Source organism: Leptidea sinapis, chromosome 16 (assembly GCF_905404315.1).
Source record: "Leptidea sinapis chromosome 16, ilLepSina1.1, whole genome shotgun sequence".
Classification (NCBI taxonomy): domain Eukaryota; kingdom Metazoa; phylum Arthropoda; class Insecta; order Lepidoptera; family Pieridae; genus Leptidea; species Leptidea sinapis.
The window spans coordinates 9553917-9698095 of NC_066280.1; the positions used below are offsets into that span (position 1 = coordinate 9553917).

Below are 144179 nucleotides of genomic sequence, written 5' to 3' on the forward strand. Positions count from 1 at the left end.
TGTTTAAAAATTATTTTTATTTTTTTTAGTTAACAAGTTACACGTATTTGCCTAAGTCGTGATAGTAACATAAAATTATCGATTGTATTATATAACTCTATATTTATTTAAGTTAAATATCACGCCATCATAAGTGTTTCCATTTAATTAACGTATATGTTAATCATGGTTTACTTAAACTAGCGTTATTTTGTAATTATTAATACATGTTTGTTGTATGGGAACCAATAAATAAATAAATTATGATTATATTTGTAAGAAAGCATCAAAGATCACTGGGTTCATTGCGTAGCTCCAAAGAATTTCAGAATTCGACCACTAAATTATTGTTGTTTAACGCTCTTACGAGGTTCAGTTGCCTGGTATCGTCATTATAATGCACACTCTATGAGAATTGTAAGTATATAAAAGCGCTGCACCATGGACGTTTTGGCGATACGTTATGTGATATAAAATCTACTACTATAGCTCCTATCCCAAACTCCGCCACTATAACTTATTAACTCTGTCGGATTGTAGAAAACTGTAAGACATATATTTTTACATAGACTTTTCAATAAGGCCTTAGATGCGTTTGATAACTTTATAAAATTGTATATAAGTAGCCGTCAAATGTTAATCACGTTTGGAGTGGGGTACTCTCGACACAAAATATCTTGAAATATGGAAAGTAATTCATTTTGCAATCATTACTAATAATGGGTACAATGGTTCCATTAGTAAAGCCAAAACTGGTAACTAAAATATAACTGTCCGTCGCAAGATTATAGGAACTTATATTGCAATATTACAACTTTTCAAATAGACCCTTGGTACAAACGGAGTGGCGAATTGATAGCGTTATCAGTGACCTAACGGTAAACGTCAAACGCGATGAGGCCGGTTGACCTACTATTGCACACGATTTTCAAAACTATATTCTGTATTGCTTTTCATCTTCTGGGAAAATGCTATAGATTTAGTTAAGCGATTTATTAAAAGCGTTCGACTAAATAGATCATAATACTCTTAAACTTTTTTTTTATGGAAAGGGAGGACAAACGAGCGTACGGGTCACCTGGTGTTAAGTGATCACCGCCGCCCATTTTCACTTGCAATACCAGAGGAAACACGGCCTTTAAGGAAGGTGTACGCGCTTAATCTTTCTGCATGAGCATTAGCTGTGAGAGGATCAAAAGCCCTTGAACCGCTTTAATAGCACATTTTAAATAAAAGAAGAAGAAAATCATCAAATACCCATCAGCAAGCTACGAAACGTGGGAATATGTTGAGGTTAAATTCTAGGGGTTTTCCTTTTATTAAACGGTTAATATTTTTGTTTCCATCAATTCATTAATGTCGATAATAATCGGCTCAAATATACTGATATTAACTACATGTAGGCGTAATTAAGTAGCTACCCGTAATTTCGTGGTGTTGTTAGTAATTAAGTTGGTGTTGTTACTAGCTAACTTAACAATTACTTTGTGTATCAGTTTAATAAAAAGGCTAATAAGGCAAATTCTAATGATTTTTTCAGTGTTGGATGTTTAAATGTCTGTGTTCCACACATTCGAAAATATACGAGTCAGACCGCATGAATCAGTATTCTCAAAGCTGACTGAGGTTGTCGATAGCGACCGTATCTCATGATAAGGTTCTCGCGAACTGATACCTCTTATCTGCGCGACGCGGTCATTCGCAATGGACTGTCACCGCACCTGTCGCCGCCGCAAATAAGACTCTATGCCACTCGCAATACAAACCAATATGTGCCGGCACCCGACACGATAGTCGCGTTCCCATATTATTTGTGTTTCGAAAACGACACATCAGTATTTTATATATTCGCCATTAACTGTGATGTCTGTGTTAAAAATTTAGGACAATTGGAATATAGGGGATGTTTACGGTGGTGTATAAGTGAATGTGTGAGCTATAGAAATGTGCGTGGTCGCATGGGCGCTAGCGTACATAGCACTGGCAGCAGTCGCAGTGCGCGCGCAGTCTGTCACCGTAGTGCAGCTGCAGTGAGTGGCATGCATGCTTATAATATATATACCAGAATATACATCCAATCATGTACTTTATATATCACGCTCACACAAGAACAATTTTTTGATATTTTTTCTACAATATTGAATCTTTCAATCTCACGCATGTCTAAGTTATGATTTACTTGGTTTCAAATAAAAAATGATCATCTTTTGTGTTTGGGCTATTGCTAATAAGACTACACTCCATCCATCCTATAGGAAAAGGCATACTTAGAGATTTTCCATTTTCGGGTAGATCCTAGATAGGTTAGGACAGGTGAATACCTTTTAAATAAATAACTCATATGACTCACTATAGAAATATTTTGTTATAGATTACAATACAACGAGTTACACCTTGTGCGGCTTAATAACAGCGTGGAGTACATCCTGGAGTTCGAAGCGGTAAGCCACAAGCTTCCAACAACGTCAGCCTTAACACATCTATCAACAACAATTAGATTGAATAACCCTGTGGTACCGGGCCCGGGCTATTGATGATAGCTGACAGTGACCGCACCAGCTGTCAGTGTCAATTGTAGCTTAATGCCTCTGTCAAACTAGTCACTAGCACTGACGCTGTCATGTGTAGGTGAATAATTTTATAAATCAACTGCAGATATGTACGCTAGAGCATAGCGTCGGGGGAATGGATAATTACGCCTAAAGCTATCGACGATCAGTCAAGCTTTAAGCACAACACATCCAGCAACGAACTCGTGTGAAACAACGAATGAAGCAATATTGTTTCTTTTTAGGCACAGCTTTGAACACGGACGAATATAGAAGTGCTGCTGAGTAGCTATTAGAATGAACTCTAAAACAATAAATAGTTGAAGTTTTTGGGCATTATACTCACATCGAAATATTGATAATTAATTTTAACTAGATTAAACACCGAATAAAATGATGATAAAACGAATTCAATCGATTATACAACAAAAAAGTTATAAGTATTTTAAAATTTCTGGTTAGACCTACTATATGTCTAAAAATGATAAAAAATCAAATCATTCCTCTTTATTATGTATACTTACCAGGATGCTAACTGGGCACTGTCGCCTAAACAAGAACCTCAGTGTGGTCGGAATCAAAAACGATAAAACATGCAGATCTTCCCTTGATGCTGATGAAGCCTCTTCATCTACTCTGCGATTGCGGCCCACTAATGCATAACCGTAACCATCCTTGGCGACTACACCTACAGCTCCTAGATGCTGTTTGTAATATTCGCGTCAAGAAGATACTGCGGTTCGTAAAGGCGGCAGGGCTTGACGACGAGCTATAAGTGTGGGCAAACGCAATAGTTAAATTTTGGACGCGGTGTTACTAGGAATCATTAGGGCTAATAGTAATAATCTGTACCTGTTCGAAAGATTATAAAATACGCATAAAATACACGCAGCAACCTCACGTGGGGCGGGAGATCCCCAGCCTGGTGTGGGTACAGAGCGACGGAGGCGACATTGCACACCCCGTGCTTATCACCACGCGGCAGAGAGCGGGTACGTATACCACACTGTAGTGTATACACTGTAGTGTATATAGTGATACACAAGTGTGTACACTTAGCCCCGATTTCACCAACACAAACAGAACGGAACTAAGTGAGCCTGAACGCGTTTAAATGCTGCTTGAGCAATATTGGACGTTTAACTTATTTGATCGCGTTCCAGAGCTGTCACCGTCATTATCGCATTGACATTTAATAATTTTGATTTTGTTCATAGTCAACCACCACCAATAATAGTCACCAGAGGGAGGCTACTTTGCATAGGATGCGGGCTAGATTATGGGTACCACAACGGCGCCTATTTCTGCCGTGAAGCAGTAATGTGTACTGTGTATTGGTCTGAAGGACGCCGTAGCTAGTGAAATGACTCGGAAAATGAGACTTAATATCTTATGTCTCAAGATGACGAGCGCAGTTGTAGCACTCGAAATTTTTGTGGTTTTTCAAGAATCCTGAACGGCACTGCATTGTAATGGGCAGGGCCTATCAATTACCATTAGCTGAACGTCCTGCTGGTCTCGTTCCTTATTTTCATAAAAAAACTTATCAATGACAATTTTAACAGGTATTTGATACATTCTATTATTTATCATAAATAAACTCAGTTTATGTCAACTCATTCAAAGGTATTGGTGAAATCGCTATGTGCTTAATCGAGATCAAGACTGGCACTTGCACTCGTTTACGTAAAACTGAGTTTTATTAAACTCAGTTTGAAGTGTCATTGGTGAAATCGGGGCTTAAAGCGCTTGATAGTTCAATTTTTATAAGGAAATTATTAACTAAGATTCCTTTAAATATTTCCACCGGTGGTTAAGGACTTTCCGAAAACAATAACCTTTTATATCAGAAGGGAAGATGCTCACTTTCAGTAGAGACCAGAATATAATACTATTCCAGATAAGAATTGATTAAACGGCCGTCCCAATAAACTATCTACAGATAGAGATAAATTATTACCGTCTACTGTCAGTAATTAGCTGTCAATAAGCTGAAGTTGTCCCAATTTACCCGATAAGTCATTCTTATCGCCTTATATTGGGACGCGTGAATTGCAATTTCCATACAAACTTCTATCGCTGGTAAGCTATAATACGTCGTCCCATTGACAGACAGCGTGTACGGATAAGGTGAATTACCGTCGGTAAGTTTAATGGGACAGAAAAGCCAAAGATAGTTACAATTTTTATCTCAAGTAAGTGATAGACTGAATATTGGGAACGGCCGTAAGTAAAACATCCACGTATACATAGCGGTTAAGGCCACGGATAGAGTTTCTGTCACAAGCACATTATTAATTTTAAAATGGGGTGGAGCCTATGAGTCTTACGTTATTCAGCCAATGATATTTAAAAGTATAGATAAGTTACGTAGACAACATTCGGTGTTTGAAAATGATACACTAATGCACACATGAATAATTTAACATTTCAATAGCACACGATTACACGTCAAAGAAGGATAGTAAATGCAATTATCGCAAGCGAAAAAGAGATATCTCTAATTTGCTAATAGCTCCGTATTTGTATAGAAGAAATACATTTACTTCATCAGGTATGATGAAGTTAGTAAATACAATTATCGCAAGCGAAAAAGAGATAACTCTAATTTGCTAATTGCTTCGTATTTGTATAGAAAAATACATTTACTTCATCAGATATGATTTTTTACCGTACCCTGTGATTTATGCCTAAATTACGATTCATTCATGAGTTCATGTAGTAAAAGCTATAAAGTATTAAAACTGCATTGAACTTAGGTAGATAATGCTAAGCAATACACTTTTCGAACATTGGACTTTCTAGCAAGATTGACCTAGTCATAAGGCTGCTAAGAACTTCCCAAGTTTGGCTGGAGTTCAACGTTGCGGACTTCATTGAAGCTGAAGACTTGCTCCCATCTAGCCCAGATCTGATCCACTTTTGAGTCGAGGGAATCGTTGAATATACATACCTATAAGAATATGTCTACTAGTATTTCCTAACAAGCCTGTTGAATTCATCACCAGCTCTTTATCAGAGAGTTATGTCCCAAATTATATTTTATAAGACATGGTCTACCTGGGACTTTTTTCATTTCCCATCACACCTTTGATCAATTAATGATCCCTGCAGGCGCAGAGACTTGGCAGCTGCCGTACGAGGTGGAAGGCCGCAAGCTCTTCCAGCTGGAGCGTACGCTCTGCCCTGACGACACGGCTCCAAGGGGCGCCGATACTGACTCTCTCTGCGGTAACTATACCATACGCTACTGTGGGTGCACCGACGTGGCAACTGTGCAGTTAACATTAGTAAGATAGATAAATTGCGGAAGTAGGAGGGCCGATTCCCTACAATTTCGCTTGTTTTAAAAATTCAGTGTCTTTTCAGTACAAAAGAGTATTAAATAAGAGGCCCTAAACGCAGCAACATCTTACTTTACTTCAAATCCTTCTTTCATCAGTGGCAGGAATCAGGTGAAACAGCGCTTTGGCACACTCCCCGTGTAAGCGACGTCTCTACGCAACGCCAAGTGATCCAGCCGTTCAGAGAGCACTGGGTCCACAATTCGAGCTGTTCTGCGTTGCACGTGGTCAAATGGATCGAGATGATACTGGGGTGCGCCTGACCGGAGCTGACATCAATACTCCATGTGTGGCCAGACCTGCGCTAGAATGTGGGCCGGCTTGAAGTATTGCCGGGCTCTATAAATGACGCCCAGCTTCTTCGAAGCCAATTTGGCTTTGCCCTCCAGATGACCACGGAATTGGATTCATTATAGCTTTTCATCTTACAGAGATAAAATATGAATCGCATGACTTGACTCGTCTCCTAAATGTAATTACAATATCTTGCAGAGGGACAGGAGTTGGACCAGTCTGGGCAACGGCACGCGTTCTCACTGCACTTGTCGACGTCATGCGCGACAGACTTGACGGTAAGCGTGCGTGGCACGCTGCCGACTGTATGGCGCCTCGAGCGGGAGCAGCCCACCACGCTCTCAGCTACTCAGGTATTACACAGATGTATACCTGATAAATGTATACAGATGGTCATTGGAGCAGTAAAGTCCTCGAATTCCGACCACCAGTGTTGGTAGGCCCCTCTCAAGATGGACCGACGAATCTGGTCAAGATCGCCGGAATACGTTGGATGAGGGCAGCGCAGGACCGATCGTCGTGGAAATCTTTGGGGGAGGCCTTTGTCCAGCAGTGCACGTCTTCCGTCTTATGGTGATGATACCTGATAAACTGTAACATTTTATTAATAAACAATTCCTAACTTTGTTGACAGTGGGCCCCGCGCGTCCTATATTACAAAATGGCTGAGGAAGAACTACAAATGCGGCTCGTTGTAACCTCGCAGTCCGAGCTGTGCGCCACGCTCTCAGTGCATAACTACTCGGTAACGTAGTATTCATAACATAACATATACACTACGTACTGGTAACAATACAGTATGGCAGAAAAAAGCTACGCATGTGGCTCGTTAAGACCTCGCATTTCAAGCTTTGTGTCATCTCTTAATAAGTACACTAACGGAGCACACCACACACACACGACGTAATACGCATAAGTATGATAACATTATATTTACTTGGTATATTTATTTTCAGTGTCCAATTCCTCAAACTCTTGATGAAATCGAGTCAGTTGGGCTGCGGCTGACTATGATGAAGTCCGGTGCGTTGCAGCTCTCGGTAAGGAATGTAGCAGTTTTACTCCTGGCGCCCACCCCTCATACCTCTCTTTTTAGCGGCTGTAATAGAAAGAGGTGTAATAGACGATATAAATAATAAAATTACTTGGCAGTGAAGTAATTCTTATTTTGAGAGGGGCGTCGTCAGAGCCCTTGTAACAAACTAAAACCGGGGTACCTCAGGGCAGTGTACTTGGATCATTATTATTTCTACTATATATCAACGACTTACGCGTTTACCACTAAAATAACCCATTTGCCGTATCACCGCTCTTCGACAAGACTTCCCTTAAAGCCTCGCCTAGTATCGGAATACTGGGTCTCAAAAACTCGAGCGATTGCCAATTCCGTGGCCATCTGGAGGGCAAAGCCAAATTGGCTTCGAAGCAGCTGGGCGTCATTAATAGAGCACGATAATACTTCAAACCGGCCCACATTCTAGCGCCCTGCGTGGTCAGTGGTACGAGTACCAAGCCATTCGGCATTATACCTGTTCAAATCACCCAAGACTACGATTTCAGCGAGAGGAGTTCTGTGCAAACACGTCGTAAATTGTCGCTTGAACGCAGCCTATGAGATGATTCGTTTCTGCGTTACCTCTATGGGACCTGTACATACGCATAGATGCGGACGCGGTCGAGACTAACCTATGCAAAACATAGCGGCACTAGGCCGCTACTTCTCGCCGGTATTCTATGCGATCCTATTGAACAAATATTAGAGAAAAATTATTTTTAATTTTGATAACGAACAACACAATTAATACCTACGATGTCGGCAGCGGGAGCAGTATCCCTCAGGGTTCTACGTAGTATTGACGGTGTGGCAGTCGGACGACGCGTGCGGTGCTGGTGAATCCATTGGCGGTGACGACGTCGACTGGCTGTGGCCCGCGGCGCTCTGGGGGGAGGTGCCCTCGTCTCGCAGCGTGCCCGACAGGCGCAAGGAGTTCACCGTCACCCTCAAAGTAATTTTATCATGCCGTTATTTGGAATGCTCTACAGTCATTACTTATTTACAACTTATTTACAAAAATAAACATAAATATAAAAAACTGCTGATATATCTTGACGTCATAGAGCCATATCTAGAACTAGTTTTTAATAGCTGTATTGAAGATGGCGTGTTTCCTGACCTTCCGGAATATAGTAAAATTACACCAATATTTTAATCGGGACTCACTTCTGAAGTTCTGACCCGAATAAATATCGTCCTGTTTCGGTGTTGCCGACCCTTAGTAAAATTTTTGAAAAAAATATTTTAAGCTTGCTCACTTTATCACTAATAAGTTACTTCATATAAACAATTTGGCTTTACTAGGGGACGGATGCAGGTGTTGAACTCATCAGGAATATTTTTGAGGCCTGGGAGGAATCAACGAATCACAGAATGCACTTGGTATCTGGTTTGGTTCTATGATTTATCTGAGGCTTTTGATTGTGTTCAACATTCAACGCTAGTCAGGAAGCTATGTCACTATGGTATAAGTTTATCTGCACTCGATCTTCTGATCTCATATTTAAATAATAGGATTATGAGGGTTGATGTGAATGGCAGGAGATGTCCTGTGAATCTTCTCGGTATGGGGGTACCACAAGGGTCTATTCTTCGACCCTTCCTCTTTCTAATTTATATAAATGATCTACCTAACCTTGCAGAAAAAAAAAATAAAAAAATAATCGCTCATATTCAAAGTAACAAGAATCCAAGTTTGAAGTAAACAATGCTCTATCTGACATCGTGTACTGGTTTAGCGTCAATAACTTATTATTAAATAGTCATAAAACTAAATATATTAAATTAACCGCGCTGCGACTAGTATACTTTAGTTATTTTCGTAGTATTACATCCTATGGTATATTGTTATGGGCCAGTGCAGCAAATATTAATTCCATCTTTGTGCTGCAGAAGAGGTCTATTCGCGCTATTTATAACCTAGGCCCTAAAGAATCATTTAGAGAAAAATTAAAACAAATAAACATTTTGAATGTTGCTTCTCAATATATTCTTGATAATGTTCCGTATGTTCATAAGCACATTGAGGAATTTGTTAGAAACTGTGACAATCATAATGTTAACACGAGGAACAAACAAAAACTTATTATGCCTACTACTTGGCTAAGTCGAATTAGTAAGTGTTTTGTGGGTCGATGTATATGCTTTTACAACAAGATCCCTGAAAATGTTCAAAACAAAAGTATTATGATATTCAAAAGAATTGTTAAAAAACGTTTGTGTGGTAAAGGTTACTATAACATAAATGACTTTCTTAATGATTCCATAGATTGGTAATGGAGCGACCACCCTCAGGCTATTGTATAATAACTTTAGTTGTACAATATTACTTTGTAAACATATTTTTTGATGAAAAAAAGCCCGCTGAGTTTGTTGCGCCCATTCTTCTCAGGTCTGAGGCATTCTCTTTGGAATGGGGGGTAGTTTTAGACTTTCAATAAGTGATGTCACGTCTTATTTTGAATAAAAATATTTGAATTAAAAATTTGAATATTATCCTTTATTGCTTGCTTTTTCCGTGAGAATCTAAAAATTTTTTAGGGTTTGTTCTCGGTTGTATCTATCATGACTGATGAATGTGGTGGTGGTTGTAATACGGGCATGGATGCCCGTCATCTATTCCTATCCATCGCGTTCTTCACCAAAACTTTTAGGAAGAATTTCTTTGATCTAAGGAAATGAATGAAGTAATTTTTAATTTGATTTATAATCCAGTAAAGTGGCGTCGGTTTTTCGGCCGATAAGTGTGTTAGAGATGCACCTACCACGGCAAATTATTTAAAGACATGAACATGGGCGTAGCGAGGTACGGTCAGTGGGGGGGCGTTGCCCGAACCTAGAAAATGCAGGAATGTTCACAAACTAAGTAAAGGAATATTACGTTGGTACTCGTAGCCTATTAATAAACAAAAAAAGTGTGTGGCCTAACAAAGCAATCATTAAAATGATTTATTCCTCGTGCTGTTCTATGTTTTTAGATTGAACAATTTGTAAAATCTTGCAAGGATTGCTTTGACAATTAATTATTACATAACGAATACTATTATATTATTAGGATAGGCAAAGGTGCCTATCCTAATAATGGACGAAGAATCCAAAAAAATAACGAATGACGCAAACGTTAGAAGTTTTAGGAACCAACTTCAACCTGTTTTGAACATTTGTGTTACAGTGATGCGCGCGCATCTTAAAATTTCACTCTCATAATTTTTTCATAACGCGCCTAAAGAAGTATAATTTCAACAAGGTGGATTATATCTTAGAAGATTGTACTATGAATGTTTGAATGGGCGTAGCTAGGTTGACCCTGCATCCTAGCTACGCCCTTGGACATGAATATACATAGTTTGACTTAGTTCAAAATTGCAGCCTGCGCTGAGCCGGAGCCAGTACGTGGTGGCTGGTGTAGTCACGCTGGCAATCTTCGCTGGCTTCTACGTGCTGTTCGGAGTTCTGGTGTTGGCGCAACGGTGGCCGGCGTTTGCACGTTACGTGGCTCCCCAGGCCGTGCTGGCGGTACCTGGAATCGCCTCTGGTGCGTACACCATGAAGATGGCTCCCTTAAATTTCAATTGGGACACTGGCTCCACCTATATCCCCTCGCTATCAATCCCTTGATGTGCGTAAGGAGTTTCATTAATTGCACGAATGACTGTTCAAAGTACTGCCAAGAACCCAGAACGATATATGTAAATTTATAAATTATGTACATATTATGATCATGTCAATGCCAGGGAAATTTGAAAGGTCACTCGAACGGTTAGCTCAGTGAATGGCGCACGAAACGTGAGAGGTCGCGAAACAAGGAAATGATAGCTACTAATTCTAGGTAGGCTCCATAAAATCATTATAGTTTAAAGGGCAAATGTATTTTTTTTATATATAAGATGGGGCAAACAATTAAGATACTCACGTGATGGGAACTGCAGAGGCAACCGCCCATGGACATCCGCAAAACCAGGGGTCAAGAGATGCTTTGCCGGCCTTTGAGGTTTCGGTTTGGGAAAGGTGCACCCGGTTATAGTTACACAAAGTGGCTGTTCGAGACAAGAAGTTTATTATTCTAGTAAATTCCCAGACATTACGTGCAAAGTACCATCCGCATCACGTAGACGTCTGGCATTCCACACCCGCGCGTTTTGTTCGAAATTTCTTGCCTCGCACAGCCACTTTGTGGAATCAACTACCGGCAGCGGTCTTCCCGAACAGATACGACTTAGGGACCTTCAAGAAAAAAAGCATACTCCCACCTTAAAGACCGGCAACGCATTTCCGCACATCTGTTGTTGCGGATGTCGATGGGTGGTTGCCTCACCTCTCCCCATCCCGTGAGCCCCCTCTCATATAAAAAAAGACATTTTATGCAAGTAAATTTCAAAATGGCTCCTGTAAATCTTACTACCGCTCTGCAGACTTTCTAAACGTTGAGACAGCCTGGCACTAGACTATGATTGTCTTTACCAATAACTTGTGTAATGGAATGGTAATATTTAATAATGACCTAATTAAAACTGAGCGAGCTTCTTGCGCCGCTTTTTGTCTGTCATGCCGCAGTTTGTTGCAGAAGTGTTGGTCGGAAACCTAAAGATTTCTTAATTAATCAATAAAAAAATATTACTTGACTTTTATTAACATTTAGAGAGTCCATCTTTAAATAGACAAATTAATTTTACGCATTCCCCTCACAATAACCATTCTCATGTTTTATCCTGTAAGTGGTTTTATTCTGGAGTGATCCTTACAGTTAACTCTACAGCCGTAACGACGGGCGAGGTGGAATCCCCTGGGCTCGCGACCACACGGCACAGGAGAGGATCTAGTAAGTCGTCTCTGTATACATTGCTATCTTATAATATATCAATTATTATTTCTCGAATTATGTACTCTCCATTCCTTCTTTAACTTTCTCCCTGCTGTAATGGTGGTGGCTCTTTAATTCCACTCCTTCTGTAGGGCTGTCGTACAATTTATCTAGTAATATACTTTTAAACGAAAGAAAAATATGCTTCTTGGAAACTGGCCCGATATTGATATGAAATTTATTTACTAATATTGACTTAAACTTTTACACATAAAAAGAATAAACAGGCAAGCAGGCGAGAGTAATATTGAAGGCTCAAGGCTCCGAGACGTATCGGTTCGTGAGTAATTAACCGGAAAATGATTTCACGAAGTTGCTGAATGCAAACTTGTAAAAATTGTTGCTCAGAGCGCTTTCGCATTACGTCCGGTCCGAACCCGATCCGTGTCCTTGAAAACATGGTCCGGTGTAATCGTAGAACTATTTCTAACGGTTGACGGAAGCCGGATCTGGTGCGTAAACTACCATAGACTACCACGGGTACGGATCGGATTCGGATCGGACGTAGTGCGAAAGCGTTCTTAAACAGAATGACAGAATGGTTGTTAAACACGATCTGATACCAAATATTCGCTTGCTTCCGTGGATTTCGCAACATTGGCGAAGTGTTAACCGTGTACGCTGGCGACGAGCTAGTCCAGTACCTTCAATTGTCAATCAATTTCCAATTCCGATGAATCGACCACCTAACCTGTGGCGGTAAATAAAATATCTGATGATTTACTCAGAACTTCAATTTCATAACAAATTACATGTGAATTGAATGTACATCCCCCTCATACTCATATAATACTATTGACATTTGATGCGAGCATTACAACTTTAACATTCGTATCATCAATAAATTATCAATCACGCCGTTTTACAGACTTATTGTAAGTACAACCACTAATTTCAGCCGACACCTACGATAGGAGTGACGACAGCGACACCGACATCGACGACGAAGATCAAACTGACCTGAGCGTGAGCGAGGCGGGGCAGCAGCGCAGCCTGCCAGCCCAGGGGCAGAACCAGGTGCAGGTACTCATTGTTCTGTCAATACCATATTAGACCCGAACATTTTAGGGACTGATTTTTTTATATAAGAGGGGGCAAACGGGCAAGCGGCTCACGGAATAGGGAGAGATGAGGCAACTTCCCATGTATATCCGCAACAACAGGTGTCAAGAAATGCGTTGCCGGCCTTTAAGGGAGTATGCTTTTTTCTTGTAAGTCGTATCTGTTCGGGAAAACCGCCGTCTGTAATCGATTACACAAATTGCCTGTGCGATGCAAGAAATTTTTTGCAAAACGCGCGGTTGTGGAATGACAGACTTCAACGTGACGCAGGTGGTACTTTGCACGTAATGTCCGTTGGTGGAATTCGGCAGCTCATCTGAGCACTCCCCATGATAAACGCGGTAGACGATGCAGAGAGAACCCACATATTTACGCAATGCCAAAGAATCAAGCCGATCGGAGATGACTTGATCGTCGATGATTCGAGCCGCTCTTCGTTGTATGCGGTCAAATGGAAGAAGCTGGTACTGGGGAGCACCCGCCCAGAGGTGAGAACAGAACTCCATGTGAGGCCGAATTTGCGCCTTATAAAGTTGCAGACGGTGGCTTATAGTGAAGTACTGTCTCGCCTTACTGAGTACACCAAGCTTTTAAGAGGCCAGTTTGGCCTTGTCTTCCAAGTGACCACGGAACTGAACGTCGCTCGTTATTAAGTTATATTATGTTTATGTTTAGTTATAACTTGTGTTCCACATTGTGCGTCAGGGACCGTTTGGGCTACCATCCCGCCTGCGCCTGGCGGCGTTATCACGGCTGCGCGCGCGCACACTGCGGGCCCGTTCCGACCGCTATCTGTACATGCTCTACATCGTGGCGGTCTTCTACGCGCTGCCCGTCATACAGTTCGTGATCGCGTTCCAAGTGGTGAGCTCGGGTCTTGGTAACGAGACTTTTTACTTATATTAATATCGCAAATGCTTTCGTTGCTACACAGATTTTCTTACGCCAATTCTGCTTAGGTCTGATGTGTAGTTTTTCAAATGGGTGGAAGATTTTGACTTCCCATATAGCCCACTTTCAACAAGTAATACCACTGACCTGTATTAATACCACTAAACTGGCGGCTGTCAAACTGCTTTTGTGCCTGTTTGATATTCGCCATTTCGGCGCTGTTGGCCATGTAGCGAGAGTCTGCGGTACTGAAACTACTGAGTTCAACCTCAGCAAACATGGAAACATGGTGGGAAACTATTTACAAAAAATATTGTGTACTTTATTACGTTGATTCTAGAAGTATTAATAATACGGAAAACGAACAAAATTGATTCAAAATGCAAAATTACTTCAGAATATTGTACGTTCCTTCGCAGCCATTTTTATTATACGACAAAATTAGTTCTGTGGACGCTCGCTAGTGGCTCTTTAAATAGGCACAACATTATGCTGTCAAACACAATATGGAACAGCCTGTGTAGTGGTATTTATACAGGTCAGTGAGTAATACACAATAGGCATATCTTACATTAATTATGAATGAAACAATGAAAAGGCAATAAGCACCTACCTACAATAAATTATTTCAATAGGTTGAGAAGCATACGCGGCCATCCTTGTCGGACTGCCTGTTGACATTGCATTATGTGCCATTAAATGCTAGGTCACCGAAGACGGCCCTTTTGGAAACTTCAATAATCGAAAGACATATACCTACCCGTCTACCAAATCAGCAGATCTTATGAAGGGAAAAAACTTCTTTAGGCGCTGAGCACTTTGAAGACGCTGAAGTTCTGGTTGCTGTGCTTTCCGCCGATAAGATAATGAAAAGATAATGCCGGTTTTCGGTTACTTTAATTAGAACAAAATCAGAGTACAATCAAGAAAGACACTGTCGACCATCCCACATATGATCAGAGCTGGAAATAAATTATTCCACCTTACTATGTGTCCATTCCGGTATTAGAAGTGCGTAGAGTACCGTAGTAGTAGTGTACGACTGATGGAAATTAGCCATAGCCCATACAATCTCAAAAAAGGAGACAGCTCTGATCTGGCTAACTACAGGCCGTCATCACCTCAGCGATAACAAGTTGACCTAAATCTAAAGCACGAGCCTTTGATTTTGAATGAATCAAATAAGCATCTACTGACCTTTGGAGTCATCCGAAGAGGTTTAGTCTTTCTCCATATCCCAACTCGAAAGTTCCATTAAGCTCATCATGTGTGGTTTTTACGGAACATACTTCCCTATTGGTACGATCAAACTTAAGAACAGACTTCCAGGACGATATGACACGGGACGACGGAATGAATAAAGTCAATAAGCGGACAACATTGCAGTAGTTATGTGATGTTCCAAGAGAGCGTGGGTGGCGGTTACCCTCGCATGTCAGCGCTGCTATTCCATCTCATGTAATGTGGTTCTGGTTGGACAGGTCATGAACGTGTCGGGTTCCCTAGACATCTGCTATTACAACTTCCTGTGCGCACACCCCGCGGGCGCCGTCAGCGACTTCAACCACGTGTTCTCCAACCTTGGCTACCTGATGCTGGGTGCGCTCTTCTTGCTGCAGGTGAGGCGCCGACGCGCCCGGAGACAAAAGTTGCCACGGGATGAGGTGAATACCTTGCTTTCAGCTACTAGACTTAAGTGTACGTAGACTCTCTTCATTTAGATGTTTAGGAGCTGTCAAAGTGAGTAATAATTAGAAAAGGTAAGTAAATAGAATCACATTTATAGAAAGACGACTAGAGGATTACGAGTAAGAAAATATCTATGTACTTACATACTACTATTACTAACGACAGTCCAACATGGATGAGTCAGAGATCAAGGGACCGCAATATCTTTTCTGCTTATAGAGGTTTCTTACTAGATCCAGTTTCTAGCGTCTAGGATTTAAATAAATAATTGCAAATATGCAGTGAATATATTATATAATGTGTGTTAATTATTTAATAATGTGTCAAAATTGTTTAAAAAAATATTATGTTTATCATAATTATTTTGACATAAACTTTTCCCTGAAAAACCAACATAGCTTCTACAGGTCAGTGCTCGAGTGGCTTTACACGACACTTTTTGCATATTTCTGACAAGTTTAGTTTGCTGCCAGATATTTAACTTCTGTCTTCCAGTGGCTTACCATCTTTTGTAATAGGTTTGATGTTGGTTTTCCGTTTCACACACGTTTTTGAGACACTTAGCTACAGGTTTGCGTTTTTGTACCAGCAAATGACAATGGAGAGAATGTTTCTGCAAAAGTTCTCTCAAGGTACTGTCAACTTTCCCCGCTGGACCACATTGACAAATGCATCAGCGGATAGGTTGTGCTGATGCAGTTGTTATGCCTTGGGCAACAGACTATCTACGACCACAGTCCACAGCTGTCCTTGATGAGTACAACTGGTGGTTGGTCTGGCTGTTCCTACTTAGATCTGCTGGCACGATATGTATGGTGGCTATAGGGATAAATATAACCTTTTATATGCTACATGGGCCATGGCTCAGGAACGTATCCCTACGCTAAACTAATGTATATACCCTTAATGTCCAGACATTCGATGTCGACCTCGAGGTCAACATCGATGTAAGGCATTGAAAAGAGAATTGAGAATCCAAAAACATCAAAGTATGACCTAAGTATTAGATCGAAGAACTAAATAATTTTATGCCGACTGTCCCTGTATCGATTTTCGGGGATGGTTTACTTTAAGTTAAGAACTGACAGAAACCAACATACAGCTCTTATGAATTTCCGACAGGAGTACGGCATCCCCGCGCACTACGGGCTGCTGTCTGCGCTGGGTGCTGGTATGATGGTGGTAGCCCTGTTGTCGGCCAGTTACCACGTGTGCCCCAACAGACTCAACTTCCAGTTTGGTGATTAACTATATTGGACTAGTGTTTTATTTAACTTGTAGGTATATACCACTTGGGAAAGTACGTACAAATGAGTGGCTGTAAAGTTGTATGAAAATCCGTTCTTAACGTGCTTTAACGGACGGAAAAGTTAGGTATATCAAGGTATAATGAAGGTATAATGCTTAAAGGTTGCGTTTTTGCGATACTGGTCAGTTACAGTTATGATTCCATCATTATTCGAGGTTTATCATTATTATTGGAATCAGTAACCTTAATAATTGAGTTCATTTAAAGTTTTTTTTATGGCAATAAGGGACGAGACAAACAGGACGTTCAGCTGATGATAATTGATACGCCCTGTCCATTACTATGCAGAGCCGCTCAGGATTCTTGAAAAACACAAAAATTCTGATTGGCTATACAATAGCGCTCGTCACCTCAAGATGTAAGAAGTTAAGTGTGATTTGCCCAGTAATTGAACTAGCTACGACCCCCTTCATACCGAACACAATAATGTTTACACATTATTGCTTCACGGCAGAAATAGGCGCCGTTGTGGTACCCATAATCTAGCCGGCATCCTGTGCAAAAGTAATCGTACTGGTAAATGCCCTAAGTCACCTATTACAACACCCTCGAGTCTGGGATTTCCCTGTTCTTTTGATGCCCTGGGGAAGCACAGGGCAAAAGTTGGTGATTCCTGTAATGTTCATCGTTTGCTCACGAGTGAAACAACTAATCTTTACTATGTAGCACTACACCCGGACACGTCCACACGCAACCAATAGCCGATTAGAATTGGCCTTCCGCTGTACTGTACATTCCTTTTCCTTATATAGCACTCAACGTCACATGTGTTAATGTCACTGTCGATTTCTTGACAGTGACAATGATAGTTAACACATACTCTGTTAAGACTAGATGCCAGTACACTACAATTCCTAACGAGGATGCAATTTGTACGCACTAGATGAAGTTGTGGCCCTCAGTACATCCGAGTAGTGAAATCGCACTTTACCCCCAAGTGCTTTATACTACACCTATTTCTATTACTTAACAAATAAACTGCTAGTATCAATTATGTGAAAATAACATGAATGTCAAAGGTTTTTTCCACCGCTTCGGAAAAGTTGTACATCGGAACTCATTGTCGCACTTTTTAATCTTCATTTATAGTTTCACATTTTACATTATATTTTATACAATGTATGTAAAGTGATGCACCAAAATTACTTAAAAGTTTTACACGTGTGTATTGTATTGACAAATTGAACATGATTTGAACGCAGAAAGCTATTTGGAGTATTTCGACGCAACAGACTTTATAAAGATTCAGGCTGATAAATTTGTAATTGTAATTTACCAGAATCATATTTCATCAAAACATTTAATACACTAAACAACAAACAAACAACTTTTGCGCAATTTGTATGATTGCTATTTGCCATTTATTTGCTAAAATTAAATAAAGATGACAATTTTCTTTGATTAACGTGAGTGTAACACATTTAAATAAAACACTTTTAAAGGATTAAAAACAGTTACAATAAACAGTTAATATAAAGATGTGCGTTGTATTTTATTTCTTATTTCAAAAATAAAATAACCATTATAGGTGACCATAACCATACTAGCTTGGTTTATTATATTTTCTCCAGTCCCGATCCCAATGCACAGAAACATAGACCATCATTTGGACAAAGATTACATTGAAATTCAAATTCAAATATTTTTATTCAAAATAGGATGTGAAATCACTTATTGAAAGTCAAAAAAACTACCACCCATTCCAAAGTGAATGCCTCAGGCCTGAGAAGAATGGGCGCAACAAACTCAGCGGGCTTTTTTTTTTCATCAAAAATATGTTTTACAATTAAAGTAACATTTACAAAGTAACATTGTACAATTAAACTTATTATTTAATAGCCTGAGGGCGGTCGCTCCATTCCCAATCTGTGGTATCATTAAGAAAGTCATTTATGTTATAGTAACCTTTACCACACAAACGTTTTTTAACAATTCTATTGAATAACGTAACACCTTTGTTTTGAACATTTTCTGGGATCTTGTTGTAAAAGCATATACATCGCCCCACAAAAGACTTACTAACTCGACTTAGCCGAGTAGTAGGCATCATCAGTTTATGTCTGTTCCTGATGTTAACATTATGGTTATGACAGTTTCTCTCAAATTCACTTATGTGCCTATGAACATACATAACATTATCAAGAATATATTGAGAAGCAACAGTCAAGATGTTAATTTCTTTGAATTTTGCTCTCAATGATTCCCTAGGACCTAGGTTATAAATAGAGCGAATAGCCCTCTTCTGCAGCACAAATATTGTATTAATATCGGCAGCGTTGCCCCATAGCAATATACCATAGGACATAATACTATGGAAATAACTAAAGTATACTAGTCGCGCCGTATCTATGTCAGTTAATTGTCTAATTTTTTTAACCGCGTATGCTGCAGAACTAAGTCTGTTCGCCAATCCTTCAATATGGGGGCCCCATTGTAATTTGGAATCTAGAGTTATGCCAAGAAATATAGCAGATTCCACCGGTTCTATCACCTCTCCATTTAACAAAACATTTGCATTTACATTTTTGACATTTGGTACGGTAAATTTAATGAATTTAGTTTTCTTGCTATTTAACAATAGGTTATTAGCGCTAAACCATTACACGATGTCAGATAAAATATCGTTCACTTCGTCATTCATAGCTTGGTTTCTTTTCACTTTGAAAATCAGTGAAGTGTCGTCCGCAAACAATACTACCTTATGTTTTTTCTCTATAAGATTAGGAAGATCATTTATATAGATAAGGAAGAGGAACGGTCCAAGAATAGACCCTTGTGGTACCCCCATACTGAGAGGAGTCCCAGGAGATCTCCTGCCTTTCACGTCGACCCCCTGAATTCTATTGTTTAGATATGAAGTCAGAAGATCGAGCGCAGTTCCTTTTATGCCATAGTGGTATAGCTTCCTGACCAGCGTTGAATGTTGAACACAATCAAAAGCCTTAGATAAATCACAGAAGATGCCAAGTGCATTCTGCGATTCCTCCCAGGCATAAAAATTATTCTTGATCAGCTCAACACCTGCATCCGTTGTTGAACGTCCCCTAGTAAAGCCAAATTGTTTCAAATGAAGTAACTTATGAGAGTTAAAGTAAGTAAGCATTTGGCTTAAAATTATTTTTTCAAAAATTTTACTAAGGGTCGGCAAAACCGACACAGGACGATAGTTGTTCGGGTCAGAAGAGCATTCCGACTTAAATATTGGTGTAATTTTACTATGTTTCAGAAGGTCAGGAAACACACATTGTAATTATGACTAACATAGATATGTTAACGTTACATGTTCAGTACTGATGTAATATGCTCCTATAATAACACGTCATCTATTATATTTTACAGACACGGCTTTCATGTACGTTCTGGCGGTGCTCAGTATGGTGAAGATCTACCAGGCGCGCCACCCCGACGTGAATGCGCGTGCGCACGCCACATACGGCGTGCTCGCCGTCATAATAGCGCTAGGTGCGTGCTTAAACACAATCCACTTCACTCACAAATGTTGATTGATCGGTCCGCTGAGAATATTTCTTCTTTACTCCGAAAAGGCTTTACTGACTTACCAAATTTTATATATATAATTCAGTAGGTCTGAGAATCGGCTACTATCTATTTTTCTTCCCCCTATATGTGACCCCAAAATTTATTTTATATTTTATTGGACGTAATTTTTTGTTTTTATGATACAACATTAAAAAATACATACAACCCTTAATTTTCAACCCTTTACGATCAATCCCTATTTTTGTATCGCGATTTTAATATAATTCTGTTCCATCCACAAATCCGCTATTGGGTTGCAAGATGGCAATGGATCAATAGTTACAATAATTGTAGTACGATAATTTGGTAGGTCTGAGAATCGGTTGCATCTACTTTTTACACCTCAAATTTTTTTTTTATTACTTTATATGTCAATACAACATTTGCTGGGTCAGCTAGTTACTTATATTAATTCAAAATGTAAAAAAAAATCAAAGTATTGTACGGTCCTTCGCAGCCATTTGTATAATACGTCGAAATTAGTTCTCTGGACGCTCGCTAGTGGCGCTTCAAATAAGCACAAATATTTGCTGTCAAACATTTGAAACAGCCTGTCCAGTGGTACCTATTTATACAGGTCAGTGATGTTAATATACAAACATGAAAATATATGTGTCGGAGAAGCATTGTTCTCGTTGACACCCCCATTAGTGGTTGCGGACTTAGTGGGCGTCATCAGGGTAAAATGCAAGCACAAAGCACAAATTTCCTATTTCCATGGAAACAACAATCAACCCGACTCATAGCTTCCTCCGACATATATTTTTTAAACTGACAGCAGATTACCATAGTTAGTGAGTCCGATGACGAATCCATTAGTGACACACTGGAACCTGAGGCGCAGTCAGTAAAACCCACTCGACTCACCTCGTTGTGTGGCTGATAATATGCTCCAATACTTTTTGGAGTTTTATCATCATCATCATCAGAATCCTGAATTCAAAATCAATCCTTAAGTTACATAATATGGGTTTAACTTAACAAGATAGTGCTGCGACGGGGCTAAGAGAGTGAGGAGGAATTTAAGATGATTTGGGTGTATGTTCCGTGCCGGTACGACTAGGCACCATCGAGCCCAATGGCCTTCTATAACGTGATGTGTAATTCTGAGCGTCCAGCCGAAGTCGTGGAGTAATTCGATGGTTGTTCGGTGCAGTGGTCTGGGGCGTTCTGGGTGGCGGCCCGGTGTTCTGGGGCGTGTTCACGGTGCTGCACATCTTCACCTTCTTGCTGCTGTCGTTGAGGATCTACTACCTGGGGCAGTTCAGATTGGGTGAGTGGATTTATCTTTTCTAATAAAAGGCATTTATTTTCTCAATATTGATTCCTTTAGAATTCTTTTTGATGTCATTTCTGATATACTAGACACTACTACCGCTTCGAAAACAAATGGCGCTCTGAGAGAGATGAAGCGGCGCAAGAAACTGTCCCAGCATTTTTTTTATCAAATATACAATATTGTCATTGCTATTACTATAAAATAATCATAATCTAGTCCCAGGCTGTCGGATCACTTAGATATTCAGCTGTGGAGTAGTACAGTAGTAGCGACAGAGCCATTTTTTAATAAAACATTTAAATTTATTTATAGATAATGTATGTGGCTGGGACTTTATTATAAAAGTTTATACATTTACCCTTAAAGCTATTATGTATCTTATGAAGCCTATTAGAATTAGCTATAAGCAATCCCTTATTTATTGTGTTATAATAATGAAAATCACTATTAAGAGCGAAAAGGTGACGAAAACGGTGAACGTATAAAAAAAAATTCATAAAATATGTACTGACAATGAACAGTCATAATATTTATTTTTTTAAATTTTTCTTTGAGAGACTGTCTATAACCAAGCTCTCTTTTGCAGAGCAAACACTCTTTTAATGTAAGCAACATGACCCCACAGTTAAATATTTTAAGAAGCAATCGATTACATTATTGTCTATGGTCGGTCCATCAGCGTGGATTTAAATGCGACCTCATTCTGTGGCGAAGCGTGGCGTAAGTCGAAAATAGATGGTGCAGTCACGGCTGAGTAAAAAAAAAGAAGGACTCCGCGCCGTGATATTAGCAAGTGAAGCACCGTTATGCTAATGTGTGTGCGGTTACGGGGGTACTAGTTACACAATTTTTCTCCCTTAAATAATAATATATATTGACAAATACTTAACTATATAGTATCGTTTTTACACTTTTTCACAACGCACGACGGCATTTTTATTGAGACGCAAACTGATCTGTCACAGACAATGATAATTCTCATAATGGCCACCTATCGGCCTGTAGTGGTGTAAGTGTGTGCGTGGGGCTATGTATTTAGACATTAATTTACACATTAATCGGCTTGTTTTGGTGCTACACTGTTATGTAAAGTGACACGGAGTCCTTATTTTTTTACTTGTCCGTGGGTGCAGTGTACAGTATCACCGTCTGTGAACTGATGGATGTCGCCATAATCGTTTCAGTGTTGCTAATTAATTCCAATGTGCACTAAAGTCGGGAAACTCGACACATTTTTATTTAGATAATAATAATAAATAAAACACACGGAACACTCGAAAGTAGTAGACACTGACAGTCGAATGACATTTCAACATGGCGACCGTAGTTCCTATTTTTGCCACTTCACAGATAAGTTGGTATTTCTATACGCTTGTGGTATTACAGAGAAACAAGTACTGGCGGCGGCGGCCAGTGAGCTGCGCCGCAGTCCACGCCCGCTGTATGGCGCACGCCTGCTGTTACTGCTAATCGCTAACGCGCTCAACTGGCTGCTCGCCATATACGGGTGAGATCCGTCATTATAATACACCGTGTCTGTTAGCCCCGCGTTTTGCCCTGTGCTTCCCCGGGATATAAAAAGAATAGGCGACGAAAGAGGCGACTAAGGGCATTTGCCAACGGGAGGCTTCCTTATACAGAATGCCGGCTAGATTCTGGGTACCATAACGGCGCCTTTTTCTGTCGTGAAGCAGTAATGTGTAAGCATTATTATGCTTTGGCCTGAAGGGCGCCGACAAGAGTGACAAGCGCAATTGCATTGCCACTCAGATTTTTTGGGTTTGTCAAGAATCCTGAACGGCAATACATTATAATGGGCAGCAATATCAATTACCTACCATCAGCTGAACGTCCTGCTCGTCTTGTCTCTTATTATCATAAAAAAACGCAACAGGGCAACACTCTATCATATATAATTCTGTATTCGTGTCGTCATCGCGCGGGGCCATAGCTTGACAGGCACATTAAAATGTATTGATTGTCGCACGGCAGGCTGATCAAGCAAGACAGCGACTTCGCATCCCACATCCTGCAGGTGCTGCTGGGCAACACGCTCATGTACATGGTGTTCTACCTCGCCATGAAGCTGGTACACGGTGAACGCTTGCGCTGGTACGCCTGGAGCATGCTGGCGGGCGCCTCTGCCGCCTGGGCACCGGCTCTCTACTTCTTCGTCTCCGGCAGCACCGATTGGTCCTCGGCGCCCGCCGTATCCCGCCACAGCAACCACGAGTGCAAGGTATGGTGACAACTGAGCTATTAAGCTAAGTACTCACAGTCACTCATGGCTTGAGTGTCCCTGAAGCACATAGCCGAGCTATTTAAACGTGCCTACTCAACTCTGTTTTTGGAGTATCCTCCTTATGTATTTGGAATTATAGACCCGTCTTGGCAATTTCGAGAAGAAGAAGAGAAGAATAAATTATAAAAACAGTATCTAAACTCAATCTATCTTATTAACAAACACAGTGTAAAGTTACTCCAAGTTTAAAATTACTTCTCCCTGTCATTTAATTCTGTAGTGACAAAGGTAAGATAAAAGATAAGACAAAAAGTTTTAAACTTGGACTAACAATAGTTCGAGTTTATTAATAACAGGCTATGTTGAATTCTCAAATCGTCACATATTATACTTATTTTCATCATTTTAATTCTTTATCACTATCTTATAATTCTAAATAAATATTTTACCACACTAAAAGGTCAAGAGATTACCTATACTATAATGTTTTTTGTATACATTTGTCCGGCTAATACCTACGGCTTTTAAAATACTGTCGTTATCGTATAGGTATAGAAACATTGAAAAGTCGGTTAGAAAAACCCTAGAAGAATTTTGATTTATATAAATATGTCGTTGACAGTTTTGACAGCGATTTCATGCATTCTATTGTCTATGATATTATGGGCTTTTGACCCCTTTGCCTCCCAGATGGATGAACAGAACCAAAAAAAATGTTTATGATATTTAAAGTCGGTTTTGCCTTGAAGTCGTTTTATATTTAACCCAGGCCAAAACTAAATTTATTAACTCGGAAAGACTTTTAAAAAAGTAACATTCGCGATGTGATTCTGTCAATTGTCATCTTTTGCAGCTGTTTAATAAGTGTCTGCCGTCTCCTATTATTTGTATCTGTGTCAGGTGTTGCAGTTCTACGACTCGCATGATCTGTGGCACATGCTGTCTGCAGTTGCTCTCTATCTCTCCTTCAACACGATGCTTACGTGGGACGATGGTCTGTCAGCTGTCAAGAGAACGGAGATTGCAGTGTTTTGACCCCACGTTTGTATCAATAAATAGTTATAATTCTTACGGACTCAGCTATTGATTTGTTGTTGACTATCTTCTCTTTTATCAGGTGTAATCAAAATATTTTATAATTATATATTGTGTTCACCTCATCTCGCTAGCCCTCGTAAAAATTTGGATTAAGAGGCAAGAGAACAGGTGCCAACTGCCAGATAGAAGCACTCTCCAGCCTAGCGTAACTCCCTAAGAAAAAAGGGATTCACTCGATTGAATGAAGCGTGCGGTAATTGATAGATTGACAGATAACGGCTATAATCGTGTAAAACACGGGACAGCCGAAATCCACAACGTTTTAATAAACTGTTCGCTTTCAAACTTAGCCGGATTATACTTGCTCATACTGTAATTACTACTATTTCAAACTTATGTCAAATCACTGCACGTTACATACTAAACTAATTTTCAATTTTTACCTAGGCAGCCTCTTATTACGTATTATTTACATCCTCTTTGACACTCAACAACAACTCTTGGAAACAACAACGCTCAGTCACGTTTAAATATTTTAGGGTATTATGGTATTATAGGATCAACGTTCGCGCAAATCAGATATCTACGCTGTGGTTATTTTGTGTCTAGAGTACCTAGATAATTTATAAAGATGATAAAATAAAATCCATAACATCATACTTTTTTATTTATTTTTACCTACGTAAAATTACTCGTTATATAAATAAAATATGTAAAGTATTAATAATTACATACTGATTCAAAGAATAATGTAGAGCTATCGTTACTTTACACTACATAGAAAAATTGATGTATCATCAGCCGGAGGACGTCCACTGCTGGACAAAGGCCTCCCCCAAAGATCTCCAAGACGATTAGTCCTGCGCTGCCTTCATCCAACGTATTCCGGCGATCGACTAGATCATCGGTCCTCCTTGTGGGGGGCCTACAAACACTACGTCTTCTGGTACGTAGTCGTCATTTGAGGACTTTACTGTCCCACCAGCCATCTGTCCGTCGAACTATGTGCCATTTTGTGCCTACTTGATACACATTTATTTAAATTTGTACATTAGTGTGTAGTAAAACAAAATAGTATATAAGGTGTAAAATATTGTAAATAAATCAGATTGGAATTTGGTATTCGTGTTTCATTACCCCTTACTAAATCCAGTAAGCCAACTCTGGTCAGTCTCGTGAGTCTTCGAGACTGGCAGTGTGTGTTGAGCTAGTAATTCCTGGCAACTATCGGTGTGTAACCTTAGGTCGCACGGTGTAGAAGTGCTTAACTTATCTGCATGTCTTTTATAGACTTTTTCTCACCTGGCATAATATAAGGAGATTGAAACTTGAACATTATCCGCCTCTAACGAGTGGTGTATCCTCTAACTTGAGATTTAAAGAAGCCAGCCTTGTTATTTCAGACGAAGGTGGATCTTTGTCTCTGTTTGAGCTGTAGCTGTAGAGCGTATTAAACATACCCATATACATTACAAAATTAAGCATAATGAATTCAACCTACGTACAATATGGTTCCCACACACGCATATAAAACATGCGTTCACTTTTCCCACCAATAAAAAACTGAACAGATCATAGAGAGGACAATTAATTATGCACGTCATTATATTTTGAATTTTTTAATGTGTAAAGTAACTTAGCAATAAATAAAAAATACTAAAAAAATATGTGCATACATCAAATGTATGTATGATTCCTGTGGATCAAATGATAAATAGAATTTGTGCTGCTACCGGAATATTAAAATGAAAATAAAAATACGTTTTTTTAATTTATAATAAATTTAATAAGGGACAAGGCCAGCAGGACGTTCAGCTGATGACGTTCAATTGATAAGCCCTGCCCATAACAATGCAGTGCCGCTAAGGATTCTTGAAAAACCCAAAAATTCTGAGAGGCACTACAACTGTGGTACTTATTGTCTAGCCGGTATCCTATGCAAAGGAGCACCCCACTGGTAATTTGGTTAATACCTAAAGGTAATGTCATCTTTGCCATTACAGCCGAGTATTTTTCTACTAGAACCCAAAATTATCAAGTACGTCAGTTTATTCACTTAAGCATCTCACCTATAATATATAATTACTCAAATATTTCCTTAGGGTGAGTATTAATATATATTAGGGGTTTAAATATAAAATTTCCGGATTGTATAGAAAATTTTATATTGTGAGCTAATATATACTTCTTTAATAATTGAAGTTACGTAATAAGATACATAATAGCTTTAAGGGTAAATGTATAGGTACACTTCTACAATAAAGTCCCAGCCACTGTTCAGGCATTATCTATAAATAAATTTAAATGTTTTATAAAAAAATGGCTCTGTCGTAAATCCTATTACTCCACTGCTGAATATCTAAATGATCAGACAGCCTGGGACTAGATTGTGATTATTTTATAGCGATAGAAATGACTGTACAATATTGTATATTTTTATTGAAAAGAGCGCAAAAATAAATAATGCTGGGAGAGTTTCTTGCGCCGCTTCTTCTCTCTCAGAGCGCCATTTGTTTCCGAAGCGGTAATAGTATCCAGTAGTATAAGAAATGACATCAAAAAGAATTCTAAAGGAATCAATTTTGAGAAAATAAATGCCTTTTATGCCTTTTTACGGTCCCTTGTCATCTATACATTCTGCAATTTCACTGTAAGGTCATTTGTGCATTTGCGCTTGTACTCTGGATTCAAGATCAAACTCTGTGAAGGTATTTGGTATTGCTTTGTGAGAATAAAAGCTTTGAAGTAGGAATAGAGGCCTTAACCAAATCGGGAAAAAATGATAGTCGGTTGAGCCAGGTCAGGGCCAGGTCTCCCGGCCACGGAGGATGTTGGTGGGTTTGCAAATAAAGATAATGTAACATTAAAACGGTTTGTCGAACTATATAAGGTATTACGTTTTCATGTATCAATACCCAAGCCCTAGAAGGTTTGATTAATTTTTTTGATTTTGATTCATCATTATTTACCTTAATGGCTAGTTCATGTCTTTGTCGCGAAGCCCCTTCACGAACTGATGTAGATGTTATGTTTTTGTCACTCCCGGTGGTAAATAAATATATTTCTTTTGTTATATTATGTTTATGTACACTTCCTATATGTCTTGTAATATGTCCTAGTACTTAGCTGATGTCAATTAAATTTCCAAATTCCGATGTTATGGCTGAACACACATAAAGCGAGGTTCCAAAAGAAATAAAACCTAATGTCAAATCACGATAGTTGTCAAACCGTGATAAAATGAAAGTGATTAATGACGTCACGTCACTACTCAATACTCATTCATTGTTCACTATTCATTTCACTTTATTTTTATTTCGCAACACCTTTAAAAGAATAATTCTTACTATAAATTGTTAACATATTTGTGTTTATCATTTATAAAGCAATGGACAATCAATATTATTATAAGTTAATGGCCAGTTATCTATCAAAACGTAACTGCGATGAATCGTTCATGAGATATTTTTTCGGTAAGAATGCAACAAAGAAGACGCCTGAAGAGATGGAACGAGCAGATGAAAGAAAGCGACGTCTTCAAAGAGAACGATCACGTAGATACCGGGCCTTGAAAAACGCTCGACGTCAAAACGAAAACAGTCGGGACAGCGCTGAGAACGAATCGATTCGCAGCAAGTCCCGCGGCGTCAGCGTGGATGAGGAACTAAGTGACACGGACGAGCCCCCGACACTGTGCGACCTAAACTACGAAGACAAGTGGCGGGAGCCCGCGTCTTCTGATTGCGCCTCCGACGACAACTCGGCGCATTCGCCCGCCGATCACAACGACACGACCCGCCCGCTTGCAGCCGGTAATATGACGCTCGACTTGAAGGAGTTCCTCAGCTCCCCCAACACCGAGCTCGACTACCCCACTGTCCACAGCCTCATGTTCCACTGGCTGCAGACGTAGCCCACTTGGGAGCTAATGGCGGCATTCTGATCACCACACTCCAGTGATCAGATCAAAACTGTACTGATTTTTGATAAATTCATTCCATATGTTAGCCTTATTGGGAATTTAGGAAAAACCATCTGAATATTTTCTTTACAATGTATGACATATCATAATGATAGGGATGCTTGGTTTCAATAGAGTGCACCCTTTGGAAACCGTCCTGCCATAGTTTAGGTATGAGATGATCATACTAATTAATCAAGTTGATTTCAATACAAGGTTTATATAGCATTATAAAATATATTATGTCACTCTACTGTTCTCATCAATAATTATTATTATTGAAATAAATTATATTGTTGTTGTCTGACAACACGGGTATGTTTATAATGGGTTTGTTGTTCTTGCAATAAAATTGCTGTTTTGTAACATGTACTAGTTAGAATATTGTACATGAACACGAGATAGATATGTGCTTGTGAGCCAGTCAGCTGGGGTCTCCTTGAAGAGCTGCACAAGTAGATGATTTCACTAGACAATAAGATGTTGTTAAGTTGCCATATCCTAATATTTAGATACTCATCTACTATACATTATTATATATGCTATATAGAAATTATAAAGTATGTATACCTATAGTTTGTGATACAATGAATTTACATTTTGCATAGATTAATACTAACATTAGTTATAATGTAGAATAAGATAACGGGCTTGTGTGTTGAGTGCCTGTGTCGGGAGCACAAACAAGTGAACATTCCATAACCAAACTCATAATTGAAATATTTGTGACTACTTTTACTTTATGATAGTTATGTCCATGAGATTTACGCATTCCATGATAATTAATGTGCTGATAATACAGTATTAAATTGTTTAAAAGTATCAAAATACTCATATTAGGCTCTCTGATTTATTTTTGTGTCATTATTATCGTAGGCTATTTAAGTTTTACTCAATTTTAGTGTCTTATGATTTTATTATACAACTAAGTTATGATTGCTGCTTATATTTAGTTATGTTGTGTGCTTACTTAAAGTTATTAGTTATGGAATAAGGATGAATGGCAAAACTGCACCTACAAATTATATAATTTGATATTACCTAATTTAAGAGTACTGCAATCCAGTGAGGATCCCTTCTTACAAAGTTCATAAAGAGATTAGAAGAGGTACAGGCCAAATTTTTATATCATCTCCCATATTCAAGTAATCTTTGTTGTTGACTTTAAGTAATATCTTTATCATCTCATTGCCCCAATATCAAATAGGTACAGACTTCGAAGCATAACAGTATCATCACTCATCACTATCTTTCCTGCAGTTTTCCCACTAATTATTCTGGGCCGAGTTATCAATTATGAACCTGTATGAAAGAACAATCACATTTCCTAATTAAACTTGATCTTTGTCATTTTGTTATTCTTTGATTGTGATAATTTGATTTATAACTGGTATTACTAGGCTCTTTCTGTTATTTTGACCATGACTTATTTTTTTTAAATCAATAGTATATTTGAATTTATTTATATTCAAATAACATATTTGAGAAATCTGTTATAAGATGTTGATATAATTTAGTGAATTTTAAACTCAGAAGACAAGATCCTTCAGTTGTGTTCATGCCATCTCCATATACTAGATAATATTATAATAACTTACAATCCTTGTTAAGATTTTGCTCGCTTGGATAAGGTGAGTGCGGATTATGGTATGTTGAGAAACATATCATAGACACGCATACTTGTAGAATTATTTTGTGACATCACTCATTATGTGAATTCTATCGAAAAACTCTGCCATATTGACTCGATTTATCCAGGATACTGCTGCAGCCTATTAAAAATACTGTTGAGAGTGTTGTGTTATTATGTTCAAATGAAAAATTATTATAGCCTTAATTGTACTTTAGTTTAGATAGGTACTATAAGGTAGTGCCATATTAAAGAGCTTCCTATGTATTTTTCATATTTGTTTTATTTAGACAATATTTTTAAAAATAATTAACTATCAATATATAAAAAATATAAGATATTCTAAATTATTAAAAAGGCATAAAAGGCATTTATTTTCTCAAAATTGAATCCTTTATAATTCTTTTTGATGTCATTTCTATTAACTAATAGATACTACTACCGCTATGGAAACAAATGGCGCTCTGAGAGAGAAGAAGCGGCGCAAGAAACTCCCAGCATTCTTTTTTTCGCGCTCTTTTCAATAAAAATATACAATATTGTTCTATCGCTATAAAGAAATCATAATCTAGTCCCAGGCTGTCCGATCATTTAGATATTCAGCAGTGGTGTAATAGGATTTACGACAGAGCCATTTTTTTATAAAACATTTAAATTTATTTATAGATAATGCCTGAACAGTGGCTGGCACTTCATCATAGAAGTGTATACATTTACCCTTAAAGCTATTATGTATCTTATGAAGCTATCTTATAATAGTTTTTAAATTGAAGAGGACAAACGAGAGTATGGGTCACCTGATGTTAAGTGCCACTAACATTTTCTTACAACACCAGAAGAATTATAGGATGGTTTCTGAGCTTTTCGAGAGGTATATTATTTTTATCTAATTTAAAGATTAAACATGAGCTCGAGTTGGAAACTAGCACAAAAATATGGAATTACAGCTAATAAAAATTATATATATACAGATATAGCCTGATGGCTGAGACACAGATTTAATCTATTATCAGTATGACAGTGCTGTACATCCACAATCCACAGTGTGGTTCTTCTTCTGCACGTGGGCGGTTTTCGCAACTCGACATCAAATGTGCCTATTTTGCGAGAACCAAGCGACCTCCAAGAAGTCGCCCAATTTCTTAACGTTTCCGAAGGACGCCTAGTGAGCCTAGGTGCTTCGTCCTGTAGTTTGCCACCTCTCTGTTTCTGTTTCTCTCTCGCTGTTTCTTCTGCCCTCAGGCAGCCTCTGGCTTCCCACCCTCCTCGGAGCCCGCAATAGGGAGTGCCCATTCGGTACACTAAGACTACCACAAAGGATTTCGGTTCGGTGAGTTGTTGGTTTAGGTGCGACATCAAGAGCTGGGTTCCCAACACCCCCAGTTTGTCCACGCAATCCTTACTCCGTCTGCACGACCGCCGCCGCACGCCAGGTATCTGCCTACCGAGGCAGGCTACCAAAGACCATTTCCCCACGCTGGTTAGGGGCCACCGTTTCGCTTGGAAGTCCAGACCAGAGGGCGTGCTGCTCATCTACAGCTCATACCTCCAGGATTTCTTCATCCCAGCTTACGGCGATCGGCTGCGTAGGCCAAAATTTTAATGAGAAGCCCAAATTGGTACGAATTCCCGATAGTATGCGACAATGCGGAGTCTAGTAGCTGTAGGTAAAAAATATATTGAGTACGGGCCTCGCGTTCGGTTGCAATTCAAAACCGAATGTTCGTCAATCGTCTATTCAGCGTGCGGGACATAGTACCTACTAAAATGTATGAATGGTCAATGGAGTGTACGCGCGGTATGATATTTACTCATAGAAATTTATCTTAATGTGGGCCATGGTTTCACAGGTGAGCTGAGACGTAATTTAACTCGTAGCACTTAAAATAATTATTATGTGCTTACTCTTATGGATGACACACGATTAAAATATTGGAAATAAATACCTACTGCTTTCCCTCACTAAAAATCTATGGTTCATATTAAAAACAATATTCATTTTCTTAACATTCCCTTTATTAACAAAAATATTAAAATAATAATTTTAGCCTTTGTGTTATATGTATGTTTTGATCAAACGTTAGACACAATCATAAATAACTGCAATAATTAGTACACAAATTTTGGTTTTATTCCGATTATACTGTAATGCCTCCACTCCACTATCGGCGATACTCGTTACTTGTATGATGGTCTGTCATCGTGTAAGCATCCACACGATCATCCGTAATCATATATAGAGCGGCAGTCCTTCAAGATGGACATAATGTTTGGGATTCTATTTATTTTCTGGGTGGTTCTGATAAAGTTCTATGAATTTTAATGTTTCTTCATGTGACCACAAAGTAGTCATTGTATCTATCATGGAAATAAAAAGAAAGCAAAACTACGCCGAGACGACGACGCGAAGTACGTAAGGCTTCGCTCACTGTCCAGTGAATGAATGATCGGCGATCGTGTGGGCACGCGCACGCAACTAGTCGCGAATTTCCTTTCAAAAACCGACAAGTCATCGATCGCCGCGATCACTACGAGTTACGACTATTATAGACGATAATCGGCGGCTAGAAGCGAATAAGCCCTCCACACGATCGTGCTCGTATGTAATCGCCGTTTGTGAAGAGGCGACATAAAAAATAAATACGTAAAATAAAATACTGCATTGTTAAAGAAGTAAACATAAATAAATAACAACAAAAGCCAGAATTTCACAGCCTCAATGAAATATACGCCTATGTTATCTTAACATACAACAACAATAATTTTAATAATATGTACATACATTAAAGCATTAATTATTGTACTCTCTCTGTGTCAAGTAACTGTCTCTAATAATTAATGATTTCAATTGGCTCCTCACGGCCGCTAGGTGGATTATGGAGTGGTGCGCAGCAGATGGTCTCTCATGCGGAAACCTAGTGGTGCTTGCTACTTTTTCCACATAAGCAATGGAGGCGGGCTCTAATATATGCGCGTGCGTGCTGTTCTGAGCCGGTGAGCCGCAGAGCGCAGTCGGTCCGAGCCTCGCTCGCCTTGGACATGCTGCGTGGGCGCCGCTGCCCGCGCAATCGCCGCGACATTTGTCTGTTAAGTGTGACGGTCGAAAGCAATGAAATCCTGCACTATGTACAAAATCACCTATGTGGCCAGGAAGAAAAAGGTAACATTATCATGCAAATTATAACCATCCACACCACCACTTGATCCCACTTATTTAAACCAGTAGTGAATTCTTAACAGATTCTGAGAGAGGGAACCGTATATTATCCGACAGCTGTGCACATGTTCCCAAGTAATCATCTGCATTTAATGAGTATATCATGGCTCCTCTAAGATTGTGTTTTTTTATATATTGTGCCTTCTCCATTACACTTTTGGGGGTGTCATATGAAACCCACTCTGTGCTGTAGTGTAAGTATGGCACCTTAGCATATAAATCCTCATTTACTGTAACTTTATTTGACTTGACAAATTTACAAATATCTGGATAGTTGACAAATCCTAAATTGCCAAGTTGACCAAATCCAGAAACAGGGCTTTCAATATTAGCATTCTGTGAGTTGACCAAAGTGAAGGAGTGTCCATATGTGGGTATGCCGACCACCAGTTTGCTTTCATCTAATCCCTTGTTTAGATACATCTGGACTGTGTAGTTGATGTTGAGGGTGGCCATGTAGAAGCGCTCAGACTGTCTGGCATACAGGGGTGCATTGAGCCCGGTGAATGGTGTGAACTTAGTATAGTAGTGGAAGTCATATGTCATTATGTTGGCATAGTCAACATACAGATTGATTTGATCAACATCATAAGCCACATCAACTACAACCTGTTGAGCAGCCACTGCTACTGTCAGTAAATAGTTTTTCCTTTCTCTCAAATATTCCATTCTTATTTCCCTCAACAACTGAGAAAAATGTTGTCTCTCCCTCTTAGCTAGGTCTCCACCAATATTGTGGATCACAGGGAATTCCCAATCAAGATCAATTCCATCTAATTCATAATTATGTAAAATATACTTAATACACCTGATGAATGTTTTTCTTGATGCATGGTCAACTACCATCTCTGAGAAACCGTTGTTATTGCCCGCCCCACCCACGGATAATAAAACTTTCAGTTCTGGATTCTGTGATTTTAGATTAACAATTTCTCTGATAGTTTTAATCATGTTATCATCTAGAATTATTTTTTTGTCTTTAATAGGAGCAAAAGCAACATTTATGTGAGTACACAAATGTGGATGAAGACTATTGGGTAGCAAAGCGCTTGAATTGTCTCTGTCTGGGATATTGTAGTAACAGGACACAACCCGGGCATTGGCATTGTTACTTTGGATATTTTCAACATAAATTAATCTGCTTTCTGGTAACTCATTAGCACTCATAAATAATGCTACAGTGCCCACAATGAACAAACCGACACATATTATTAAAGCAGCTTTGAAACTACGGCCTTCACTCGGACTAATCTTACTTGTTTCTTTTTGCGCGACCTCCAAGATTTGTGCGTTACAATACATAATACTCGGTCAGATATTGTCTTTACCTGAATTAGAGAATATATTTACTATCTGAATAGAATATCCAACATTGATGTCTTCAAATTTATTAACTTTTGACAATACAACGAAGAAACAATTTCATAGACGTAATAATTAATGATAAATACTAAATACTATTAAATGAATAGTATTTAGTACAAAAAATAATGCTTCAAAGAACAAAAAACGTAATCAATACTAATTACTGTCTTAAGAATATACTACTCAATACTCTCTAGCTGGAGATGCCTGATTGCTGAATTGTGCTGAACTGAATAGTTGAATCACACAACACTTTTACTCTTTTAGAGTTTAAACACAGCCTAGCGAAACTATAAAGAAAAAAGCGAATCACTCGATTGCGATTGTATGAAACGTGTAGGTAGTCATTGATAGCTTGACAGATGAGGATGACGGCTATAATCTTATAAAAAACGGAGATAGCCCAAATCCACTACGTTGTAAGCAACTGTTCGCTTTCAAACTTAGCTGGATAATACTTCGTTGCCAATCGCCTGTTATTACCTAGGTACGTACTACTATTTGAATCTTATGTCACATCACTGCGCGTTTCATATTAAACTAAAACTATTTTATATATCAATTTTTACTTATAATATAGGTAGTCCCGCCTCTTATAAATACTACGCTATTTACATCCTCTTTGTATTTAATACAAATTACAAAGAGAATTTAACCACTAGGTTCAAGAGACGCAAGTGCCATAGAAAATGATGAGAAATGTCGCTAACTTAAGAAACGCGTAATTAATCAGTCTACTAGCTGACCCGGCAAACGTTGTTTTGCCATATAAATTATTTTTAGAGTTAGACCGTTTCTTGGACATTGCTTTATTTTTCTAAAATAAACGTAGCCTAAGTTACTCCTTATTACATCAGCTACCTGCCAATAAAAGTCGCCGGATTAGCCGGAACAAACAAACAGACAGACAAAAATTGTAAAAAATGTTATTTTGGTGTATGTACCGTATATATATTCATAATATACATTTAGTAAAAAACGGTTAATTCAATATTACAAACAGACACTCCAATTTTATTTAAATGTATAGATAATTCACACAATATTTTTATAAATTATAGCCTATATGTTATTCTGGTGTGTAAGCTATATTATTGCAAAGTTTCATCAAAATCCATTCAGTAGTGTTTGCGTTAAAGAAGTTCAAACATACATCCAGACATACAAACTTTCACATTTATAATATTATTAATAGGATTGTCTTGATACCAACACAATTACCTAATGGCGTAATAGCAGAGCTGCCATTGTAGTCAACCAAAATAAGGATTGGAATCAATCCACAATTTTTATCTATAATTAACTATAATAGACAAATATGTATATTCTTATATCGACAGTTTCATTATAAATGTGGTCTAATTTTAAGGTTTAGGGTTCCCTTTGTTAATTTTAAGATGGCCCTAAGCCAAGTTTAACTGGGTTATACTAAGGATAAGTTTTAGTTATCCCAAAGATAAAAACAATTTAAATTACTAATATTTGTTTAATAGTTTTCTTTTGCGTGGTGTAGTAGTGTTTTTTTTGGCAGTCCATGGTTTTCGTTTTTATGAAGTCGTAGGCGTGGGTCCTGAATCTGTAATTTGATCAAAAACATATTATTTTTCATACAGCTCATTCGCAGAATGAGCAAGAAACTCTAAGGTTGTTTCTTTTCAAAAGAGATAAGGTATTACAAGTTCTTATTTTTAATGCAATTTACAAATCATACAAAAAATATTCAAACGTCAAAAACTAAATGGCTAGTAAGCCAAACTCATGTAAACACGAGTAAGTAAAAAAAATGTAAATTAATAATTATAAACACAATAGTTATTGAATAGAGTAGTGAGTAGATGCATCAATCCACACATACCGTAAATAAATAAAGGCATTATGCGAGCCTTTTATTAAATAAAATATATATAATACCTTTAATTTTAAAATAATTAAATAAAAAGAAACATGAAGCAGGCCTCTCGGTAACAAGATCCACCACAACGAGCGTTCACGAGCATTACACATGGACCAGCCATATTTTAGGGAAGGAAATGACCCACCCACGTCACCGCCACAAGCAGTGGTATTTAAGCGAGCATGCTGATGTCTGTCATGAAAAATTTACCGAACAAATAAACAATGTTCGTCTATTACACAACGTAACGTTACCATTATTACCGTAGTAAGTATTGGGAATCAGTCACCCCATGTAAACTGTATATCTATATATACATGAAAAAGAATTGAAAGTATTCAAATTTCATCATTTTTAATCCTTTTCAATCAATATTTTTAACCAGGGCTAAGACATCGAGTTCAATAAAAATATTAGTTGGACACTTAGTCTACTTTTATTGTTTCCCATTTTCATTCCAATTTTCCAAGCATAAATTAAAATTGATAAAGCGATTTTTATACCCTTAATATTATTCCAAACATTTTTAGTTAAATGTCTATAATGTGAAAAAAAGTTTAAATTTTACCGTGGTTTCATAAAACCACACAATCTTTTTTTTGTTTTGGTTATCATCTTTATATTACATTCATTTATGTCTTCAGCTGCACTTTATAATCCAAATATTATAAATATCAATTAACAGTATTTCGGTGGTATATTTATTTCTTGAAAAATAAAATATTTGTTACACGTACAGAACTTCTCTTTGGCGGCAGGTGTCATGTTAATAGGTCCGTGTAGTAGATAAGAATTCTTTATTATTTTTATCTGTTCTCTATCTATTTTTCGTTATGATCATCGAAAGAAGCAAGCTACGAAATCGATTATTACATTTACGTCTTGCTACTAATCAACTTGTAAACAAACATCTCGAATTACGGTAAAGTTAATACGGAATTTATGACTTTAATCTAGCAGCGAGAGCCTACATAGTCAAGTAAATTGTACTATATTCTACAAAAACATTGAGACTTGTTTTTTTACCTATGAAAGGCGAAATTCAGCTGAATCATCCTTAAGCAGCAATTTTTTTCAAATCTCACTGTTCCACATAGCATGAGGGTATGCTTTAAGTAGATAGCTTGCTAGCTAACTAATAACATGACTAGTACACAATTATTTTCACTTTTAATACATATATTTCTCAAAAACTCTACAATATTTCAATCAAAACATAAATTTACATTAGATCTATCTAAATTACTTGAATATCTTAAGAATAATAATATGACATTATATTTTAATCTAATATTCATTTGCTTTTCGATTTATGATGTTTATGTATTGATTTTGTATTTACTACTTCCTCAGAGTGTACAATCAACTTTGTATTTTTGATTGTGTGAATTATAAGCTGACGTTGATAAATGATCATATTATATTAAGAGTAGAAAAGATGACATTAAAAATATCGATAGTCGATAATTATCGACCTAATAGCCTGAAGTGGCACGTCACCACATAAGGGAGCCTTATTTTGTTATTGAAATAATACTTACACATTTTTTTATCGTTACACAAGAATCCAAATCCATAGCCATAATTAAGTGTGAGTACATTGGTACAAATATATTGAAAATAGAGGTTATCAGTCAACCTCAATCTTTTTTCGACGTTTTTACAGCTGTCACTGCTAAACATAAGTGACATGACAATCTTGAATCTACCCCAGCCCGAGTAAGAAATTGTAAATAATTTCAATTTTCAATATTGCCTTTAGAGTTTAGACTTTAGAGCACAGAATTATTGACAGAGTTGAGAGTACATTTACATTTTACAACAAGTTTTAGAGTTTAGACCTCTTCTCACTTTTGAGTTATGACCTCGGCAATTTTAGCAACTCGCTATTAGTGAGAAATCAATTAGAAGAATGTCTGTCTATATTTTTTTAAATAAATGGTTGATATAATTTTATTTATATAAAACATTGTATGGATGGAAATAACAATTATTATCGGAGTCAGTCTGAGTGTTGATAGTGATAAACATAATATTAATACATAATAGAGCAAAAATATATGCTTTGATTACCTAGATCAAACACTACACATTTTACGACGATAGGTATGACTGATGTTTGATACCTATTTACTAGCATGTGTAAAGTTTCATTTTAAATTATATGCAACATGTGCTGGAATATTATTGAAACCTCTTAGTACTTAGTAACTATTGCCAAGATATTAAATTTTGGTATGGATGATGCGAACATGAATCATTATGAAAAACAGCTGTATTGTGTGTTTAAAACATTTGATATAGATAATGAAGAAGCCTTAGACAAGCGAGCTGTACTTGAGCTTTGTGACGCGTTGCAGCTAGAAGAGCAGGGATCCGCGCTCGTGGATTCGCTCTTCGAGCAGCGCTCCAGCCGAGTTACGTTTACTCAGTTCCGCAACGGGCTCCTGTCGGTGATCGGCGGTGAGGGGCAGTCTACGGCGCCAGCACCTCGGTCACCCACATCGCCGAACAATTGCTGTTCCTCTCCCATACACTCCGCAGCTGATGGAGTCCTGAGCCGCACGACGCTACAAAGCGACGATGATTCTTCTTCTGGTCGTGAATGTGTTCCGAGAGTCACATTCGGTTCTAAAAAGTATGGAAGAAGATCTCGTCCGTCAAAAATTAGTTGTGAAGATTCCCCTCGTCATCGGGTGGCATCAGAATCACGCTTGCACAATGCAAGAAATAAGCAACACTTTAAATATAAAAGGAGCTCGTCAGCAATGGAGACTCGCTCAGATAGTCTGCAAGACAATCTACAAGGTTCTCACCTAGAGCACAACCAGAATGTTGACAGAATACAAGCCCTGGCATTGTGTAGAGGTCTTAACATGCATGGTGTTGACCAAAACTTTGTAGATAGAGTGTTTGAAGATTCTAAATCTGAACAAATTACTGTTGGTATGTTTTTTGACCGGTTGAATGCCTCTTTACAAAGTTCAATTGATTCAACATTAGATATGAGTGTGTCATCTTCAGAAGAATGTCTTGATATGGAATATACTATGAGTGATGTTATTGTACAGGCCTGGGAAAGAGTGGGTGTTCCAAAACCCCAGCGGCTATTAAATGATTTAGGTTTCTCTGCTGTGGGAATACAGCTGCAGGATCTAGAGCGTTGCCTTGATGATGAACTGCAAGCATTAAATTCCTCTTCCATAATATCTGATCCTCAATCGTTGCTACTTCTAGCATCCCACACAGTAGCTCAACTACGCTTAGAGAAAATAAAGATTAAACTAGAGATAGCACTTGGTGAACGTGACAAACTACGGCTAGACCTAAAGGAAGCTAATAAAAGGTCACGAATGTTAGCTCAAGATGTTGATGAGAATCATGCCAAGATAGAAGCAGAGCTGAAGGCAAGTCTGCAACAATTGGAAGCTCGTCATGCAGATATTGTAAAGGCAGTCACAGCTGAAGCTTCAGTAGAGAGAGAACATGCCACTTCTCTAAGACAGAAGCTAGAAGCGGAAATTGCTTGCAGGACTGACCTTGAAAATAGATTGAAAACAGAATTAACGACATTCAGTGAAAGACAGCAAGAACTAGAGGTCTGTATTTGCATTAATTATTGAAGGTAGTTTGTAAGTATAATCACATAAATTATAGTAGATTATGCACCTAGGAATAGAGGACTGATTTATCTCTAATAAGTCCTATTGGGTCATAAGTGAAACAAATATCTGACTTCCAAAGTTTACCGAGGTAGTGGAGTTGTTGAGTGAAGCAAAGGATACAAGCCACTCACAACTAAGACAGAGGTGAATACTCTTCTTTTCACACCTTCTGCAAGGCAAAAACAACTCAGTTCATGCAAATGTTCAAAGATAAGTGTTTATAATGTAAACCATTATTAGTTAAAGGTACTGATTGGAACAATATATAAAATATAATGCCCATAACTTCAAATTGCTTTTTGGAAAGGCCTCGTCTAATTCCCTCCAGTAGTTTCAGTTCAGAGCAAACATGTCCCAAGTACACCATACTTTATTCTCTCATCATTTTGATGTCTGTCCTCTGAAACATTTGCCTTTTGCTTTATCTCTTGATTATTGTATAGTAAAGTAAATCTTGATCATACCATTGAATGGTATATGGATAGCTCCATGACCGGGGTCCATATTGGTGCTGGCTATGTTGGGCACCCAAATATAATGAAGCCTTAGCCATAAACCATATGTACTTGACTGGTGCCTAAAAATGAATCTAGACAGAGCTACAATTCTAGGAACATCTATATGTTACTAACATCTTTCACAATAACCTCACAGTTAGTAAAAGGAAACTGGACTCTGGCAACCTGCAAGTGAAGGATGATGTCTGCTGTGGTGCTCTTATCTGTTAGATTCTTAATTTGTCCCTTAAGAATATTATCAGTATAAGGAAATCTTGAAGTTGTTTGACTTCCAAAAATGCAAAGACATTGAATAATTATATTTCCTAGGGAATAATACAATATTATCTATGTATGTTTCTAAAGATTGGTTTATTTCGATACTGTGACATTTTTTCACACAATAATTAGACATTGTCAAGCAAGGGGTGTGAAAAATATTTTATATATCACCGAGGAATAGATATCATAATTAATTGTAGCACTCATTTGAGAGAGTTTTTAATTCATGTCAAGATGTAGATTTTAATATAATATAGGTATTACATGTTTTGATTCATGTTTTCAATTTTTTTCTACTTTTAGTATTATATATACTGCCAGCTAAATTTTGAGACAACCGTTATCAAAGTTTAAATTGAAATAAATGAAATACCTTTTCATTATCACACAAATATCTTAAAAAAATGCACTCAATTGCATTTATGGGATTCTCTTCTGGGATCTTTGTTCGGGATTTAGCTCTTGATTAACATTACTTACTAGTTGGACAATAAAATACTTAGTCCTTAATTGGATAGATAGAATTTTTAAAATTACTATAACTATCTGGTTCCTAATGTTGCTTCATTTTAACAAATTAAATTAAAATATAGAGAAATCAGAAAATTTGTTTACAATAGACAACCCTTTATATCAACTGTTGGCCGTATGTATCATGTTTAGACATGATTACACTTTTGTATGTGATACCTGATGCTATTGATAAATTGTAATAATTGTTAGGAAAGAGTAAAGGAAGCAGACTGCCGTGTGTCACAAACAGAAAAAGAGTGCTCCCGAATTGTAAGAGAGACACAATTGGCAGCAGAACAAAGTTCAATGCTCTTGGAGGATGAGAGAGGCCGCAGTGCAGAACTGAATAGTCGGCTGCAGGAGCTGATCATGGAAAACCAAAAGCTTAGAGATAGGAATGATGAGCTTTGTGCAGAGCTGGAGTCGGCAGCCAAGAGTACAGTGGGCCCTGTGTACAGTGAGGCGGCCTGCTGGCGAGAGGAGACTGCAGTGGCACCCTCCCCGACACATTCAACACCCCTGTCCCAGGTAACATTACCGTATATTTTACTAAGAAGTTTTCTTTAATCTGTTTACATATAAAAAAGTCATAAGGACTTAAGCGGACCATCAATATTAATAATCAAAATTCAAATATTTATAATAGGGGATATATGAAAATTGAACACATCATTTTTGGTTTTATCGCTTCATTTAATAATATAATAAATAAGGAAATAGCTGCATAGTTTGATGTTAGTACACCACAACATTTTTCATTTCATTTTCATCTAATCGGTAAAATAAAATAGCTTGAAAAAGCACGCGTTGGAGCTAGTCTTACCTTGTGGAACCAACACAGAATTGAAGGGGTCTTCCGTTCTGGACATTTTGAATTTGATATAAGAGCTGAAGACCCTCGTGTAGTCCAGATTTGGACTACTTGGTCTACAAATTATAGCCAGTTTAGGAACGACTGTTCTTAACGACACGCAAATCTCGAGTCGCTTAAGAAATCTCAGATTCTAGAACAAGCGGTGACAAAAATTCTCACCAAAGCTGTGTGTAGGTAGTTTCGTGGCCAGACTAATGAAATGAAATGATTTATTTGTATGAATCGTGGTATCATAGTTGTTAACAATTAATTTGTGTACAGCACAATTCGCCAATATATCGGCATACAAATATTTGATTGTCAATATTGGAATTTTTGTATTTATACGTCACTAATAAACATGACATAGTTTTAATTATAATATAATATTAAATAAACATTAGTTTGTAGGTACCTCTCTAAAAATTACATTTAAATACTATTATTTTTGGCTAAAGAATTCTTTTAAACTATAAAAGCATTTATCTATTAGCCATAATTTTAATTTTTTATGCATTAATGTTTTAGGCATCTCTCTAATATTCTTTGGAAGGTGGTTAAGACCCTAACACACATAACATTTGCGTTATTTTGATGAAGCGCTGTTCTACAGTATGGCATCAGAAGGCGAGTTGGATCTCTTAATCCTAATATGGAATAGTCCTTTGCTGGTTTAAAAAGTTCACCATGTTTTTTAATGAACATACAAATTTCTAATATATATAGACCAGTAAGCGTTAACAGACGGTGCTTTTTGAATAATGGTCTACATGATTCTAGAGGACTGACATTGCATAAAGCTCTTATACATTTTTTTGTGCCAGAAAAACATTTGAAATATTAGTGGTTTCCCCATAGTATTAACCCGTACCGTAAAACTGACGCAATATAACCGTGGTATGCAGTAAGTGCAGCATTAAAGGATACAGTTTGTCTGAGCCTTCTTAAAGCGAAGACGACATAGAATAATATTTATTAATTATTGATACTTGAAGTATCAACAATAATATATAAATAAATATAAATTTAATTATGATTACATTACATCATGAATATCTCTTGACTCTCTGGACTCTTGACGACAACGGAAAAACACCGCCGACCATCCCGCGGTGTCAGAGCTCTATGCCTGAAGTACAGTTCAGACAGAAAACTGTTAGGCGAGCTCTGTTTTCGTTGGACGTCAGGAAGTCGAGCGGGCCGGATGACATTTCTCCAATCGTGCTTAGAACGTGTGCCCCTGAGTTGACGCCGGTGCTAACGCGTTTATTCCGGCACTCTTATTCTAAAGGCGTAGTCCCTGACTCATGGAAGTCAGCCCTTGTCCATCCGATCCAAAAAAAGGAGACAGTTCGGATCCGGCAAACTACAGGCCTATTGCTATTACCTCCCTGCTCTCCAAAATCATGGAGAGCATAATTAGCCGTCAGCTCTTGGTATATCTAGAGGGTCACCAGTTGATCAACGACCGACAATACGGGTTTCGCCATGGTCGGTCGGCAGGTGATCTTCTGGTATACCTAACACATAGATGGGCAGCGGCTATTGAAAGCAAGGGGGAAGGACTGGCAGTTAGCCTGGATATAGCGAAGGCCTTTGATCGTGTATGGCACAAGGCGCTCCTCTCCAAACTTCCATCATTTGGGCTTCCCGAGAGCTTGTGCAAGTGGACCTCCAGCTTCCTCACTGGGCGCAGCATACAGGTCGTTGTCGACGGATATTGCTCGAACCCGAAGCCCGTGAATGCTGGAGTGCCCCAAGGCTGTGTGCTGTCTCCCACGCTGTTTCTTCTGCATATCAATGATATGTTGGACACCTCCAACATTCATTGCTATGCAGACGATAGCACTGGTGATGCCGTATACACTGGCCATGCAGGTCTCTCTCGGGAAATCGTCGACCAATGCCGGGAGAAACTTGTGTCTTCTATCGAGTCCTCTCTTGAGAAGGTCGCGGAATGGGGAAAATTGAACTTTGTCCAATTTAACCCCCAGAAGACTCAAGTTTGCGCGTTTACCACAAAAAAACCCCATTTGTCGTATCACCGCTCTTCGAGAACACTTCTCTTAAAGCCGCGCCTAGTATCGGAATACTGGGTCTCGAAATCTCGAGCGGTTGCCAATTTCGTGGTCATCTGGAAGGCAAAGCCAAATTGGCTTCAAAGAAACTGGGCGTCATTAATAGAGCACGGCAATACTTCAAGCCGGCCCACATACTAGCGCTCTACAAAGCGCAGGTCCGGCCACGCATGGAGTATTGCTGTCATCTCTGGTCTGGCGCACCCCAGTATCAGCTCGATCCATTTGACCGCGTGCAACGCAGAGCAGCTCGAATTCTTGGGGACCCAGTGCTCTGTGAACGGCTGGATCACTTGGCGTTGCGTAGAGACGTCGCTTCTTTGTGTGTCTTCTACCGCATTTATCACGGGGAGTGTCCGAAGAGCTGTTTAACCTGATTCCTGCCGCCGAATTCCACCTTCGCACAACACGCCACAGGTTAGGATATCATCCTCACCATCTGGATGTGTGGCGGTCCTCCACAGTGCGGTTTTCTAGGAGCTTTCTTCCACGTACTACAAAGCTGTGGAATGAGCTTCCTTGTGCGGTGTTTCCGCGACGATACGACATGGGTACCTTCAAAAAAAGCGCGTACACCTTCCTTAAAGGCCGGCAACGCTCCTGTGATTCCTCTGGTGTTGCAAGAGATTGTGGGCGGCGGTGATCACTTAACAACAGGTGACCCGTACGCTCGTTTGTCCTCCTATTCCATAAAAAAAAAAACATGAATATATCTATTTCGTTTCTTGTTATAAATATTAAAGTGATAAACTACGATCACTGAAACTTCATTTCAGAGAGGAAGTTTCATGTCAGACGATGAAAGTAAATGTAAACACGATGCAGAACGAATTTTGCAAGTGATTGCCGAGAAGTTGAGGTCGCTGCCGGTCGCTGCCGAGGACGTTTCGAGATGCGCGAGGTGCGACGCCGTGTGTGAGCTGCAGGTGATGGTGGGGCGAGAGTTACCCGCCGACCTGGTGCGGTCGTGGGACACGGACCTCTCCACTGCCAATGCGATCGATTCGGAGAAAGAGAATCTCAAGAGCCTTGTGAAGTAAGTTTTTGTAGTTATCTTAGGCGAGGAGGTCGGGTCTCCAGGGTGGCGGTTTGCTATGCAAACAGACATTGCATCTTACAAAACAGATCTTTTAACCACTTCTTCAGCGCTCTTTCCGACTGAACCAACCGTTCGAGTGACGAATCGTTCATAAATTTTGTTTTTAAATTTCGATCGAAGTTATGTCTATGCAAAGGTGCTGACGCTATTCCGCCGTAGGTACTGTCTTTTGTATTAATACTTACTCATTAAACCTAGCTTTAAAGTATTAATACGTGCACCTTATATTATGATTTGAAAAAGTAGTATTTTTATTACTTTCCGATTTGCAAAATGATTTCATGAGATCAATGACCTTGCAGACCTTTGACTGCGGGGAATCCGACGAGACCCACATTTTAACCCTAATCTGTAAGCATGATACCTATGTGTGGACGTTCAATGGCTGATTAGATGATTCATTTACGTATCCTTGGAAGGCTCCTTTGCTCAGGATGCCGGCTAGTTATGGGTACCACAACGGCGCCTATTTCTGCCGTAATGCAGTAATGTGTAATCACTACTGTGTTTTGGTCTGAAGGGCGCCGTAGCTAGTGAAATTACTGCAAATGAGACTTAACATCTTATGTTTCAAGGTGACGAGCGCAATTGTAGTGCCGCTCAGAGTTATTCAATTTTCAAGAATCCTGAGCGTTGTAAAAACTGCACTGAAAACGACCGGAGCTTTCCGTTTATGAAACTCAAGTACGCTCATTGCAGGGAGTTGGAGCTGAGCCTGGAGCAGCTGCGGGAGGAGTACGAGCGGTGCGAGGAGTACTGGGCGGGCAAGGTGCGAGCCGACCGCGAGAGGTACGAGGCCGAGCAGCGTGCTGATGACGAGCGCCTCGCTCAGCTGGCTGACAAGATCGCCAGCTACGAGCGACAGTTTGCGCCGGCGCCGCCTGAATCCTCCGCATTGCCCGCGTTACCAGAAAGCGCGCTCGAGGAGCAGTACCTGCAGCTGGAGACGGAATCCCGGGCACAGCGAGCCGCCGCCGAGCACCAGCTACGCTGCAAGGTAAAATGTGCACCCTCTTTTTTAAAATAAAAATAATAGTTAAAAAAAACTAAAAAGCACGCTTTATATAAAATTCAACTAAAAAATAGAATATAAATTTAAATTGAAAATAGTGTAAAAAATATATATTTTATTGTAAAAAAAGCGTAGGGTGTAGATGAATTATTATTTTAATAATATCTTAAAAAGTACCCCACGCTTTTTTTTTGTTGAATTTTATATAAAGCGTGCTTTTTAGTTTTTTTTTTTAACTATTATTTATTTTTCATTTTTAGTCAATTTAGGGTAATGTCATAGGTCCTCGATAAATCTACAAAGTTTGAACGAAATCTAGCCGTTTAAAGTGTGAAGTAGGTTACAAACATACAAACATACAGGTGAAGCTAATATAAAGCGTATAATAAGGGACGAGACGAGCCGGACGTTGAGCTGATGGTAATTAATAAGCGCTGCAGATGCAGTGCCGCTCAAGATGCTTTAAGTCAAACAGCCATCAGCCACTCTGGACTTCGAGTCTCTCTCTATCTCTAGTTATTGCAACAGGATTAGTAATACTAATTAGTAACGTCATTCTGACCTGACAGACGTTGTTCTGTACGACTATATAATAAATAAAATAATGTTTTTATATGAATTTGTCAATAATATATCATAACATCAAAAATTACTTCGTAAAATATGCACCCCGCTGTCGTAATGAAATTTTTTCACAGCAGAACTATCAAACCGTGCGTCAATAAATTCTCTCATAGAAATTATGTATGGACACATCAAAGGAAAAACAAATTTGTTGTTTTTATTTAATTTAGCAGCATTTTCCTATTTATTCACCTTTTAAACCTTCTCTGGACCTCCACAAATAATTCAAGACCCAAATTTGCCAAATCAGTCCAGCCGTTCTCGAGTTTTAGCGAGACTAACGAACAGCAATTCATTTTTATATATATAGATTATAAGTATCAGTAATACAAAGTATTTCGATTATAGCAATTATTCATAATAGCCCACCGCTGATAAGTTGTTTGTTGTGCAATATTGAGGGAAATAAATAATTCTTGAAAATTTAAAGTTTTTGTTATGTTTTAAATAAAATTGTATTTCGTTAAAAATATAGATTGATATGCGAAGAAATATCGTGTTTAATTATTAATTTCCATGAATGGAAACGGTCGCGCCGTAAGAAAGAAGTGATCAGCCTGAGGCAGAGATCTATAGACCGTACGTAGACTTTACTTACGTGAAACATATTTTTTTTATTTTACAACTTTAGAAAACTTACAGCTAGGTACATATAAAAAATTAATCTATTATAAAACAGAAAGCTATTTTCATGTTTTCACAAATAATAACTATTTATTGTTTATAGTCGTTTACCTAAATTTAATATAATATTATATAACCTACTTTTACTTTATATAAGTTAAGTTTTTATTCACCTGACGTTTAAATTGAAATGGTGTTGTCTTGAATAAGTCAAGGTCGTATTCACTATTAATTTTATTATAAAGTTTGCATGCTCTTATAAGAAAACTGTTCTGTCTATAATTACATTTTGCTGAATGTATTTCAAGTATGTTGCCTCGCCTTTAGGAGCTGACAGTGGTTCGTAAGCCAATCTGCTCTAGCAGTTCTGCACATTTAACTCTACCGTTTGCTACATTTAGAATATAAGTAATGTCTACAACACGTCGTCTTCTTGGAGAGGCAATAAATGAATTTTTTTTACAGCGTGACATGTAATTATGGTAATAGTAAGTTGTAAGTAACGTATGAATCTTTTCTGTATTGCTTCAATGCGGTTAATGTACACATTATAAACAAATTATAGTATAGTATTAAAAGAGGTAGATATGTCACTAGCGCGCCGAAAATCAATCGCCTAAATTGAGTCAATTGGTTCCTTTGGTACGACCAAAGGAACCAATTGACTCAACTTGACGTCGCTCTCTCGGTACGAAAACGGTACACACGCGTTTGTTGTTGACAGAATTAGTTACAATTTGATATAGGTAAAACATTAAAATGCTGTCTTGTGTTATGGGAAGATGCACTAATTACGAAAGTCAAAAAAAAAATCATAGAAATACATACCACAGTTAAGAAATCATGATTTTTAACATTTTATTTGATTTCATTAATTATCTAACAAAATAAATACGTCGCCATGACAACGCTGATCGCCACCAAGCCCATCATAGATTAACGTACAGAAGTGACGAAATATTGATGCTGTCTGTTGCGGGATGATCGAGGTAGAATATTTTAGGAAATGATGTAAAAAAGTCGTTGTTGCAGTGAATGTAATACGAAATGTAATAATATTTAATAAACAAGTGCGTATATAGGTAGCTGAACTATCAAACTACTAAAACAAGTGTTAGGGTAGGTAGCGGACGTAGACAGTGAGTGTTATTTGTTTACGTAGGAGTTTTTTCAGTAACACTGTCCCTTTCAGTATATCCCTTGCCAACTGCAGAAGAATCAATGGATCAATTTCTTCTTCTCCCATTACCTTATTGTAATAAGCCCTCAACAAAAATACTTCCAAACAAATAAATTCATAAATAATATAAGATACAAAAAATGATTCTTAATTATTGTAATCTTAAAACTTTTTGGGAGCCGTCGTTAGTAAAATTGTAAAAAGGGACCCTTACTGTAGATACCTTTTGGTTTTGTTTTGGTGTCTGTATGTTTCTTATTATTTTATGTATAAATAATTGATATCATCAGTGTGGCCATATATTATTATCAATATTAAAATATTTTTAAAAAAATCAATGACACATTATCTACCTAATTTCAATACATGTTTACTAATTTATAGCTTTTACTACATGAACTAATAAATTAATCGTAATTTAGGCATAAATCACGGTGTACGGTAAAAAATCATATCTGAGGAATTAACTGTATTTTTCTATGCAAATACGAAGCAATTAGTAAAATAGATTTATCTCTTTTTCGCTTGCGATAATTGTATTTACTATCCTTCTTTGTCGTGTAATCGTAATGTAGTGTGCTATTGCAATGTTAAATTATTCATGTGTGCGTTAGTGTATCATTTTCAAACACCGAATGTTGTCTACGTAACCTATCTATACTTTTAAATATGATTGTTATAAACTGGATTCAATACTTGAGATGCATATTCTAGATGGCTACGAACGTAAACTCAGTATAATATTTTCATCAGTTTAATTGATGTTAGTTCAGAACACATCCTTATGATAAACCCTAATGTCTTATTAGCCTTAATATTTATATTGTTTATGTGTAGATCAAATACAAGCTTTGAATCAAAGATAACTCCGAGATCTTTAATGGACGATACTCTTGTTATTGATGTTCCAGATATTGAGTAATTTTCATTTATGACATTCTGTTTTCTAGTATATGTGCAAATAAAGAATTTTGAAATATTGAGATCTAATTTGTGTTCTAAATGTTTGCAATAACTAACAAATTTATCTAGATCAGTTTGTAAAAGTTCAGCGTCTCTAACACAATTAACCGGGCAAAGAATTTTCATATCGTCGGCGTATAGTATTATTTTGGAATGTTTAAAAGTAGAGGATATGTCAATTACGAAAATATTAAATAAGAGGGGGCCTAGAATGGATCCTTGTGGGACTCCTGAAGGAATACACATACGTAGCAGATTTAAAACCATTTAGAGCAACAACTTGACATCTATTGGCGATGTAAGCTGAAAACCATCGACATAAGTTGCCTCGAATCCCTATTTGTAGTAATTTGTCAAGAAGAATAGAATGGTCAATTCTATCAAATGCTTTCTTAAAGTCAGTGTATATGACATCTACTTGGGAAGGCTCCGACACATACTTTGACAGTGTTTCAGTGCAAAGAAGCAAATTAGATGTGGTTGATCTTCCTTGAAGAAAGCCATGTTGATTTTCACTAAATATGTGTTTTAGGGCAAATTGAACTTGCTTGTGCACTATTTTTTCTAGAACTTTGGCAAAACACATAGTTTAGATTGGTCTATTGTTTTCCACTCGGTCTTTAGGGCCACTTTTATAAATTGGTGTGATAAAGGCTTTCTTCCAGATATCAGCTAAAATGCATTAATTTATGGAACGTCTATAAAGAAGTGTCAAGGGAGCAACATAGCTAAGTATTAGCTTTGCATAATCTTATGTATTATTTTTATTGTCATTTGAAAACTGAGCTTAAGTTAAGACAGTGGAATACAAAAGTTAAGGTCGCGTTTTATCACAAGCACTAAAGTGTTTTATTAAAATAAGGGACGAGACGAGCAGCACATTCAGCTGATGGTAATTGATACGCCCTCCCATTACAACGCAGTGCCGCTCTGGATTCTTGAAAAATCCATAAATGCTGAGCGGCACTACAAATTGCGCTAAACTCACCTTGAGACATAAGATGTTAAGTCTCATTTACCCAGGAATTTCAATAGTTACGGCGCCTTTTAGACCAAAACTATAATGCTTACACATTACTGCTTCATGGCAGAAATAGGCGCCGTTGTGGTACCCATAATTTAGCCGGCATCCTGTGCAAAGGAGCCTCCCATTCGTAAACTTCGTCAGTTACAAGCGTTATGTCGCGCCCGAGCCGCCCGCGCTTCTCCACAGCTAGCTCGGAGAAATTTTTCGTTATTTTCTTGAAAACGGTGCATTACCTTGTAATAAGAGTGGTATCATTATAATCGTGTACTAAAAAAGCTCTATCAACTACAATATTTTTTACCTCATAATTCGCGCTACGGGATATTAAGTTTTAACCCTAGCTCGAAAACCAGTGCCTGCAGATGGAAGTCGAGGCATGCACCTAGTGTGCTACTGCCGACTACCAGCTGCACCGCGAGGTATTCGGATGTGAGGTGCTCATCAACTTCTGCTCACTTTCGAATCCTGTAGGAGAGTATTTGTTACCGGCGATCACCGGATCATCGACAGGAGGCCTCAGAAGAGTTCGGGGGTCAACCAACTTGCTCGCGCATTTATACATAACATAAATTTGTAAATTTAATATATCCATCTCAAAAGTCTTAACATCTTCTATTACACTTTCAGAATGAAGAGATAGAAAATCTGAAGAAAATTATACAAGAAGCAGAACAACGACTTATTGACCTGGAACAACAACATAAACAGCAGCAACAACAACAGCAACAGCATCAACAGCAGCAGCAACAACATCAACAGAAGCAACATCGAACAACCCCGCGACATTTCACCATCGTGGATGAACTGCAGCACGTGCACATGGTGCGTATGGTTTTTTACCAATTACAAGAGTGCCGGTCTGTCTTTTGGTGGAGAGGGTCGCGTGAGAGCACCTCATTAGAGAGCATTACTTAGTTTATCACTTTACACAGGATCATCTTTCACAACTTTTCGGTATTTATCCATATCTTATAATGACAAGGTCCACTAATGTTAATATACAGTTATGTGGGTGACAGGATACTTGTTTTTGAGCCGCACAGCGTTCACACGATACTATCAGCGAATAGGGTAGTTAACCAAGTTTCCTTTGCAAGTAATGCTGTAGCCGGCTCAGTTATTGACTTGACACATGATAACGCAGTGGTGGGAATTAATTATGTATCAAAAAGACATCAAAAGTAAATGGTAAAATAAAAAAACACAGAAACTCCACAACATCAAAGATATTAAAAAAGAAGAAAAGTCTAAACAAGAGATATAATAATAAGAATAAATAAGATAACTTAGACAAACTAAAAATTTGTACAGAAGAATTAAAAAATAACAGAATAAAATATGAAAATGACATACAACATATCGAGTCTGAACTAGCCCGTGTTGAAGGGAGTTTGAGGTCAATTACTAGTCTTTATGACAAATCTCAAGAGACGTACTAGAGAGTACTCTGCGAATATGGATGAGCTACTTAAATTATCTCAAAGTAACCAGGAACGATTCGATTCCTTGATGACCAATTATTTGTGTGGCTGCCAAAATTCTGCGAATTTAAAACCAGATAGACCAGCTCTCCCCCTTAAGCGCTGAAATTAACATCGAATCCAACACTACAACTATGCGTAAAAAAAAACAATTATAAAACTGTAATATTTTGTGATGAAATAGGGAAAAATTTAGGCAAACTAGAACACATAGTAATAAATAATTGCTTCCCAAACACCAGTTTTCATGATATTATTCTAAGAATATTAAGTTCAAATTTAACACATGTAACAAACTTAATAATATGGTTTGGAAATTGAGGAGACATGAACAAACGTGACCTTATCAAATATGTTGAGACATTATGTTCACTAAATATTAATAAAATTGTAATGTTTACATTCCCGTACAGCAAAAGCTTGCCACAAGCTGAAAACGAACTTGATATAATTTAAATTTAACATTACATACTATTCTAAATAATAATAAACTAATTCACCTGATCGACACCAACAATTATGTTAAAAGTAATTTATATTTGACAAAAGGTAGTTACGACCTCTCAGACTTTTATAAACGACAAGTAGCTGTGTCACTGTCTTATTACTTTTTTTTTTATGGAATAGGAGGACAAACGAGCGGACGGGTCACCTGGTGTTAAGTGATCACCGCCGCCCACATTCTCTTGCAACACCAGAGGAATCACAAGAGCGTTGCCGGCCTTTCAGGAAGGTGTACGCGCTTTTTTTGAAGGTACCCATGTCGTATCGTCCCGGAAACACCGCACAAGGAAGCTCATTCCACAGCTTAGTAGTACGAGGGAGAAAGCTTCTTGAAAACCGCACTGTGGAGAACCGCCACACATCCAGATGGTGGGGATGATATCCTAACTTGTGGCGTGTCGTGCGATGGTGAAATTCGGCGGCAGGAATCAGGTTAAACAGCTCTTCGGAACACTCCCCGTGATAAATGCGGTAGAAGACACACAATGAAGCGACGTCTCTACGCAACGCCAAGTGATCCAGCCGTTCACAGAGCACTGAGTCCCCGACAATTCGAGCTGCTCTACGTTGCACGCGGTCAAATGGATCGAGCAGATACTGGGGTGCACCAGACCAGAGATGACAGCAATACTCCATGTGTGGCCGGACCTGCGCTTTGTAGAGCGCTAGAATGTGGGCCGGCTTGAAGTATTGCCGTGCTCTATTGAAGACTTCTTCGAAGCCAATTTGGCTTTGCCTTCCAGATGGCCACGGAATTGGCAATCGCTCGAGATTTCGAGACCCAGTATTCCGATACTAGGCGCGGCTTTAAGAGAAGTGTTCTCGAAGAGCGGTGATACGACAAATGGGGTTTTTTAGTGGTAAACGCGCAAACTTGAGTCTTCTGGGGGTTAAATTGGACAAGGTTCAATTTACCCCATTCCGCGACCTTCTCGAGAGAGGACTCGATAGAAGACACAAGTTTCTCCCGGGACTGGTCGACGATTTCCCGAGAGAGACCTGCATGGCCCGTGTATACGGCATCACCAGTGCTGTCATCTGCATAGCAATGCATGTTGGAGGTGTCCAACATATCATTGATATGCAGAAGAAACAGCGTGGGAGATAGCACACAGCCTTGGGGCACTCCAGCATTCACGGGCTTCGGGTTCGAGCAATATCCGTCGACAACGACCTGTATGCTACGCCCAGTGAGGAAGCTGGAGGTCCACTTGCACAAGCTCTCGGGAAGATGATGGAAGTTTTGAGAGGAGCGCCTTGTGCCATACACGATCAAAGGCCTTCGCTATATCCAGGCTAACTGCCAGGCCTTCCCCCTTGCTTTCAATAGCCGCCGCCCATCTATGTGTTAGGTATACCAGAAGATCTTACTTACTTTATTATAACTTTAGTATAACAGCCAGGAATTTGGCTAAGCAGAAAATGCACACTATTTTTATGAAGATATTCCGTGACAATCTCACATTGAAAGTTTTTCCAAGTAATTTCAATTAGTTTAAAAAACAACAGAAGATGTCTCTAGCATTAATAAGCTACAAAATAAATTATTTAAGACAACGTAATAATCCTCTAGCAACATCAAAACAAATAACAATTTATGTAATATTAGAAATAGCAAAGAAAGAGGAATAATAACTTTAGTACATCAAAACATCCAGTGTTTAAGAGGCAAAGATTTAGAAGTAGAATTATTTTTGAACAGCAATGATATTGATATTTTATGTATTACTGAACATTGGCTAAGAGATTATGAGCAACTGTTTAATTTTAGCAATCACATAGTTGGAAGCTCGTTTATTAGAACTTTATTCATGGTGGTTCTTTGATTATAGTCAAGAAACAATTTCAGTGCAAAAATCGGAAAGACATCAAAGCATTATCTGTTGAGCGTGTAGTGGAAATATCTGCAATATAGATAAAAAAAATGTATGTGTATATAGACCGCCGCTGGCAAATTTTGGAATATTTGAAAAAACTATGGAAGATGTGTTATCGAAACTATCTCAATCGAAAAAGAAATTAGTTGTATGTGGCGACTTTAATGTTAATATTATAAATAACTGCTGCTGAAGTGTGCGATTGATGAATCTGTTCAAATCATTTAATCTCTCTCATTTGTTTGCGGAGCCTACTAGAATATCTGCGACTAGCGCCACGTGTATTGACAATATATTCACTGACATTATTCCAATAAGCAAATATATTATTAGTAAATTATACTCGGACCATTTTGGTCAACTAATAAAAATTAAAGACATTATATTTATTTTGAAAAAACAAGTTAAATGCACTCCTGTAACAAATTATCTTTTAAATCAATTGAAAAATTGCCTCAGTTCCAATTCTCTATTTTCGAATATGAATTATTAGACCATCCGCCGCACAGCCCCGACCTAAGCCCTAATGATTTCTATACTTTCCCTAAAATAAAGAATAAATTGCGTGGTCAGAGATTTTCATCACCTGAAGAAGCTGTGGACGCCTACAAAACGGCCATTTTGGAGACCCCAACTTCTGAATGGAATAGTTGCTTCAATGATTGGTTCCATCGTATGGAAAAATGTGTCAAATTTCGCGGAGAGAACTTCGAAAAGCAATAAATACATTTTTAAATAGTAATGTTGTGTCACTTCCTTAATTCCCGATACTTTTAGTGCAGCCCTCGTATCATATATACACAGCACTAATGTTGCACAATACGTCAGATGTATAGCATTTCGGTGACGTGAACTCACAGGATTCACCCATTCAAAATGTGTCTTAGATATAGATATAGATCTAAGATACATTATTTATTCATCGTACCAGGGAGGCTCCTTTGCACAGGAAGCCGGCTAGATGATGGGTACCACAATGGCGTCCACAAAAAATCGTGTGCGCCATACATGAGCATGTCGGGAAATAAGGGAAAATCGCTAACAAAAAGTCTCAAACGCGGCTAAAGAAGTTTTAACTTCAATAATTAGCTGTGATGTGATGGTAGGAAAGGTAATAATTGTGTGTGTGACAGATGGCGGGAGGCACTGCGGGCGCGGCTCGGTGCGCATGCGCGTGCGGAGGAGGCGGCGCGGGAGGGGGCGGGCTGCGGGCGCGGGCCGTGCGCGCCGAGCGGGCCGCCGCGCGGCTGCACGCGCGTCTGGCCGCCGCCGACCTGCTGGTGAAGGACCTGTACATAGAGAACTGCCGCCTGGCGCACATGCCGCACGCGCCTTGACCGACCAGGTACATATAATATATGATATACGGCGCGGGCCGCCGCGCGGCTGCACGCGCGTCTGGCCGCCGCCGACCTGCTGGTGAAGGACCTGTACATAGAGAACTGCCGCCTGGCGCACATGCCGCACGCGCCTTGACCGACCAGGTACATATAATATATGATATACGGCGCGGGCCGCCGCGCGGCTGCACGCGCGTCTGGCCGCCGCCGACCTGCTGGTGAAGGACCTGTACATAGAGAACTGCCGCCTGGCGCACATGCCGCACGCGCCTTGACCGACCAGGTACATATAATATATGATATACGGCGCGGGCCGCCGCGCGGCTGCACGCGCGTCTGGCCGCCGCCGACCTGCTGGTGAAGGACCTGTACATAGAGAACTGCCGCCTGGCGCACATGCCGCACGCGCCTTGACCGACCAGGTACATATAATATATGATATACGGCGCGGGCCGCCGCGCGGCTGCACGCGCGTCTGGCCGCCGCCGACCTGCTGGTGAAGGACCTGTACATAGAGAACTGCCGCCTGGCGCACATGCCGCACGCGCCTTGACCGACCAGGTACATATAATATATGATATACGGCGCGGGCCGCCGCGCGGCTGCACGCGCGTCTGGCCGCCGCCGACCTGCTGGTGAAGGACCTGTACATAGAGAACTGCCGCCTGGCGCACATGCCGCACGCGCCTTGACCGACCAGGTACATATAATATATGATATACGGCGCGGGCCGCCGCGCGGCTGCACGCGCGTCTGGCCGCCGCCGACCTGCTGGTGAAGGACCTGTACATAGAGAACTGCCGCCTGGCGCACATGCCGCACGCGCCTTGACCGACCAGGTACATATAATATATGATATACGGCGCGGGCCGCCGCGCGGCTGCACGCGCGTCTGGCCGCCGCCGACCTGCTGGTGAAGGACCTGTACATAGAGAACTGCCGCCTGGCGCACATGCCGCACGCGCCTTGACCGACCAGGTACATATAATATATGATATATGATATACGGCGCGGGCCGCCGCGCGGCTGCACGCGCGTCTGGCCGCCGCCGACCTGCTGGTGAAGGACCTGTACATAGAGAACTGCCGCCTGGCGCACATGCCGCACGCGCCTTGACCGACCAGGTACATATAATATATGATATACGGCGCGGGCCGCCGCGCGGCTGCACGCGCGTCTGGCCGCCGCCGACCTGCTGGTGAAGAACCTGTACATAGAGAACTGCCGCCTGGCGCACATGCCGCACGCGCCTTGACCGACCAGGTACATATAATATATGATATATGATATACGGCGCGGGCCGCCGCGCGGCTGCACGCGCGTCTGGCCGCCGCCGACCTGCTGGTGAAGGACCTGTACATAGAGAACTGCCGCCTGGCGCACATGCCGCACGCGCCTTGACCGACCAGGTACATATAATATATGATATACGGCGCGGGCCGCCGCGCGGCTGCACGCGCGTCTGGCCGCCGCCGACCTGCTGGTGAAGGACCTGTACATAGAGAACTGCCGCCTGGCGCACATGCCGCACGCGCCTTGACCGACCAGGTACATATAATATATGATATACGGCGCGGGCCGCCGCGCGGCTGCACGCGCGTCTGGCCGCCGCCGACCTGCTGGTGAAGGACCTGTACATAGAGAACTGCCGCCTGGCGCACATGCCGCACGCGCCTTGACCGACCAGGTACATATAATATATGATATATGATATACGGCGCGGGCCGCCGCGCGGCTGCACGCGCGTCTGGCCGCCGCCGACCTGCTGGTGAAGGACCTGTACATAGAGAACTGCCGCCTGGCGCACATGCCGCACGCGCCTTGACCGACCAGGTACATATAATATATGATATACGGCGCGGGCCGCCGAGCGGCTGCACGCGCGTCTGGCCGCCGCCGACCTGCTGGTGAAGGACCTGTACATAGAGAACTGCCGCCTGGCGCACATACCGCACGCGCCTTGACCGACCAGTTACATATAATATATGATATACATTATATGTATCGTCAGCAAATAGTATAATATCATGTTTATTTTGAATAAAATATGGTCAATCATTGACGTAAAGCAGGAACAAAAAAGGACCCAAGATTGAGCCTTGCGGTACATCGATACCATCGATATGATAGAGCCAGTTGATATTTTTCAATTAATGTCTACTCTTTGAATCCTATTACACTTGTACGATTTTATTAAATCTAGAGAAACATCTCTAACCCCATAGTGGTGAAATTTTTTAAGTAAGGTTTCATGATGGACGCAGTCGAATGCCTTGGATAAATCCCAAAACACTCCTAACGTATCACATGAATCCTCCCAAGCATCCAAAGTATTTCTTATTAACTCGATACAGATGCTAATCTGTGGTTAAAAGACCTTGAGTAAAATCATATTATTTATTATGCATGAGGTTATTATTGTAAAAATGGTTAATTAATTGCATTAACATAATTTTTCGAAAATCTTTCTAAAGGTTGGTAGTACTGATATGGGTCTAAAATTGGTGGGATCAGCTTTATCTCCCGACTTAAATAGAGGAGTGATCTTGCTCTGTTTCATTAGGTTTGGAAATATACCGCAATCTACACATTTATTGAAAATTAAAGCTAATTCTGTGGCTACAATTTCTATTACAGATTTCACTACGTTAAGAGAGATTCCCCAGAGATCTTTAGTTTTCTTAACGCTAATTAGTCTAAACGTTTTAATAATCTCTATGGGATCAACATGCTTAAATTTATAGTTTGTTTTACATAAAGATACGTTTTTCTGTAGCATTTTCATTGCAGATATAGGTGTGGAATTTAGATATTTTGTCGTAGAGACCGGAATGTCAGTAAAAAACTTTTCAAATGTATCTGCGATTTCAGAATCTGTTTTTATGTTTCTGTTACCAATCTTTAATTTGAACTCATTATTTCTCTTATTTGTTTTACCGATCTCCGTATTTATAATTTTCCAAGTTGTTTTTATTTCGTCATTGCTTATGTTGTGAGACTTAGCTAATTTACAATCGTTCTTGAAATCTTTAGAATATAACCTTACATAATTTTTAAATTTTGCACTTGTATTAAATCGCCTCTCTTCATATAAGTTATACAATGTTTACGTTTCTACGTTTCTGTAAATCGACGGAAGCCAAGTCATTAAAAGATAAAGTATTTTTTGGAATAAATGATTTTGAAATGAAAATAGAGTTAAACAGTTTAGTAAATGATTCAAAAAATATGGTGTACATTGCATTGGCATCCAAGTTTAGTTGAGGTAGGAATAGAGAATTGGAACTGAGGCAATTTTTCAATTGATTTAAAAGATAATTTGTTACAGGAGTGCATTTAACTTGTTTTTTCAAAATAAATATAATGTCTTTAATTTTTATTAGTTGACCAAAATGGTCCGAGTATAATTTACTAATAATATATTTGCTTATTGGAATAATGTCAGTGAATATATTGTCAATACACGTGGCGCTAGTCGCAGATATTCTAGTAGGCTCCGCAAACAAATGAGAGAGATTAAATGATTTGAACAGATTCATCAATCGCACACTTCAGCAGCAGTTATTTATAATATTAACATTAAAGTCGCCACATACAACTAATTTCTTTTTCGATTGAGATAGTTTCGATAACACATCTTCCATAGTTTTTTCAAATATTCCAAAATTTGCCAGCGGCGGTCTATATACACATACATTTTTTTTATCTCTATTGCAGATATTTCCACTACACGCTCAACAGATAATGCTTTGATGTCTTTCCGATTTTTGCACTGAAATTGTTTCTTGACTATAATCAAAGAACCACCATGAATAAAGTTCTAATAAACGAGCTTCCAACTATGTGATTGCTAAAATTAAACAGTTGCTCATAATCTCTTAGCCAATGTTCAGTAATACATAAAATATCAATATCATTGCTGTTCAAAAATAATTCTACTTCTAAATCTTTGCCTCTTAAACACTGGATGTTTTGATGTACTAAAGTTATTATTCCTCTTTCTTTGCTATTTCTAATATTACATAAATTGTTATTTGTTTTGATGTTGCTAGAGGATAATTACGTTGTCTTAAATAATTTATTTTGTAGCTTATTAATGCTAGAGACATCTTCTGTTGTTTTTTAAACTAATTGAAATTACTTGGAAAAACTTTCAATGTGAGATTGTCACGGAATATCTTCATAAAAATAGTGTGCATTTTCTGCTTAGCCAAATTCCTGGCTGTTATACTAAAGTTATAATAAAGTAAGTAAGATCTTCTGGTATACCTAACACATAGATGGGCGGCGGCTATTGAAAGCAAGGGGGAAGGCCTGGCAGTTAGCCTGGATATAGCGAAGGCCTTTGATCGTGTATGGCACAAGGCGCTCCTCTCAAAACTTCCATCATCTTCCCGAGAGCTTGTGCAAGTGGACCTCCAGCTTCCTCACTGGGCGTAGCATACAGGTCGTTGTCGACGGATATTGCTCGAAACCGAAGCCCGTGAATGCTGGAGTGCCCCAAGGCTGTGTGCTATCTCCCACGCTGTTTCTTCTGCATATCAATGATATGTTGGACACCTCCAACATGCATTGCTATGCAGATGACAGCACTGGTGATGCCGTATACACGGGCCATGCAGGTCTCTCTCGGGAAATCGTCGACCAGTCCCGGGAGAAACTTGTGTCTTCTATCGAGTCCTCTCTCGAGAAGGTCGCGGAATGGGGTAAATTGAACCTTGTCCAATTTAACCCCCAGAAGACTCAAGTTTGCGCGTTTACCACTAAAAAACCCCATTTGTCGTATCACCGCTCTTCGAGAACACTTCTCTTAAAGCCGCGCCTAGTATCGGAATACTGGGTCTCGAAATCTCGAGCGATTGCCAATTCCGTGGCCATCTGGAAGGCAAAGCCAAATTGGCTTCGAAGAAGTCTTCAATAGAGCACGGCAATACTTCAAGCCGGCCCACATTCTAGCGCTCTACAAAGCGCAGGTCCGGCCACACATGGAGTATTGCTGTCATCTCTGGTCTGGTGCACCCCAGTATCTGCTCGATCCATTTGATCGCGTGCAACGTAGAGCAGCTCGAATTGTCGGGGACTCAGTGCTCTGTGAACGGCTGGATCACTTGGCGTTGCGTAGAGACGTCGCTTCATTGTGTGTCTTCTACCGCATTTATCACGGGGAGTGTTCCGAAGAGCTGTTTAACCTGATTCCTGCCGCCGAATTTCACCATCGCACGACACGCCACAAGTTAGGATATCATCCCCACCATCTGGATGTGTGGCGGTTCTCCACAGTGCGGTTTTCAAGAAGCTTTCTCCCTCGTACTACTAAGCTGTGGATTGAGCTTCCTTGTGCGGTGTTTCCGGGAAGATACGACATGGGTACCTTCAAAAAAAGCGCGTACACCTTCCTGAAAGGCCGGCAACGCTCTTGCGATTCCTCTGGTGTTGCAAGAGAATGTGGGCGGCGGTGATCAGTTAACACCAGGTGACCCGTCCGCTCGTTTGTCCTCCTATTCCATAAAAAAAAAAGTAATAAGACAGTGACACAGCTACTTGTCGTTTATAAAAGTCTGAGAGGTCGTAACTACCTTTTGTCAAATATAAATTACTTTTAACATAATTGTTGGTGTCGATCAGGTGAATTAGTTTATTATTATTTAGAATAGTATGTAATGTTAAATTTAAATTATATCAAGTTCGTTTTCAGCTTGTGGCAAGCTTTTGCTGTACGGGAATGTAAACATTACAATTTTATTAATATTTAGTGAACATAATGTCTCAACATATTTGATAAGGTCACGTTTGTTCATGTCTCCTCAATTTCCAAACCATATTATTAAGTTTGTTACATGTGTTAAATTTGAACTTAATATTCTTAGAATAATATCATGAAAACTGGTGTTTGGGAAGCAATTATTTATTACTATGTGTTCTAGTTTGCCTAAATTTTTCCCTATTTCATCACAAAATATTACAGTTTTATAATTGTTTTTTTTTACGCATAGTTGTAGTGTTGGATTCGATGTTAATTTCAGCGCTTAAGGGGGAGAGCTGGTCTATCTGGTTTTAAATTCGCAGAATTTTGGCAGCCACACAAATAATTGGTCATCAAGGAATCGAATCGTTCCTGGTTACTTTGAGATAATTTAAGTAGCTCATCCATATTCGCAGAGTACTCTCTAGTACGTCTCTTGAGATTTGTCATAAAGACTAGTAATTGACCTCAAACTCCCTTCAACACGGGCTAGTTCAGACTCGATATGTTGTATGTCATTTTCATATTTTATTCTGTTATTTTTTAATTCTTCTGTACAAATTTTTAGTTTGTCTAAGTTATCTTATTTATTCTTATTATTATATCTCTTGTTTAGACTTTTCTTCTTTTTTAATATCTTTGATGTTGTGGAGTTTCTGTGTTTTTTTATTTTACCATTTACTTTTGATGTCTTTTTGATACATAATTAATTCCCACCACTGCGTTATCATGTGTCAAGTCAATAACTGAGCCGGCTACAGCATTACTTGCAAAGGAAACTTGGTTAACTACCCTATTCGCTGATAGTATCGTGTGAACGCTGTGCGGCTCAAAAACAAGTATCCTCTTCCATTTGTGCTATTTGTTTGTGGGCATCACACAAATCTCGTTCCAAGATGTTTCGCTTTAAGGTATTCTCGTACTCTGCACCACACTGATCAAAACCGTCTATAATCATTTGTAGCTTATTTCGTTTTTCGATGATACAGTCATATTGTAAGTGTAAAGCAGACAGCTCACTTTTTAACTTAGAATTGTTTTAGATTCTAGGGCTTCTAACAATATTTTCTCATTCTCTTCACGTTCCCTAGTCAATTGGTTACACAATTCTCTAGATAGCTTTAATTCTTGTAAAGCAACTTTTAGTTGTTGGGAATCTGCTTGGCGAGACATTTTGCGTGTCACAATCACATTATTGTCCATTTTGAGAGCCCTTACTTAAAAAATTTAAAACTTTCCGAAAAAAAGGATTAAATTAAAATTTTTGTACGGATGTGAAATATCTCAATCAATTATATGTAAAAGAACAATCAATTATTTACAAAAATGCCTTAATAAAAATTAAGATACAAAATAAATTATGTACCTATAAGGATTCAAATAAAATGCCAATGAAATAAGCAACAATAAAATTAAAATTGGCTAAAACATATAAATTAAAAACACGTTATATCTATATTAAATAAATAAATAAAAATACTCATAAGATTCGAACCGTTATCACCAACATGTTAGTCCGATGTCAAGCGACAAAGCTATTCAATAATTAATGAGCGGGTTGAAATGTGTGAATCTATGTTAACAAGCCCACGTCAAATATAGGCTCAGACGTCATAAGCATTAAGCACGGATTTTGGACTACCGTCGCAAGTTATTTTACACCAACACAAAGGAGAATGGGACTTTTGGGCCTGATGGTTAACCATTTGAAATATACCTTAAAAAAAGGGTATATTTTTCTGATGTGAGCTACAAAAAACTAGCTCATTTTGCAATCTACAAACCGAAAAAACATTAAAATAAAGAAAATCGATTAAAATGACGTAATCGAATGAATATTTAATCGATTAAAATAACATTAAGATCCAGGTGTTTTATTTCAACAATTAAGTCAGTAAGGTGCATAGTTTATGTTCGAATTATTATTATGAATAAAATATATTATTTTCTCAGGAAAAAAACAGAACTGAGCAATTATTTTATTATCAATAAATCGATTTACATAAAAAATCGATCCTAGTGAAATCCTTGTTCCTCAACGCTAACTTCACTTTGATAATGACAGTCTGACAGATCATTTCGTTTCTTCGTCATTGTCACTTCGTTTCTTGTTGTATTCGTTGAGTTACCGACTTGTTTTTTGTTACCTACCCAATTGAATTCCAATTAAAGTAATTGTCTCTAGCAGTCTGACATTATTCATATCTGAGCAAATAAAACTTTTAATTGAGGTATACTATATTATATTATCTAATTACCAATTGTCTTATATTATAATGCAAAAAAATGTCGTTACAGTAGTAGATAGGTATACGTTGATAGGTAGGTATTTTTTATCTAAAACAAAAAACAAGGTTGGTACCCATCTAATATAAGTAGTAATTTGATAAATCCTTAGCAGCTAGGCATTTAATAAACCTAGAACAGATGAGCTGTCAACATATAGTTTAAGACATAACCTCATTTTTATATCTTCGATTACTCAGCTCGTAGATTGACAAAATTTTCAATTATCGATTATTTAAATGTTATCTTTTAAATGGTGCTACTTTCATCTTGTTATCACTTGGGCCCAGGAATGTATCGAAGCATTTCAATCTCCTTTACTTAGTGTCTTTGAGCGCAAAATCACAGTTGTTGAATTTAGTTAAATAATACAGTTAGTGTTGGTTCCACCTTGTAATGAATAGCCCTTGTGTTTGTTTAATTGTTATGATAGTTACCAATATCACCCTGTTGTAACAGTAATCTTATTAAACGTCGAAGAGTGCACTCGGAATTCAAAGATATTTAGTGCAGGATGAATGGTTAATTTCTGTGGAGTAACGCCTGTATTTCAAGCATCGATACTAAACTTCCTTATAAAACTAATGTAAAACAGACTTAATTTATAATTTTTACTTATTATATTATTCAACTTTTACGAAGGCAACCGCTCACTGACACCATGACACTCGAAACACAATATTGAAATATTAATACTAATATTACTCGATGAAATAAGGATTCTATAACCTGGATTGTCACACACTTTAAATTTAACTTCAAAATTTAGTATTTTACACCGTAAACATCCTCACACTACTCAAAATAATTAAATACAATTAAAATGTTAGGGAGCACTCAAGAAACACGTCATGACGTCGTACACGTCATTCAAAAAATCATTTGGGGACTTACATCAATACCACTTGAATATGTAGCCTCAAACTTATCTCGAGCGGTTAACATCGGCTGGCGTCTTGCAGTCAGTTGTATGTACCGGTCTTGCCGAGTTGTTGTACTCCTTTACGGCCTGAATGGTGTTCAGCGGGTTCCCTTGTATTATTGTAGCGCTGCCAAAGACGACAAATAGCACTTCTATGAACGCCAAAATGCCGATATACCTGAGATTGATTACTTCCCGCTTGCAACATCCCTACAGCTCTTTGCATTTCATTTGCCGTCAAATGACGTCGCTCCATGACGTAAAGAATATCTAACAATTCAATTTTGTCGCTAACTTTATTTAAATGGTTGGTAAAATTATAAAATCAAGACTAAACGTAGCAATAAAAACTCACTTTAATTCAAACAAATTTCCTTTCGTTTAATTTTATGAAAAAAAAACAAAACATAATCGAAATTTTTTTTTACAACCTGCCAGTATTTCATCAATAACAAAAAAGTTTACATAACTATGCACTTTGAGTGAATAAAGACTTAGAAATTAATTAATATAAATGGTTAATTTGTAATATGCATGCATGTTGCTTAGACTTTTTTGATGTGTGTATATACTTTATGTATAAGATGTATTTGTTGTGTGTTTCAGAAGTGCGAGTGGTGGGCACCGTTTCGTACTGGCAGGATTGTAGTGCTACTACTGGTCATTAGTTCGATCAAACAATTAACCATTTAACATTACTACAATTATTATTAACAATAATTATTGTCTAACTTAACATTTTTCCCCTGCGAAGAGAAGAATGCCTGTAAGTTACCGTAGGTATATTTTCACGATTTTGAAACTGAATAAAAGCTCGATACCGATTTAAATTTATGTCGTAGCATAATGCGTCTACATTTTATTATAATATTTTATATTTAATAGTGTAATATAAATTCGTTTGTGAATGTACTGAATGTACATTATTATATTTGTAGGTGTATGTTGTATAAGTATAGTGCTACATTCTTGACATTTATTTAGTCATCAACATAGTGTTATTGTAGTAGGAGGCAGTGAATGGTTCCCATTCCGATATGACATGTGATGTACAACTAATGTGATATGATTTGATCGTGTACCTTTGTATATATCAGTTGTCACTTGCTTACATATTTGATTGTTATTGCGAGATCTTTATATAATATTAAGTAAGACATTTAGTGATGTAGATGGAAGCCAGCGGCCTACTCATATTTTAAATCAAAATGAATTTAAATGTTATATAACGTGAAGATTAATTTGTATATAATTTAAGACTGACACTGATTGACTGATAATCTTAGTCAGTGGTAGTCGTGAGGTGCGGCGAGTACAGACTAAATATGGTCCTTCAAGACGAGTGCAGAGTTGATGTGGTCCTTCGAGACGAGTGCAAAGTAGATGTGGTCCTTCGAGCCGAGTGCAGAGTAGATATGGTCTTTCGATCCGAGTGCAGAGTAGATGTGGTCCTTCGAGCCGAGTGCAGAGTAGATATGGTCTTTCGATCCGAGTGCAGAGTAGATGTGGTCCTTCGGGACGAGTGTCTTCTTAGTTAGATGTTGTCTGTGTATATAATATCAAGTATTAAGTTCCGTAAAGCACTCAATGGCTGCAGAATGTTGGACACGCCTGCGATTTCATCGTACACGCCGTGCTAATGTGTTTCACCGATGGACATCTATTATGCTATACTACCCCAGTGATGTGTGTAAACTAAGAATACTTAAAGTGCCTTTGTTAACTCTATAAAATGTTAGATGACGTGATGATTATCGAACCTTTGATTGTTACTTGCAAATTTTGAATAGAAAGTAATGTCCAAGAATATATTACTTACTAAATATTATTATATTGATAGATTATTGAATCAATAGGTCAATTTCTGTGCAGTCGCGCGCACCGGACGTGGTCGTTGAGCCCACGCTGCGAGCGCCTCGTGCATATATATTATGACATAATTAATAAATTTATTTTTTTATATAATTTATATACATACCGATGTTCCTATAGTGATCTATGAGTTTGTCAGTCACAATGTTTGCGTGGCGCGGCGTTCAACGGTGTCGCTATACGCAGTGGTGTTCCTGGTGTGGTCATATCAACAACCAGTGTGTATATTAACCCCCTTATTCATAATGGTCCGCTAACTTTAAACAGCCGCTTAGGAGTGTTTTTTCTCATTCTGACTTAGGTCAATAGAAGCAGACAGAGTGAGAATTAGCAATGCTTTAAGTTAGCAGACTATTATGAATAAGGGGGTATATCTTTATAATATATATTAGCCGGCCGCGTATAATATAATATTGTATATCCCAATATTTGTTTATGTATGTTATAATGAAGCGCGTTTACGAATATAATATCAAGCACCAATCGGCTCACGATTATCCGTTATTAAATAAATATTTGTTGATTATTGTGTTGTTTGGAATTGTTAATAATCTTGTATTTTTAGCAGTTGGTCGTGTTTCCTATTGTGCAATACTCCTGGCAATCCCCGTTCCTGCAAAACATGACCGCAGGTTTACGGTCTGGGGTAGCCGGTTAAGACTACATTCGGGTTTTTCTGTCGGGGTTGCCTCCCTTGTCTAGAAACTCGGTTTTAAGGCGCCAACAGTTCGCCTGTGCCCTTCATACTTCGCTGTTACAGTCATGAGGCAGGTGAAGATGTGTGACACTCCTAAGAGACTGTAACATTGCCCGGGGTAGACGAACCACCTGAGTTCAGATGGATCCACCCCTAGCCTGTACGTCGGCAGAACTAGAGGCAGCGAGAACGTGTATGATCGGACTGGATGATGCGCGCCAGTAGCCCAGTGCCACACACCTGGGCGTACGCTATTGGTTTTATCTCAGCATTTATTAGATGTATATCCTCTAGAAATGATAAAAATATACAACACCAAGGGCTGACATCATCTCCCGCCCATATTTCAAAATAATATATAATTTAATAGGTAATAATTTAAAACAAAATCAAAGTATTATTAGAATAGAATTATTTAATAACTCGGAAGTGTGTAAATCCGACTGCCCCACAGAACACTTGTACTCTCTGCCCTGCTGGTACTCACGTAGTGATCGTCGGCAGGCGTCTTCTTCACCCGCGTCGGCTCCTACCACTTTTGTGGCCTATATATCGCGAACATGATCTACATATAGATTTTTTCTGTGTCTAGAACTAGCTTATATAGAATCCTGAATAAAGCGAGAGATTCAAGAGTAAATCAGGTTTCACTATCGAGGTGAAGAATACCTACTCATCCCACCTGCAAGGCAATAAAAAGAAAATACCTGCTACAAAAATAAGCATTTTTTTTGCCATTAATTTGTGCTTAATTATGAAAAGTTGTTTTCAACTATCCGATTCCTTCCGAATTTCTTAAACAGCCAACAATTTGCAATAGCAAAAGGTGGGTAGGTATGTAAAATTATTTGGATATTGTGTTTGATGCTTAGTACTATCTGAGCATTGAATAAGTGCTCCACAGACTGGTGGAGTCTCTATAGTCTTGCATCAGCTAAGAAATTATAAATGAAAAACATTCAAACTTTAGGATTTATATTTTATTTTTCTGTCGGAATGTAGTAACCGTTAACAATTAATTTAAACACTATCATTAATGAAGAGATGTAACCACTAACATATTCCGGTATACGTAATACGGTATACAACGTTACCTACACGTTTGGAGTAAAATATGTGTTTTACAATTTGAAGAGTACACTTAGGATAGCTGTATGATTTACGAAGAGATTATTTGGAGTAAGTTCCTCCTTGGAGTGGCTTTGGGAGTGCTCCTCACAGGTACATCCCGTTGACAAGGTAGTCTGCGTCGAGAGCGTGCCGCGGACGAGGTCTGCGTCGCCGCACCGCGCGGACTCGGGCCCCGAGCAGTACACCTAACACCGTCGACACGAGTGTACCTGGGGGTATAATAATATACTCCGCCTGATACATAGACCAAGTATAGTAACTAGACTAATTCATAGCTTCCGTCTCACTCACACGAGAAAGAAAAACTTATGCGAGGCTTATGTAAAGAAATGAGATAGAGTGATTAGATGTTTTGTTTCGCCATGCGTGCCGGTTTTTTCAAGGTCAGCACACCCGGTGTGCTAAACAAACTTGACAGCGCTGCACAGATATTTTGTTTACTTAACTTGACGTGTGAAATATCCACTATTTATTCAACATTTGTGACAATTTTAAGTAGAATCGAAGGAAATATGGTGCGATGTTGTGTTTTACGATGTAAAAGTGATAGTGAAAGAACACTTGTGTTATATTGTGTACCTATGTTGGCCACGCCAAACCGATGTCTAGTTACTAGACTTGGTCTATGGCCTGATACCTATTCTCTTCCCGTGACAGCCGGGTCACGTGAATGGCCTAAAAATACCTCATCAGGTGCGATGACAGTTCTGATATTTCTGATAACTATATTCAAGAGAAATAACGCTATCTACTTGCCACTGACCTCTATATACAGTGGTATATAGTAGAGATATTTAAGGTATATAGTAAAGTCCAGTGGAACTGACGGCTGTCAAAGTGATTTTGTGCGTGTTTGATATTCGCCATTTTGGCGCTGTTGGTCATGTAGCGGTAGCGAGACTGCGGTACTAAAACTATTGATGATAACCTCAGCAAACATCTATAGATGGTGGAATAAAAAAAATTGTGTACTTTATTACGTTCATTCTTATGAATAAATAACACGGAATTGACCGAAACAAATTCAAAATGCAAAAATACTTCACAGTATTGTACGTTCCTTCGCAGCCATATGTATTATACGTCAAAATAAGTTCTCTGGACGCTCGCGATTGGCGATTCAAATAGGCACAAAAAATGTTCTGTCAAACTTGGTACAGCCTCTCAGTTGTCACTGCTCAGTGAGACTTATTATAGATGTGAGGGACACGACAATAGCGATGAAATGGCGAGCTGTGAGTACGACGTAATATTATATTGTGATGCAGTCTTAGGACATCGTGGGAAGAGAATACCAGGCGGAATATAATATTATTAAACTATGCGTAACACAAGTCAACAAATAAATAGAAATAGAATATCCAAGTAGTAGCAGTAGGTCGTATAGTTACGGCACGAGTCGTGAGCACAAATAGAAATTGGTGGTAGAATTCTACTTTAAATTATGTTAAATTGCACCAATAAACTTAAAAAATTAAGGAGCTAAGTATATCATTTTGTAAGGATTAAAAAACAAAAATTTTTATAACCATAATAATTATAACCTATTTTTATATTCATTAATAATTAACCGGAAATCTTCGATATACCTTATAAGTATCGGTTTACGTAGATAGGTACCTATTGGAAGACATATATTGGGATAGGCTATGCTACTCCGGGATGTATAGACAACGGGCAGAGTACGGAGTATATGTATGATGCTAGTAGAAGCATAAATGCACGTGGAGCTTCATACGATATGTCTGGTGTGGTAATGGCTGACAATAGCGGCGAAAACGTAGTTTCTCAACTACGTGAATGGTGGTGAAGAATTCCCCACCTGCAAGGCAAAAAGAAAGTACAGGGCACATAGTTCGACGGACAGATGGCCGAGGGACAGAAAAGTCCTCGAAGAGCGACCACGTACCGGAAGACGCAGAGTTGGTATGTCCTCCATAAGATGGGCCGACGATTTGGTCAAGATCGCCGGAATACGTCGGATGAGGGCAGCGCAGAACCGATCGTCGTGGAGATCTTTAGGAGCCTTTGTCCAGCAGTGGACGCTTTCCAGCTGATGATGATGAAGGTAGTCAGGGGCACGGTGCGGCCACTCACCCAGCACCAGCAGCATCAGTGCAGCGGGCGGGGGCTCACTCAGTCCGTCGTGATCGTCGGCCATCACAGCATTTGCAGCGTACGCTTGATTCCCCACGTGCTTCCCGTGCTCCGGAAGCCTCGCGTTCTCTGCGTCTCCATCGCTGACCTGTTGCTCGTTGGCCCGCGCCTCCTGCGCGATATAAGTCTATGAAACAACCACACTCACCGTGAGTGATCCTGCACGTCCTAAGTTCTAACACCTCAACATAATGATACTCTTCGTTCTGTCATACCCGACCTATAGGTATGGGCTAACTCCACTAATCTTGACCTTGACCTGCATATGCGCGATGTAGTTCGCCTCAGTCCTCCGTTAATTTCAAGCCTCTACACAGGTCGGTCCTAATAAGTATCAACAAGTGCTAATTTGCATTATTTTTTCAATGTCTCATAAAAGTATCAATCTAACTAACGGAGACCCGTGTAATAGTTCGCACCGTGATGCAACCTCTGTTCTGCTGCACATCACTGTTAACCTGCTGTGAAGCTATTGAATAAGCAACTCCTGCAAAATAAATCTTTAATGCCCTTGTATAAAGTTCAGTTTTTTTAACATTAGAGGGGGTAAAGGTGTTATCAACATGACGCGGGTGAAATTCCTCATTTTGACTTAATTTCCGGTGGTGAAATTATGTGGCCCCTATTAACCTGAACAACTCCTCTAAGCACTCCTCTATGATTATTATTATTGATTTATACTATTAATCATTTACAGAAAGAATCTTAAAAGCTAACATAGTCCCGTAAAACTGTTTGGACAGTTTGTCTGCAGGATCAAGTCTCTTGCAATACATTAATGCTTATTAGAACATTGATTTTATACAAGTGTAATTAACAAATATTGATAGAAATATAATAAAAAATCGAATTTTAATTTTAAGGCAGTGTTGACAGTAAATATTTCTTAAGTTTAGTTTTAAATTTTCTTTTACTGGTTTCTAGTCGGATGTCCTCAGGCAAGCTGTTTAATAGATAAGGTAGGCGTATGTAGATGTATGTAGTATACTGTAGAAGAGCAGAAGGATTCCTTGAGTAATTGATTCCTATATAACTCTATCAGATATTCGAGTTACTCTTCGTTTGGAAGAAGCTTCTATTGGGGATCGTACACCCACAAGTACAAGTACCAGTGAGAACAGTAGGTACGCTATTTGAGGCCGAATTTGGAGCATTGCGGCGGTGGCTTGAAGTCAAGAAGGTCTTTCCTTACTGACTACACTGGGCTGATTTGAGGTCAATTTGCCCTTCTCTTTCAAGTAGTCACAGAACTGCACGGCGCTCAATATCGGCACCGAGTATGCCCGATCCACGCTATGGCAGTGAGAGGATTTATCTCGAATCGAGGCTATACGACAAAGGAAGACTTTTGCCGGTACAATTCCTAAAATTTTTTTAATAGTAGTTTGTTCCGATCAAAGCCATCCTGAGAGATTTTGGAACAACCGTAGGGGCACCGGTTTGTCGTAACCTGCTTTCGTCTGCATAGCAATGAATTAAACTAACCAAATAATGAATCTAGGTATATTTGTTATGGATAGATATTCTGTTACTTACGGTTTGTGTGATTATCTTTTTCTTGGTAGTACTTTCAACCAGCGTAGTCAGGGTGCGAGGTGCGGGTGGGGCTTGCGGTGGCTGCGGTGGTGGCACTCTCGGCGCGGCCGGTCGAGCCGGCTCGCTGATCAGCTCGAAGCCTTTCTTGGGCGCGTCACGGAGGCCCTGCGCGCCGGAGTAAACGATCGGAAGCTCGGGCATCGTTCTGGCGTTCTCCCCGAGATACGCCGGCGCCTCCTACAAGCATCAATCTCGATGATAAGGAAACCCAGGCCGTTTACTGAGTCAAATATATGTTTTAATCTTGTAGTAAAAGGAGGATCAGGTACAGACGTACGATTTGGTTTGCTTAAGTCATCTGGAAGTCTCAACGCGGGGATTATATCGGGTGTAGAGATCACAAGACTCGACTCTAAACTAGAATATTAGTGAAAGGTAGGTAGAAAAGATCAGAGAAAGTATATCTGGTTTAATACAAAATTGATGTGGTTAATGAAAAGTGCTTTATAAGTTTAATTTCATGGCCAAAGCCATGCATATAATTACCATCTGGAAAAGATGATGGAGCAAAGTATGCTGAAGGTGATGAGATTAGAGACAGTGTGAAGTAAAAGAATAAGAAGAAAAAACCATCATTCATATTTTCAACTATGCACAACAGCTGAAATGGGAACGACATTTAAGCACAGCGAGTTCCAGGGTTCTTCGCTTCAGTCTATATCCAGTATCCAGGATAATAGGACTGCCTTATGGCACAGACATAAGGCAGTCCTATTATCCCTAGGTGGATAGTCGACTACTTATTACGTATCATCATCAGCCGGAAGACGTCCACTGCTGGACAAAGGCCTGCCCCAAAGATTTCCACGACGATCGGTCTTGCGCTGCCCTCATCCAACGCACGACAAGATGGACCGACGATCTTAACCAGATCGTCGGTCCATCTTGTGGGGGACCTACCAACACTGCGTCTTCCGGTACGTGGTCGCTATTCGAGGACCTTTCTGCCCTACTGGCCGGCTGTCCGGCTAACTAGGTGCCCTGTACTTTAGTTTTGCCTTGCAGGTGGGAAATTTTTCACCTCTGTAGTAAAACCTGTTTTAGTCTTGAGCGGCTTGAATCAGTCACTTTATTCAGGATTATATATAAGCTAGTTTTAAACAAGGAAACAAAATCTGTAAGAAGAACATCTTCATCTATTATTATTACGTATTACTCGTATAATACTAAAAAATTCAACATCGTTGTGGAGGGATGGCTGTTTGGATCCATTGATATATAGGAATTATCAAGTTTATTCAAAATTTGTGGTTGTTCGTTCCAAACCTTTTGATTGAGTTAATTGTTAAAGTAATAAGTCGCCCAAATTACCGGATGGGGGGGTTGCGGCTGCGGTGGCGGTAGACGGTGTGGTGGCCAGGCGCGGTGCTGAACTGTGTCAACCCACTCCCCCCCGCGCGACCATTGTCCCTCCACGCCTGCACCCGCGGCACCCTCCAGATCCAGACCTGGCGCTGGTGGAAATAAGTGGTAACCATGTAGTATTACGAATAGTACAAGCACTCACATTTATTAAGCTGAATGATTTCTACTTTCTTAAACTTGTTATATAACCACTTTAAAAAAATTGTGTCTTAACAGTTCAATCTTACTTAGTATCACAGTGCATTGTAGCTATGAGTAGGTAGGTATAAGGTAGTGTCCATGTACCATTATGTTTTGATTCTCATTTCAATTAATTAAGTCAAACTAGGATTCCTCATAACTTCACGTTCTTCTTATAACTATAAGACGACACTAATTCATTGACCAGAATTCGTAGAACACCTTTTTTATAGATAGATAGATAGATAGATTTAACATACTCATGGTCTTCATTTATTATCGCTCACTCGGGCGAGAAGATGAATCTAGTTTGGGTCTGCCGAGGCGAAAAATGCAATGGTTGCGATTTCTAAATGTACGACATTTTATAATGCCAAACTTTAACTTGGCACCGCAAGCATGTGAACATCTTGCTCGTGTCGTTAATTCTCCTCATCAACAAAATAGTCAAGACCTGCGTATTTCAAAGTAGGAGACCGTAGCACTATTACTCTCGACTCCGTTATATTTGCTACAGATTACAGTTTACATACCTTGCCTTTTGCAACTATGAGAGTTACTATGAGATTATTTATTTATTTATTTATTTGATCAACAACATAAGAAACAGTAGTCACAGTGTTAATAATTACATTGCCTAATAAAATCTAAACTATCCTACAATTAAATATAATCACAGCATGCTTTGTGTTACAAAAATTATCAGTAAGGAGAAATCTCCTTGTACTAAATTACGAGTTATTTATATTAATTACAGTTCTGTGAATGCAATATTCCGACCAATTTATTATTTAAGACAACAAGTGGGGCCCAGAGGCACGGAGAATGTTCAAAATACTATCTTCGCACCTCAGTAAGGCTACTGGAAACCCAAGCGCTGGCAGCTATTTCGGTCAACGGATCAGCCTTGCTATCCAACGCGGTAATGCTGCCAGTATTCTTGGTACGCTTCCACGTAATGATAGTTTTAATTTTATGTAGTCGTAGTATTGTAAATATAGTTATAAGATTTGTTTTATTAGAATAATAAATATAGTGAGACAACCTAAGTATTATATTGTGAGGCTGTTGATATGTCACACTTTATGAGCCTTAATTTAAAGTTGTTAAGACTATCAATATTAATGTTAATATTTGTACTTTTCTTTGTATAGTCATTATAGCCTAGATTGGTTTTACAGAAACTTGGCTCACACAAATCCCATAGATGTCGTGGTATTCTGGCAGGAAATTTAAATTTAAGTAACAGAGCGGGACAATCGATGCTGCGTTTATTATTATAATAATTTCACTATTATTTTTGTTTTAAATTAATACAACTATATTATACAGTTACAAACAACTAAGGGACATTGGTTGTAGTAAAGTGGTGTACGTACCGGGTGCGGGCGGCTGCCACACGCGGTGCGGTGTCTGCACTAGCCCGCCTTGATGACTGAATATGTGTGGCGCGTTCTCCGCTTCTGTCCGCCACAACACACACCACACCTCATTAGTTAATGTTTTATCAAAATAGGAATTTAAAATCATTTGTTGAACGTCATAATCAATTTCCCAGTCAGACCTGAGAAGAAAAGGTGCAAGAAACTCGCTGTTTAGGTAACTGCATAATCCGCAGGGCCGGATTTAAACATAATGCCACCCCTGGGCATCGGAAAAAAATCCGCCCCAATACTGGAATTTTACTTAAACTTATAGTTTACATATTTTATTTTTCAATTGAATTTCTTGAATTATCAATTAAACCAAAAATTGTTAATTAACAGAATTAATTAATTACTGAGCAATCTTGATAAGACTAAAAAAATTTTTTTTCACATTCAAAATTTTGCCGCCTTGGGCACTTGCCCCAACTGCACCTAGTGTAAATCCACCGCTGATAATCCGTATGTTAAATAAGCAGCCTAGCGAAACTCTCTAAGAAAAAAAGCGATTCACTCAATTGTACGAAACGTGCAGTCATTGATAGATTGACAGATGACGGCTATAAATTTGTAAAAACGGAGATAGCCGAAATCCACTACGTTTTAAACAACTATTCGCTTCTAAACATAGCCGGATTATACCTCGTTGCCCATCGCCATACTGTAAATACTACTATTTTAAACTATGTCAAATCACTGTACGTTTCATACTTGACTAAATTTCAATTTTTACGTAGGCAGTCACGCCTCTTATTACGTAGTATTTACATCGTCTTATTATACAGTACATATTGCGTCTATATCTCTACCTATTTTAATAATCCCACGCTAGAACAGCTTACATATCTGCAGATTATCAAAAAATTTATGGTATACTAGTTGACGCAGCAAACGTTGTATTGCCCATATTAAAATCGCGATACAAAAGTAACTGTTAATCGTAGATGGGTGAAAATTTGAAGTTGTATGTATTTTTTAATGCTGAGTCATAATCAAATTAAAAAAAAAATTGGCGTGGACCACCCTTTACATTTAGGGGGATGAAAAATAGATGTTGTCCGATTCTCAGACCTACCCAATATACACTCAAAATTTCATGAGAATCGGTCAAGTCGTTTCGAAGTAGTTTAACTACAAACACCGCGACATGAGAATTTTATATAATATGGTATAGAAATATGTTTAAAAACTGTAAGCTTTGGTATACTTTTTCAAACATTCGGATCTAGCGATATAAACGTCAGTGCTGGATGTCCGAGTAGGTATACTTCTTCAATATATATTTACGGCAACGTGCAAGCGTGTGCCTCGATGACATGTGAGAGAGAAGGCGAGATATAGCGAATCTAAAGTGATCATGACCGGGCTGAGGACAGCAAATCAACCGAAAAGAACACAAATGGTAAGAGAGAAATGGCGCGAAACTGTGCACATTAACGCGTTACGATTAAGTTTTTTCCGAGTGATTTGGTTACAAAAATCAATATAACAGTATAATCAGTTCATCACCATTGTTGTATGTGTGATATGTCTGCGCCTGAGTGAGGCGGTGCGGCCATATTTCGCCCGCCTCAGCTTCCGCCTCCGCGACCGCATCCGCCTCCACTGCGCTCAGTCCTCGTGCGCCGCTCTGCACCACGTCCGCTACCATCTGCGGCATACATATCACAAGTGCTGCTTATAAATATTTTCTTTTCAATAAAAATAAGGTACGTTGAGTTGATGGTAATTGATACGGCCTGCCCATTACAATGCAGTGCCGCTCAGCATTCATGAAAAACCCAAAAATTGTGAGCTTGACCTTAACCTTGAGACGTAAGATGTTGAAATGAAATGATTTATTTGAATGAATCGTGGTAGCATAGTTGTTAACAATTGATAGGTGTACAGCACAATTCGCCAATTTATATCGGCATACAAATATTTGATTGTCAATATTGGAATTTTTATATTTATATACGTCATTAATACACATTAGAAAGCTATAATTCAATAATCTATATATATAAAAATGAATTGCTGTTCGTTAGTCTCACTAAAACTCGAGAACGGCTGGACCAATTTGGCTAATTTTGGTCTTGAATTATTTGTGGAAGTACAGGGAAGGTTTAAAAGGTGAATAAATAGGAAAATGTTCGGAATTAAATAAACACAACAAATTTGTATTTCCTTCAAAATTGTCAAATTGTCTTGTCAAATTTATTGACCCAACGCGTTGATAGTTATGCTGTGAAACAATTTCATTACAACAACAGGGTGCATTTTTACAAAGCAATTCTTGATGTTATGATATATTATTGACAAATTCATAAAAAAACATTATTTTATTTATTATATACAGAACAACGTCTGTCGGGTCAGCTAGTATAATATAAAATAAACATTAAATTGTAGGTACCTCTCAAAAGATAACATTTAAATACTATTATTTTTGGCTAAAGAATTCTTTTAAACTATAAAAGCATTTATCTATTAGCCATAATTTTAATTTTTTATGCATTAATGTTTTAGGCATCTCTCTAATATTCTTTGGAAGGTGGTTAAAGACCCTAACACACATAACATTTGCGTTATTTTGATGAAGCGCTGTTCTACAGTATGGCATCAGAAGGCGAGTTGGATCTCTTAATCCTAATATGGAATAGTCATTTGCTGGTTTAAAAAGTTCACCATGTTTTTTAATGAACATACAAATTTCTAAAATATATAGACCAGTAAGCGGTACTTTTTGAATAATGGTCTACACGATTCTAGAGGACTGACATTGCTTAAAGCTCATACATTTTTTTGTGTGCCAGAAAAACATTTGAAATATTAGTGAAGTTTCCCCATAGTATTTACCCGTACCGTAAAACAGACGCAATATAACCGTGGTATGCAGTAAGTGCAGCATTAAAGGATACAGTTTGTCTGAGCCTTCTTAAAGCGAAAACGAACTTATTTATTTTGCCTGCCACTGTATCACATTGAGCTTTCCAGTTACCTAATATCTTATATAAGGCTATAAAAGCTATCTAATATAAGGCCTAAAAATTTTATTGTATTTGTTTCTTTAATAGTTTGGTCACTGTGTGTTATATTTAGAGATTTATGTATTGTTTTATAATTAGAAAATTGTATACCTATGTTTAGTTTTAGTTATATTAGCGGATAAATTAAAGTTGTCAAGTCTCATTTGCCCAGTAATTTCACTAGCTACGGCGCCGGCAAACGGCAGAAATAGGCGCCGTTGTGGTATCGATAATCTAGCAGGCATCCTGTGCAAAGGAGCCACTGGTAAATATTACGTCTCGTCTGCTTTAGCTGGGTATGTGATGAGGAGTTTTTTTTTGATAAAAGGGACGAGACGAGCATGACGTTCAGCTGATGGAAATTGATACGCCCTGCCCATTACAATGTAGTGTAGTGTAGTAGTAAAACCCAATAATTCTGAGCGGCACAACAATTGCGCTCGTCACCTTGACACATACGATGTTAAGTATCATTTGCCCAGTAATTTCACTAGCTACGGCGCCCTTCAGACCGAAACACAGTAATGTTTACACATAGTAATGTAGTAATAAGCAGTAGCTTCACGGCAGAAATAGGCGCCGTTGTGGTACCCATAACCTAGCCGGCATCCTGTGCAAAGGAGTCTCGCACTGGTAGGCACCTGATGCGGGTTGCGGGGCAGTGGTGTGAGCGGGGGCAGCGTGGTGGGACAGTTCAGCTCGGGCGCCTCATCGCTGCCGTCGACACACTGCGGCACGCCGTCGCACGCGTTGTACACGGCGATACACTCGCCTCCGTGACGGCATGCGAACTGGTAACGACTGCACTTGTTGTCGCTCGCTGCAAAGTAACAACTTTACAGGAAACGGGTAAGACCATGCCCAATCAAAGCTAACTTTTCTGTTTAATAATTTAAGACACACCTTATTCAGCAGACACTATAACTAGTACTTCTCCGATGCATTCACCATCTGGATGTGTGGCGGTCCTCCACAGTGCGGTTTTCAAGGAGCTTTCTTCCTCGTACTACGAAGCTGTGGAATGAGCTTCCTTGTGCGGTGTTTCCGGGACGATACGACATGGGTACCTTCAAAAAAAGCGCTTACACCTTCCTTAAAGGCCGGCAACGCTCTTGTGATTCCTCTGGTGATGCAAGAGAATGTGGGCGGCGGTGATCACTTAACACCAGGTGACCCGTACGCTCGTTTGTCCTCCTATACCATAAAAAAATCTCAACTAAAGGTTTTATCTCAATAAAATGTTTAAGTACGGATAACAGAGAGAGTTGTCATACTGAAACATGCAGGGCAAGCCTGTCAGCCATTAAGTTGACATAGCGACATCCCATTCTGCACGGACGCACGCCAAGAAAGGGAAGTTTTATATATTATGATAATATAATATAGACACACTGGCACAAAATTATCTTGCCCCAAACTAGGCATAGCCAGTACTATGGGTACAAGACAACGATATATATAATGCAATATACTTACTGAAACATACATAAATACTTATAAACATCCATGACTCGGAAACAAACACCTATATTCATCATATAAATGTTTGCACCTACTAGGATTCGAACCAGGGATACTTGTAAACAGCTTGACTTTTTTACCATTTAAAGCAAAACATAAAACATGCAGACAAATTAGTCTAAAGTGCATAAATATAATGTATTATATATATAAATATTATCTTTTCGCGTATTACGATAACTTTTACAAAGTATAGGTAGGACCTACCTACTGAGATTGAATTATCACATTTTTGGTAAGTATTGAAGTGGAAAATTTACGTCGTGTTCTCTTTTGTTGAAAGCCGTACTAGAATTGTTTAACTTGGCCTTATTTTATCTACGATTATCATAAACCCAAGCGCTGGCAGCTATTTCGGTCAACGGATCAGCCTTGCTATCCAACGCGGTAATGCTGCCAGTATTCTTGGTACGCTTCCACGTAATGATAGTTTTAATTTTATGTAGTCGTAGTATTGTAAATATAGTTATAAGATTTGGTTTGATTAATATATTGAGTTGATTATCATAAATGATTCCCAAATAAAATAAAATAATTAATGGCTTCAAGTTGTCGGCACAAAATGACAGACTTACAACATATATATAAGTAGTAAACCCACGAGAATTCATAAATCCAGATATTATGAGATTTCTAAAAATTACAACATACGCTTGAGTAGTGCAGGTTTTTGCGGAGCCGTAGGCGCGGCTGAAGATGACGGAGCGGGAGTGCGACGCGGCGGGGGCGGGGTCGAGGGTGCTGCTGTAGTCGAGCTTCTCCGGCTTCTGCAACAGAGACGAACACACAGTCACACTGACCGACCAGTGGCGCGGCATATACAAGTTGTCAGCATACTATAGTTGCTTGGCGAAGGATATAAAGCTCACCAAGCGAAATAACCCAGAAGACAAAGTTTTAACTTAAATTAATAATACAGTTCGCGAGTCGCTCCTGGTACTGTAGTTCAGCCAGTCGACGGCTGAGCCTAAGCACGGCCTTGGTGCAGACACGACAGACGGCTTTTTGCCCTGTGCTGCCCCGGGGCGTAAAAAGAATAGGGTAGTCCCAGGTCTAAGGGTGTCGTAAGAGGCGACTACGGGCTTTTTGAAAGTGGGAGAGTCACGCTGCTGTCTCATGACGTCAGCACAATCGGGCCAGACTCGTCCGGGTTACTTACCACACTCGCACAGAATACCGGCGTGAAGTAGCGGCCTAGTGCCGCTATGTTTCGCATAGGTTAGTGTCGAGGACCGGAGGCCATTCCCCCCCCCCCCCACAAAATATGAGAGCGGTATTTAAAGAGAAATTACCCCAGGAGGGTACCGGCTCTTGTAGAGCCAGAGAATCCCTCCCCGAGCATTCGCGCTCGGGCTGCCCTTCGTATTCTGGGGAGGGCACAGTACCGTGTATGTCACAGGACAAACAAGGCAGCAACACCACGGCACCCCGCTCCGCTGTGGACTTTTGTAACATCCGGGGAATTCACTCCAACTTAAACGTCGTCCACCACCGCCTTGAGACGTCGCAGCCGGCCTTGTGTTTCCTTACGGAGACGCAGATATCTCGACCTAGCGATACGTCATATTTAACGTACCCCGGGTACAAAATTGAGCATAATTTCATGCCTCATGCCGGGGTATGTGTGTACGTTAGGGAGGATATCTGCTGTCACCGTCTCGGCAATTTTGAGGGTAGGGGCCTGTCTACTCTCTGGCTCCGCGTAGATTTAGAGGACCGCGTCCGCATCTATGCGTGTGTCTACAGGTCCCATAGTGGTAACGCAGAAACGGATCACCTCAGCTTGCTTGCTCAGATCCCCTCCGCTGAAATCGTAGTCTTGGGTGATTTCAACGGGCACAATGCCGAATGGCTTGGATCACGTACCACAGACTACGCAGGGCGATCTGTGCATAATTTTGCATTGGCGTATGGTCTGTCCCAATTGGTTGAGTCGCCGACGCGGCTTCCGGATGTGGATAGCCACATGCCGTCCTTATTAGATCTTCTGCTGACTACACATCCCGATGGTTACCAGGTCTCTGTCGACGCCCCTCTCGGAACGTCCGACCATTGCCTGGTCAGGAGTGTAGTGCCTATCCGACGCCAACGTCGCAGACCACCAGCGACCCGCCGCGTTTGACACTACAAGTCAGCAGATTGGGATAGGATGCGTTCCTTTTTTGCATCCTACCCTTGGGGCAGGGTTTGTTTCCCTTCGGATGATCCTAGTGCCTGCGCCGTTGCAGTAGCCGATGTGATACTGCAGGGCATGGATATTTTTATACCAAGCTCTGTAGTACCGATCGGTGGCAGATCACAGCCCTGGTTCGATGCGTCAGTTAAAGCAGCATCTGACTGCAAAAAACAGGCGTATCGAACTTGAGTTGCGGCGCTGGGCTCAAAGGATCCGAACTGCAAAGTTCTGAAGAGGAAATATAACCGTGCCTCCAGATTTTTTAAGCGGCAAATCGCCCATGCGAAATCAAAGCACGTCGTCAAAATTGGCGAGCAGCTTTCCAGTTACCCGACCGGAACACGCAAGTTCTGGTCGTTGTCGAAAGCTGCTCTTGGTAACTTCAACCAGCCGTCCATGCCGCCGTTGCACATGAGGAATGACACCCTGGCCCATACGGCAAAAGAGAAAGCCGATCTCCTGTGCACTCTTTTTGCCTCCAACTCGACTCTTGACGACAACGGAAAAACACCGCCGACCATCCCGCGGTGTCAGAGCTCCATGCCTGAAGTACAGATCCGACAGAAAACTGTTAGGCGAGCTCTGTTTTCGTTGGACGTCAGGAAGTCGAGCGGGCCGGATGGCATTTCTCCAATCGTGCTTAGAACGTGTGCCCCTGAGTTGACGCCGGTGCTAACGCGTTTATTCCGGCACTCTTATTCAAAAGGCGTAGTCCCTGATTCATGGAAGTCAGCCCTTGTCCATCCGATCCCAAAAAAAGGAGACAGTTCGGATCCGGCAAACTACAGGCCTATTGCGATTACCTCCCTACTCTCCAAAATCATGGAGAGCATAATTAACCGCCAGCTCTTGGTATACCTTGAGGGTCACCAGTTGATCAACGACCGGCAGTACGGCTTTCGCAATGGTCGGTCGACTGGCGATCTTCTGGTATACCTAACACATAGATGGGCGGCGGCTATTGAAAGCAAGGGGGAAGGCCTGGCAGTTGGTCTGGATATAGCGAAGGCCTTTGATCGTGTATGGCACAAGGCGCTCCTCGCAAAACTTCCATCATTTGGGCTTCCCGAGAGCTTATGCAAGTGGACCTCCAGCTTCCTCACTGGGCGCAGCATACAGGTCGTTATCGACGGTTATTGCTCGAATCCCAAGCCCGTGAACGCTGGAGTTCCCCAAGGCTGTGTGCTATCTCCCACGCTGTTTCTTCTGCATATCAATGATATGTTGGACACCGCCAACATGCATTGCTATGCAGACGACAGCACTGGTGATGCCGTATACACGGGCCATGCAGGTCTCTCTCGGGAAAACGTCGACCAGTGCCGGGAGAAACTTGTGTCTTCTATCGAGTCCTCTCTCGAGAAGGTCGCGGAATGGGGTAAGTTGAACCTTGTCCAATTTAACCCCCAGAAGACTCAAGTTTGCGCGTTTACCACTAAAAAAACCCCATTTGCCGTATCACCGCTCTTCGAGAACACTTCCCTTAAAGCCTCACCTAGTATCGGAATACTGGGTCTCGAAATCTCGAGCAATTGCCAATTCCGTGGCCATCTGGAGGGCAAAGCCAAACTGGCTTCAAAGAAACTGGGCGTCATAAATAGAGCACGGCAATACTTCAAGCCGGCCCACATTCTAGCGCTCTACAAAGCGCAGGTCCGGCCTCACATGGAGTATTGCTGTCATCTCTGGTCTGGCGCAACCCAGTATCAGCTCGATCCATTTGACCGCGTGCAACGCAGAGCAGCTCGAATTGTCGGGAACCCAGTACTCTGTGAACGGCTGGATCATTTGGCGTTGCGTAGAGACGTCGCTTCATTGTGTGTTTTCTACCGCATCTATCTCGGGGAGTGTTCCGAAGAGCTGTTCAACCTGATTCCTGCCGCCGAATTCCACCTTCGCACGACACGCCACAAGTTATCCTAACTTGTGGCGTGTCGTGCGTCCCCACCATCTGGATGTGTGGCGGTCCTCCACAGTGCGGTTTTCAAGGAGCTTTCTTCCTCGTACCATGAAGCTGTGGAATGAGCTTCCGTGTGCGGTGTTTCCGGGACGATACGACATGGGTACCTTCAAGAAAAGCGCGTACACCTTCCTTAAAGGCCGGCAACGCTCTTGTGATTCCTCTGGTGTTGCAGGAGAGTGTGGGCGGCGGTGATCACTTAACACCAGGTGACCCGTACGCTCGTTTGTCCTCCTATTCCATAAAAAAAAAAAAAGACATCTAATGGTGCGACAGATAGTCGGATATTACCCAGCCAGGTGAGCGAGCTGCTGGGACAGCGGGTGCTCGAGTCGCTCCTGGTCCTGTAGTTCAGCCAGTCAGTGGCTGAGCACAAGCACGGCCTTGGTGCAGACATCTAATGGTGCAACAGATAGTCGGATATTACCCAGCTAGGTGAACGAGCTGCTTGGAGAGCGGGTGCTCGAGTCGCTCCTGGTCTTGTAGTTCAGCCAGTCGACGGCTGAGCCTAAGCACGGCATTGGTGCAGACATCTAATGGTGCGACAGATAGTCGGATATTACTCAGCCATGTGAGCGAGCTGCTTGGACAGCGGGTGCACGAGTCGCTCCTGGTCCTGTAGTTCAGCCAGTCGACGGCTGAGCACAAGAACGGCCTTAGTGCAGACATCTAATGGTGCGACAGATAGTCGGATATTACCCAGCTAGGTGAACGAGCTGCTTGGACAGCGGGTGGTAGTTGTAGCTGTAGTTCAGCTATTGACGGCTGAACACCAGCACGTCCTTGCTACAGATATCTGATAGTGCGGACAGACAGATAGATATTACCCCGCCAAGTGAGCGAGCTGCTTGGGTAGCGGGTGCTCGAGTCGCTCCTGGTCCTGTAGTTCAGCCAGTCGACGGCTGAGCACAAGCACGGCCTTGGTGCAGACATCTAATGGTGCGACAGATAGTCGGATATTACCTAGCCAAGTGAACGAGCTGCTTGGACAGCGGGTGCTCGAGTTGCTCCTGGTCTTGTAGTTCAGCCAGTCGGTGGCTCAGCACCAGCACACCCTTGGTGCAGACATCTGATGGTGCAGACAGACAGACAGTAATTACCCAGCCAGGTGAGCGAGCTGCTTGGGCAGAGGGTGCTCGAGTCGCTCCTGGTCCTGTAGTTCAGCCAGTCGACGGCTGAGCACAAGCACGCCGCTACTGAAGTTTCCGTGCGTCGTAAACTTGCAGCGAAAGTCTTCTGGTGGACCGCATTTGAATAGGTAGCAACTGCCTGGACTCTGAAAAGCAAAAAGCATGTTAACTTGTTGCATCTAGGTCGATTTCCTTCATTGAAGCACTTTGATTAGGTATTTATAATACGTTTTTTCTTTTATTCTAGGGAGATCGACCAAAGCGGATGATTTGCTGAAACGTGGAAAGGATACTTATAATTATTGACCGTGAGAAAAACATATTCCAGACTCAGGTGGGGAAAGTTCTTTAACGAAGATTTTGAAAACCGTTGGATTTCGATACAAACAATGTAACAAACGCAAAATATTGATGGAAAGATATAGTTTTACGGCAAGTGGGAGGCTCCTTTGCACAGGGTGCCGACTAGATTATGGGTACCACAACGGCACCTATTTCTACCGTGAAGCAGTAATAAGTAAACATTACTGTGTTTCGGTCTGAACGGCGCCGTAGCTAGTGAAATCACTGTGCAAACGAGACTTAACATCTTATGTTTCAATGTGACGAGCGCAATTGTAGTGGCGCTCAGAATTTTTGGGCCTTTCAAGAATCCTGAGCGGCACTGCATTGTAATGGGCAGGGCGTATCAATTACCATCAGCTGAACGTCCTGCTCGTCTCGTCCCGTATTTTCATTAAAAAAATTAAAATTGGCAAAATGTTGTTTTTGGATGAAACATGGCTTAATGCTAACCATACTGTAAACCGTTCTTGGACTGATGACACTGCCGCATCTACGTCCAAAGTTCCTGTTGGAAAAGGATCGTTACTAATAATTTGTCACGCCGGAACCATCAACGGGTTTGTCGAAGGACCTCTCATGGCTTTTGCGTCAAAAACCAATGGAGACTATCATGAAGAAATGAATGGAGATAGTTGAATGGTTTACCTCAATGTTGTGTAGCCTCCCTGAACCATCTATTAAAACTTGAGAGGTGTCAAGGGACACCCGGATGGAACGAAGTTCCTTTCGATTAATTAGTGTTATAGATTTTATTTTACTCTGTCTGTCTATTCTTTCGAACACGTCATAGATGCGCGGGATTTTATAATCACAACAGAGTGTGTATACATTTCTGGACTTCGTAAACACAACAGCTTATAGATTAGAACACGCACGGCTTGCTAAATACACACGCATTGATATTGTAATATTAAAATATAATTTGCTTTTAAATTAATTAATGTTATGACGCGTACACTTGCTAAACACACAATAATAGAGAGATTATAACCCTTATATATATAAGTATGACTTGGTTATCACAATAGTAAAGAGAGGTTATATTGCGTACTTTTGCTAAAAATACATAAGCATTTATTATTGTCTGTATAAAATCACTACTTACCTAACTCCATCAGCAATATCCGGAACTTGTGCAGAAACACTGTTAGGATTCATTATTGTTATTATTTTTGGAGGTTCTCAATTCGTTTGTGTGTGTGTTTTTTTTTAAGTTTGTTACCTCAAAACTTTCGAGTGCGTAAACCGAATTGGATAATTCTTTTCTTATTTGAAAGCTGGTGCCCACACGGGAGTGGGGTCATTGTAATTTGGTCCAGATCTGACAATGGCATCCATGAGAAAACCATAAAAGTTTTAAATTTGCTATACATACGTATAGCAAAGTGGATGATAAATTTACGAATAACTCAATATCGCGCCAACCGATTTCGATGATTCTTTTTTTATTAGAAAGGATAAGCTTCAAAGATAGTTTGGTGAGAGTTTGGTTAGGTTCTGATTACGGATTACATGACAAAGTAACGGAACTCTTCAATTCTTAGGAGCAAATTAACAAAACTCAGCCGAATCTTTATTATGGTATCCAGATATTTAAGTCATCTACCATAACGGAACTTCGTTCCAGTAATTATGGACAACGCCCCATACCACTCGATGCAAATTGACACGCCACATGCCCAATCCCAAAAGAAAGCTGCCATCGTCGCATGGCTTCAAAAAAATGGCGTAGATGCAAACATATATATTATGTTAAATGCGGAATTAGTACGTCTTTTAAAAGAAAACAAACCAGCCAAGATTCGATACGTCATTGACGAAATAGCGTTAAAACATGGGCACAGAGTTATACGGTTACCGCCATACCATTGTGAATATAATACAATTGAGTTGATGTGGGCTCAAATTAAGTGATATGCTGCAAGACGCAATACAGAACCTCCATTTACCACAGCAAAAATGCTGAAAATATTAGAAGAAGCTTGTGAACATGTGACTAAAGGAGACTGTGAAAAGGTTGTGAATAGAACTGTTAAATTAATAAGGGAAGATTATGAAAGAGCTGTGAAAATAGATAATATTTTAGAAAACGAACTTATAATTAATGACGACCCAAATAGCCGAATGGTTAGTGACCCTGACTACTAAGATAGAGGTCCCGGGTTCGAATCCCGGTAGGTGCAATCATTTATATGATGAATATTGATGTTTGTTCGAGTCATGGATGTTATATGTATTTATGTTTGTTTAAGTAATTATATTGTGTTAAATATATAATTGTCTTGTGCCCACAGAACAGGCTAAGCCTAGTTTGGGGCAAGATAATTTGTGTGTGTCAATATTATTAAAAGAAGAAAAAAACTAGATATCGAATAGTGTATGAAATAAATAAATAATTAATGTGGGTGACAATAGTAGTGACGACAGTGAAAATAGTAGTATGGACGAATCTGATTAAATCTGGCCTTTTGTTATACCCTTTTTGGTCTCTTTTTGTATTCATATGTTTCTTATGTGCATATAAAGTATGTATATTCATTTTCATTCCAATATTCAGTACATTCAAATATATTAAGTAAACATTTATAACACTGCCATATAGGGCATGATCTGAGACAAGCATTTATTAATCGGCGTAGAAAGAAGTGGTATAGTTGGATGTTAGCATGGGTATGGTTATTTGGGTACAAATTTTGATCCATTTTCATGAAATCTTCAAATATTGATAATCTATGATAATTGATCTACAGAGTGGGCCTGCATTGAAGCTTGCTTTATCATGTTGACCCGAAACTGAAACCAATGGTTTATGCGGTGACTGGCCTATTATCAAAGTGGATTAATAGAATCCATTGTATAGATTATAGATGATAATCGCAACCGAATATCGTAATGGCTGTCTCCATGTCGAACGCTGTAAAAATGCTCTAAAGCGAGGCTTAGCCATAAAAAAAGTGTGTGCGTGTAATATTTACGCGCGATTGAAGTACAACTTAACAATAATTAACTTTAGGAATAATTAACAGACGCATTAATATATTACATTAAATTTATATTAAATAAAGCCGTGTTACCAACTAAGCACACACGTATTACAACAACCTTGTGGAGGTATTTTGTATCAAGGTCCCTTAGAGTTCGTAGCAGAAATGTAAAGAAAACGAGTTTAAACACTTCGATTATATATTTCGTGTGCGTGTGTATGTCACTGAACTCATACTCGGCTGGACCGATTTTGATGAAATTTTTTGTGTGAGTTCAAGGGGATTCGAAGATGGTTTAGATTCACAATTGAACTACCTCCTAAACGGCTGGACCGATTTTGATGATATTTTTGTGTGTTCCAGTGAATTTGAGATTGGTGTGTGTCTTCAGGTGGATTCGAGAATGGTTTAGATTCACAATTGAACTACCTCCTAAACGGCTGGACCGATTTTGATGATTTTTTTGTTTGTTTCAGTGAATTTGAGATTGGTTTAGATTCTCAATTCCGTCTATATAATATAATACTCCTGCTCATGTGTATGTTAGTGACCTCCTTCTAACGGCTGGACCGATTTTTCAAATTTAAGACGTGTGTACAGGACAACGTCTGTTGGATCCACTAGTATGAGTATATAATATAATGAAAATGGTCTATGGTTGAGGCTCTTTCAAGCCTAAACCACTGATCGTATCGACATGAAACCACCACCATCCGATGCGAAATTTATCCTAGATGGTTTATGGCAACATTATTTTTTTATTCCTTTTAAAATTCGCCTAGCGAAGCAGGCGGTAACGGCTAGTATAAATAAATGTAAAGAAATGAATGACATTTCATTTATTTGAATTTTCTGAGCTTCGCTTATCTATGCTGTCTGTGGAAGATGGTGCATCAAAGTGACGTGTGAACTATGATAAAATGGCGGAAGACACTTAGGTTATTTTGTGCCTTTTATTGTTATAAAAATTTAAGGATACAATTGAGGAAGCGATATCAGTGAACTTTAAATGTCGTTTCTTTGTATTTTCAGAGAAACAATTTGTGTTTTATTTTGAAGATCCTCAATAGTATACCGTATAAAACGACATTTTTAACTTGCCAAAACGGCAGTTTCATACATTAACTCCTAACTTTGCGATATAATAATATGGAAAATACTGAATCACGAAACGAGCCGTAACTGTTAATTTTCCCATCTTTACACTGCGTCTATTAGTCAATCTTCCAATACAGGAGCCCCATTATAATTTGGAATCAAAAGTGATGCCAAGCAGATTCCATCGGATTTAACATTGATACCATTTTGACATAAGCCGGGGTTAATGTTATACATCTTCTGTTCTTGCTTTTAATCAAAACCAAAGTCATGAAGTGTCTCTTACCATGCTTAAATTCAAATTCAAATATTTTTATTCAAAATAGGATGCTCCATTCCCAATCTGTGGTATCATTAAGAAAGTCATTTATTGTTCGAAGTAAATCCATCGAACAGCATTATATTACAAATATTGCTTAGTAGATAATATTAATTACTTATAACTATGTGTTGCCTTTAGTAAGGCAGTACGCGGGTCACCATTGATCAGGCCGGCCCTAGTTACCATTAACCATTTGTCTATAACCATTACAGGACTGATCCGAGTAACCATTTTAACCAATTAATAGTAGAAATCCGCGTACTCACAAGTAGAACCAATAATTATAGTTATTTAGCAAGTGTCATTGATTAATTTAGTATCTTAAGTAAATAATTACTTTTACCATAAAACCAATACATATATCTACCCCTAGGTGCACCCCTTTTCATTTATGTTATAGTAACCATTACCACACAAACGTTTTGTAACAATAATTCTTTTGAATAACGTAATACTATATAATATAATATATCTATCAAACGTGGTTGTTTAATACAAAATTAAGAAATAAAATAACCATTTACCAGCGTGGAATGGAACACAGTAATGTACACACAAGATAAATGCAAAAACAATACACAGTACAAAACCGGCTGACAGCAATATTACTGTACAGAACAAGTACTGCCTAAGTGGTATGGGTACTGTAGAACGCTTACTTGTTCAGCCGCTATTTCACGCTTCAGTGTTAAACTGAATCGCCTGAATGAATACATATAATGACGTAGATCACAGTTGTTAGACGGGGTGACCCGAGCGGTACCTTCTCCTCATAGACGAACACGTCACAGGCGTCGGTCTCGCAGCACAGATGCAAGCATTCGCGGCGTGCGCCCACGTCTAACTCGGCCAGGTAACGCGCGCCCATTTCGCGCGATTCCTCCGTTCGGATGATCTTGTCACGCTGCACGTCGAAGCGCGGCGCACACGCCTCGGGCTCCAGTTCGCGCCCGCCGCATAACACCAGAACCGCCATTACCGTTGGTATCCATGACACTGAGAACCAAGCGCTCGCCGACATGGCCCACAGCGACGACTCCATATACTCTACCAGCTCCCGCTCATGGCGGCACGGGTGCCGCCGCCGTCGCGCGCGGTCGATATACGCCGCGCATGCGTGCCTGTATCCCATACTAGATAGTAGATACCTCCGCCTCGAGAAACACTAAGCTAGCACTTTACAGAGTTCTGGCTTTATATATTAATATTAGACTGGTGTTCTGAGTGGGATTAACACTGATTTTCTCCTCTAACACATTCAGCTTAGAATTGGTGTGAAACTTTAGTTGACAACCGTGCGATCGTAAATCACACCGTGATCAGTTTGTGCGGGATGCTGCATCGAGGTGTTTGGGCGTAGAATCGCCGCCCATGTCGCTGTTCTTCAAGTTCCGGTCGGTAAGTGCGCTCGTAATACTTCACCGATGTTGTCGTCACCACACCACCAGTACGACTGTGCCGCAGCGCTCGGCTCACGCAAGCGTGCTGCTGCTGATTCCTCCTGGGCTTAATCAATAGTGCAGCTGGACCGGTTTGAGCTATATTGGTTGGCCTTGGTTATCGGGGTTCTAGTATTATTTTAAGAACAAGCGGTCGAGTTCGAGTTAAACTTGCTAACCGATGATTCTGTGATGAAATAATAAGATAATAATATATATTTTATTAAGTTAATTTTGTTACCAATTTATGAACGACGCGGGACTCGAACCCGCGATCTCTCGGGTTCAATATGCAGTTATTGGGCTTGGTTATCAACTGTAAAGTAGATCTTGTAGATGGATCCACAACCTGAGAGTTGAACAAGACATACACACGAACCATAATTACCAGTGGGAGGCTCCTTTGCACAGGATACCGGCTAGATTATGGGTACCACAACGGCGTCTATATCTGCCGTGAAGCAGTAATGTCTAAGCATTACTGTGTTTAGGTCTGAAGGGCGCCGTAGCTAGTGAAATTACTGTGCAAATGAGACTTACAATTATGTCTCAAGGTGACGAGCGCAATTATAGTGCCGCTGAGAAATTTTGGGGTTTTTCAAGAATCCTAAGCGGCATTGCATTGTAATGGGCAGGGCGTATCAATTACTATCAACTCAACGTCCTGCTCGTCTTGTCTCTTATTTTCATTAAAAAAAGTCACTCGAACGGTTAGCTTAGTTAGAAGAGCACTCGGACGGAGCCCTAGAGGTCGAGTTCGACTCCCGCATTGTTCATAAATATTGGTTACAAATATTTATTTATTTAACTCCCGAAGTGGGGGATACTACTTTAAAAATAGCATATACCTAATATAATTATTAATTAATGAATATGATATGAAATCAGCGAGGCGCCCTCATCAACATTGGCTAAGCTGTCTATAAATCACTCGTATACGATTTTTGCGACACGTTTCGAACCGTTTGCGACACGTTCGTTGATCCTCGAATGCCAATAGTTAAAATCTTTGGGTTCGAAATTCATAAACGTTGTCAAAATCCCTAATAAAATCGATATACAGACAGAATACAGTCTGTCAAAAAAGAACCGCAAGTAAAAGATCAATAAAACAGCAAATGTTAGTCATGCAAATTTATTTTATATCGCCTTCAAACTGTGTTCTTTCAGTAACGATACACTTAATGCAAACGAATAATCCAATCATCAAAACATTATTTAAAAGCAAAAGCCGGAATTGAGTTTTTAGTGAAAAATTCGTTCAAAATGATGGCCTTATGCGAACGCGCAAAATCCAAGAAATTTTATTTGCAATAATTTGGCCTATTTCCTCGAATTCAATCTCTTAAACGCCGCATAACGCTCAAATAATATGCTTACTTTACCCATTCACATTTCGGTAGTAATTTCGAGTGCAGAACACCACAATAGTCAAGGAAAACAGTCAACATGTCTTTGGTTTATTTCAGTTTCGGTTCAATTACGCGCCACTGCGAAGCTTGTAGACTAGTTTGCATGTCAAACTCAATAAAAGTATGAATGAATTGGTTCCTTATATGAGCTGTCTGAGCTTCTTCAAGTGTTCCAATATATTATGTTATTGTCACTCCCTATGGTAAATATAGTAGATTGTTAACCGAGGGTCGAAAGAATCAATTCCCGAGGTATTTAGACGCCCGAGCGCAGCGAGCGGCTATAGTCCGTGCAGGAATTTATTCTTTTACCCGTGTTAAACACGATACTTTTCATTTCGAATATGAAGAAAAAAAGTTAAAACTTGTTGTTATTTTAAACTATTTATTGATAATATATAATAATATTAGTAGTACCTATTTAAAATTAACTGTCAAATTAGGACAATTTATGTCGACTTTTTAAATTTGAAATATGGAACTCATCGCGTAATTGTTGCGGCTTATTTCGCTCAAACAAGTTTGCGCTAAGTTCACACTGGCTGTTTAGAAAGTCACATGGCCGCAGCATTTTTATTAATTAGTGTGTTTTTTACATAAAACTCTACACAGCTGCCAGCGGTTCAATTTTTAAAGTTCATTCCGGCCCTTAGGTGGGAAGTAATTTGTATGAGCTTTTCCTCTCTATGGAGGGAATCAGCATTTTCCATCCAATAATTAGATCAAAACAACATTACTTTCCGATTATGAGAAATGAAAAATATATTTATATTCTATTCTAAGTAACCTTTGGCATATGCCTCTTCTTATTCCCCTAATTTCTGCGATCTTCTAATCACTCTTAGCCACTTCACACCCATAACTTGGGCAAATAATCATTCCATCATCTTTATATTTGTCTGCCTTTGCGCCGTTCCCATGTCTTGTATAACATTCTGAGATCTTTTTAGTCAGTTTCTAATATTCTAATATGGCTATATCTGATTTTCAACTTAATATCTATTAAAGAAAGTTGATTTTACCTTTGCTACATTTATAATTTTTTCCGCTCTCCACTTGCATTTAATCTTAAGTTCGTCATACCTTATACATACATTAATATTGCTATATATTAAATAAATAAAGTAAAATAAAATAGCCTTTATAATTACTAGTGACTTAATTTTTTTTCTTATAAATAAAACTTAAATTATCTTAACTAGTAATTTGTTTCTCGACAAAGGCCTCCTCTAAAGACTTCCACCTTATTCCGTCTCTGGCTACTCTCATCCTGTCCGGTCCTGCTATCCTTTTAAAATCGTCCTCCCACCTTCTAATCTGTCTACTTTTCCTTCGTTTCCCGTCTCTTGCATACCATTCTGTAACGGTTTTAAATTAACTTAAATGATAGGAAATAGAAAATAGTAAACATTCCCCAAAATGGTTGGTCCCAGCGGGGACTCAAAACCAAACCCCTCCAAGGAACATGAACAATAATTCCATTTGCTTGAATGTAGCAACAATTGCAAATTTGCAATGTACATCATATTTTTTTTAGTTTTATTTTCATCTCTAATTGTAGAAATTATAGGGAGAGGGACACACATTTTACCACTTTGGAAGTGTATCTTGCGCAAGCTATTCAGGTTAGAAAAAAAAATGATATTAGAAACCTGAATATCATATTTGAGACTGAGAATTATTACGAGTTTCAGTTCTATAGAACTAAAACAATAAATTTTGCTATTTTTGTGTGAAAATGTTTATGCGGTTCACATAATACATCTACTTACCAAGTTTCAACAGTAAAGTTCTTATACTTTTGGAAAAAAGCGGATGTGACATACACGGACAGACAGACAAACATGACGAATCTATGTGTTCCGTTTTTTGCCATTTGGCTGCGGAACCCTTATTAGGAGAAAAAGTAGAGCAATACAAGTAATATATTTTATAAAGGTGAAACACCAAGTCAAATCAGAGTTGGGTTTTTAATACGAAATAATATTACTACACCCATTTGTCTTTACTTTCCTTTTCCAATCATTTTACCTGTCTCACCATTGAAATCTTCCATTAGGAATATTATGGTATTTGACTTTTGCAGTGTGATTTATAATTATTATTGATCATAAAATTAACCCTTTGCATCTTCTACGACCTTTTTTTAAATATATTACGGGATAATATTTGAAAAATTTAAATGGTTCCAATGCTCATTTAAGAATGTTTCAGCTATGCATTTTTGTCTGAAGATCTTTTTTTTCTTGTATATACTTCTTAGAGCATTTTTATTTTATTTTGGAGAATGAATGGGGCTCACCTAAATTCAAAAATGTGAAAATTTACTATTTGCTGTTTGCATATGCAATAATTTTTGGTGTTTGCTTGTTGTATGTGATTATTTACGTTTAAATTGATGTCCTTATCTACTTTACACCTTATAGATGTACTTAATGTACAATAAGATCTATAAAGTGTCAATATAGAAGACTGCTAAAAGTATTCAACACCTGGGATCCAATAATCTGGACCTGGGTTCCAGGACTCTGTAAATCAAGTTTTCCAAAATCCATCCATATATATTCCACCTCCACCACCTCCGAGGCACAAAATAATTTATAATTTAACAACTTTGCCAATTAATTATTCGACTCCAGTCAACCGCAGGCTCCCGAAAACATTTACCCGCAAAAGCTTCGAAACATCAGGTTAAATAAATTAACAGTTGAATATAACTGTAACGCAAAGACCCAGGTAATGTAAAAAATTAATATGTTATTAAATGTGCAATACTTGCGTTACTAAAAGGAATTAATTTTGAATTGTTATTTTTGTTTGTTATTTTTAATGAATTCCTATTTCTCTTTCTTATTTCGACTTTTTCGATAGATCTTGGAGATTTCTGCATTCATCTATTTTTCCCTTGAATAGTCTTTACAGATTTACGTTTAACTGAAAAATTGTTTTACATCATTATATATTAAACATTTCGTCATAATTATTATAACTTTTATTCACACTACGTATTTTATTATTAATAATTATTAAGTAAATCAATAAAATGTATATTTTGAAATAACGTATATTATAATATGAAACCAACTCAGACTTTTCTAAAGAAGATAAAACACCAAGGACTTGGATATACTAAGAGCTTCTTTAGTCCTATGCTTATCCAAGCAATGAACAAAGAGAAACAATTGATATTAGTCGAAGATAGTTAACGTCACAGTTCTAAATTTTAAAATATAAGTCACAGACGTCACTACGTCAGACTGACAGTCAGACGAAGATGAAGTTACTGACAAATGACAGTTCTTAAATGATTAAATCATATATTTATTCATAAATCATAACAGTACAGTAGTGAGTAGTCAGTTACAGTTATTTTCAGACTGTGCTGTATTTCCGAATAGATTGAAGATTCAAAGACTACTTTCTTCACAACAATTAATTATTTAGAATCAAAATTTTCATTGTGAATAGTGCTAGTGAGTTAGTGACTAGCGATTCCTCGTCGGCAGCGCCGCGTTACGGTTTTCCGTTTTAGCATTGCCTCTGTATCGCATAAAATCACGTGCGTTAAGGATTAGTGATCTTGCAAGTAGTGCCTTGTTTAATTTGATGCCTGCTGCTGCTGGGTCAGAACAGGTGCGCAGAGCTGGCTGCTGAGAGGCTGTTCCTGCGAAACACGGTACGTCCATCTGACTGTTCATCATATACGAAAGTCGGCACGCGACACTTACATTCTATGTTACCTATTTATAGTTTGAATTTGTACCGGGGTACTAGTACAAATGAGTTCGAATATGATGCTGAACTAATTTCACGCGTGCTCCGAAAAATTAATATTTGATAATTTATTTTGACAACATGAATGTTGAGTCTATTTTGAGATTGCATTAAGTAATGCCTAATAAAGGAGTGGTCGTTAGAGACAACATGAACTTATTGAATTCTGAAAAGTGGAACTTGTAGCATTTAATATCATAATATAGCTTTAATATCCTCAATCTATGTAATCTAATCTATGTTTCCATCTTAACCCGCCACTTAAATTTGTATCATTGTTAAGGCATAATAATAAATTGTTGAGCTGCAGCACTATCTCATGGTAATCTTCATGTTTGATCAGCTCAAAACTGATTTTCATTGCAAGAATTTAATAAAACATTGTTACCAGAATGTTTCATTATTGTAGTGTATGATCTGTTGATTTTATGAAACTACTTTGTTTTAATATTAAAAAGTATTATTATGAAATGTCTATTTCCTTAGTAGTCCCATAATTTACTTGCAAAAGTCATATCCTATGTCAAGTTATGTGCTATCAACAAACGGGACTGCCTTTGCCTTTGATTTGGTTCACCTATCTTATGAGTTATATTCCATGAGGTCGAGTGCCTTCTATTTCTGCCCGTAGCTTTTCTAGTTTGGAAGGGTTTTTTGAGTAAAGACTCTTAGTTCTGACTGATTTAGTATATTAAATCAATAATTAAATAAAGAAGCATTATTATCAACTTAGAGGGCAGAGTTATGTATGTATTCATATTTCCCTGTGTGTGTGTGTCTCGATCTCTTCAAATATTGCCTTGCGAAGGTACATTACAAAGGTTGTAATTTGTACTGCAGATAGATTTAGGCAAACAATTTAGCCCTCCAAGTCCACTCCTTGTAGTTTTTTCTGCCGATAGTCTTCAAGTAAAACAAGGGTACAATCCATCATCCGGTTTTGCCGTGAATTAGTTACAGCTGGTCTTTTTGTTCCTGTGATTGCATTCTGTGCAAAGAAGCCTCTCAAGTGGGACTTGTGTTAAAAATTATTATACTTAGGAATTGGAAATTCCTAATTATTGTTTATTCCGAATGAATAAACATTTAAAACTCAGACAATTCAAATCACATTTTTTTAAAGTATAGATAACGAAAGTGACTTCGTTGAAATAAATTTATTTGCATTGCAAAAAAACTTGATAAAATATCACGAATTCATAGTGTAACTTCTAATATAATACACTAGGTAGTTGCATTCACAAATAAAGGTTTTACCTTAATAAAATGCTTAAGTAATGGGATAACAGAGAGAGTTGTCATATTGAAACATGCAGGGCAAGCCTGGGAGCCATTAAGTTTGCATAGCGCCATCTATTCTGTACGGACACACACTAAAAAAGGGAAGATATTAGTCGGATGCATTGCAGTTTGTCTAAGCGTCACTGTCAAACCAAATCAATAACACATTATTGCAAGGCCGAGAAGTAGGCAATTGTAAATTGAGTATCAGTTTATGACTAAATACAAAACAGGCAATTGTCATTTCCCGCCAAGGCATATATAGTGCTTTTCTCAAAAGAATGCAGGGAAATAAAACACACTCTTTATATATAATATAAATTAAAAGTAGTTGGACTCCAATAATTTTTCAAGCTAATGCCATTTTTGCATGAAATAAACTGCCCATAATGTTTTTGACTTTTTGATGGCTGATTTGAGTTTTAGAAATCTCATTAAAATACATCAAAAATACTGTTTTGGCGAATTTTTCTAGTTTTTTCAATTCATTAAATTTTCATATACTTTGATGTATTTTTCTTTTGACTTCAATGGAAGCTGGTTTTCCATTGCCAATTTGGCTTCTGATCTTAAATCTGATGTACAATCCATCTCCAATTCCTCCAATTTTTTTTTATCATCTGTGACGACAGACAAACGCAAAGGTAAGCCAAGAATGACAAAAGAGATCCGATCAAAGAGTATGTAATAACCCCAGCACGCAGTTTCATATAACATTGCGGGAGCGTTGTAATGTTCCAAATTCAAAAAGCGCTCCTGCAATAGATTTGATTTTCTTTGTCCGAAAATACGATACTTTGTGTGTTCTTTCTTCGAAGACGAAGAAGGAAAATCACTTTATTCATTTGTTTTACTTTTTTCTTTATTGATTTAGTGGCTTTTATATGTATGTACATGTCAGCCCCATTATAATCTAAGTACATTAAAAAGACAAAATAAAAACAAAATTCTTAACTTAACAAATTAAAAAAAGGTTAATAAAACGAAAAGTAAGCTATATCTAAAGTGTTCAACAAAAAAGACTTATGGATTCAAACAGACTTATGGCATCCTTAGATACAGGACGGGTAAGTACATTTACAAACATGCCCGTATCAAATCTGTTCAAACCCATAAGTCTTACAATTTTGTCTTTACTAGACTGAAATCGGACACATTCCTTTAACAAGTGCTCAACATCCTCAATTGTTCCACATGACTCACATAGAGGAGACTCCGCAATTTTCATCAAAAATTTAAACTTATTCAAAGGCATGTGGCCGGATCTCAGTCTGTGAGCAATAACAATCAACCTCCTTTTAATCTTTACATTAAAAAACTACGGTATATGAGGAGGCTGAGACTGCAAAATTCTATACCAAATTCCTTTTTCTAAAAATCTACGATCAAAGTACTCTCCCCATAAATCCTGACATTTCCTTTTATATTTTGGTAAGAATTCAATTAAATCCGGTTTAATATACATCTTTTTACCCTTCAGTGTTGCTTGTTTAGCCAGTCTGTCCGCCTCCTCATTGCCCCTTAAACCAATATGCGATGGAACCCATTGCAACACTTCATTCAATTCACTTCATCCAAAAAAAAAACACACACACACACGCACAGATACACATACACGCACACACACACACCTCTTTTTATTGAGTTTGCTAATTATGTTTAATAATTTATAGCCTTTCGGAAGGACCTAGCCTCTGCAACTCAGGGTATCCTACCGCAGAGGGTAGGACACAAAAATATTTTTTACCACATATTATTAGTTGAATAAATGATACAGAGAAGCGGCGCCGGCGCCGGCTCCGCCAGCGGCATGGAGTGCGGCGTGGCGGGAGCGTACCCCGCGCCCCCCGCGCGCGCCTCACACCCCGCGCTGTCGCCCACCGAGCGCTCGCCGGCGCGGGCGGGCCTTCATGTCAACTTCTGCGACAAGGGCGAGGTAAATAATACAATAAAAATACCTTCGAGCCTACCATGAACTCTTATTGCGATTCAATTGACAACCTAAAATGTCCTGCTTTGCTATTTCGTACCACGACGTGATTAGAGCTATCTAATTTAGGTTGACTTCAAATCAACTGATTAAATCGCAATGATGTCAATTGAATGTCAAAAATGATATCAATTTTTTTTTGTATTTTCTACGCAAAAAAACCGCTAAAATCATATCATTTTAGGTTAAACTGATGCAACGACTGTAGAGCGTCATCTCTTTCTCACCACAGACAAATTTATTTTGTTCATTTTTCTTATGGGATCCAAATGCCATTCAGTAAAAGGCACTTCATGGTACGAATTTTAGCGATTCAGTTTAGTTACCTAAATCGAAATGCATCAGAATCGCATCACTTATTAAAAGTTGATGGTAGGCTCTCTTGGATCATTAGTCGTCTAGATAGACTATAACAGCTGTGAAAACGTCGAAAAAATAGACTTTAGACAAAGTGTCATACAAATCGCGAGTGTAAGACGTAGCTTGTCACGCACACTAAACTAATATTGCTGGCCTGTTTTTATCGGTTGTCTACCATAAACAGACCTTCTAGACGTATTAATAATCTAAGAGCCATATGATATCGCCTTCTGCCTTGATTTCGTTCGAAGCGCATGGCGAGTCTCTTTAGTTTTCAGTTTTGTATTTCAGGTAAAGGAGCGTCGTGAGAAGTTTTTAACAGCAAAGTACGGCAGCCACCAGATGGCGCTGATACGAAAACGTCTCGCCGTCGAGATGTGGCTGTACGACGAGCTGCAGAAGTTGTACGAGTGTCCGGTATGTCTCTAGCAGCCACTGCACGTACAATATTATTTTGTTTATCTTTATATATAAAAATGAATTGCAGTTCGTTATTCTCGCTAAAACTCGAGAACGCCTGGACCGATTAGGCTAATTTTAGTCTTGAAGTATTTGTGGAAGTCCAGAGAAGGTTTAAAAGGTGGATTAAATATGAAAGTACTCGGAATTGAATAAAAACAACAATTTTGATTTTCTTTAATGTGTCCCCCGTGCGTCGTTCAGAAATCAAATAAAAATAATAGTTTAAAATGAATAACTAATAAGAATTTTTATATCTTTCTAACTTTCTTAAAAAAAATCTCTGGACTTGTAATCTTTGAAAATAACTTGATTGTGTAATGTTGACACACTCTAGCATAAATTATCTTGCCCCAGGCATAGCCTGTACTATGGGTACAAGACAACGATATATTTAATACAATATACTTACTTTAACATACATAAATACATATAAACATCCATGACTCGGGAACAAACATTCATTTTCATCATATAAATGTTTGCGCCTACCGGGATTCGAATCCGGGACCTCTAGCTCAGTACGCAGGGTCACTAACCACTCAGCTATAGGAGTCATCATGTTTATCGGATTCTAATAATCACCATCCATGTAACACACAGCTCAAAAGTAATAGTTTGTGTTTAGGTATAATAAATATAAATAGGAATTAAAAGAATGGATCGTGTAAAATTACAAGCCATTAAAAATAAGTCAAATTTTAAGACTGCATACATAACATTCAAACAATTAAAGTGGAAATGGATAAATCATATGATAAGAGAAAAGGCAGAGACGTGGACAAGACTAATAACTAAATGGCAACCACTAGATAGCAAAAGAAATAGAGGTCGACAGCCTATGAGATGGGAAGACGGCATCAAGAAAATAGCGGGGCAACTATGGACTCGTACAGCAAAAGACAGGACAGAATGGAATTCTTTGGAGGAAGCCTTTGTCGGAAGACAAGCTGTACCAAAGTAAAGACCGTTTAGTACAGCAACAAAGGCTTTTTTATTTTATTAGGTACTAGCTGACCCGGCAGACTTCGTACTGCCTCAATGGATAAATAAAAGACCTAAACTTTTGTATAAAATAAAGTTAAAACAAACGAAAGGCATCCTTTTTTTATTAAAAGAAATAAAATGTAATGCTCGGTATGAATGAAATTTTATTATTATTTTTGTTTATATACACGATATAATTACTTGAAGCTGCTTACTTACAAAACAGAGTTTTCCTAAAATACTGGCTTTTTATGAGGTCTCAATTTGATATTGACAGACACATCAATTTAAAGATTTAAAATAAAACTAAAAAAATGCAAAAAACTTTTAAATAAACTTTTTTAACTCAAGATTTATTAATCTACATAAAAATAATCTGAAAGATAGTTAACAACTGTAGTAACAATCTACCTACTATAGTTACCTAAAATTAAGTTTACTTTTTACCTCCTGAGAAAGTTAGAATGATATAATAATTCTAATTAGTTATTCATTTTCAACTATTCTTTCAATTTGATTTCTGAACGGCGGCGGGGGAAAATCCAAATTGTTGTTTTTATTTAAATCCGAGCATTTTCATGTTTATTCAAACCTTTGAAACCTTCGATGGACTTCCAGAAATTATTCAAGACCAAAATTAGCCAAATCGGTCCAGCCGCTCTCGAGTTTTAGCGAGACTAACGAACAGCAATTGTTTTTATATATATAGATTATAAAATGCATCGCACGAAATTGCATGAATTTGTTGCAGGGAGCAGGTTCAGGTCCGGGGGCGGAGGCCGAGGTGGAGGTGGACGTCGACGAGTTGCTTGACATGGACAGCGATGAGCAGCGCCGCGCGCGTCTGAACGTAAGACTCTGTTGGGTCCGGACTCCGGTTTATATTACACAGATAACGCACGAGTTGATTGCAGTTTTGGAATACGATAGTGCTGTGACCTAATTACAATTGATGACGATAATCATGAGTTTGTCGATAAATTTATCTACACCCATGCTTTAAATACTCTATTAAAGATTCTTAAACAGTTAGCTTATTGCCAACATTAAAACACCCAGTGTCCTAATAACCATTACATCTCATCCTGGCAATATCAACATTAAAAAAACCAGTCCTAGTAACATCCATCTGAATTCATTACATCATCCAAACGAGTGTTGTAATGAAATTCAGTACAACATTACAACACTCGTTTGGATGATGTAATGGTAACTAGGACTGGCTTTTTTAATGTTAGCAGTAAGCTAACTCTTTCAGAATATTTTATAGAGCATTCATATTATGGGTGTAGATAGTTTTGTATGCAACTGTTGATAATTAGGTATTAAAACACTCATGTGATACTATTATCACATTCGTGTTTTAATACCCCTTATTACACAACAGTTGCATAAATAACTATTAAACAATGCTTTAAGTTATTAAAACTCTCGTGAGACATTGTAAACTTATTTAGTAATACGCCTTTACTCACGATTTTTACGAGCAAAGTCCGGAGGAAGAGACGGAACGTTATCTCGAACCCACTACACTCAACCTGATAATGGTCTGAAAATAGTCTGTACCCACACCGAAAAATCGAGAGTAAAGCCGTATTACTAAATAAAATCTTTAAGTGCACCAATTTAACCTTAATTTAATCCCAAATTTTTGTTTTGCCTTTCTTCAACATACATGTCTAACATTTTTCATTTCTCGTGCTTAGAGATGAATCGTTTCTTTTGGAACGGAACTTGATGGTCTCGGATCAGTCATTTTTAAAATCAAAAATATAACACGGCACGATAACTGCCAAGAACGGCACATCACTACACGGTAGGCGAGCGAGGCGAGACGTGTGGACAGCGGGGAGAGATGCTCCCCCACCGTACCTCGGACCCGACTGCATTCAACTCGCGCGATATCTGCAACTTTGTCATTTATAATGAAATAAAAATAATTTATAGATTCTCCTTTATAATGATTGTGTCCCATGCTCCACTAACTGATAGTCATTTTTGTTTTTTTTTTACAGAGTATATTAATAGATGCCAAGAAACCCCAGAAGGATGTAAATGTAAGTATTTGTAGTACCACTTTGTTTTACCAGTGGGAGTCGGTCAGATCGGTCAGTCGGTAGCACAACTGCGCCTATGCCGTGAAGCAGTAATGTGTAAGCATTGTTGTGGTCTTGAGGGTGCCGTAGCTAGTGAAATTACTGGGTAAATGAGACTTAAGGTCTTATGTCTCAAGGAGACGAGCACTATTGTAGATTTTTTGGGTTTTTCGAGAATCTTGAGCGGCACTGCATTATAATGGGCAGGGCATATCAATTACCATAAGCTGAACGTCCTGGGGGCCTACTCCTAAATCGATATTCGATATATCGTGGCATTAGTCGTGTCCAAATCCTACTCTTATTTACATCATATTCAATGTCGAAACGATGATTGAACGAACGAACTTTCGCAAATATTTAAACATTAATTTATATTCAACATTTTTTACTACCAAGTAATTTAAGTCGTTCTATTGATCGTTTATGCGTAGAAAGTAATGCAAATGGCCGCCTGACAAATAGGAAGTCGACGAGAAGGGTTGAGTTACTTTTTTTTACATTTTATTTATTCGCTAGTTTTGTATTACTTATTCAATTTTAAATAGTCATATTATATTTATTACATAATTCTTAAATTAGTACATTTTGTATCAATGATGTAAATTGGTGGTGCAGGTCTGGCATGGTCCTTTGCGTCTAAACTATGTTTTGACTTTTACACTTAACAGCGACATAGCACAGATAACATTTAGTTTTTCAAGGTTTGCACATAATTTATTCACACTAACATCGTAAAATTTCAAAATATTAGTCTATGGTAACGATAAACGATAAGGAATTCGAACATTTGTTAGAGTAGGTTAGTTGCGATATATTCGGAGTATTATCGTATCGTTCCGAATGTAGCGTCGATTTTGCGAGTAGACCTCATGTTCCTCTCGTCCCTTTTTGTCATAAAAAAACTTCGTGTTTTATAAATTCTCGTAGCGCTCGGTTTGGATTTGCGGCGGTAAACGCATTACACCACCACATGACGACGGAAGTACAAAAGCGGTGACGAGATGTCGTATCGATCCGGATATCAATCGCTACTTCTGTGATGCCTTTGGTGTTGCAATAAAGCGCGGATGGTGCTCACTTACCATCAAAGCACCCGTACCCTCGTTAATCTTTCTTATCCCATTAAATAATAACGTATTTACGACTTAAAAATAATATGGAAATAGACGGGAGCCAGTGCTTAACGATTATATCTTAACTCAACTTATCGAGTGTGAATGCTTTTTCGTACCAACACTAGCATGGATGTGACAATAGTTTAAATATTACCTAAAATGTGTGATGATACGTTTAAAATTATACAAATGTAACAGTAATTAAAGTGCCATTTATTGTCTCGAAGAGAGTTGTGTACTTACTTAGCTAGTATGAGATAGTTTTCCGACTTTTTAGCTTGCTGACTATTTGATGGCCTGGCGTATTATGAGCTGATGATATCTACTATACCTTGTTGATATGCAAATATAGCAAGCCAATCTGATTTACGACGCGAGAGGGCCTACCATCAACTTTTAATAAGCGATGCGAATCCGATGTAGGTCAGTTTAGGTACCTAAACTGAATCACTAAAATTCGTACCATGAAGTGCCTTTTACTGAATGGCGTTTGGATCGCTTATGAAGAATGAACGAAATAAAATTGCGTTTCGAAACCTAAAATGATATGATTTTAGCGGTTTTTTGCGTAGAAAATACTAAAAATACATTTTAAATTTGCATCAAATTATAAACCATTAAACCCTTTTTTATACTTATTAAATAATAGTAATATAAATAAATATAGTTCTTTGAATTACAAATTAAATGTTTGCTTATGTCTTTTCGTAAAAATGAACGCATCTCCATTGATGTTTGATTTGACAGGACCACAGACTACATTTTTTTTAATTCTTTCTTGCGAACAGGCTATAGCCCGGGCCCTTACTGCCTCGTCTTTAATATTTTCATTTTTGGTATTTATTTTCAGTATTTTGTTATACAAAAAAGACCAGTAAAGTATTCTCATCTCATCCTTAATCAATAAAAATCTTCTTTTCTTTGTTTTCACTATTTTTTAAAGTTATTAACAACACGATTCACTTTCCTCTAAGGAAGTAGCAACTTTTTTCGAATCGGTCACTTTGACAAATAAGCTATCCAGTTTAGGTTGAAATAACACCTCATGGTACGAATGAATGAACGAACTAATCAGTTTGCGATTCAGTTGATATCATTTTTGACATTTAATTGACCGTCGTGGTACAAAATAGCAATGCAGTTCATTTTAGGTTGTCAATTGAATCGCAATAAGTGTTTATGGTAGGCCCGCAGGTTTCGTAGACCCGATTGCCTTTAGCATAAGGTACTGTATTGTGTCGAGCTATTCACTCAAACTCTTACTGAAATACAACTTTGCCACGTACAATGTCAATTATAAATAATCTAACTGTCAAACACAATCTTTTTCTTTTCTTAATCTACTTCTTGCCCATGACACTTGCATTACACATAAAAAACCATTGTAATTCTGTACATTATACAATTTAATATTTAAATGCACAATGTTTTTATGGTTGAACAGTTTAGATTACTTAATTGGTCACCATAAAATCATTAATCAACTGTGTTAAATCCCGTAATGTGTATCAAATATTACATAAAAATAGTATTCTCACTTTATCCCTACTAATATAATAAATGTGAATGTAAGTTTGTTTGTTGCGCTTTTACGGCGCAGATACAGAACCGATTTTTATTAAATTTGGTACAGCGATAGTCTTGGTAAAGGAAATAGGCTAAATTTATTCCCGGAATAATCCATGGTTACCGCGGGATTTGTGATAAACTGAAATTTAAGTTGATGAGCCTATCTATACATAGGTATATTTGTATATTTGTATTGGTATAGACCAATAGAAGGTTTAGTTTGCCATAGCAATCTTCTTCGAAATAATATGTTGAGAACGGGAGCGAAAACGGAAACCAGAACTAGAATAGGACATGAGATAATATTCAATTCCAAACTTGCTTATTATTTTTAAAAACCCTTCGTCAAAGAAGTCGCGCGCATCAACTAGTATCGAATAAACTGAATTAGGACTATTATCGTCAATACGAGGACGGCACTGAAAATTTCGGGAATCAAGGAAGTGACACAACATTACTATTTAAAAATGTATTTATTGCTTTTCGAAGTATTCTCCGCCAAATTTGACACATTTTTCCATACGATGGAACCAATCATTGAAGCAACCATTCCATTCGGAAGTTGGGGTCTCCAAAATGGCCGTTTTGTAGGCGTCCACAGCTTCTTCAGGTGATGAAAATCTCTGACCATGCAATTTATTCTTTATTTTCGGGAAAGTATAGAAATCATTAGGGCTTAGGTCGGGGCTGTACGGCGGATGGTCTAATAATTCTATGTTTTCTTGCTCTAAAAACTCTTTTATTCTGTGCGCGGTGTGAGTACTAGCATTGTCGTGATGGAGGATGATGCGGCGGTTGCAGTTCTCTTTACGGAGTTCGGAAACGACTTGTGGCAAACAAATGCTAGCATACCATTCTGCATTAACCGTTCTTTATCCCTCAAGAGGAATAGTCACAACATGTTTTGGAGACGAACGTGGTCCCCATTTTTTTTGCAACACTCCGTGAACGAACAATTTTTGTTGGCTTTAACTCATTTTCGAACACCCAAACTCGTGACTCGTTTTTTGTTTCGGGTTCGTACGCGTATATCCAGGATTCGTCACCTGATACGATGTTGTATACAGCATTTGAAGATCCTGTGTGGAATCTTTCGAGAGTTCTGACGCACCAAGTAACGCGAGCCGCTTTCTGCTCTTCAGAGCAAATGCGGTATCCATCGGGAAAATAACTTTTTTACACCTAATTGTTCATGCAAGATTATTTGTATTTGACTCATGCCAATGTCTAAAGTTGCCTGAATTTCGGGGTATGTCACATGTCGATCTTCCTCAATCAGCTTACGCACAGCATTCCCGATACTTTTAGTGCAGCCTATGTATGCGATTTTGTCGCTCGCGCTGCGTTCAGTCAGTGCGTATTATTTTACGTGTAGCAATAGATTGCTTATAATTAGGAGTATTTAAATGAATGTATCAGAAAGCTATTGAAACAAGCTATAAGACCATGCAAAATAAACCATCTTATAAACAAAATAAAGGTCAGAACTTGGTTAGGGAGTAGAGTGTTTATAGCACACTCGGTTTTGGTGCCCTGGGGCACTGCCGATTTGGGAAGCTCAATTAACTACTAATTACTTATTTACTAATCTTTTTATATCAGCTAGATAAGAACGATAACGGTTATCATGATCAAACATGATGCTAAAGAAAAGATTATTAATCTCAAAGAACACCGTTATTTATGGGCGATGTAACGCAGTAAATTACTCGAGGAAGAACTTGGAATCCAAGGAATATACAAAAGCAACAGAGTTGTTATGGTATTAATTACAACAAGAACAACTTTGGGGTGACATACTCAATTGGCACTGGTACTAACTCACCGATCAAACAGAGACCAAGACATGCCATTAGCAAAGGAGCAAGAAGTTTTAGAAACTATTCAAGCTTCAAAATGAGGCAAAGCAAGGTCATTGAACCGTCGACTAGCCCGTGGTGTTAAGGAAGGAGTACTGGTAATGAAGGATTCTGTGTAGACTACAGGATGTTGAACAACTTGACCAAAAAAGTTAGCCATCCTTTACCTCGGATTGACGATACACTGGACATATTGGGAGGCATGATATGCGAGTGCATTTCATACTGTCGTATTGAAAGGTAACTACTGGCAAGTGGCTTAAAGAAAAGATTGCGTTTACAACAGGGATTGTAAATGGGATATGGCAGTTGTGTCTTTGAACGTAAAGAAGTTTGTATGAAACGTGCAGTAATGTGACATAAGCTCGAAATAGTGATTACAATAAGCGACGAAGTATAATCCGGCTAAGTTTGAAAGCTAACAGTTGCTTAAAACGTAGTGGATTTCGGCTATCTCCGTTTTTTACAAGATTGTAGCCGTCATCTGTCAATCTATCAATGACTGCACGTTTTATACAATTGAGTGAATCGCTTTTTTCTCTCTTTTTTTCGCATAATAAAACACATTTATCCTCATTTTATGCTGGTTTGCCGCGAAAGCAGAATGGACGCGTACACGTCTCCATATAAAATTGTTGTTTTCTATGGCCAAAGGCTGAACAGAGCTGAATAAGTGCGCGTAGTCCCTTATAGAACGCCTATTTGCGGGTCTCCTAGACTATATATTCAGCTTAAAGTTTACTTTAGTTCTTCGGTAGTGTGATGCGTATAGAACATCTCCGAGATAGCCAAAAATATTCTAAAATGAAATACTTATGTATTTATTGAGACAAATATTTATAATTCCTCGTTCTCTTTAATTGCATGCTTCCATAAATTTTCCAAAGGGTACAAACACATTCGACTGTCATATGATATTGATACACCTGCACCATGTTCCACTGACCGAAGAAGCACTCTCCATTGGGAACCTACTAATGCCCAACGGAAGACCAGCGTTGGTTTTCAAACCAGCAAACATACTGAGTTGGGACCATTTTCGTGACGTATAGGTAGTATTAATGTTTCAGATTTTGTTTGTTTATTGTTTTTTTTTTATGAAAATAAAGGACGAGACGCCCTGCCTATTACAATGCAATGCCGCTCAGGATTCTTGAAAAACCCATAAATTCTGAGTGGCACTACAATAATTGCGCTAGTCACCTTGAGACATAAGATGTTAAGTCTAATTTGCCCTTCAGACCGAAACTCACTAATGTTTACACATTACTGCTTCACGGCAGAAATATGTTCTGTTGGGGTACCCATAATCTAGCCGGCATCCTGCGCAAAGGAGCCTCCCACTCGTTGTCTCCTTTATAAGCTTTTTTTAAGTTTTTTGTATATTTATGTGTAGTACACCTTTCAAATAAACATCTTTCTTTTTTCAATAATAGTTCTGTGATCTGTTCAATATATTGTTTCCAGAAATTTATCAACGACTTGTTAGAGAAAGCAAAAACCCTGTGAATTTGCGAACAGCGAGTATGGCGAGTGAGGACTCGGTGTGCCGCACCCAGTGATACAACGGAGGCGGGCGCGGTAGCGGGAGCGGAAGCGACTCGTGAAGATACTGCCCTTATAACGTATTCACATGTAGCGATTTAAGATAATCAACTAGTAAACTGCTTTTTAAATCGTCCGAATAGACTTTAAACAAAATGTAAGCGACAAAAATAGTTTCGATAAAAGTTTGAAACCATTAGGTATACTTTTATGACTTCAACCCATTTATTGAATGTTATTTGACACGTCTGAACTTTTCAATTTCAATAATCATTTCTTTTGTATTCGTTTTTATTATTACTGTAATATTTTTAATTGATATTCTGATATAAATCCAGTCATGAAACCATAAATTTTTAGACAAAATCTTTCTCACTAGTGGCGTAGCGTGCCTTGGCGTTACTCCGTATAAAAATTGGCTTGGGGGACTTTGTGAAGGGTAAAAATTTTTCACAAAAAATTTTTTTGCATAAAATTAAACGAAATATTTATTCATCATATTTATCTTTCTGTCACTATTTCCTTACGCGCGTCGGGGCCCCCACGTCCCTGTTTCTCACACTAATAATAAATTATGTTCATTTACAAATAATATTACTAACAAACTCCTGTGTTTTTTTAAATATCCGCCATTTTGTTTACAATGTTTGATTGAACCGGTTGAATTTGTACATTGAAATTCGACTTAAATTTTAGGTTGTGAATCGAAAAAATCGCTCCATGTGAACCCGTTGTTATATAGTAAATAGTTACTTGTATATACTTAATGTAATACTAGTGTGCTAAACGTGCCCCGTGCATTCATTACACTGCGACCCATTGAGGTTATAATTTATACCACGTACTAGAGAACACTCAACGTCAACTCACAAAATCTATGGTAAGTGTTTCAAACACTGACCTCTACTATTTACCACTGGACTGGTCGCTGTCAAAGTTCTTTTGTGCCTGTTTGATATTCGCCAATTTGGCGCTGTTGGCCATGTAGCGAGAGTCTGCGCTACTAAAACTAGTGATCACAACCTCAGCTAAACATCGATAGGAAAACTATTTACAAAAAAAAAATGTGTACTTTATTGACGTTGATTCCTGAAGCATAAATAACACGGAAAACGACCGAAATTAATTCAAAATGCAATAATACGTCAGAGTACTATACGCTTCTCTCACCAGCCGTCAAAATTAGTTGTCTGCACGCTCGCGAGCGGCGCTTCAAATTGGCACAAAAGATTTGCTGTCAAACATATGGAACAGCCTGTCTAATGATATTTATACTGGTCAGTGGTTTGAAACAAAACCCACATGTGAATGCCAGTTTTTTGTTTAAAATATGCCTTCGTGTGTATTGAGATTTAATAACTCTCATAAAACATTAATCTCGTAGTGAAATTTTTTAGTCTCATATGGCGTTTTTAAAATATGCTTAATATAAATATAATTTGTAGACTTAACTCCTGTCGACGTGACATCGTAGTGAAAACTGGTACTTATATAATTACTAGCTGACCCAGCGAACTATGTATTTCCATATAAAGTAATAAAAAAATGCAATAATTAAGATTTTAGGGCTATATAGACGACGGCCTACTAAATATATCGAACTACAATTATTATATTCGATTGCCATCTTGCAACCCTATTGCGGATCTGTGGATGGAACAGAATAAATTGAATTGAAAATTGACAGAAAAAAAAAATTTAGGGGTGGGTCACCCTTATCATTTAGGGGTATGAAAAATAGATGTTGGCCGATTCTCAGGCCCACCTGATATGCATACAAATCGGTTTAGCCATTTCGGAGGTGCTTGATTACAAACACCGGGACACGAGAATTTTATAAATTAGATAAACATTGAATGAATGTGATTGTCAAAGAGTTTTTGTAAGACATTTGTATGCGCAGTTTTTACTACCGAGGTTTAAGGTTAATAATAATCTGATAATAAAATAATGTTAGAGAATACATCTAGTTAATTTGTGTTTTAGAGATATGATAAATAATCATCTGATACGTACTGTAAGGAATAATAAATAGAGTTATATTAATTTTACCAGTAATTACAACTCCTTTGTGTAACCAGTAAGTTGTTACCTATAACAACATTCTGTAGCATCTAGTATTAGTAATCCTTAATGTTTTAAAGTAAACAATTTGTTATGTTTTTAAAGTGATAATCCTCACTTCTGGAATTAATTGATGCGGGACTCCAACCCGCGATCTCTCGCGTTACGTGCGAACGCTCTTTCCAACCGTTCGAGTAACGAATCGTTTATAAAATCTTGTATGCTTTGTTCTTTTATCTTATATGTTGTGTTTTAAACTAATTAATTTTATTGTTTGGTTTAACGGTTTCTCGGCCGTGTCATGAAACGAGAGAATCATACAACCGAACCATATTTGATAAAATGTGTACCTTATACACATACCCTAACATATCCAAATATTGTAGAATTTTAAAAATATTACTTCTTTTTTTACTAATTTCCTCCACGTTCCAATTAACAATTATTGAAAGAATGAATATGGGTACACTAACATATCTTAGTATTGTGGAATTTTCAACAATATAACTTCTTCCGGAATAGGTTAGCGTAGTATATATTACCTCAATGGCAGGAACCTCCTCTATGTATTGTATCACGCACATTAGCCACATTGTCGAGACGAAGTAGGAGTAAGGGCTCGCGCCTCTCATATCGTATTTGTTAAACCGTTTACCATTATGTTTGATATTAATTTACTGTAACGATTGATATTTTAGAATAATGCTTAGTAATGAATAGATAATAATGTAGCAACATTGTGGTAGCGTGCGTCTGTATGTGTTGTGAAGCCAGCGGGGGGCGGGGCGAAGGAAGTTCACCGACCCCGCCCACACACACACACACAGTACGCGGTAGCCGTGGCGGAGCTAGTCGGTCGGGTTGTTCTATTTCTAAATAGCAAGTGATGAATAACATTTTGTATTAAATAAATTGAATATCGCTGTACTTGTTGCTTTATTTCACCAACACACGTTGGTATACTTACCTGTAATGCGAGGTTGCATTTAGTTTTCGACCGACGGTCAGCGCTGACTTTATGCGCTGTGTTTTATCAAAAGTTCACTTAGTAGTGAAGTGTCGATCAAGACGTTGACCTGATGGTAAGTGATACGCCCTGCCGGTTACGGCCTAACAGTGCCACTCGTGTTTCTTGAAAGACTTAAGTTCTGAGCGTCATTGCAACTGCGCTCGTCACCTTTTGTCGAGAAATATTAATGCCAATAAGAATTCACTGGTATTTATTTATTCATCAAAATTAGATCATCAGGCTTGCCGAGTGCCAACACTAGTCAACAGGAAAAGTTTATGTGACCTTTTTAGGGCCCTGTTTACAATGCCAACAAAAAAATCCATCTGTGACCACACTGTGTTGTCCGAGGTCTCCACTTGTGAAGAGAGCTGGATTAAGATAGACACTGATAATCAATGGCTATTCACTTATTCCGAACTATGTAGTGCCCGATTGATTTGCCCAGTTGGGATTACTTCATAGGAACTGCTAGGTGTAGTCATTTGCTTAGTCCCTGGTGCACTTTGAAGAGTAATAATTTCACTACATTATACCTACTCAAATTATAATATAAAAACTTTTAAATTGCATATGAAGTCCTGGTACATGTTGCTAGGGTGATACAAGATTTCAACGATTTATGAAAGACATTACTATCACCGCTGCAATATATATGTTCTCCTGGTGTCTATGTTGTGCGCATGACGTCAGATTATACGGTATACTCGCGTCATACATAAATAAGACAATCTCTTCAACTATGATAGCTTGTACCAAGACACTATATGGTAAAATGCTTCCTATCTCATTTTGTCCCATGTTAAATCTAATGAATTTATCTGTCTGTCTCTCTTTACTGTCTTGCTTTGTAACAAACCCACACATAAACTGAGGTCTGTTTACACTCTGTATATGTTGTCACGGGCGGAGAGAAACGTCAACCTTCGAACTCGACAAGGAGATCACTCTTGTTTCTCCCTCTTCCTGTCGGCTCCGGTAATCTCTCGCCATCAACTTGACACTAACAATAGCTCCATCCGTAGTCGGGATCTATTCGCATGTTTGTCGTCGGTTGTTATGAATGAAGAGAATTAATTGACAATTTAAAACTGATTTATTTTAATACAAACTGATTTATTTTAATAAAAATTGATTTAATACAAAACTATACATAACATGTTGGCCGGCTACCGTCAGGTCAGGTCCATGCGTCGCTCCTCGCAGGCTGCCTGCAGCGCGTCCCGCAGTCCTCGGTACAGTCTCTTGAACGCCAGCCCGCAACCACGCCATCGTCGGAACTCCACCATGACGGCACCCTCGGCTGCTGCTCCGCCGCGCACGCGCACGGCCCACGCACGCATCTTCACCTCGCCGCAATCGATGGCCAGCTGCGACAACAACGACGCATTATATTTCAATTCCATAAACACATTCCTTAAATATAAACATTTGGAGTAAATTATTGTAGAAGGTAGTATATGGATACCCAGTTTGGGTGTCACAATTTGGTCTGAACAGAGGTAGGGAGACCCATTTTTTGAAGTGAAACATTTATAGGCGGAGGGTAAACCTGGTTGTTGGCGTGGCGATACAGGCCGTGGCGACGTTTTGCCACGCTATATTATTGTTACCGCCATCTATACGTATTACGTAGTACTTTCTCTTGTGGTAATTTCGAATTTCAAAAGTTCTGTTTATTGTGGTAAAACAGAACTTACATAATTATTTTAACAATGTAATACTAATACTTATTATACTTTCATTTGTTTAGTAAATGCTTAAACAGTGATTCAACCTACTACCTACATTATTAAAATTTGCCCTTATTATAACCAGAATTTCAAAAGTTCTGTTTATTGTGGTAAAACAGAACTTACATAATTATTTTAACAATAATATAAGTATTAATTATATATTTATTTGACTTACATACTGTTACACAATACATTCATTGTTAGTTTCTTATATTTATTATTTATAACGATCAAATATGTCTGATAGCGATAATTCAGAAAGTGAAAGTGTGCAGCCTCCTGCAAAGAAAGCAAAATCGCACTATGATACAATACCAAGTCATCAGTAAGTAAATTGTATTTTTATGATTCAATTGTGCATTTGCCAGCATTAAGAACGTGTATATTTTGTAAAAATATAGTAATTGTATAATCTACTCTGTTGGTAGATTAAAATTTAACTGTCACCATTTTCTGGAGAAAATTTGTAATATTGTATTTTATGTATATATTATGCCATATTTAGTTCCTGTCTTAATCTATACTTTTGTGTTATTACTAATTATTGTAACTATAAAATAATTTCGATGCTTCACATCTGCCAGGCGTCCCGTGACGGCTCACAATTTTTTATTTTATTTTCGTTTAAGACGTTTAGAAAATTATTATGGCATAATAGCACTTTTCTAATAAAAAGATTTTTAATGTTTTGTCAAATTTAATTTAGTTGCCTACGTTTCGTATTTTGTCTAACAGATTATTATATATTTATGTATATAGTACTAAAATTTTGGTTACGGAAGGTTAAATTTATTTGTATGTCTTTCGGGAAATCGACGGGGTTTATTTTCTTTTTTTTCGTTATTATGTAGTATGCAAATTTATTTTCACAAATTTGCATATTTCGAAGATATATATTTTTTGAAATGAGGTAGACATGAGTCTGTAATTTTTATATTGACCAGTATGCGTATGCACTGTTTTTGTAGTATTAAGAGATCCTGGGCATTTGTGCTGTTTCCCTAGAAAATAACACTGTATATCAAAAATGGGGCAGGTCGTTCTCTTCCCTAAAATATAGTCTAGGGAGGCGATGGCTGGTCCATGCGTCATGCTCGTGAACGGGTGCTACTCGTGGTGGCTGGATGGTCTTGTTACTGGGAGGTCTGCTTGAATATTTTATTTTATGAAATGCTCACATAATGCCTCTATTTATTTACGGCATGTGTGGATTGATGCATCTACTATACTCAATAACTCTTGTGTTTATAAGTATTAATTAATTTTATTTCTTTTTTGACTTACTCGTATTTCAGTTTTTGACATTTGAGTATTTTTGTTACGTCACTTTGCATATATTGTAATTGAAATTAATTGCAATAGTTATTTATACAACTGTTGTGTAATAAGTAATAATTATCAACAGTTGCATACAAGACTTTATCTACAACCAGACTATGAATACTCTAAAAGATTCTGGAACAGTTAGCTTACTTACCTAATATCATTCATTACTGATTATATATAAATAAACTAAGTATTAATGAAACAATTATTTATTTTAGTAGTAATTTACATTTTGTATAGTGCAATAATTAAAATTCACTCGAATATAATGTTCTTTTGCAACATTTAAAATGAATCGCTCATTTTTTGTAAACAAAACAATAAAAATATCGAAGAAAAATGGCGGGGATTCGATTAACCTACTTTTTTTTTTACGGCGTGCGTCGTTCTGGGAGTGTGGAGCGCGCGTAAACGAAAATGTTCATTTTTTGAAATTCATACAGATACCACGTATCGAGCAATAAGAATGTGGCTGTCTGTTAAAACTCTTTGCGCATGAAGGGATAAAAAAAAACATAGGAGTGTTGTTATGAAATTCAGTACAACATTACAACACTCTTTTGGATGATGTAATGGTTATTAGAACATTGGGTGTTTTAATGTTGGCAATAAGCTAACTGTTTCAGAATCTTTAATAGAGGATTTAAAGCATGGGTGTAGATAAAACAATTAAAATGTAAATCTTGACTTAAAAGAGTGGCAATGAGTTTCTTGCTACTTCTTCACATTAGCTCAACCCTTTACGAAGTAGCGGTAAATTCAATAAGAAACAATATTTTTATTTTTTTTGACATTCATAAGTGTCATTTCCGTGACCTACATGAATAAAATTTTTTTTCGAATTTGAATTTACAAGTCCCAAGACGACGGTACTCACAGTGCGCGGCGTGACATATCGCGCGGCATGCGAGCGCGCGGCCAGTACGCGGCACAGAGCGTCCAAGGCGCGCGCCTCGTCGCAGCTCACGAACACTCGCGTCATCCGCCGGACGAGCTGCTGCAGTACGCCGGGCCCGCCCGCCTCGCGTGTTTCGCCGCTACCTGCAAGTCCATCACACACTTTTGAAGTGAAACTTCTTCATCGACGCATGAGAGAAATATTATAGCAAATCGTCACGATTTTCTGTTACGCGCCATTTTGTTTATTAATTTATGTACAGTTCATCTTGTATTAAGTGATTACTGCCGCCCAAACTCTTGCAACACCAGGGGAATATCGTTGCGGGTTTTATCGTGCACGCTCTTCGAAGATGCTCATATTGTATCTACACAGGGGAGGTCTTTCCAAAGTTGGGTAGAACATTTTTCTTGGACTGTTACAGAATAAGTTTCTTCCAGAGGGCATTTACTATAAATAATTTATCTTTAATGCAATGTTGTAAGCTCTATGAACTTTCGTTTTTTCATCCTTAATATGGCTTTTGTTGTGCTGTTGTTAGGCCACAATATGGATAACAGTCCAATCTGTAACTGACTAAACTAGCACTTCTTTTGAGCATTCTAATTATGTTGATATTAGAATCGCAACCTGAGCGATTATAAGTAAAATATCCGTGCAATATTTAAGTGTGATAAACTGTGTGTATATGAAAACACAGCCAAACGGATAAGATTACGAAATAATACAATAAAAATGAAAAAAAATCGAAAAATCCGAGATAACAAGACCGAATCGTCTCGCAATGGTAGTGGGACAGTGTTGGAAAGTTAAGTCGGAGTTAATATTCACTGGGTTGTCGTGGCGATTGTCGTCGGCGATAAGTATGTGCACCCAGAATAAAACGAGGGTAAACTTATGGAGGTACGGGCTGCCAAAACGTACCATCGGCAAGAAGCAGGTCCTCGGGGTGCGTGGGCTGCGAATAGCTGATGAGCTGCTCCATGTCGGCGGCGCTCAGTTCCTCTGCACCCGCCCCCGTGTCGGTCACCTCTGCCCGGCTCGGTTGTGAGCACCAAGCACGCTCGCTACGCGCCACGGGCTTGTGGTCTGTCTCGTCTGCGGCACACAACATAATACAGATCACATTATTAATTTTATAACTCGTCCAAATCAACTGCGCACTTTGTTCACAATAGAGTTCAGATAAAACTCGTGCTTTTGTTAACCTAAATCCTCTATTAAAGATTCTAAAACAGTTAGCTTATTGCCAACATTAAAACACCCAATGTCCTAGTAACCATTACATCATCCAAACGAGTGTTGTAATGAAATTCAGTACAACATTATCACATCCGATTTCCGTTTCATTTCCGATGATATTATGGTTACTAGGACTGGCTTTTTTAATGTTAGCTTATTGCTAGCTGTTTCAGAATCTTTTATAGAGGATTCATATTATGGGTGTAGATAAAGTCTTGTATGCAATTTTTGATAGTTAGGTATTAAAACACTCATGTGATACTATTATCTCACACAACAAACCCACATTCGTGTTTTAATACTCCTTATTGTTACAACGAAGGGTGCACAGTTAACTGTAGTTATTACTCCTACAGTAATAAGTATACAGCCACAGAAATATTCATTATTACTTTATCTATTTCACGCATACAGAAAACTAAGGTACGTTGATCTATGTACATAAGTTTGGGGTAATCACAAGAGGTGTAAAATAACGCAATAAAATAAGACCTACAAGTAACAATTATCGATAATCTATTAGAAATATACAGTAAAAAACAAGAAACTAATCATATTTAAGCATCATGGTAGTTGATTAAACAAATTCTGTTCGTGTTACTTACACATCTTGTTATTATTTCCGAGCGAGCTTAGAGTTATGTTTACAATAAGGTCATGACACGGTAGTCGGTAACTAAGAACATTATTTTCACTGAAGCTAACGCCATCTGTATGCAGTTATAGAAACGGAGTTTGAAAGTTTGACAGTTCTTATTACTTTCAAAACAATAAAGCGTCTGCTTGAGAACAGCTACAATGTGCTTTTCGCATTTCGAAATAATTAACCGAAAGAATTAATTTAATTACGTTTAGGAGTACTTTAAGATATACTTGATTAAGGCCCAGAACACACGGTGAAACGCAAATGCAACAAAACCCTTTGGAAATTATTGATTTGAAACCAGTTTCAACCATTTTCCACACACCCTGCAACCACAATCATTTCGGTTTTCGTTGAGAAATACGTGTGCATAATGAGTTCTTCAAGTAACGAAGAAATTGTGGTTATGTATTTGTATCTTCGACAAAGAAGAAGGCACAAAAGAAGAACTATGTGGATACATCCCTACATTGAGAAGAATATCAACTGTCGTATGTTTGTGGCTGCCAAAGAATTTCAAGAAACTGATAGAATGCTTTATCAGTCTCAGTCTTGCGAGAGTAGTTTCATAGTGTGATATTATACAAGCAAGGATATTTTTGCACTTCTAACACATGTTTAATGTTGTTTTGTTCGTCGTCAGCCATTTTGTAAAAAAGACGCCAAGACAAAAATGAATGAAACGCAACGCGAGTTTCCTGCACGCCGGTTTCAATGCGACTGATTTACAACGCGTTTCAAACTGGTCGCGTCATGTGTGGTCTCTGAACGGAATCTATGGCAGAAACATAAATGCAACTCAAAAGTAACTAGTAGTTGCAGTTTCGTTGTATTTGCGTTTCACCGTGTGTTCTGGGCCTAACTGTTATTTTAGTTAAAGTAAATTATACAACAAAATAGTAAATAGAAAAAACAATGGAATAAAGTATTTCGATAAATACACCCACACGTCTAGTACTATAATACACACATATAAAAAAGTTGCACTATCCGGCGTACAGATGGCGCCTAAAATTAAATTAAAATTAAATTAAAGAATTAAAAGCGGTTTAAGGATGAAATTACCGTTATTTTTATTTCAGATTTCAGAGTTTTTTTCACCTGAATACATTCTAAATTTAAAAAATGTACAACATTGGATTGACTTGTAATATTTTTTGATTTGGCTTTAAAAGTAAATATGTTGATAAGAAATTTGAGTAATTTTTAGATGTAGACACAGCTCGCAATATCCAAGCTGTGTTTCGAATTTCATACTTTAGCCTCTAATATTTGAACTGATGTCTAAACAAAAAATAAAAAGTTAATTTAATTAACAAAAACAAATAAAATTCTAGTACGTGACAGCTTAAAAAATAATTGGTTACTAGCAAATCAAAGTAGCAATTATACAGAATTTTTATGACGTAAATAAGAAATACGAAGCGAAAAACTTGTTTATTTTTCTGTGCCGATTGTGGTGTACGGGATGTGCTGGCTCAAATAACGCAACTCAGACCCGTTGGCAACAACATTAAATGGCATTTCTTTCACAACCATTAAAATAAACTAGTAAATATTATGCATCAAAAACAGGAACAACAAAAAACAAATAAAGGTCGAGTTTTTATGATTATAATTCTCTGCAATTTTTAATGAGGCACAAGGACATATTATTTCTAAACGGAAATTAGCTAATATTGTACCAATATATTAAAGGAGGAAAACATGATGTTTCTAATGATCCCCCCATCACTCTGCTGAGAGCAAATACATATTAAAATACTCAAATCTTAAGTAGGAACTCGTTTGTCTCAGCTGAATGCGTTGACAGTATTTCATTTCATTCAAACAGATTTCAGTTACGCATTTGATAAAGTCGATCATAATCTCCAACTCAACATCTCTATTGGCATAAATCGTGCTTAAGGTGAGTCTCAAAGAGTCACTTAATCACAAACAGTTCATTTTCAAAGCTTTACACCACAACTTCTAGTGTGTTCCAAGGATCTCTCCTGAGACCTTTGCTGTTTGTAGTTGTTATAAATTATGATATTTAGGTTGTGATACATAGCAAAATACTTTTTTTGTGGCTGGTGTATAAGTTAGGAGCTGGTAATATACAGGCATTACTTTGTTAAATGTTAACAAATACAAGTTTTTTAAATATAACGATTCTATATTTTAATTGACAAGGATTACAGCTTACACATTTAGTTACTACGACGAGCTTCCGGCAAATTACAAATCTTGAAGCACCAACCATAACAAGAGTATGAAAATTGCTTAATCCAAAAAACTCTATCGGCAATCACTCTAGAGAAGTCGGCTCGAAGTAATTATGTACATTGTGATGACTATTATCATCATCCATGCGTTTTTAATTGCTTCGAGTGAACCTCAAAACCGCGACAACCTTAGCCTTATAATAATAACATACACAAAATTTAAAATATAAGAACAAAACCCATTTTTAAACATTAACAGCAAATATGAACATTTTCGGATGAGCACCGGTGGTCGTCTCACGCTGAGCCGGCGGGCGCGGTGCTTTGGTAATCTAGCTTTATGAGCTCGGCACGTCATGGAGCTAAATCGCCAAAGTATCGAACCTCGCCGCGTGGCCGTGCGGCAGCCGTGCGGTGCGGCGCGGGGCGGCGCGGGGCGGGCGCCGGGCTGAGGCACCAGAAGTCTCTGAGAACTGCACTCACTCAGAGTCACCTAGTACCTGACCCAACGCCCGCTCGACTTCACCCGCCGCCATCTTCCATCTTCACCGACCACCTCCTCTTGTCTGCTGCTCGCCCCAAGTCCTAACAATTCCCAAATTTCCGCCATAACTAGTAGGTTTAGATAAATATCTTATGTCGATTATGTGGTTACTATTTACATATTTTATGATAAGAAGTGAAATGGGCAGGACGTTGTTCACCAGATGGAACATCATGGTACGCCATGCCCATTTCAATGTAGTGCCAAGGTGTATAAATGTTAGGAATCTTACGTGTGGCTGGTAGGAAGTGACGCGGGTCAGGTGACTATTAATTAAGTGGTAATAAAATAATAAGTTTATGGAACTATAGGTTAACATAAAACAGGATAATCAGACATTTGAATTAAGAATGTTTGTTTCCGAATAAATCAAATTTTCGTAATAATTATTAGTCTTCCATATTTTTATTAATATTTAATCTGTATCCATACCAAGCGATATTGTTTAAACGCAAGCTGTGTTTGCCTGTAATTGGGTCTGCATCTCTATTTATAATACGAATGTCAATTCTGGTCGTAACTAAATGTAAACTTGTTAGCAAAACTTATAAATAAATTATAAATCGGCTCGAAGGACCATAAATAAGAACGGTTTTGTATGATAATTAAATGATAAACTTATAGAATATGTATGATAAATTAAGACACAAATTTTGAGTTCGATATATTGCTGGATTGATACGCGGCGAATTACAGTACGATAGATCGCGCGGAGTGCTGAATTGCAACTACTGAATGTCAGAAATACAATATTAAGCATGTGCTTCGCTGCACGTCGAAGTCAGCACACTAAGTAAATAAAGATTTGTACGAGTTTGCTCGTTTATAATAAATAAATGATGTTAGAACACAAATTGCAGTTGTATTCCGTTTTATATTTTTATTGAAAAAAATTAAATTTAGACTATGTGCATTTGTGGGTTCTGCATTTCGTAACTAAACACTAACTGTCTTATTCATAATAAAACGCTTTTCGAAGGTAGAAAGCTATATTAGTTAAAAGGTGTTTTAAGCCTATCGAAAGTTCGATAAAGTTTATTAATCATATTTGATAGATAAATCTTCCGTAACATTAATACGTCTCTATAGTACCTACGCAATGTTGCCATTTTGTACAAAAAACATGATTTTAACTAATTTAATGAGAAACTGTCAATGGAAACAGACATCTTTTCAATGGTTTCTCGGTTGTCAAAATGATTTCAAACTTCAAAAATCAAAGTTTTCAAGTCTGTCGGTTGTCAATGTATGACGGATATCCAACAACTTTGAGCGGGAAGCTATTTATCACATTATTTAACGAACAGCTGATCAATGTCGGCCATGTTTTTTGCGTTCGAGTCCTAGCTGCTATAAGTCACGTCAGCTTTATCGAAGAGATGCGTTTTAGTTCTAATATGCGATTATGAATATCATTTTTTAACAAGGTATATTAGCGATGTTTTAAATCTCAAGTCATTATGAATAAGACAGTAAGTAGTATATTTTGCGCAAAGAGACTCATTAGCCAACAGTAGTAACAATAGTGTGAGGAGCGTGTCGCGTCACCTGCGCTGCGCTCGTCCAGCAGCCAGCCGTCGGCCAGCAGGTCTGCGAGCGGCGCGCGGTGCGCGGGCGCGGGGCTGAGCGCACGCGCCACCAGGTCGGCGGCGGGCGGCGGCAGGCGCGACCACAGCCCGCCCGCCGCCACGCCCCGCGCCGCCCACCGCACGTAGCGCGCGTCGCTCTCGTCGGCGCGCTCCCACGGCAGCTCTGCACGACAAAGCTCAGGCTCAGATCCTTAGAGCGTACTTAGACTTGGCTCAGACTTTTTGAAGTGAAATTTCTTTAAAATCGCTGTGATTTCAAACCGGATGCAACGGAAAAAACGACAGGTAAGAGACACAAATACAAAAATGTGTAGGATGAAGCCGGCAAAGTATGAGACAGAAATATGCATACTATTGAAGTGAAAACTTCTTTATCATCGTTGTGATTTGAAAGTCGATGAAACGAAAAAGCGACAGTAAAAAGAGCAGTCACATCAATTCATAATATTTTACATGGGAGATAATGAGATAGGAAGCATAATACAATATTTTGGTACCAGGCAATCATAGTTAAAGAAGAGATTGTCTTAACTATGGCGCGAGTATACCTTAATATATTCAGACTCCAATCGCACTACGTATTACTACACAGACACCAGGAGAACATATTATTATATAATATATTAGTGGTGGTAGGAATGTCTTTCATAGCGGTTGAAATCATGTGTCATCCTAGCAACACGTACCAGGAATTCATATGCAGTTTAGAGGTTCATGCACCATGCAGGTTTCACTTCTGACACGTGTACTTTGTACGCACGCAACGTTTTTTTTTATGAAAATAAGGGACGAGACTTTCAAATCGTTCGGTCGAATGATGGTAATTGATACGGTCTGCCCATTTCAATGCAGTGCCGCTCAGGATTCTTGAAAAACCCAAAATTTCTGAGAGACACTACAATTGCGCTCGACACCTTGAGGCATAAGATGTTATTATTTACGCAGTAATTTCACTAGCTACGGTGCCATACAGACTGAAACACAATAATGCTTACACATTACTGCTTCACGGCAGAAATTGTGGTACCCATAATCTAGCCGGAATCCTGTGCAAAGGAGCCTCACACTCCCACCACTTAGTTCCGTAACACTTATATATAAAACATATTTATTACTGATTGTGATAAAACGCGAACTTGAATTTTGTATTCGGCTATCGCAGCTTAAACTCAGTATGTTTTACTAATGTTTATGCTAAGCTTACAATTAGCTATAATTTACGTGACTTAAGTCTAAGTAAGGTCTATAGATCTCCGCCTCAAGCTCATCACATCTTCCTTACGACGACCGTTTCCATTCGTGGAAATTAATAATAAAATACGATATTTCTACGCATACCAATGTATATTTTAAACCAAATACAATTTTATTTAAAACATAAAGCTTTGAAATATCAATTATTATTTATTTCCCTCAATATCGACAGTTATTTGCATATAATATAAAAAAGGTACAATAAACAACACATGAGCTAATCATAGATATCGACTAATGAACAATTGAAGTAGTAAGAAGTAAAATTATGAGGGTACATAATTACAATTTGTAAATAATTAGAGTTAACTTTGTATAATTAGAAAACAATAATACCATCCGAAACCATCAATTTAGCTATAGGTAAAAATATATTATGTATATATATAAACGTATTACAGGTACATAGAGTAGTTAAGAATCTGCATTCTTAAGACATCGCACAGGCATTAGATGGGGTCTGGCAAGAAGGTTATCAGAGTAAGTTGAGTACAAGACTTCCACACAGCTACACTACACTAATCTGAAAACCTATTTCACGGAGAGAATCTTCAAAGTAAAAGAGTCTAAATGAAAATCGTAATTGTATAATATATGAGCAATGTGTGCCTCAAGGGTCGATATTGGAACCCATTTTGTATACCTACCACAAGTAGACAGAGCCATGAATGCTAACTATGCTGACAACACAGCCATATTGGCTAGTAACAAACAGTAAACGACACTGAAAACTTTACTGGATGCTGGATCGAAATAGCAAGCTCTCTATAGATAAGAAGCTTCTTATATAAAATCCATATTTAAACCAACTTTGATAATATCAAAAAGGGACCCAATGAATCCAATATATTATATGGGATTCATCTTTGGGGCAGTGGAAGTAATTAAATTATCGAAATATTGAAGATTGCAGAACACAATAACAATATTAAGAATATTACAACAACAATATTAATAATAATAGTATGATGACTATAAAAGAGGAAATTCACAGTTCATCGAAAATATACCAAAAACGGCGGAAAAATCATCCAAATGTATTTATAATCTTTGAGTCTAACTACGCGGAACTATAACAAAAAAAGAAAAGACTTCCTTTGATGACGTCCATAGCTGGTGTCCTGGCTGCAGGATGCACTTGACCCAACTAAACTTCACAAAATAGGTTTACGGCTTCACCCCATGGGCGTCGCAAACCAAGAAAGTTAAAGCAAGAATCTTATCGACTCAGCACCACTCAAAGACAATCCGACGTAATGCCAATACGTGTCATCCTCCTATTTTTTTTTATAAACAGTAAACTTTTAGTGTGTCACAGATTAATTAATAATCAACATAACAATAGCGCATAACAGATAGTGTATGTTATGATATTAATATTTTAACTGTAGATAAATTAAATCTAATATAGTAATAATTTACAAATACTTAATTTTTTTATAGATTTAGTATGCTATTTGTTACTAATGTTTAAGCCGAGGCCACTAGGAACAATTGTCGAGCGACATGTGTCCGGGAGACATCGGGCGATGTCTTGTCTCCGTCTACATTAGTTCAGTCGAACCTATCATGTCTCCGGAAGAGGTAGTGTGGTACAGTGCGGCTTATATAATTATAAATGCATCAAGAACATAAGAGAAGAGAAGATGGTGGATTAAACAGTACTTGCGAAACAAAACCAAGTGTATTTAATGATCTTAACTAGACGGCTCCACTCTGTCACTACTCTTCATCGAATGTGCGACAAGGAACAAGTTCGACAATGTCGCGGCGATGTTGTCCGACACACAAAGTCCCCATTACGAACAGTTGTCTCTCTCAGGGACTCAGCTTGATAATTCTCGCTGATGACGATCCTGCAGATGTTCACAAAATTCTTCAAATTACGATAGCTTCCCTCGTAGAAGGTGCGCGTCCACTCGTAACTTCGGTACCATAACTTTAGGGATACAAACGCCTACAGCTAGGATACCAAAGAAACGAGACAAGACCGCCGCATGACGCGCGCTGCGGGGACAAGTGACTGCAGAGACGTACCTCCGGCCAGCAGCGCCACCAACACGAGCGCGGCGCTCCACACGTCGGCGGGCGGCGCGCGGTACGGCCGCGCCTCGGCCGACAGCACCTCGGGCGCGGCGTAGGGCACGGTGCCGCACACGCGGCTCAGCAGCCGCTCGCGACCGCCGCGCCTGCCGGACAACACTTGGCTCTCATCGTGGCCGCGGCGGCAAGACGGGGGGGATGTGGGCGACTCACCTGAAGAGCGTGGCCATGCCGAAGTCTGATATTTTGAGTTGGTCGCGGGCGTCCAGCAACAAGTTCTCGGGCTTGAGGTCGCGGTGCGCCACGCCGCGCGCGTGCAGGTAGCGCAGCCCGGCCGCCAGCTGCCGCCACCAGCGCCGCGCCGCCGCCGCCCCCGCGCCCGCGTCCGGCTCTGCCAACCAACACGCGGCGTCACACGAGCTCGGGCAGCCTGCCCCGGCCCGTCCCGCGCCTCAGTTACCGATGCGGTCGAACAGCTCTCCGCCCTGCGCGTACTCCAGGAACAGGTAGTGCACGCCGCCGTGCCGTCGCTCGCCTAGACATCGCAGCACGTGCGGATGTCGCAGCGCTCGATGGAGCGCCGCCTCACGTGCACCCGCCGCGACACCCTCACTGCCCTCCTCGCCGCCGCGTACCGCCTTCAGCGCTACACACGCACCCGACCGCGAGTGAACCAGCAGCCGCACTCTACGGGATAACCTCAACATGTACAAGCTCTGTAGTACCGATCGGTGGCAGATCACAGCCTTGGTTCGATGCGTCAGTTAAAGCAGCATCTGACTGCAAAAAACAGGCGTATCGAACTTGGGTTGCGGCGCTGGGCTCAAAGGATCCGAACTGCAAAGTTCTGAAGAGGAAATATAACCGTGCCTCCAGATTTTTTAAGCGGCAAATCGCCCGTGCGAAATCGAAGCACGTCGTCAAAATCTGCAAGTTCTGGTCGTTGTCGAAAGCTGCTCTTGGTAACTTCAACCAGCCGTCCATGCCGCCGTTGCACATGAGGAATGACACCCTGGCCCATACGGCAAAAGAGAAAGCCGATCTCCTGTGCACTCTTTTTGCCTCCAACTCGACTCTTGACGACAACGGAAAAACACCGCCGACCATCCCGCAGTGTCAGAGCTACATGCCTGAAGTACAGTTCCGACAGAAAACTGTTAGGCGAGCTCTGTTTTCGTTGGACGTCAGGAAGTCGAGCGGACCGGATGGCATTTCTCCAACCGTGCTTAGAATGTGTGCCCCTGAGTTGACGCCGGTGCTAACGCGTTTATTCCGGCACTCTTATTCAAAAGGCGTAGTCCCTGATTCATGGAAGTCAGCCCTTGTCCATCCGATCCCAAAAAAAGGAGACAGTTCGGATCCGGCAAACTACAGGCCTATTGCTATTACCTCCCTACTCTCCAAAATCATGGAGAGCATAATTAACCGCCAGCTCTTGGTATACCTTGAGGGTCACCAGTTGATCAACGACCGGCAGTACGGCTTTCGCCATGGTCGGTCGACTGGCGATCTTCTGGTATACCTAACACATAGATGGGCGGCGGCTATTGAAAGCAAGGGGGAAGGCCTGGCAGTTGGTCTGGATATAGCGAAGGCCTTTGATCGTGTATGGCACATGGCGCTCCTCGCAAAACTTCCATCATTTGGGCTTCCCGAGAGCTTATGCAAGTGGACCTCCAGCTTCCTCACTGGGCGCAGCATACAGGTCGTTATCGACGGATATTGCTCGAATCCCAAGCCCGTGAACGCTGGAGTGCCCCAAGGCTGTGTGCTATCTCCCACGCTGTTTCTTCTGCATATCAATGATATGTTAAACACCGCCAACATGCATTGCTATGCAGACGACAGCACTGGTGATGCCGTATACACGGGCCATGCAGGTCTCTCTCGGGAAAACGTCGACCAGTGCCGGGAGAAACTTGTGTCTTCTATCGAGTCCTCTCTCGAGAAGGTCGCGGAATGGGGTAAGTTGAACCTTGTCCAATTTAACCCCCAGAAGACTCAAGTTTGCGCGTTTACCACTAAAAAAACCCCATTTGCCGTATCACCGCTCTTCGAGAACACTTCCCTTAAAGCCTCGCCTAGTATCGGAATACTGGGTCTCGAAATCTCGAGCAATTGCCAATTCCGTGGCCATCTGGAGGGCAAAGCCAAACTGGCTTCAAAGAAACTGGGCGTCATAAATAGAGCACGGCAATACTTCAAGCCGGCCTACATTCTAGCGCTCTACAAAGCGCAGGTACGGCCTCACATGGAGTATTGCTGTCATCTCTGGTCTGGCGCACCCCAGTATCAGCTCGATCCATTTGACCGCGTGCAACGCAGAGCAGCTCGAATTGTCGGGGACCCAGTACTCTGTGAACGGCTGGATCACTTGGCGTTGCGTAGAGACGTCGCTTCATTGTGTGTCTTCTACCGCATTTATCACGGGGAGTGTTCCGAAGAGCTGTTCAACCTGATTCCTGCCGCCGAATTTCACCTTCGCACGACACGCCACAAGTTACGATATCATCCCCACCATCTGGATGTGTGGCGGTCCTCCACAGTGCGGTTTTCAAGGAGCTTTCTTCCTCGTACCACGAAGCTGTGGAATGAGCTTCCTTGTGCGGTGTTTCCGGGACGATACGACATGGGTACCTTCAAGAAAAGCGCGTACACCTTCCTTAAAGGCCGGCAACGCTCTTGTGATTCCTCTGGTGTTGCAGGAGAGTGTGGGCGGCGGTGATCACTTAACACCAGGTGACCCGTACGCTCGTTTGTCCTCCTATTCCATAAAAAAAAAAAAAAAACATCACATATACTATAAAGGTGTACATGTAACAAAAAAAAAACATTGGCAAAACTTAAACATATCTAATGGGGATATCCAAAGAAGCAATCTGAACATAGATATGTTAGTATTAACTTTGTAATGGAAAATGTTCGACAGCACTACTATAGAAGTGCAACACCTCTCTAATAGGGTGCCATACCCAATACCCATAGTCTGTCACCAAGCTGTACATCATGAACCGCAATAGTTAAACAGAAATAGTAGCCAAAGAAAAAAAGAGTGTATACATACATTAAATCTTACTTATACCCATGCATTTGTTTGACCTGTACAATTGTCAACATTATGAGATACGATATTTGCTAGCAAAGTATGTTAACACTTATAAAGGGATCCAAGAAACAAAACAATGTGTTAGGACTTTCCAAATTCATATTATGTATGTTAAATTGATGCTCTCATAGTGAAAGAAAACATTGTGCGGATGTGAGGAAGCACACTCTTACTTGACCGAAAGCTTTTTAACCCCAAGGCATTTTCACACAAAATAATAAGTTAATTATTTAGCAATGAAATTAGCATTTATCTACCTATGTTCTGCCAGCCCGTTTGTCCCTCTGATGGTAGTACACCACTACACTACTGTGCTCTTAATTTACCAAATGTGTAAACTACAATACTATGTATGGTAGGTAATTTCACCTGAGATACCCAATTGTCATTTTCATAGTAGTAATAGTTATTAATAATAATTAATAAATATATTGATTTTGTGTCATATCCAAATAAATATGGAGTAATGGAGTAACCATAATGAACATGTCTGCAATAAGCTTAGACAATTTTAAGCTAATATGACAATTTTAAGAAATTGTATTCCCTTTAAAGTAAAATTAATGTTATACAATTCTCTACCTCAATCTTATATCCAGTATGGTTTGAGTAGTTAAGGATGTACATATTTGAATGAAATATTTAAGCTGCAAAAAAGAATATTAAAACTTTTGCCTAACAAAAATTATAGTGACTATTCCGAAACTGAACTTTTTAAACATTGCAAAATTTTACTGGTGCAGGTACTGATGAAATATTCAAATTTAAAAGAGAACTTTTTTCCATACTAAATACTGGGATAAAGTACCACATCCTGTATGCAAGCGGACGGCCATTTGGGCCGTTTTTGAGCTCCCTCAATATTTATGGCAAATGCATGAATGCTTACCTAATCCCTCGCTTAATTAATGAATTACCCACTCATGTAAGGGATCATATAAATCCTTGTAATATTAGAAAAAAACAGAAATCATACTTTTTAAGTCACTTTAAATAAATATATTTACACAATTTATTTAACTGGCACCAATGTTCTGTAGTTAACATACCTATATTTAACTCTTTGTTAGCATAATATATTACAAACCCAGGTGGTTTTCTGACGCTAGCTGTAAGTATTTTCTTTGTAAACTTTAATTTAAATAAATAAAAAAAATGTTCACAGGTATTTAAAATGTTATAAAAATTATACCAATAAGACAAACTTATTGTATAAATTACTAATGCAGTTCACAGTATGATTACTCAGCCTACAAATGGAAAGTAGGCAATACAAAGAGAACCATAGATGCAGGGCCTTCTCATGTTCTGGAAGATCTTACCTTGGAAGCTTTGATATGATCCACAAAAAAATAATCAGAGAGGCACAACAGTTAATTTCTGTTGTCTTTACATTACAAATTATTATATACAATAGAAAGAATAAAAATACTACAATAATTCACTAAACCAAATTAAACTACAGTGCATCAGAGGTAATTTATGGTTTAAAAATAAAGACCCTATGTATACTACATAATAGTTAAACAATATTAGAATACATGTGCACATTACACTATTTTTGGTAGATAAATCTAATTTGTTTGTTATGTATGAGCCTTTAGCAATATTTGATATATTAAGAACTTACAAATACTATTTAGTATCACTAGACTTATCCAATACATTCTTCACCTATCTGTGAACTGTGAAAGTGAAAATGACATATTATGTACCTAATGCATGGAATTTTAATAATAGCATATCCAATATTATGAATGTATTAGTACTAGCTGTGTTATTTACAGCCCATTAAATGTATACACAAAGATATGGGAATTCAATATTATTAAACAAAGTATTAAGTTACCAATTTCAGTAAGTAAAACTCACTAAACTGAATAAATTTATCCTTATTATTTATAAATACAATAGGTTAGGCAAGTGGCTCTGGCATTCCTCTTGAAGTCTGTACAAAATACATATCAATGCACAATAAGCAGCTGAATCCTCAACACAAGGTGAACATTGACACTCACTCTCCATATGATCCCTCGCCGAGCACTTGCGCGACCACCCAGCCGTCCACAAACTCGCCCTCGGTTGTCATGATGTTCCCCACATTTGGCCGTTATCCTGTAATAGTTCAACACTGTTAATCCGAATATGCTTTCAGACAATTACTAGCCGATAGTATCAGCTAACTAGCCCGGTACCGGCTTTTGTACACGTCTAAACCACGCCGTCATTTGATCAACCTGAAGATTTCAATAACCAATACATACTCATTATCACAAATAAACAGATCAATTGTTCATACAAAACTGTTCTACGATCCTTTTGTGACGCAAAAGCAAATAGAGCGGCTTTTACGTATACTAAATTAATATACTAAATGGCGGAGGGCACGTGGAATTTTGCGAACAAAGCCTTCGCCGAAAGTCGAAACATAGAAGTCGATTCTTCGCCAAAATTTCATCAGAGTACCTATTGATCAAATACTTTTACTGTATGTGTGACCAATGTTACTGCTTCAAAATAAAATGTTCTACGACCCTTCACTAACCTTCTCTTTATAATTCTACACTCTACACCATTTTTCTTTTCCCTTCGGCAGTTCGCCGACCAACCGCGCTGCGCCGTCGAATTATTTTTTTTTTGCCTAAAATCTGAATGATCAATGGCTGACTTCGTTCAGAAATTTGACATTATTTTCATAAAATATTATTTAGAGTGGTTTTAATATAAATTTACAAATAATTCATTATGTATAAATAATTAAAATTTGTAACTTTTAATTTAAATTTGAGTTGGTTATTCAATTTATAGAAAATCTAAATAGACTCATTATTTTAATTAGGAAATTGTAATTTTATCTAGTGTGATCAGGTAGTATTATAGTAGGTAGTTATTCTACATATAATATATTATTGAAAACAAAATAAGGGCCACTTTTTTTACCGGTATGTAGCTGATTATTTATAGTGGTGTTGCCTCTTTGTTTACAAAAATTTTTTGAGTATTTTGCCTGCCTGCATAATTTTTTAAAGTGAGTTTTTGATAATTTATTAGAACCACTTGATTCTACCGGATTTTAAATGATGATTCTGTCAAGAACACCTTTGTTTAACTAGTGGCTGCCGCCACATGCGCTTGACTGCGCGCAGAGAACGCTCCATTGCAGCCCGCTCCTTACCCCATGTGGTCTCTTATGTACAGAGAATCGGCGCAAGACTTCATCTGATGTACGATTAATGCTCACGCTCATACAGCTAGGGCCACCAGAGAAGCCCTAGAGGAGGTTGGTATACAGGTGTTGCCCTGGCCTGAAAGCAGTCCGGATCTCAAACCCATTGAACACATGTGGTATTAACTGAAACGCAGTGTTGGAAGCACAAACCAACCCGTGTAGAATGAGAAACAGCTAAAAAAAGTTTCTGAAATCAAGCTGTCAACAAATTCCTCAAGAAACAGTACAACTGTTTCTTTCACCTGTTGGAAAATGTACCATCTAGCTTTCAAGAGTGCGTTAAAAAACGAGGAGCGCATACTAGATACTGAGGAAAGTCACAAATCAACCAACCCTTTATGTTTTTTTCTCGTTGATTATTTTTGCATAAAATATTAATTTTTTAGAAAAAGTTGAGTCAATTTTTTTTAAGTAAAACTTCTTTAGGCGCGACTAGGTACCGGGTAACTGTACGATAATGCAACGGAACTGGATGTCCCTAACAGACTTGATGGCGTCACGTTTTATACCATTCGGTTTTTGGTTTTTTCGTCCATTATAAGGATAGGCAAAGGGTTCCAACCCATATGCATATTCGATAATATTCAATAAGAACGTCATACTGATATGTGTTAATTAAAAAATTAAATAATGTAACCAACAATTTCTTACTTTCAATTATTTTATTTAATGAATAAAATTTTTAAAACGTGCAAGTATTATTTATTTATAAATAGAATATAAAATGTAAATAATAATCAGTTAAATGAAATGGCGGACTCCTAGGAATAATTTACTCTTTCATTAATAAATAAGAATAAAACAGAACTGTAAAAAGTGTATATTTTCTAATGAATAATTTCAATATAACTGTATATCATACTAAATAAATATTAAATCTCACTAATATACCTAACCATAAGGAATTTTTTTGGAAGCAAAACTTGTTTAGGCGTAACTACGAGATTTTATTACTTACTTTGCTCAAAAGATGAGGTATATATCGTCAGCGTTTCTGAGAAAAAATAGTAAAAATCTAACAATGCTCCTAGCTCTTCAGCAATACGTGAGTGCTTAGTTGCTAACACGGTTTTAATTAATGTATATAATTATAATGTATCTGTGTATCTGTTTATTATTAATTAGTATTACTTCAATCACACGGAAAAATTACACGCACTCAGTTTATTAAATTGTTTCTATCATTATTTTATTTTGTCTACTATAAAAATCAATTAATTTATCCAATCGAATCATTAATCATCCCTTAAACCTCAAGAATTTACAAGAATACTCAAAAAATGTGGTGGCCCTTATTTTGTTTTGACTAGTATTTAATATCATAATAATTGTTATTAAAAATAAATATTTATTACTTTATCCACGAATGTTATTGGATGATGGTACCTTCTATACGTTGCTATGCTGTTCAATAACTTTTATGAATGGTACATCCGCATTGATCTACTGACTATGCATCTGGCATGCAAGAATGTCAACGTAAGTGCTGGATGGCCATTTCAGTTTGAATGTATTATGTCTCATAGAATATAGATATAAAGCTAAACTTACCTATTTTATGTGAATAAATTTTGAACAGAATTTTGAATAAAACAGCCTGTGATAAAACTCTACAAGACCTCACGTATTTTATTGTATGTAGTATGTACGTAGTTACAGTATGAAACGAAGATAAAAAGGCATAAAAGGCATTTATTTTCTCAAAATTGATTCCTTTAGAATTTTTTTTGATGTCATTTCTTATACTACTAGATACTACTACCGCTTCGGAAACAAATGGCGCTCTGAGAGAGAAGAAGCGGCGCAAGAAACTCTCCCAGTATTCTTTTTTTTGCGCTCTTTTCAATAAAAATATACAATATTGTACAGTCGCTATAAAATAATCACAATTTAGTCCCAGGCTGTCCGATCATTTAGATATTCAGCAGTGGAGTAATAGGATTTACGACAGAGCCATTTTTTTATAAAACATTTAAATTTATTTATAGATAATGCCTGAACAGTGGCTGGGACTTTATTGTAGAAGTGTATACATTTACCCTTAAAGCTATTATGTATCTTATGAAGCCTACTAGAATTAGTTACAAGCAATCCCTTATTTCTAGTGTTATAATAATGAAAATCACTATTAAGAGCAAAAAGGTGACGATTTTTGTGAACATATATTAAATTTTCATAAATGTACTGACAATAAACAGTCATAATATTTATTTCTTTAAATTTTTCTTTGAGAGACTGTCTATAACCAAGCTGATATATAGCACGAACAGCTCTCTTTTGCAGTGCAAACACTATATCAATGTCAGCAGCATGACCCCATAGTAATATACCGTACGTCATGATGTTGTGAAAATAACTAAAGTACACTAATCTAGCGGTCGCAACATTCGTGTACTTTGTTCTCTCTAATCTTTCTAACTGCATATGCCGCAGAGCTGAGTCTATCTGCTAGATGGCTAATATGTGGACCCCACTGAAGCTTTTTATCTAACGTGATACCCAAGAAGACCGTAGTGTCCACAAGTTCCAATCTCTGGTCATTTATAAGTACGTTGGTTTGTACCTTGGTGTAATGAACCGTTTTTAACCGTAACCGAACACTTTGTTTTTTTACTGTTTAAGTGCAGATTTTTCGTCTCAAACCAACGCACTATCTTTGAGAGTGCATTGCTCACCTCGTCATCAATATCCGCACGTCGCTTCACTTTAAAAATAAGTGAAGTATCATCAGCAAACAATACAATCTCATGGCTATCATCTACCACAAACGGTAGATCGTTAATATATATAAGAAACAAGAAAGGACCGAGAATAGAACCCTGTGGAACACCTATTCCCACAGGTTTACCCGAAGACCGTTTGCCATTTACATCGACTATCTGAACTCTTTCGCTTAAATATGATTTTAACAGATTTAGGGCTCTATTTGTCACTCCATAATGCTTTAGTTTTAGGAGTAAAGTTTCATGGTGGACGCAGTCAAATGCTTTTGACAAATCACAAAAAATGCCCAATGCATCCTGTGACTCTTCCCAGGCGTCAAAGATGTGCTCAATGAGTCTAGTACCCGCATTAATTGTTGATAAGCCCCTAGTGAAACCAAACTGATTTTTGTTCATTAATTTACAAAAATGCATTTGTAGCTGTTGAAGCAAAAGTTTTTCAAAAATTTTACTAAAAACAGGCAGCACTGAAATAGGTCTGAAATTAGCAGGGTCAAAAGAACTGCCCGATTTAAACAAAGGTATAACTTTGCTGTATTTCATGAGGTCAGGGAACACACCCTCATCTATGCATTCATTAAATATTATTGCTAATTCAGGTGCTATAATGTCACGTATGTATTTTACAATATTAGTCGAATGGCCCCATAGGTCTTTTGTATTTTTTAGGTTAATTAATTTGAAGATTTTTATTATATCGCTACCTGTAACATACTTAAATTTCAAGTCAGTAGAAGATACTGGTACGTGTAATTTAAGCATATCATATGCTGCTTTTGGCGAAGAGTTAAGGTATTTGGTCGTGACAATCGGGATTTCGGAGAAGTATTTATCAAATTCATTTGCAATTTCTATTTCCGAATTTATAACCCGATTATTAATATTTAAACAGATAGAGGTGTTACGGCAATTCGATCTACCAGTTTCATTGTTAATTACACTCCAAGTCGCTTTTACTTTATTATTACTGTTTTTAATTTTATCTGCAATGAAACGTGTTTTCGCTTCATGACAAACTATTTTAAAGAGCTTGGAGTATTTTTTTGCATATATTTTAAATTCTTCACTATTATTGTAATGTTTCTCATAATAAAGGTCATATAAGCGTTTACGACTTTTGTGGATACTCATTGTTGCCCAATCATTAAAACTATGTTTGTTGTTTACTGTCACCGTTACTGGAGTAAAAATCCTGTCAAATTCCTCACAGAAGGAATTGAAGACTAAGTTGTAGTGAAAATTAGCAGTTTCGCCACAGTGTAAAAATGGTATTGTATTTACCAAATTATTTCTAAACCTCTCAAGACGGCTACCCGTAACTGGTATAATCGTCACCTTTTTTGGTCTGACATTGTCCAATCTTGTATTTACTTTTATAAGTTGCCCACTATGGTTTTCTTTTTTTTTCGTTTTTATGGATTGATATTCTAGACTTATAAAAAATATTGGCGTACTTGTTACACTTTGGAACTCAGGTATATATCTTAAAACGAATTATTTAAAAAAATCAGCCGAGGGTTCCGCAAATTTTAACTAACTATGCCCAGTCTTGCATAAAAAAAGAGTTATAGATATTCTAGGTTAGATCAAAAGGGATTCTTATACCAAATTTTAATACCACCTACCAATAATTCACAAACAAGCTGACATCTAAATAATTAACTGTAAAATTAAATAAGAAATAGATTAAATGGCCAAGCTTATATGAATAAATTACGAATGACGCAAGGACTAATATTTGAAACAGTCATCGGGCAGAGTAATGCCCTAACTCGTAAAAGCTTGAAGCGGAGGTATGTCTACTCCAACTTCTTTATCAGTGTCCGCTGCCACCGCTACTAATTATAATAAGTCATTTCAAATGTCAAAAAGTCTTGAACAAAGCATGGATTTTAGTTGTTCTGCAAATTGTATAATAAACGAGCTGACCCAGCAAACGTTGTATTGCCGATATTAATATCGCGATACAAAAGTAACTGTTGATCGTAGATGGGTGAAAATTTGAAGCTGTATGTATTTTTTAATGCTGACTCATAATCAAACAAATTTTTAAAAAAATGTCAAAAATGGTACTAATTATTGACAAAACCTGCTTGTAAGAATGAGATAGATGAAAGGACACAGTCAGAAATGAAAACAATAGAGTCGCTCTTTTTAACCAACTTCAAAAAGGTGGAGGTTTTTAATTTGTCGGTATGTTTTTTTTTATGTTTGTTACCTCAGAACTTTCGACTGGGTGAACCGATTTTCATAATTATTTTTTTATTTGAAAGCTGGTGCTTACATGTTCTATGTTACTAGATTTATTAATTAGATTGTATAAAAATAGGCATACGTTGTTTTATGTTAAAAAAAATTTAAAGGCCAGCAATGATTAGTAATATTGTATTTCATGTAATATGAACGCCTTGCAAGAATGTGAATGCTTACATACTAGTGCTGTTTACACGTTATCACGGAAGTATCGTAACCTAGTGATAATTGATACTTATTTACATCGCAAATATGTAAAAGCTAATATTTTTCAGCTTTCCCGTACACGAGATTATGAAAGAAAATTGGCGCCAGTTGGTAGCAAGAGAGAGCTGTGAAGAAATTTACAAACTAAATAAGCATATTTATATTTCACCACTAAAGGAATACTTTTTTGGATATAACTACATTTCAAATTTGATTAAAGTTGTGATACAAACAAATGTTGATGATGTATATGTAATACCAAAAAGATACCCTGGAAAAGATATCTAAGTCTAAAAGACAAATTTAATTTAATTCAAGGAACTCAACATTTAAATAACCAGTTTAACTAATTATTTTAGGTAAATAAAAATATTATGTTTGAGTATTAGTTTTTCTCTTTAAAGGTTACCTTAACTTATTAAATCCAAATCCCTTTAGAACGTAAAGAAGTAGCAAATGTAAACACAAGCCAATAATTATCTATTAGACTGACATGAAAACTTTACCTTCATAATATGAGTGTTATTATTGATTAAAAACGTAAAAAACCTCCGACAGAACAAATCTTGATCAGAAAATGGGACAGACTGACGAACGTAAAAGTTATAGAACCCACTTATTCGTCTGGTCTGATTTAAAAAAATACCTAACTGCTACTCCACTGATGTCACTGTCTAAATCGGGTTCTAAATTCAAAATGCGCAGCTGAAACTGAAATAGTGCTTACATTGCTGCCTAATGACCAATAATATTTTAAACAACTGGAGTGGTGTGATTTTGGCGACTCGTGTAGAGGCGAAACACGTGACAAATTGTTTAAAGACAAATATTGGCGGAATTAACACTAAAGAAAACTCAAATCATTTGAATAATTATGGATTTCCGCAAAGTAAAGTCTACTACAATAAATGTGCTTACATTGTCTTTAAGCACACTTTTGCCGCTTGATAGCGGACGGCAAAAGTGGGCCATAAAGTACATGTGGACATACATACATCATTCGCAGTCATCAGACAACGTATGTAGAACGTCATTGAGTTATGTATGTAGAACGATTAAAGATTTTTGATACTCAAGTTTGATTTAAATATACCAAACTTCAAAAGTTTATAATACTATCATGGTTCCAAAGAGGATAAGTAGGTAAGAGTACGTACATAAAATGTTTGTATGGGGACAAAAAGGCAAAACCGAAAGATTTTTGATCCTCAAGTTAGATTTAAATATTCCAAACTTGACAAGTTTATAATACTATCATGGTTCCAAAGAGGGTAAGAAGTTAAGAGTACCTACATAAAATGATAGTATGGGGACAAAAAGGCAAAACCGAAATAAATTTGGTCATGTCAGAGTGTTTGCGTTCCCTAATCTTACAATACGCTAGTATTATTCTAAGTCTATGATGTATTCCTACTTTTTTTAGTTTTTGTATGAATATTTTCAAACAATATGCGCGTGGATATTTTGAGTTTTGACTTTTGACATGATATGTTTGACATTGACACTATTCGTTTTGTTTAAATTTTTAGCTGATCATTGATCAATAAATTCATTAATCGTATTTAGTATTCTAAACGTAAACTACAATCTAATATTGTTCATAACCTTTGGGAAACTGTTTCTTTTTTTCTTATAAATTATTCATATATAATAAAGCGATTACGCAGTTATGGTAATATTTTATATCAAAGTCCTTGCTGATAAGTTTTTTGCTGGTTTAGTTGTTGTGTATATAATATTTATTTGTTTTAGGCTGGATACAGCGAAGATCAGATAGCAGGTGAGTCATAGTAGTGCAATAATATTCATGTTAAAAGTACAACTTATCTGAATATATCCTTAATAAGCTGATAATTACGGGAACCGTGTGATACGAGTGCGGAGCTTGCACTCAGTGTTGTGACTCACAGCACAGTCACGTCATCGTCAATCAACAACCTTACCAAACGCGTCGCGTTTTGCAAGCGCCCTAGTTTCCATATATGGTTTGTATTTTAAACATTAATGCTGATGACCATGTACTCGCAGGCGGTTGCGCTCATTGCGTCGTAATTCTTTCCGTGTGCAACATGTTCATGTACGAGCCGCCAACAAAGTTGAAACTCACCTCAGTCGAGGGTAACGCGTTGGTCTGTCCCTTTGTCCATATCTTCAAAGAATGCAATGAGTAATGAGGTGATATTGATGTTGCAGAGTTCCAGGAGGCATTCCAGCTGTTTGACTCCAGAGGCGATGGCAAGATACATGTTGCTCAGATTGGAGACGCCTTGAGAGCTCTAGGACAGAACCCCACTGAATCTGATGTAAAGAAGTGCACACTACACTTGAAACCTGATGAAAGAATATCATTTGAGGTGTTTTTACCCATTTACCAGGTACTTCTCATTGACCGAGTCCTTATGACTATTTTTAGTTTTAGTACCCACACAAGAACTTCTTGCTGCCTATAAATTTATGACATTTAACTTACACAGGTCAACATGGACCAGCCACCACAATATAACATGATTACAGTGCACTCTAGGCAGAGTTAACACGAAAATGCTATGTTCTAAAATGTTGAAATATTTATTCATTACTAGCTGACCCGACAGACATTGTTATATGTTATATATCATAACATTAAGAATTACTTCGTAAAATATACACCCTGCTGTTGTAATGAAATTGTTTCACAGCAGAACTGTCAAACCGTGCGTCAATAAATTGTTGGTTGGTTTTTCAACAAGTCTGTTGCATAGACTGACTCAAACTGCTCCGTTGCACAGGATGCCGGCTAGGTTATGGGTACCACAACAGCACCTATTTCTGCCGTGAAGCAGTAATGTGTAAGCATTACTGTGTCTGAAGGGCTCAGTAGCTAGTGAAATTACTGGGCAAATGAGACTTAACTTCTTATATCTCAAGGTGACATGCGCAATTGTAATGCCACTCTTTTTTGAGTTTTTCAAGAATCCTGAGTGGCACTACATGGGCAGGGCGTATCTATTACCATCAGCTGAACGTCATAACAAAAAACATATTTTCTGGTATTTGAAATGTTTCTCATACATGTTTATTAAAATAGTCCAGTCACATGCAATAATGATAAACTCTCGTATTTAGGAGCAAGTGTTGCCAATCAATGAATGTGGTCACTCTTTTTTGAACACTAGATGCTGAAAGAATTACTGTTGATCATAATTGTCACTTTAATATTTTAAAATTAAGGTTTTGGTGATTTAAATAAAACGTATGAATTCACTAGTCTTCAAGTGGATTTCCTTGGAATACTAATTGTGATCAATATCAGAATATCTCAGAGTAATTAAATACTGTTTTTGATGATTATGTGTATTAAAGTTTTTGAAAATGTGTTTGAATACATTTGAATTGCACACTGGATACTGCTATATCAAATGAGTATTAATTATTGTATGGCAGTCAATGGTTGCAGTAATTACAATTATTAATTACTATAATAATTACAGACTATTATAATAATTGCTTAGATCACTTATACATCTAGATAGAGTATCTACTATAGGAACAAAAATAATCTGCTGAAAAGAAATGATATACATAACATAAATACAAGAATAAATTGTAGATTCCAAGATACCGATTACAAAAACTTAACGATTCTTTCATGGGAAACTCTGTGAGTTTCTATAACAAACTCCCATCAAAAAGTTATATTAAAAAAACAATAAATTAAGGAAGCCTATTATAGAATAGATGATTTTATAAATGCCAAGATAGCCTGGCCAGATGTCACTCCATCTCGCAATGACAGCTTGACAATACCTTAGGTTCTTGTAAACCGGTGTAGAGCTATGACTAGTTTTTGTATAATATAGTGCAATAGTATAATTATGGATACAACTTTGTATTTTTGTATATTAGAATAATTTATTTTGTGACGATTCAATGTGAGCCTCGAGATTTTATTGAATAAAGATATTCTGATTCTGATTATGAGAGCTGTGAAAACATCCAAAAAAAGACTTTAAAACTAATCTCTATTTGTGAGGTAAAAATCACAAGTCGAAGACGTAGCTTGTCACACACTCTAAACTAATATTCCTGGCCTATTTTCATCAGTTGTCTAACAGCAAGAGACTATCTAGTCATATAAATTATGTAATAATAATTGTATAAACTAACAATACTCCCTTAGATCAGGATAATATTGTTATGAACACACTGACAATCTATGTATGTAAACATCTGACGACCTGTATAGCCAAGTGGTTAGCGATCCTACCTACTAAGCTAGAGGTCCCGGGTTCGAATCCCAGTAGGTGCAAGCATTTATATGATGAATATGGATGTTTGTTTCCGAGTCATGGATGTTTAAATGTGTTTATGTATGTTAACATGTATGTTTATATGAATTTATGTATGTTTAAGTAAGTATATTGTATTAAATATATCGTTGTCTTGTAACCCATAACACAGGCTATATATGCTTAACTTGGGGCAAGATAATGTGTGTAAAAAGTGTGTCAATATTATTATTATCTGAATTAAACATTATTTATATATACAGGGTGGTGATGGCCAAGTCGGAAACTACAATACTTGGAGAAAAGTCGTGAAAGGAGTCATGCCCTTGATTTATAAGAAACCAATAACTGCATATATTTTTTTTTAATTTCTTGAACATTTCACAGAAATCGACCCGAATGAATTAAAAAAATAATTACATTCTGTATTATTAACAGAGTCCATTGGTCCAATAATACAGGTGTATTTTTTTTTAAATCATTCGGGTCGATTTCTATCATAGTTCAAGAAATTTTGAAAAACTTAATATGCAGTTATTTGTTTCATTGTTCATGACTTGTCTCGTAATTTCCGGCTTGGCTATCACCACCACCCTTCTCAAAAAACCATCCTGTATATTATAAATGTTGTCTATGGTGGCCATCACACAGCAATGTATGTTTATATTAGTCTGTCTCTCTCTCTCAGCATCATACTCCTGGACAAAGCAGATGTGTATTCCACCATGTTTTTACAATACCAATATCATATTTACATCTTTTGAAGATGACACCTACCAATACTTCACAATAGCACATCTTATGCATATGTATTATACACTTTTTTTTTTTATAAATTAATATAGTGTGTATTATAAATATGTGCAATTAATTCTTTCATTCTTTAAGAAATACACAGTTTTTATAACAAACTAGTTGATACCCGCGACCTCGTCCGCGTACACACATGACTAAGCACGTAGCACTTATAAAAAAAAATCTTTATTTCTTATGACAAAACTTAAGACCGTAAGAATTTTTATCGTTCATAAAAAAATTGTTTTAAAATTTTATTTGAGCTAAAATTAAGTTTATATTTTACCTGCTGAGAAACTTGGAAAGATATAAAAATTTTAATTAGCTATTCAATTTAAACTATTCTTTCAATTTGATTTCTGAACGACGGGGGACACATCAAAGGGAAAACAAAATTGTTGTGTTTATTCACCAATC

The 144179-nt window shown here is 38.3% G+C and overlaps 8 protein-coding genes across 13 annotated transcripts in view; 5 read left to right on the forward strand and 3 right to left on the reverse strand.

The window, feature by feature from the left end:
• The first annotated feature begins 1777 nt into the window (after positions 1–1777).
• Positions 1778–26251, forward strand: LOC126968676 (SID1 transmembrane family member 1-like). The gene is made up of 19 exons (XM_050813722.1): positions 1778–2009; positions 2351–2420; positions 3421–3520; positions 5643–5759; positions 6365–6519; positions 6801–6911; positions 7123–7206; positions 7987–8172; positions 10590–10755; positions 11965–12039; positions 12980–13104; positions 13849–14007; positions 15516–15698; positions 16846–16963; positions 20372–20494; positions 21729–21845; positions 23238–23358; positions 23844–24090; positions 24994–26251. The coding sequence occupies exons 1-19, from the start codon at positions 1924–1926 to the stop codon at positions 25126–25128; spliced, it is 2478 nt and encodes an 825-aa protein (XP_050669679.1). The 5' UTR covers positions 1778–1923; the 3' UTR covers positions 25129–26251.
• Positions 26252–28399: 2148 nt separating this feature from the next.
• On the forward strand, positions 28400–30994 carry LOC126968755 (uncharacterized). The gene has a single exon (XM_050813869.1). It carries the CDS (start codon positions 28520–28522, stop codon positions 29042–29044), a length of 525 nt encoding a protein of 174 aa, XP_050669826.1. The 5' UTR covers positions 28400–28519; the 3' UTR covers positions 29045–30994.
• A 1722-nt stretch (positions 30995–32716) lies between these two features.
• Positions 32717–35645, reverse strand: LOC126968709 (chitinase-3-like protein 1). Its single transcript, XM_050813797.1, has one exon. The coding sequence runs from the start codon at positions 35239–35241 to the stop codon at positions 33937–33939; it is 1305 nt and encodes a 434-aa protein (XP_050669754.1). The 5' UTR covers positions 35242–35645; the 3' UTR covers positions 32717–33936.
• Positions 33738–68166, forward strand: LOC126968672 (blastoderm-specific protein 25D-like). Of its 3 annotated transcripts, XM_050813715.1 has the most exons (8): positions 33822–33882; positions 39559–40797; positions 42366–42683; positions 45863–46122; positions 46885–47182; positions 52243–52437; positions 56611–56822; positions 66375–68166. In XM_050813715.1, exons 1-7 carry the CDS (start codon positions 33832–33834, stop codon positions 56812–56814), a joined length of 2565 nt encoding a protein of 854 aa, XP_050669672.1. In that variant the 5' UTR covers positions 33822–33831; the 3' UTR covers positions 56815–56822; positions 66375–68166. The 3 variants fall into 3 exon arrangements, with proteins under 3 accessions (XP_050669673.1, XP_050669672.1, XP_050669671.1); XM_050813716.1 differs by lacking the exon at positions 39559–40797 and having other exon boundaries at positions 33738–33882; XM_050813714.1 differs by lacking the exon at positions 33822–33882 and having other exon boundaries at positions 38947–40797.
• Positions 68167–69299: 1133 nt separating this feature from the next.
• LOC126968688 (uncharacterized) lies at positions 69300–92207 on the reverse strand. 2 transcript variants are annotated; one of them, XM_050813740.1, is made up of 10 exons: positions 91501–92207; positions 85959–86134; positions 81374–81489; positions 79843–80021; positions 77700–77841; positions 76146–76229; positions 74533–74675; positions 73162–73398; positions 71566–71737; positions 69300–69677 (listed from the first exon to the last, which is right to left on the reverse strand). In XM_050813740.1, exons 1-10 carry the CDS (start codon positions 91867–91869, stop codon positions 69553–69555), a joined length of 1743 nt encoding a protein of 580 aa, XP_050669697.1. In that variant the 5' UTR covers positions 91870–92207; the 3' UTR covers positions 69300–69552. The 2 variants fall into 2 exon arrangements, with proteins under 2 accessions (XP_050669697.1, XP_050669698.1); XM_050813741.1 differs by lacking the exons at positions 85959–86134; positions 91501–92207 and adding an exon at positions 85150–85169.
• Positions 92208–96913: 4706 nt separating this feature from the next.
• Positions 96914–113617, forward strand: LOC126968761 (protein phosphatase 1 regulatory subunit 14B). The gene is made up of 6 exons (XM_050813874.1): positions 96914–97264; positions 100421–100579; positions 101285–101410; positions 103191–103289; positions 104455–104496; positions 110549–113617. The coding sequence occupies exons 2-6, from the start codon at positions 100454–100456 to the stop codon at positions 110588–110590; spliced, it is 435 nt and encodes a 144-aa protein (XP_050669831.1). The 5' UTR covers positions 96914–97264; positions 100421–100453; the 3' UTR covers positions 110591–113617.
• A 1159-nt stretch (positions 113618–114776) lies between these two features.
• LOC126968702 (serine/threonine-protein kinase grp) lies at positions 114777–132928 on the reverse strand. Of its 2 annotated transcripts, XM_050813781.1 has the most exons (9): positions 132833–132928; positions 132306–132402; positions 127642–127868; positions 127395–127572; positions 127176–127327; positions 123844–124047; positions 118584–118757; positions 117639–117802; positions 114777–115069 (listed from the first exon to the last, which is right to left on the reverse strand). In XM_050813781.1, the coding sequence occupies exons 2-9, from the start codon at positions 132374–132376 to the stop codon at positions 114875–114877; spliced, it is 1365 nt and encodes a 454-aa protein (XP_050669738.1). In that variant the 5' UTR covers positions 132377–132402; positions 132833–132928; the 3' UTR covers positions 114777–114874. The 2 variants fall into 2 exon arrangements, with proteins under 2 accessions (XP_050669738.1, XP_050669739.1); XM_050813782.1 differs by lacking the exon at positions 123844–124047.
• A 7283-nt stretch (positions 132929–140211) lies between these two features.
• The window catches only part of LOC126968754 (myosin-2 essential light chain), a 9145-nt gene continuing 5177 nt past the window's right edge, over positions 140212–144179 (forward strand). The window contains exons 1-3 of one of the 2 annotated variants that reach the window (XM_050813868.1): positions 140212–140371; positions 140452–140479; positions 140893–141074. In XM_050813868.1, the coding sequence (XP_050669825.1) occupies positions 140369–140371; positions 140452–140479; positions 140893–141074 (213 nt within the window). In that variant the 5' untranslated portion in view covers positions 140212–140368. Of the gene's footprint in view, positions 140372–140451; positions 140480–140650; positions 140818–140892; positions 141075–144179 lie in introns of those variants that run through there. The other variant, XM_050813867.1, reaches the window with a different exon arrangement.

Coding starts and splice junctions, on each gene's coding strand:
- LOC126968709 (XM_050813797.1), bottom strand. CDS start 35,241: ATGTATTGTAACGCACAAATCTTGGAGGTCGCGCAAAAAGAAACAAGT.
- LOC126968755 (XM_050813869.1), top strand. CDS start 28,520: ATGGACAATCAATATTATTATAAGTTAATGGCCAGTTATCTATCAAAA.
- LOC126968676 (XM_050813722.1), top strand. CDS start 1,924: ATGTGCGTGGTCGCATGGGCGCTAGCGTACATAGCACTGGCAGCAGTC. Junction 10,756..11,964: donor GGTACCTGGAATCGCCTCTG/GTGCGTACACCA, acceptor TGATCCTTACAG/TTAACTCTACAGCCGTAACG. Junction 14,008..15,515: donor TCGTGATCGCGTTCCAAGTG/GTGAGCTCGGGT, acceptor CTGGTTGGACAG/GTCATGAACGTGTCGGGTTC.
- LOC126968761 (XM_050813874.1), top strand. CDS start 100,454: ATGGAGTGCGGCGTGGCGGGAGCGTACCCCGCGCCCCCCGCGCGCGCC. Junction 101,411..103,190: donor AGAAGTTGTACGAGTGTCCG/GTATGTCTCTAG, acceptor AATTTGTTGCAG/GGAGCAGGTTCAGGTCCGGG. Junction 104,497..110,548: donor AACCCCAGAAGGATGTAAAT/GTAAGTATTTGT, acceptor TATTGTTTCCAG/AAATTTATCAACGACTTGTT.
- LOC126968672 (XM_050813714.1), top strand. CDS start 39,436: ATGGATGATGCGAACATGAATCATTATGAAAAACAGCTGTATTGTGTG. Junction 42,684..45,862: donor ATTCAACACCCCTGTCCCAG/GTAACATTACCG, acceptor ACTTCATTTCAG/AGAGGAAGTTTCATGTCAGA. Junction 46,123..46,884: donor AATCTCAAGAGCCTTGTGAA/GTAAGTTTTTGT, acceptor CGCTCATTGCAG/GGAGTTGGAGCTGAGCCTGG.
- LOC126968702 (XM_050813781.1), bottom strand. CDS start 132,376: ATGACAACCGAGGGCGAGTTTGTGGACGGCTGGGTGGTCGCGCAAGTG. Junction 124,048..127,175: donor GGTGGCGCTGCTGGCCGGAG/GTACGTCTCTGC, acceptor TTTGTCGTGCAG/AGCTGCCGTGGGAGCGCGCC. Junction 117,803..118,583: donor GGACCTGCTTCTTGCCGATG/GTACGTTTTGGC, acceptor ATGGACTTGCAG/GTAGCGGCGAAACACGCGAG.
- LOC126968688 (XM_050813740.1), bottom strand. CDS start 91,869: ATGGGATACAGGCACGCATGCGCGGCGTATATCGACCGCGCGCGACGG. Junction 77,842..79,842: donor TGCCCCGCAACCCGCATCAG/GTGCCTACCAGT, acceptor TGTATGCCGCAG/ATGGTAGCGGACGTGGTGCA. Junction 76,230..77,699: donor ATATCACACATACAACAATG/GTGATGAACTGA, acceptor TGTGGCGGACAG/AAGCGGAGAACGCGCCACAC.